This window comes from Vipera ursinii (assembly GCF_947247035.1).
Source record: "Vipera ursinii genome assembly, chromosome: Z".
NCBI classification, from domain to species: domain Eukaryota; kingdom Metazoa; phylum Chordata; class Lepidosauria; order Squamata; family Viperidae; genus Vipera; species Vipera ursinii.
The window spans coordinates 109,152,045-109,296,223 of record NC_139517.1 but is presented as its reverse complement, the minus strand read 5'-3'; the positions used below and the strand labels follow the sequence as shown (position 1 = coordinate 109,296,223).

Here is a 144,179-nt window from a genome sequence, read left to right as displayed (position 1 = left end):
TGTTTTTGCTAGTCACATTGGCTATGTTTTCTCTAGTTTCCCACAATGTTTTCTACAGCGTATGGACAGCAATCCCTGATACACTCCTACCAGGAAATGATTACTTGCTAGCATTTGTATGTATCTGTTATAATTTAAAAAACACCTTTCAGCCATTCACAGGTATTTATATTTATTAGAATTGTATATACAGTCCAATGTCTCTTAAGTTCTCAGAGAGAGAAGCAGCCAGATGGATGTTCCATTATGTTATGCCCCATGCATGAGGCCTTCCATGACTTCCATTCCTTGATCCTTGAAGGAGAAGGGGTGGAATTTCTTTATATAGTGTAAATTCTGTGCAGTATTTTTAAGCTATATAGATCAGTGTTTTTCAACCTTTTTTGGGCAAAGGCACACTTGTTTCATGAAAAAAATCACGAGGCACTCCACCATTAGAAAATGTTAAAAAATTTAACTCTGTGCCTATATTGACTATATATAAAGTAATTCTCTTGAATAGGAATCAAATAAACACAAAGAAAGTATTTTATAATTACTTTTCAATTTTTCCCACAGCGCACCAGGCAACATCTTGCGGCACACTAGTGTGCCGCGGAACAGTGGTTGAAAAACACTGATATAGATCACCAGAAGGATGAAACTGGTCATGTTCTGCCTCCTGGTGGTCTGTATAAGTAAATCTCCAGGTTTAGTGGAGTAACAGTGTGACAACTGCTCAAAATACAGCTATTGCTCTGAAAAGTAATAGTATTTCTATTCTGAGCTTGTCAACTGAAAGGTTGGCAGCTCGAAATTCAAGCCATACAATGGGGTTAGCTCTGGTTCTTGCTCCAGCTCCTGCCACGTAGCAGCTGAAAGCATGTAAATGCAACTAACTTTGGTGGGAAGGTGTAACAGCATTCTCTGCACTTCAGCATATAGTACCATGGAAGAGTCTTCAGACAATGTGACAGTTGATTCACTAAAGAGAGAAGATGCCAAGAAAGTAACAGGCAGTAGAGAGAAAGCAGAGGGGCTTAACTCAGGGCTTTTCAACCGGTGGTACCTGGCAGGTGGTATGCAGCCCTGCCTAGCCTAGCCAAGTGTAGCTGGGGGGGGGGCAGGAGGGAACAAGCTAAAGCAGGGCAGCACAGGACTTGCCATGAAAAAGTCATCAAGAGCTGCAGGGCTGCTGAGGCAAAACAAAAGCCCTAGGACCGGCACTTCCAGCACACCTAAAAGAGAAAGGAGGAAAAGAGCTGATGTAGTTCCCATCTTCAAAAAAGGGAAAAAAATAGATCCAGGAAACTACAGACCTATCAGCCTGACCTCAATACCTGGGAAGATTCTGGAAAAGATAATCAAACAACAAATCAGCTAACACCTTGAGGCGAACAAAGTCATCACTAAAAGTCAACATGGGTTCGTAAAAAACAGATAATGCCAGACAAATCTTATTACATTCTTTGACCAAGTGACAAAATTAGTGGACCAGAGGAATGCTGTATAATTTACTTGGACTTCTGTAAGGCATTTGCTAAAGTAGATCACAACCTACTACTTGATAAAATAGAAAAATGTGGGTTAGATAGCATCACCACCAGATGGATTCGTAGCTGGCTGACAGGCCGTACTCAGGGTGTGGTCCTCAATGAATCTGCATCTACATGGAAGGAAGTGTGTAGTGGGGTGCCCCAGGGCTCTGTTCTGGGCCCAGTGCTCTTCAATATCTTCATTAACGATTTGGATGAGGGGATAGATGGGGAACTCATCAAATTTGCAGATGACACCAAGCTGGCAGGAATAGCCAATACTCCAGAAGATAGGCTTAAAATACAGGAGGATCTGGACAGACTCGAACACTGGGCACTACCTAACAAAATGAAATTCAATGGTGAAAAAAGTAAGGTTCTACATTTAGGCAGGAAAAATCAAATGCACAGGTATAGGTGGTACCTTGCTCAATATTAGCAACTGTGAGAGGGATCTCGGAGTCCTAGTAGACAATCACTTCAATATGAGCCAGCAGTGTGCTGCAGCTGCCAAAAAAGCCAACACAGTGCTAGGCTGCATTAAAAGAGGGACAGAATCAAGATCAAGTGAAGTATTAATACCACTACAATGCTTTGGTAAGGCCACACCTGGAATAGTGCATCCAGTTTTGGTCACCACGATGTAAAAAAGATGTTGAGCCTCTAGAAAGCATAGAGAGAAGAGCAACAAAGATGATTGGGGGACTGGAGGCTAAAACATATAGGGAACGGTTGCTGGAATTGGGTATGTGTAGTTTAATGAAGAGAAGGACGAGGGGTGACATGATAGCAGTGTTCCAGTATCTCAGGGGCTGCCACAAAGAAGAGGGAGTCAAGCTATTCTCCAAAGCACCTGAAGGCAGGACAAGAAGCAATGGGTGGAAATTAAACAAGGACAAATCAACCTAGAACTAAGGAGAAATTTCCTGACAGTTAAAACAATTAATCAACCAGCCTCCAGAAGCTGTGACTGCTCCAGCACTGGAAGTTTTTAAGAAGACACTGGACAGCCATTTGTCTGAAATGGTATAGGTTTTCTTGCCTGAGCAGGGGGTTGGACTAGAACTAGATGACCTCCAAGGTCTCTTGCAACTTTATTATTATTATTAAAACTTTCTAAGGGCTGTTTCCATTTTGCAAAAGTGGATAAAAGGCAATGCCTCACTTAAATCAAGGGAGTCAAGCTATTCTCCAAAGCACCTGAAAGCAGGACAAGAAGCAATGGATGGAAACTAATCAAGAAGAAAGCAACCTAGAACTAAGAAGAAACTTCCTGACAGTTAGAACAATTAACCAGTGGAACAACCTGCCTCCAGAGGTGGTGAATGCTCCAAACCTGGAGGTTTTTAAGAAGAAACTGGACAGCCATTTGCCTGAAATGGTATAGGGTTTCCTGCCTGAGCAGGGTGTTGGACTAGATGACCTCCAAGGTCCCTTCCAACTTCTTCTTCTTCTTCTTCTTCTTCTTCTTCTTCTTCTTCTTCTTCTTCTTCTTCTTCTTCTTCTTATTCTTATTATTATTATTATTATTATTATTATTATTATTATTTATTTATTATTATTATTATTATTATTATTATTATTATTATTATTATTATTGGGCAGAGACAGAAGAGGATATAAAAGGAAGCAGGTTTGGCAGGAGAGAGGGGAAAAAAGATGCTGGAGAAAGAGTAAGAAAAGGCTTGTTCAGAGAAGCAGTGAGAGAGACAGAGAGAAAGGGCTTTGGGGGAGGTGTGTGAGTGTGAGAGGCAGAGAGGAAAGGCTTTTGGGGGAAGTGTGTGTGAGACAGAGGGGGGGCATTTGCAAATGAAGGGTGAGGAGAAAGAAAGAGGAGAGGGAGAGATGAAGCTGGGCCAACCAGCCATCTGACCATGAAGGTAGTGGTTCATATTAATAAATATTGATAAATTCATTATACATTTGTCAGTGTAAAGGGAAAGTAATTCAGCAAAGGAACCAAAACACCAGAGGGCAGGACAAGAAACAATGAATGGAAACTAATGAAGGAGAGAAGCAACCTCAAATTAAGGACAAACTTCCCAATAAGACAATTAACCAGTGGAACAGCTTGCTTTCAGAAGTTGTAAGCTTCATCACTGGAGGTTTTTAAGAAAAGACTGGATAGCCACCTCTCTGAAATGATATAGACTCTCCTGCTTGAGCAGATGGTTGGATTCGAAGACCTCCAAGATCCCTTCCAGCTCTATTTTGATTCCCTCAGCTAGGAAATGGAGCTCTGCCCCCTGAATTGGACATGACTGGACAGGGGAAATCTTTTTATTTTTTCACTTCTTTTATATTTTATACTTTATATATATATATCCATTTCTACTTAGAAATAACACCTACTATCTTATTTATTATTAACAAGGCTCCAGTACAGAGCACTATAGCCCAATCTTTTTATTTCCAATTGTAAACAAAGAATCTTAGTTCCCTGGGAACTATCAGAAGATTCAAAACCTCACTATTTCTACACTGTTCAAGGATTTTGTTCCTCCTCTGTGCATTCGCGTGGAACTATAATGCAGGAAGGATTTCAAACAAACCAGAACATGAAACTAGAATTTCATGAATTGGAATAATTTTTGAATGTATAGAAAACAGTACAGTGGGAGATAGATAAGAAAATTACCAACTTCCCCTTTTCATTAAAATTTCTTAACTATAAATGAAGGGACGCGGTGGATCAGTGGGTTAGGATGCTGAGCTTGTCGATCAGACAGTCGGCAGTTTGGTGGGTCGAATCCCGAGTGCCACGTAACAGAGTGAGCGCCTGTTACTCGTCCCAGCTTCCGCCAACCTAGCAGTTCGAAAGCACGTAAAAATGCAAGTTATTCTGAATCAAGCTGCTGTATTGTGATTGATCTCCTTGTTAAGACCCCTGTGGTCTATATAATCAGATGCCATCACTATTAACAGTCCTTTTCAGATAGCAGAACTCATGAAATACCTTGATCATCCAGAAATACCTTTATTTGCATGTAGAGTAGATCACAGCAGGTAAGGTGCGTTAGGATATTTGGACAGTATTCCAAGGTCAGAAGACGGTAATTACTCACAGTGTCTGCACGTGTGTCTGCCAGTTATGAAGGAGCACATGTGTGTCTCCCAGTTATGGAGGAAGAGAGCCTTGAGGGAGCAAGAAGAGGAAATAAATCATAGGGTAGGAGGGGGTCTGACTGCCCACATTGTAATTTCCCCAAAACAGCCACGTGGTGGCAGCACACTCCCCATCTGGTATTTCATAATACCACCATATAAATCATATAACGGTAGTTATTCAAATGCAAATACACGTTTGTAGATTGCTTGTTGTCATAAAACACCTGAGAGATATAAAAGATAAACCTGAGATATATAAGACATAAAAACTTGAGATATATAAGAAATAAACATGCATACATATTGCAATAATAGGAACTGCCATTATAGGCTTAAACTAATCTAGATTAAAGTTCAAATAACTTTTCTTCTTGGAGTCAGGAGCCAACCAGTAAAGGCGACGAATTCAGTCTTCAAGAGGCAAAGGCAAGACAAGTTCTGCGATGGTCTGATGAAAGTTTTTGGTGCCTTTCAATTCTTCAGCTTGATGGTCCTTAAACAGAACAAAGTCTCTGACTTGAAGATTGGGGTGAAGATGAGATCTTTGTGACTAGACTTTGTTGCTCCCCGCCATATTGCTCCCCGCCATAATTTGAAGCAGGGTTGGATAGAGGTAGTTGCTGTGGATTGCCTAGGAGTGGAACAGGATGCATAGCTGTATCGTGCTTGTCGCTATCGCATTCTGAGCACTTGACAAAAGCTTTACAATTTTTAGCAAAATGGTCATATGAGGCACAACACCTATAGCATATTCCAAGTTTTTGGAGAACCTCTTTCCGCTCTTGTATACTCATTGCTCTAAGCTCACAACATTTTCTAAGAGGGTGAGGTTTTTTGTGAATAGGACACTGACGATTAGGATCTTCATCCCCACCACCTGAATCACTCCATTGAGGAGGAGATGGTACAGGATGTGAGATGCCACCACCTGAATCACTCCATTGAAGAGGAGATGACACAGGAGGTGAGATGTCTGTTTTTCTTGTAGACACAGCTCCACATGAGTCTCTGTGTTGAGCTGCAGTGTTAACATACCTTGGTGGTGATAATGAAGCAGGCACACTGGACTGAGGGTATTTAATTTAATTTAATTTAATTTAATAATTTAATTTGTATACCGCCCTTCTCCCGAAGGACTCAGGGCGGTGAACAGGGCAATACACTATAAAAATAGAATACAAAAATTAAAAAGCCATTAAACATTATGCCCATAAAATTAATACATATTAAAATTAAAACTATTTATAAAAACCCAGCCCCATCCCATCAGACCAGGCTAGCTTGTTCGAAAAAGAAAGTTTTGAGATTGCGCCGGAAGGAGCGAAGGTCGGGGGCCATCCGAAGCTCAACCGGTAAGCAGTTCCAAAGGTCTGGCGCGCCCACAGAGAACGCTCTCCCCATGGGGGTCACCAATCGGCGTTCGCTCTCCCCCTGGGGGTCACCAATCAGCATTCTTTGATCGGCGGCACCCTGAGGAGGCCCTCTCTGTGGGAGCGCACTGGACGGAGGGAAGTTGACGCCGGCCGCAGGTGTTGCCGTAGGTAATCCGGCCCCATGCCATGAAGGGCTTTGTAAGTCATCACTAACACCTTGAACCTCACCTGGAGAGCAACTGGTAGCCAATGCAACTCGCGGAGCAAAGGTGTAACATGGGAGTATCGGGAAACTCCCATGTTGAAGCTGGGATCATGTCTTGTCCAGGTGTGTCTGCCGATGAACCTTGATGATGATGATGGAGCAGACACATTGGATTCAGGGTAGTTGAAGCTGGGGTCATTTCTCATCCAGGCGTGGTGGCTGATGAACCTGCAAAAACATGAGAATGGGGGGAAGGAAACATTATTGCGTAGTTTGTAGTCTGAGCCGTGCCGTGTCCAGTCCACCTGCAGGCCGTATGGCAATTTGGACACAACTGGATTGACACCGTGGGAGGAATCCAGGTAGGTCAGACCAGATAGACGTGGCTCTGTTTTTGCCAATTCTATTTCCATGAGGAGATCACTTAGTTTTTGAAGCATGTAATTGTCTTTGTCGCCTATCTTCGGAAAGTTTTGTAGTCTTTCGAATAAGGCATTTTCTAATGCTTCTGGGCTTCCGTAGGTTTGTTCAAGTCTTGCCCACGCAGCAGCAAAACCTGTGTCTGGGGAGTCAACATGTACTATTCTCAGTCCTTGAACACGATCTGCAGATCACTTAGGTTGTTTAAAGCATCCCTTCATTCTGTGGCTTTGCTATTTGGAGAGGATCTATGTTCACCGTATCACCTCTTTCTTACCCAGCCCTATAAATGGACTAATGATTAGAACATTTGTTTCTCAAAAACATGACTCTCAGCCTCTAGACTAGAGCAAGTGTTGAGCGAGGAGTGTGTGTGTGTGTGTGTGCGCGCACACACACAAGTAAGAGTAATAGTGAGTAGTTTCAGGATGCATTTTTTTTCTTAGCTCAGTCTTGGGGAAAAAGAGATATAGGTCATTTTCTCTCCCCCATAAAAGATTTTATTAAATATTTAATATCTTAAATGGTGGGGGGGGCTCTGAACAGCTACAAAGTTTCTTTCTTCCCCTTTTAAAATGCAATTGATACTTTCTTTCCTCAGTTTCCCCCAAGAGACAGTAAAACCAGGGGAAAGAATTAAATCCAGAGCAAAGAAGCCAGGCTTGATTTCCACTTCAGTGTTGCAGTTTCAAATCTGGAGCCCACAGATTAACAAACTATGGGAGGGGCTTCCCATCCTGACAGGCAGAAGCCGCCATGTTGGTCTTAGCTTTCCTCCTAACTGTGTGACATTCACATGAAATTGCAGATTTCAAAAGGTAGAGATACCCAAGATTTTGTCTAAAAGTAGAAATCAAATGCTGCCTTGATTCTCTGGGAAAGGAAAATCTGCCAACTTTCATGAATCTATTAATGGTATGTGTTATACCATACAAAGATAAAATGGCTTTTCTGCAATCCTTGCAGGCCTGTTACCTTAAAGCAGACATGTCAAACACAAGGCCCGGGGGCCGGATCCGGCCCGCGAAGTGGTTTCATGTGGTCTGCGAAGCCATCCTGGAAACAGTGAGGGAACGGCCCCCACTGCCTTGGCCCTGGCCCAGAGACCCTTCTTCTGCCTGAGACCCTCAGATCTGTCCCACTCTTGCCCAGGCCCCCATAGGCACCCTTGATGCCAATGATATAGAGCTGGCCACGCCCACCCAGTAGGCCATACGCACTCTAGCCACGCCCACCCAGTAGGCCACGCCCACCCAGCCCCCTGAGGGCAACCGCAATGCTGATGCGGCCCTCAATGAAATTGAGTTTGACACCCCTGCCTTAAAGGGTTGATAGGCTGTGGAGAAAGCACATTTTAGACACCCTGCAACGCAAAGGAGGAAAGCACATCAACATAGTTTGTGAAAGAACCCAATGAATATTCCAAGTAATTTTGTTCATTTGAATGAATTCCTCCCAATTTATTATTTTTAATTATCACCGAAACATAGAAAACCAACAGCAGAAAAGAACCTAGTAGTCCACTGAGTTTGTTGCTGCTGTTTTTGTTTTCTTTTTAATTAATTTACTTTATTTTTATTTTTTAATTTTTGTTGGCTGATGGACGTTTTTACTCCAAGTATGTTTAAACTAGGTCATTGATAATTGATCCACTACCTCCACTTGAAATTGGTTTCAAGTTTCCATTACTTTCTCTTTAAAGTTGCGTATTCAATACTCCCAGGAAGCCAGAAACACGTCACAGTATCTTTTGAGCAGAAAAGACCCCTACACCTCAGTGAACTTGAGTAAATAGATGGAATATCTTCAGTGTGGGAGGCAGATTTTTTTTTAATATAAAGAGAGGCAACTAGAGAGAGATAAAGGGGAAGGAATAAAAACTATTCATACTTGACATTTCATTATATTATTTAGGTCACTTATCACCTTTTAAACTATAACTTACCTACCCCAGTAGTGTGGTCTCCTCTTGGACCAGTGTAAGAAGTAGGCGTTGGACTTCTCCTCCTATGCCAACCATGCCAATTTCTTGGTTGCAGAGTAAATGAGCATTCATTTTTTTCAAAAGTACGTTCTCCGGGAAAATCGGGTAGTATATCTACCAAACAAATGCAGTTATGTTTAAGTATATTTAAATATATCTAATTGACCTGTTTAAACTCCTGGTATGGATAAAGCTATAGTTTTATTCAACTATGCTTATAAAACCTGCTTTTCTATCTGAATTTGTTGATTTAATTTTATTTTAATTTGTACATTGCACTGTTTTAATTTGCCCTGTAAACCGCCCTGAGTCCCTTGGGAAAAGGGCGGTATATAAATCTAAATAAATAAATAAATAAATAAATAAATTCTATACTCATTTCCTGCCATAAACACTATTTCCTTCTTCTGTGCCTTTTTTTCTGCTAAAAACTTTGGGATAGAGATTGCTTTTTGCACTATGTAAGGGTGTGTGCGTGTGTGAAAAAGCCACCTTGCAAAGATATAATTTTTTCTCCACTCTGAATACAAATAGTTTTGACAACAGAAGTGATATTTATATCATCATTTCTTAACTTTTATTTTTCTTTAGTATGGTAAATGTTTTTTAAAATATTTATCATATGAAAAATTAAAATTGCTGCATTTGATGCCACCTCACAAAATTGTTTGTATTTTAATGTTATATTATTTTGCACAGACTGACAAATCATCTTAATTTCACAGACCCCTGAAGGGGCCATGAGGGACACCCATGCTTCTTAGGACACATTTTAAGAAACCCTGGTTTGTACTGCATTACTCATAATTGTGATTGTCCTACAATCAGTGTCACTCATGTATGAATTTTTCCAGCAGGAATGGAGTCAAGGAGGAGTAGCAGTTAAGATTTCCTGCCTGGGGAATTTAAACATATATGGTATTTGTACAAGAACCACCTAAGCAAGGAGCAGAGAAGGCTACAGGTTCCTTCTTCAAAGGGCCAACTTCCTCGCTCAGGAATCCGCCCCGCGTATTCACGAGCGCGGGGGCAGCCGCGCCAAGTGGAATGCGCTCCGGTCCTGCGAATAACGGTCGCTCAGCCAGAGAGCCGGAGAAAACACCGAGGCGCGGAAGCGATCGCGCCTGGCCCTGGGACGAGAAGACCAAAGGGGAGATGGCGATTCGCTACTGCCGCACCGACTGCTTGCAGGAGCCCCTCTCACGCGCCCTCCGCGCCTTAGGTGCCTCCGTGGGCACCTACCCGTGGCCTTATCTCCTGGTGCCTTTGGTGCTTTCGGGCGCCCTGTCAGCGGGCTTCATCTTCCTACCCAGCCGCCAACCGAACGACCTGGAGGAGCAATTCACGCCCGTAGAAGGCCCCGCCAAAATCGAGCGTAGTTTCGTGCAGAAGTACTTCCGCACCGACGACGCCAATAATTTCTCTGCGGAGAGACTGAGCACTGAGGGCGCTTATGCCAGTTTAATCGCGGTGGCGGCCCGACGCCGCGACTCGCTACTGACTCGGGCGGCTTTTGCCGAGCTGTTGAAAATAGACAAGGCGGTGCGCGGCATCCAGGCGGCGGGGCTGTCCTACGACAGTCTTTGCGCGCGAAGCTTTGGCTACTGCGTCAGCCCCAACCCACTCCTGAGCATCGTCCAGGATAACCCGGGTAACATCGAGCTGTTACTGCCCAATTTAACCTTCCCGGTCTTCCGCGACCGGGTGTTCCTGGGCTTCTCCCTGGGGGGCGTCACGCTGGGCTCGGGCAACGAGCCTGCGCGCCCTCTTCTCGAGGCCCGAGCAATGCGACTCATCTACTTCCTGCAGGAGAATGACCCGTCAAAACGGGAGGCCAGCAACCTCTGGTTGGAAGCCTTTCTGCAGCGTATCCCCTTAATAGTGGGCGCCCTGAACCTTACCGTTCTTAAGGTATGGCTGAATTAGGAAATGTTATTTTCAACATTCCCTCCTTACGTTTTAAATGAAACCTACGTATCTTTTGAGTATAGGCAGGTTATGAAAAACACTAATAATTCCACTAATAAATCCTTGCAAATCTCCCTGCCTACAGTATCACTTTAATACAACAGTTTTGTAAACTTCTCACCTCTGTGTTTGAGGATCTCTCCTCAGTCTCTTGCAAAGTTTTTTGTTCTCTCCAGCCATTCACTTGACTTGCTTTGACCTATTCACTTTTTCTTTATGTTTTTATAGTTTAATTTATTGTCCCTGTATAATTAAATCATCTCAATACCCGTTTCTTTAAAGCTGGTTGCTTGGAGAGCAACTTTTCATACTCATAGGAATGTTACTTACAAAATAGTAAAGAGATGTAAAGTAATAGTAAAGAGAATGTTGTTTATCCAAATAGTAAAGAGATGTAGACTGCTTCTCCTTCAAAAGAAGACAAGACTTCCACTCTTGATATACATGATCAATATATGAATTTTTATCAAAGCATTCCTGATAAGTGGTACTAGTACTTCACATGATCATGATTCTATTCCTCTGTTAATGCATCCTAGGATTGTATTGGCTGTTTTGGCTGCTGCTGCACATTGCTGGCTCAAATTTAAATGACTGCCCAATAAGACTCCAAGATCCCTCTCGCAGTTACTGCTATTCAGCCAGGTTTCACCTAATGTATACCTGTACTTTTGGTTTTTCTTTCCTAGGTGTGAGACGCTACTTTTCTCTATCCTGAATTTCACTTTGTTGGATAGGGCCCAGTATTCAAGTCTGTCAAGATCCAGATGGATCTTGAGCCTATCATCTGGGGTGTTGGCTATTCCTGCCAGCCTAATGTCATATGCAGATTAATTACTTCCTCTTCAATTCTCTCATCTAAATCGTTTATGAAGATATTGAAGAGTACAGGGCCAAAAATGGAGCCTTGGGGTACTCCACTACTTACTTTCCTCCATGTAGATGTAGTTCCAATAAGGACTACATGCTGAGTGCAATTTGTCAAATGCATCTGGTGGTGATGCTGTCTATTCCACATTTTTTTAGCTTATCAAGAAAGAGATTTGGTCTATTTCATCAAATGCCTTACTGAAATCCAAGCATACTTTGACTACTGCATTTTGCTGGTCCAGTAATTTAGTCACTGTCAAAGAATGAAATAAGATTTGTTTGGCATGATCTGTTTTTACAAATGCATGTTGGCTTCTGGTTATAACTTTGCTTGCTTCTAGGTTTCCACAGAACTGTTACTTGATTATATTTTCCAGGATCTTTCCAGGTACTGATGTCAGGCTGATTGATCTGTAGTTTTCTAGATCTGTTTTACCCTATCATATGCTTCGTCTAAACTTTCTCACATTCATACATTTCTCAGTGAATCGTTGAAAGCCAACATCTGAACATCTCTTGACTGACCTAATGCTATACAGCACGGTTGTCAAACTCATCGCGTCACCTGACGTGTGGTGACAAGCAACAGGGAGAAAGCAGAACTATTTAACTCGTTTTTTGCATCTGTCTTTACACAAAGGGAAAAAACAGTCCAACCTACCAAAACCAGTGCCATAAAAAACAGAATAGAAACACAAGATAGGCAAGAAAATGGTAAGTGAGCACCTGTCCAGCCTAGATGAGTTCAAATCACCAGGACCAGATGGATTACACCCCAAGGTTCTCAAGGAACTGGCAGACGTGATCTCAGAACCACTGAACTATATTTTTCAAAGATCCTGGAGCACTGGGGAACTACCAGAGGACTGGAAGAGAGCTGATGTAGTTCCCATCTTCAAAAAAGGGAAAAAAATAGATCCAGGAAATTACAGACCTATCAGCCTGACCTCAATACCTGGGAAGATTCTGGAAAAGATAATCAAACAACAAATCAGCAAACACCTTGATGCAAACAAAGTTATCACTAAAAGCCAACATGGGTTTGTCAAAAACAGATCATGCCAGACAAATCTTATTGCATTCTTTGACCAAGTGACAAAACTAGTGGACCAGAGGAATGCTGTAGATATAATTTACTTGGACTTCAGTAAGGCATTTGATAAAGTAGATCACAACCTACTACTTGAGAAGATAGAAAAATGTGGGTTAGATAGCATCACCACCAGATGGATTCGTAGCTGGCTGACAGGCCGTACTCAGCATGTGATCCTCAATGGAACTGCATCTATATGGAAGGAAGTGTGTAGTGGGGTGCCCCAGGGCTCTGTTCTGGGCCCAGTGCTCTTCAACATCTTCATCAACGATTTGGATGAGGGGATAGATGGGGAACTCATCAAATTTGCAGACGACACCAAGCTGGCAGGAATAGCCAATACTCCAGAAGATAGCCTTAAGATACAGGAGGATCTGGACAGACTCGAACACTGGGCACTATCTAACAAAGTGAAATTCAATGGTGAAAAAAGTAAGGTTCTACATTTAGGCAGGAAAAATCAAGTGTACAGGTATAGTATAGGTGGTACCTTGCTCAATAGTAGCAACTGTGAGAGAGATCTCGGAGTCCTAGTGGACAATCACTTAAATATGAGCCAGCAGTGTGCTGCAGCTGCCAAAAAAGCCAACACAGTGCTAGGCTGCATTAACAGAGGGATAGAATCAAGATCAAGTGAAGTACTAATACCACTTTACAATGCCTTGGTAAGGCCACACCTGGAATAGTGCATCCAGTTTTGGTCACCACGATGTAAAAAAGATGTCGAGACTCTAGAAAGAGTACAGAGAAGAGCAACAAAGATGAGGGGGACTGGAGGCTAAAACATATATGGAACGGTTGCTGGAATTGGATATGTCTAGTTTAATGAAGAGAAGGATGAAGGGGGACATGATAGCACTGTTCCAATATCTCAGGGGCTGCCAGAAAGAAGAGGGAGTCAAGCTATTCTCCAAAGCACCTGAAAGCAGGACAAGAAGCAACGGATGGAAACTAGTCAAGGAGAGAAGCAACCTAGAACTAAGGAGAAACTTCCTGACAGTTAGAACAAAGAACCAGTGGAACAACCTGCCTGCAGAAGTGGTGAATGCTCCAATATTGGAAGTTTTTAAGAAGAGACTGGCCAGCCATTTGTCTGAAATGGTATAGGGTTTCCTGCCTGATCGGGGTTGGACTAGATGACCTCCAAGGTCTCTTCCAACTTCTTCTTCTTCTTCTTCTTCATTATTATTATTATTATTATTATTATTATTATTATTATTATTGTGACTTTTTTTGCATTGCTGGAGCTGGGGTGGGCACGGCCTCCACATGATTCAACCAGCGTGGCCAGCAGTTTGACACCCCTGCTACAGAGGGACGATTACAGCAGTCTTCCAATTATCAAATACAGCTGAAGTCTTTACACAGCTACTTTATCAACAGCTACTATTTAACTTACATATAGTAGGCAGAAGCAATAGGGAGGGAGGAAGAAACAAAAGCCGCAACTAAGACAAAAACAACATAGGCCAGAAATATAACCCAAGTAAGAATCTCAGACAAGACTCTCCCCTTCCAGTTTTCCCAAAGAGATAAGAAGGGAAGAGGAAAGCTCATTGAGATTTGCAAACATGATGTCAACCCTTCAACTTAACTACACTAGGACATCAAAGTCATGCTAATGTTATTTTTATTACAAGGGTATAGTAACAGAATATTGCATATCTGAACGTCCCCAGACTTCTGCCCATCATATCAAGCAAAATCTGGATAAAAGTACTTAAAGCTGTTGTTTGCAATGAAAGAGTCTAAGTATTTACATTCCTATCTCATTAAAGTCAATCAGTTGTTATTCTTGTCCCAAATGCCAAGGAGTACCAGTTCCTACAATCCCACTTTTGTGCAGCCCAATGATAATTCCAAACTACAGACCTGTGAGGGAGTCCTTCTGCAGAAGACAGAAATGGTTCTAAGTACATACATTACTGTATCATCAAAGTATTCAGTACATTACAGCACAGTGTTCAGTCTGTTTGGAAAGTAAATGCAGATTCAATGGCAGTGTAACATCCTTTAGAAAAATGCTCAGGAATAGTAAAAAAAAATGAAAAGAAACAATTTATAACCACTACATTCTGTAAGCAACCTTATTTATGTCTAAACATTTGTGCAGTCATCATCTAAGCCTACAATCTTAGTATTTTTTTTAACATTCTTACATTTATGAAGTCCTTTTTATTCATCTTTTTAATGAACTGTTTTTCATTCAGAATCTCATCATTTCTGCATCCTCTATCTTTCTCAATCTTCTATCATAAATGATCAAATCAGTTATGTTTTTAATGTATATTGCAAGTGTTGTTTAATGGCTAAAATGTTGGACTAGATGAGGGAAGGCCTAAAATATTGTCTACCCTCAGTTATGAAAGCTCACTGAGTAACTGGGCTAGCCATTTTCTCCTAGCCCTGTGGTGGCAAACCTATGGCCCTATGCCCACAGAGCTCTCTGTGGGCACGCATGCCATCACCCCAGTTCTAGGCCTTCAGCTGGGTTTTATAAAACCTTTTCGCTTTAGGCCTGTGCCGCCATGTGCAAAAAAAAGGTTCAATCAATCAATTTCAACTTTTCTCAGGGAAAAAAAAGTTCTTGCAAAGTTGGAATTGATTGAACTTTATAGTCCCATCCAGTCTGCCATTACCACCGCAGCCATGCCCACCCAGTTGGCCACACCCACCCAATGGGCCACACCCACCTGGCACCAGACGATACATAAGTGGGTTTTGGGTTGCTGTTTGGGCATTCGATCTCTAAAAGGTTCGCCATCACTGTCCTAGCCTAAGCTGTCACACTGGATTGTTGATGCAGAGAAAAATAAGACTGAGTGCTATGTTTGCCATCTTGAACTCCTGAATAAAATAAGGATGTGTATGCATGAAAACTCATACAGATAGTCCTCAAATTATGACTGTTCATTTAAAAAGATTAGAAGTTACAACAGATTTTGAAAAAGTGACATGATCTGTCCTCAAACGTATATCTGTCACATCACACACATCCCAGAATCACGTGATCACAATTCAGGTACTTTTTAACCTACTCGAATTTACAATGGTTGCAGCATCTTGTGGTCACATAATTGCAATTTAATGACTATGAGATCCACTTAACAACCATCTGATTCACTTAATCACTGTGGTTGTTTACCTCTACAAGAAAATGGTCATAAAATTAGGTCCAATCATGTGATGACTCACTTAACAACTGCATCACTTACCACTACCAATTCTAGTCCCACTGTGGTCATAAGTTGAGGAGTATCTGTATGCTTAAACCATATTTTCCAAATGAGCTTTTTTTTCTAAGCAGATATTTACCAGTCACCATCCCCATTCATTCTTAGATTTCCAAAGGGTCTAATCATTTCTTTTGTGTTTTCTTTTCTTCACCAATGCCATTTAAGAGAATACAATTTTCCCCAATACGTTAACTCAGAGTGTCATCCAATATTTACTAATGTCTGCTCCAAATACATTTTCACTATTTGCTAGAGCATAAATATAGCTGTCATGTGTGCACAATAATCTGTTCATATTTTCTGATGTAAAAGTTATCTCTTTTATTCATAATTAAATCTATATCGTTACTATACAGCAACTTCATTTATCAGCTTCATTTTGCAGGATTAAACTATCCTCATCTATTGTACCCTTCTTTTTCTTGGTTTCACAAACATATATTACTTTTCTTACCATTGTTTCACTGTTAATTCACAGATATACTTATTCATGGGCATATTTATTTATCTTACATTCCAAATCACAATCTTTTAATATGGCCATCCCCAAGTATGCCTATGGATATTGACTTCTACTGTCCATCATAGTTTTGGTCACTTGAGGCATTCACACAGTATTTTTTAGTATTATGGAGAAGGCATAGAGTAGATCACCATTCTAATTACATGCAATCAGTCCCTGCTAGTGGAATGGAAATTACTAGCCAATTTTTATCATATTTGATCCTTAACTCTGTGAAACCCATGGTTTTTTCTCAAGTAAGTTCATATTTTCTGCAAGCTGGGAACACTAATTTAGAGACTGTTTAGTGATTCAGCATACATGCCACTAACTAAGAAAGCATGCTAAATGCATACTCAGGAAATGAGGCAATATCCAAATGTTTTAAATATTACAGTATTACAGGCATTTTTGGTATATAATTTTACAGGTAGACCTCAACTTAATGATCATTTGTTCAGCAACCATTTGAAGATAAAACAGAGATGAAGAAGAGATGGACTCTGACACCCCCACAATCACAGGATTGTGATCTTATGATCAGTTGCCATGCCCTACAATCATGTGATTGTCATTTGTGACCTTCTCTTCTGGCTTCTCTAGAAAATCAATGGGGAAGCAGACTGGAAAGTAGTTTGGTAAGACTTTCCCATCACACACCCTTACCAGCTCTTCTGCTTCTGTGCCACATTGGCCACTCGGACACCCTTGTGCAACCTTGCCATTACTCCCTTTCAGACTCCCTGAGTCTTCCTGTGCCACCCTTGGGCACCCTCTTTAACTCTTGCCATGCCTTCTATACACCGTTCACACCTTACTGGATGGAGCCTTGCCATCCCTTGCTCACATCTCTGTACATTCTTATACACCTTCTCCAAGTCTTGCCACATCTGCCTTGTATACTTTTTCTGACCCTTGCTACTCCTTCCACTCATCCTTCCTAGCCTTGCTGCACACTTGGTTTACTCTTGCACAGTGTTCCCAAGGCACCTCTCTTGCGCCCTTGTATGCCCTCCCCAACCCTTGCTGTGCCCCTCTTAATACCCTAATGCAGTCTCCCCCAATTTTGCCATACCTTGCTTGCACCCTCCCTGAGCCTTCCCCCATGCAACCCCAACCCAGCAGCAGCCACTTACCTGGCTCCAAGCTACTTGGGACTTGCTACTTCCTGTCAGCTTTCCCCGTTGACTTGGTGCCCCCTGCCATCTAATAGGATTTGGTTAACGATAGCAGCCAAGATGCTTTACAATCTCATCGCTTCCAGTTCCAGTTGCTGTTGTAAGTCAAGGACTATTTGTAAAAATTTCCATTAACTAGTCTTTAATATATGTTAAAACATACAAAACTGGATAATAATGAAATATATTTTTATCTCAGCCTATTTTTAAATAGATAATTAAAATACATTTTAAGGTAAAATAATTGAAAGATTATCTTCTTCCTTCTCTCTCTCCTTCCCCCTTTAACCTGGCAGGTAGCTTATTTTTCCTCACAGTCAAGACAGAATGAACTTGAAAATCTTGCTAAGGGTGTGATCCCATTGGTCTCCATCGCATATCTTTTAACAATAGCATTCTCAATTATTTCATGTACAAGGTAAATTGTTCCTCTCATCCGTTCTTATTATCTAATGTTATATATTTTTCTTATAGAATAAAAAGTTTTAATACTCTTAAAAAGTCTATCTACACACCAACATACACACGTGGTGAAGTAGGCAGCAAATAAATGTAACAAATAAATAAGTATATACATACATTAAATTATATTACTATAATCAGGTATATAAAAAAGGAAATACAAAAACTATCACTTTGTACTTGTTTTGGGAGAAAAGAATGTACTTTCCATTAACATTTTTCAATTGTACAGGTAGACGTACAATAATTGAGCCTGGAATTATAGACATAAGATAAGGCATCACTTGACCAACGCCCCCCCCCCTTTTTTTTGTTTTACATTTTTTGCTGCAGTAATTAAGCGAACATCGTATTCATTAAGTGAACATGGTAGTTGTTAAGCAAATGCTGCAATTATTAAACAAATCAGTTTTCCCAATTAGGGTTTTTTTTTTGCCTGAAACTGGAAATAAACATTGGAAACCAGGAAAACATGTTGTAAATTGCAGTCACATGACTGCAGAATGTTACAAACAGCCATAAAGATGAGCTGTTGCTAAGTTCCCAAAATGCAATCATGTGAGTGCAGGGGCGGATGCGCTATCATAATTTTAAAACAGGTCATAAATATTTTTGGAGATCCCTCATAACTCTGAATGGTCATTAAGTGACAAGTTGTAAGTCAAGAACTATCTGCATGGCTAATAAAAAATGTCCTGCCAGTATAATCTAATCTACAGCATGACTACTTAAAAATAAAGTCATTCAGAAATAGGATTAAATATACAGGTAGTCCTCAACGTATTTGTTTTTATTTTATTGTAATTCCATTTATATCCCGCCCTTCTCCGAAGACTCAGGGCGGCTTACAAGCTTAGCAGTAGCCTTCATTCTATGACCACAATTGAGCCCAAAATTTATGTTGCTGAGTGAGAAATTTGTTAAATTGAGTTTTGCCCATTTTATGACTTTTCTTGCTACATTTGCTAAGTGAATCACTGCAGTTGTTAAATTAGTAACATGGTGGCTAAGTGAATCTGATTTCCCCATTGACTTTGGCTGTCAGAAGGTCGCAAAAGGTGATCACATGACCCCAGGATATTGCAACTGTCATAAATTTAAATATATAAATTTAAATAATAATAATAATATATATACTGTAAATTTAAATAATAATAATAAATGTGAGTCAGTTGTCAAGCATCCGAATATAAATCACGTGACCATAGGATGCTGCAAGGGTCATAAGTGTGAAAAATTATCATAAGCCATTTTTTCCATTGTCGTAACTTTGAAAGGTCACTATTGTAAGCTATTGTAAATCAAGGATTACTATAACTTATTCCCAAGGAACTATATAGGATGCAGCCTTAAGAGTACGTAATTCTTTTTCCTCTAAAGGCTTACATTATTCCCCAATATTGTCTATAATTATAAACAATAGGACTGCATCAATTGATGCAATTACTGCATGACCAGCCCTAGTTTGTCTGTTAATTAGCAGATGTACGTATTAGAAACAGGCAGACAAATTAAGCACATGCAGATATGGTATATTTGCCTTTCCATAATCCTAGCCTGTCCCAACCCCAAGGAATGGGATCATAGTTCTTTTCTTAGATTTCTAGCCAGATTATGCAAGTGACATTTATTTAGCCAGAATATGATGTGACATTAAGTAATGAATGAAAAAGGCAGGCACTGAAGGAAACTGCCAGCCCCACTAGGTACAATAAATCAAGAAATGTTATGAAGATAAAAAAATACGTTATGGTGAAGGTAAAAATTATGTTTGCTAAAGTAACAGAAAGTTGCAAATCTGATTACAAACACAGTTTTTATCTTATTTTGTTTCTGTTTACACAGTGCCCTTAAAAAGAATGTGTTTCCCCAAAAAATGTCATGCCATTAACACTTATTTAGTGGTCTTTTGGATCTTCCCTCTCTCTTTCATATAATGTGAGTCAAAAGAAGAACTTCCAGTTCATCTTTTGGGACAAAAATGTAATTATTTTACATTTCCCCACAAGAATTTGCTTTTGGAATTATTACAGATGGGTGAAATATATATTGTCACCACAGTTCTACACAGATATGCTTAAACGTTGGCCCCATTAAAATTAATGTTGTTTGGTCCTAAATATATACCGATATTTTTGAATGTAGTCAGCCGGCACTTCCTCTTATCAAGAGAACAGTGGATGTAAATAAGTTGGCTTTACCGCAAACCTATGTGAAATGTGAGATTGTGTGAATTCCATGCATGGAAATAATGTCAGAAATACATTTCCTGTGAGTTCATGATCAGAATTATAAATAATTGAATATTTTCATTACTTTAAGCAACTTGATATATTTTTGAGAATATAAGTTTCCATTTCTAAAATTAAGTATATATTTGTTTATATAAGTTCTACACATTTTCTTTAATATTTAATGCCTGCATGTGAGTTCTCTGTTCAGTTTGGGAGATGTTAGAAATACAGAATGAAATTCAGAATCTACAGTGCTCAACTGTTCTCCATCCTTTTTATAGGCTAGATTGTGTCCGAACAAAACTCTGGGTTGCATTTTTTGGAGTTTTTTCAGCAGGCTTATCTGTTATCAGCAGTTTTGGATTATTGCTGTTTTATGGGGTCCCATTTGTCATCACTGCTGCAAATTCACCATTTCTCATACTTGGTAGGTAATAAATGTATATCTTCCTTTGAGTTTTCAACACGTATGAACTAGAATTTTCATCCCTCCCAATTATATTTCTCCTTAGTTCTGATAGCTATTCTAGATTTCTCTGTAGTTCTTTCTAAAGATTGTCCTAAGGTTACAGTCTTATATGTGAAATATTTTTCCCTGACATAATATAATCCTTTTTGAGCTCAATTGTATATACTTCTATGACCATCTCAGTGTGAGGTGACTGTTACTCATGAATTCTACCACACTGGTGATTTCTTTCTTTTCTTTTCTTTTTAATTTGTCTACCACAAAGTCTGACAAACTGGTCTTTTTCTCATCTGTATCATTAATATTTAATTCTGTCCATACCATTTCCACCTTCATTATCCATTTACTTTGTGTTTTTTTCTTTCCCTACTTTTCACTATTGAATTAGATTTTTTTCTTCAGTAACAAATTGTATTCAGATTAGATATATATGTAGATTGCCTTCTATTCAAATAGTATATTCAAAAGGACTTTATGATACTATGTGTACCCAGGTGTAATTTGTAATTTTTCTTGAACTGTGGCTTCAGTATATTTCAGGGTTCAAGAAGATAAAGGCAAACAGAAATAAGTGCATAATCCAGAATAAAAAATATATTGTATTGCATTTGTATTTATTTATATCGCTTAAATAGTTATATAATTACTTTGTATATGTTTATTAATTTCAATAGTTAGTTATGTCATCACAAAAATTACAAGTCAATGACAGCTAGAGGGAAAAACGGTTGCCTCACCTAAATCTGATCAGTAGTATGCATAAATAGAACTGTAGATTACGAAACCCTCATCTAGTCTTTTTGATTCTTTGCAAAATATAGAACAATAATTATTTTGGCTTTATTTATATATTGCTTTGAAAACTAGGTATAAATAAAATTAAAATATTTATTCAGTTTCTCTGATACTTTTCCGTTTCACACAAATGAACTGAATCCGTTTTGCTATTCTCAAATTCAGTTTCATCACATATTTATCCTGGTATTGTCTTGGTAACATACAAATTGTTTGGCATCTCAGTATTTGAGAAGCATTGCTGCCTGTTTATATAGGTAGTCCTCGACTTACAACATTTAGTGACCATTTGAAGTTACAACGGCACTGAAAAAAAGTGATCTGTGATCATTTTTCACACTTATGCAGCATCCCCCATGGTCACGTGATCAAAAATTCAGATGCTTGGCAGCTGGTTCATATTTACGATAGTTGCAGTGTCCTCGAGTCATGTGGTCACCTTTTGTGCCCTTCTGATGAGCAAAGTCAACCGGGAATCCAGATCTGCTTAACAAGCATGTTACTAACTTAACAACTGCAGTGATTCACTTAACAACTGTGGCATAAAATGGAGCAAAATTCACTTAACAAATGTCTCACTTAGCAACAGAAATTTGGGGCTCTGTTCTGGTGGTAAGTCAAGGACTACCTGTACTTTTCTGGGCATTGTTTTTGTCTGTAGCGCATGACGGCATACAAATGGGAGACAGGACCTTCTTGGGTATGAAATATTTTCCTCCCTATAACTAGACAGCCACTCAGGTTGTTTTCCTTCCTGCACCAAGTGAAAATACTGGAGCTGTTGAATTGATCTCAGACAGGTTGGTGTATTTGTTATCTTAAAAAATATGAGTTGCTAATCATGTTCCTTGTGTAATTTGCTTTTTTTAATGTCATGTGAAAACTGAATCCTCTTTTTACCATTTTCCAGGAATTGGTGTAGATGATATGTTCATCCTAGTATCCTGTTGGCAGCATACAAAAGTAAAGGATAGTGTCAAAGACCGCATGGCTAACACTTATTCAGAAGCAGCTGTATCAGTTACTATCACAACTATGACAGATGTTTTAGCTTTCTACATTGGAATTGCAACTTCCTTTCCATCAATTAGATCATTTTGTATCTATACAGGAACAGCTTTCATTTTTTGCTATGTATACAACCTGACGTTTCTTGGGGCTGTTCTAGCTCTAAATGGTAGAAGAGAAAAAAGTAACAGGCATTGGCTGACATTCATGAAAGTGTTTTCGGAGCCCCAAGATTCCCGGGGCCGTATGTATAACCGATGTTGCACAGGAGGACTTTATGATGAAACTACTGGAACTGAGATTGAACATCCCATGAATTTTTTCTTCAGAAAGTATTATGGTCCTTTTCTTATGTACAGCTGGACTAAGGTGTTTGTGGTATTGCTATATTTCACATACCTAGGAACTAGTTTATTTGGATGCTTTGCACTTCAAGAGGGTATAGATCTTCGAAATGTAGCAACAGATGATTCTTATATCATTCCATATTACAACTTTGAAGATGAATATTTTTCAACATATGGTATAAGGGTTATGGTAATAGTTACTAAAAGTATAATGTATTGGAATCCACCTGTTCGTGCAGAGCTTGAGAAGTGTATGAAATCTTTAGAACATTCATACTATGTCGAAAAGAATTTTTCAGAGTCGTGGCTGAGAATTTATGAAAATGTTGCTAAAAAAATGTCTCTAGATTTAAATGATCATGATGTATTCATTGAAAATTTACCTGCTCTATTCAGAGAAAATTTTAATTCTCGGTGGAATATTAATATTAGTGCAAAAGAAATAATAGCTTCTCGTTTCTTTATACAGACTGTAAATGTTAAAAATTCAGTGGATGAGAAAAATCTTTTAAAGCAGCTAAGACATATTGCTAAAAAATGTAAGATACCATTAATGGTTTATCATCCAGCTTTTATACACTTTGACCAGTATCTTGTTATAAATCGGAATACCATTCAAAATGTTCTGATTGCAGCTGGAGCTATGCTAGTTATTTCTTTGCTGCTGATTCCCAGTCCTGTTTGCTCTTTGTGGGTAACTTTTACTATTGGCTCTGTGATTGTAGGTGTGTCTGGTTACATGGCCTTCTGGCATGTGAATCTTGATTCCATATCTATGATCAATCTTGTTATTTGCATAGGATTTTCTGTAGACTATTCTGCTCATATATCTTATGCCTATGTTTCCAATAGTGAAATCAGTGCAAATGAAAAGGCAATAAATGCTCTTTTCCACCTTGGTTACCCAGTTCTGCAAGCATCTGCCTCTACCCTTGTAGGAGTTTCCATTCTCTCTATGGCAACCACATATGTCTTTAGAACTTGCTTTAAGATAATGTTTCTTGTTATTACATTTGGGACTCTTCATGGTCTCGTGTTCATCCCTGTGTTTTTAACATTTTTTAGTTATTGTACTTGATTTTCAAATAGATAACAACCCAAACAGTGGCCAATTCTATGAAAATTACTCAGTGTAATAAGAAACCTGTTTTAAATGAAATTTAAAATTTCTCCCATTTCAGGAAGATCAAATTGCTCGTAATGTTTTTATGAATTGTTCTACAGTAATCAGAAGAAATGGACAGATAAAGCCTATTTTACAATAAGCTATTCAAGATTTATTAGAACAGTTCTTAGGGATATACATTTAGGCATGGTGTAGTACAGTTATGATTAATGTAAAGAGGGATCAGGATTATTCAGATGCTGATAAAATGAAACCATTCTATTTTAATGCCATGTGGTGGTGATTGCCGCAAAGTACACGTGGAAGAATGCAATTAAGTACAAAAAGAAGTGTGGAATCGCTGGCTGTATTATGATCATAAGGCATGGCAAATCAGATTTGTAAAGAATCTGGATCCATTTGATATTGAGGTAAGGCTTTCTGAATAGGGGGAGTTTATATTGTAAGTTTTGTCACTTCATATTTCATGCCCATCAATAATTGGAAGAGGACAAACAGGCCATATTCTAGCAACAAAACAAGCCTAGATTTATTGCAAATATTAGTAACAGCTGCAAACTACCCATGTGCTGTATTATAGTTTCCAGGTAATCAAAACTTCTGGATCATCTAAAGTAAATCCATTCGTTCTTTTAAATTTCTCTATGCAGCTTGTCTTGGCTGAACGAAGCATTGTACCATATTTAGATAATATGGTAACTCCAATTGAATCACAAATGTATAGTTTATAGCTATGGAAATTGCAAGGTGGGACTTTCAGATGCATTTATAGGTAATTCTATTGTATCCAGATTTGTTATATTATTCCAATATGTTCTATGTACAAAACAGCTGTTAGAAATATCGGCAAGCATCATAGATTTGATATATGTTGAAGATACTGTATTTAGATTAAAAATACCCTATGCAAAATAAAGCCTAATATCTATAGAATAAAATTTTACATGAATCTAAAAACTGAGGTACACTATTCAGACCTTCATGATAAAATTCATTTTGTTATTTATTTCATTGATATCTGGATTTTCCTCATCCTCTTTTCAAAGGGAATATTAGCTATCTAAATATAAATATCACTAAATTGTACTGTGGGATAAAGAATTAATTGGAGCAAATTAATCTTTAGCTGATGTTTTAGCTTCCCCCCCAATATTACATGTGCTCACAGTTCCTATTTAAATATGATTTTGATAATGGAGGTCTGATTCTTCATTACTAAAATACTTTGCATACTAATAATGACTCCACTTCAGCAAAAGTTGTAACAGCTTTTATTTGTTTGTTAGATTTGTATCCTGGTTTTCTTCTAGGCTTAGGTGCGAAAACTGAAGGCACAGGTTGTTGGGGATGGGAAGCATGAATCCTGAAGCATTGTGGTTTCCATTAGATGCCTGTACATGTAACGTCCCTTCATGTTATCCCCACAACAGAACCTTACGACTTAGGATGAAGTAAGAGTATGGCTGGTTCAGAGTCACTTTGTATGGTTCAAAGTCACTCTGTACATTTCACTGATGAAAGGATGGCTTTCAGCTTGGGTCTCTCTAGTCCTATCTTCAAACTGTAACCAGTACACCACGTTGGCTATTATCATTTTATCAACATCTGCTAGCTGACAAAAACAGGAAACGTTAACAAACTTATATAACTTTTGAACATATAATAAACTGATCACACACTGGTCACACACTTATAAAATATGAGGCTTCGTCTAAATGCTAAGTAGGGGGGATGAGCTCTGTGGTACTATTCAGTGGTGGGCCCTAACCTATCTCCCACTACCACACCCACAGGATTTACCCATTCAGGAAAGAAAAGAATTACTGAAAACAACTCTTGGGTACACTTCAAAATGCTTATCTTTTGCAGATTTCTTAATTTAAGTCAGGAATTGTTTTACTTTATATTCCCAAAATTTGCAATTAGACTTGCAAATTTCTTCCATTTTTTCCATGACATTTTAAAAAGTTATTAACAATTACTTTAACAAGAATGAGACTGTAAAATAATTAACTTTTGCTTCCTGTAAGACAATTCAACTATACATTAAATGTAACTGCAAATAAATGACATGGACATGAAACCTATTTAAATTCTTGTGGTTTATGAGTAATTCGCACTGGGACCAGAATGCACAATTTTCTAAAGCTCTACAGAAAAACCTGGCTAAGCTTTTTAATTACATAGTCCCAGTGGTGGAATTCAGCCAGTTCGCACCAGTTTAGCAGAACGGGTAGCTAATTTTTGTTGCGCAGGCCCAGAATAGACTTCCGGAAGCGGCATCCACACGAGAAACTCAAGAAATCTTGTGATTCTCTTCCTTAGTTCATTCCAAATCTATTCAATTCTAGTGAAATTTAATTATTCTGAAATAGATAAATAATTGACTCCATTTGTTCTCCAGGTTAAATTTTGAAAAGCTGTTCCTTTTTCAGAACTCTTTCAACTAATTTAATGAGGGGATAGATGGGGAACTCATCAAATTTGCAGACGACACCAAGCTGGCAGGAATAGCCAATACTCCAGAAGATAGGCTTAAGATACAGAAGGATCTGGACAGACTCGAACACTGGGCACTATCTAACAAAATGAAATTCAATGGTGAAAAAAGTAAGGTTCTACACTTAGGCAGGAAAAATCAAATGCATAGGTATAGTATAGGTGGTACCTTGCTCAATAGTAGTAACTGTGAGAGGGATCTCGGAGTCTTAGTAGACAATCACTTCAATATGAGCCAGCAGTGTGCTGCAGCTGCCAAAAAAGCCAACACAGTGCTAGGCTGCATTAACAGAGGGATAGAATCAAGATCAAGTGAAGTACTAATACCACTCTACAATGCTTTGGTAAGGCCACACCTGGAATACTGCATCCAGTTTTGGTCACCACGATGTAAAAAAGATGTCGAGACTCTAGAAAGAGTACAGAGAAGAGCAACCAAGATGATTAGGGGGCTGGGGGCTAAAACATATAGGGAACAGTTGCTGGAATTGGGTATGTCTAGTTTAATGAAGAGAAGGGTGAGGGGTGACATGATAGCAGTGTTCCAATATCTCAGGGGCTACCACAAAGAAGAGGGAGTCAAGCTATTCTCCAAAGCACCTGAAAGCAGGACAAGAAGCAACGGATGGAAACTAGTCAAGGAGAGAAGCAACCTAGAACTAAGGAGAAACTTCCTGACAGTTAGAACAATTAACCAGTGGAACAACCTGCCTCCAGAGGTGGTGAATGCTCCAACACTGGAGGTTTTTAAGAAGAAACTGGACAGCCATTTGCCTGAAATGGTATAAGGTTTCCTGCCTGAGCAGGGGGTTGGACTAGATGACCTCCAAGGTCCCTTCCAACTTTATTATTATTATTATTATTATTATTATTATTATTATTATTATTATTATTATTATTATTATTATTATTTGTTTAATTAGCATTAGCTAAGTTTATCAACAAACACTTTGTCTCCATAAAATGTTAGTGGAAAGTTAGCAAACAGGAACTATGCCTGACTTTCATTAGCAGGGAATAAAAAACACCATATAGAAGGCCCCTCCCAATGGATGCACCTCTGCTGATCAAGGGTCATTGCCACAGGCCCAAGAAAACACCATCTGAGACACGAGGGGCTTTATGTGGGTGCTTCCCATATTCTCTTTCACAGAGACGGCAGTAGCACCACTCATCCCCCAAATGGCCACATACAGAAGTTGCTCGGTAGAGAACAAAGAATCAGATGCTCCAGTGCTTGGCATAATCCAATGCACATTCATCCAGCTTCGCCATTGAAAGCTGTTGTATTTTACAAAATGATAGGATCAGCTCTTAAACCTTATGCAGAACCATAAAGGATATGATCTAAAAACAGTTTCATAAATGAGAATCGATTGTAAGCTGTGCCTGTTATAAAAAAACACATTAGTCAAGATAAGTTGCATATCTAATTTAGCTATGACATAACTAAGACATCTATTACCATCAGTGCATATGACACCACACTAGCCTTTGCTGCATGATGCAGGCTTAAGGCTTGAGCAGACTTCTTCATGGAAGTCTGTCATGGCGAAGGGGCTTGCGTAATTCAATGAAGCTATGAGCTATACCATGCAGGGCCACCCAAGACAGAAAGGTCATAGCAGAGAGTTCTGACAAAACGTGATCCACTGGAGAAGGAAATGGCAACCCACTCCAGTATCTTTGCCATGAAAACCCTATGGACAGTACCAAAAGGCAAAACAATATGATGCTGGAAGATGAGTCCCTCAGGTCGGAAGGTGTCCAATATGCTACTGGGGAAGAGCAGAGGGCTAGTACTAGTAGCGCCAGAAAGAATGAAGCGACTGGGCCAAAGCTGAAAGGACGCTCAGCTGTGGATGTGTCTGGTGGTGAAAGGAAAGTCCGAAGCTGTAAAGATATTTTCTCCATAGGAACCTGGAATGTAAGATCCATGAATCAAGGAAAGCTGGATGTGCTCAAACGAGATGACAAGACTGAACATCGACATCTTAGGTATCAGTGAACTAAAATGGACAGGAATGGGTGAATTTAATTCAGATGATCATCAGGTATACTACTGCGGGCAAGAATCCCTCAGAAGAAATGGAGTAGCCTTCATAGTCAATAAAAGAGTAGGAAAAGCAATACTGGGATACAATCCTCAAAATGACAGAATGATCTCAGTTCGAATGCAAGGCAAACCATTCAATATCACAGTAGTCCAAGTCTATGCCCCAACCACCGGTGTTGAAGAGGATGAAATTGACCGGTTCTATGAAGCCCAACAGCACCTTATAGAACTAACACCAAAAAATGATGTCCTTATCATCATGGGGGATTGGAATGCTAAAGTAGGAAGCCAAAAGATAACCAGAATAACAGGCAAGTTTGGCCTTGGAGTACAAAATGAAGCAGGGCACAGGCTGATAGAATTTTGTCAAGAGAATACGATGGTCATAGCAAACACTCTTTTCCAACAACCCAAGAGACGGCTCTACACATGGACATCACCAGACGGTCAACACAGAAATCAGGTTGACTATGTGCTCTGCAGCCAAAGATGGAGAAGCTCTATACAGTCAGTAAAAACAAGACCAGGAGCTGACTGTGGCTCAGACCATGAGCTTCTCATTGCAAAGTTTAGGCTTAAACTGAAGAAAGTAGGGAAAAGCGCTAGGCCAGTCAGGTATGAATTAAATCATATCCCTGTTGAATATACAGTAGAGGTGACAAATAGATTTAAGGAATTAGATCTGATAGACAGGATGCCTGAAGAACTATGGACAGAGGTTCGTAATATTGTAGAACAGGTAGCAACCAAAACCATCCCAAAGAAAAAGAAATGCAAGAAAGCAAAATGGCTGTCTGAGAAAGCTTTGCAAATAGCTGAGGAAAGGAGGGAAGTGAAAGGCAAGGGAGAAAAAGAAAGATATGCCCAATTAAATGCAGAATTCCAGAGAATAGCTAGAAGAGGTAAGAATGCCTTCTTAAATGAACAGTGCAAAGAAATAGAAGAAAACAATAGAATAGGGAGGACCAGAGATCTTTTCAAGAAAATTGGAGAGATGAAGGGAACGTTTCATGCAAAAATGGGCATGATAAAGGACCAAAATGGTACCTAACAGAGGCAGAAGAGATTAAGAAGAGGTGGCAAAATTATACAGAAGAACTATACAAGAATGAGCTTAACGTCCCTGATAATTGTTGTGATTCAGGGTCAGCCTGTGGGTTCGGCAGTTGGGTCGGACGATTCAGAGGAGGAGGAGGAGGAGGAGGGTTTTGGAGAGCCTGCAGAGGACAGTTCTGAGGCTTCGCAGAGCTCTCAACCAGGCCCCTCTCATCTGGTTACTACGCAGACCCAGCTGTGTGAGCCTGACAGCGTGGATGAAGATGACCCACAGCTGGCCCTGTTCAAGGATGCCCAACGCAGGAGGCAGTCAATCAGGAGTAAACAGAGGAAGGCAATGGGGCACCTCGGAAGGAGGCAGAGAGAAGCCACGCCTTGAACTGTTTAAAAGGGGAATGTGTGGGAGGGCTGGTTTGCTGAAGGCAACCGTTTGAATAGCTCCTGTTTTCATGGTTCATGTTTTTGTTTTGCTCTGTTTGCTCTGTTTTGTGTCAATAAATTTGGCAGGCTTAGTTCCAGCCTCTTGCCTTTTGTAAAGGGCTTGTCCCTGCCTTTTCTGCAGGGCCGGTAGCAGGCTGGAACAGAACAATAATCACAATGAGGTGATCACTGACCTCGAGCCAGACATCCTAGAATGTGAAGTGAAATGAGCCTTAGAAAAACTGAGCAACAACAAAGCTAGTGGAGGTGACAGTATTCCAGCTGAGCTATTCAAAATCTTAAAAGACGATGTAGTAAAAATGCTACACTCAATTTGCCAGCAAATTTGGAAAACTCAACAGTGGCCACAGGATTGGAAAAGATCAGTTTATATTCCAATTCCAAAGAAAGGCAGTGCCAAAGAATGTTCAAACTATCGCACCATTGCACTCATTTCTCATGCTAGTAAAGCTATGCTTAAAATCCTAAAAGCTAGACTTCAGCAGTATGTGGATCGAGAACGACCAGAAGTACAGGCAGGATTTCGAAGAGGCAGAGGAACTAGAGATCAAATTGTCAACATATGCTGGATCATGGGGAAAGCTAGAGAGTTCCAGAAAAACATCTACTTCTGCTTCATTGACTATGCTAAAGCCTTTGATTGTGTGGATCATAACAAACTGTGGCAAGTCCTTAAAGAGATGGGTGTACCAGACCATCTTATTTGTCTCTTGAGAAACCTATATGCGGGCCAAGAAGCAACAGTGAGAACGGGACACAGAACGACTGATTGGTTCAAAATTGGGAAAGGAGTCCGGCAAGGCTGTATACTGTCGCCCTGCCTGTTTAACTTATATGCAGAGGCTAGATGAATCAAAAGTTGGAATTAAGATTGCCAGAAGAAATATCAACAACCTAAGATATGCAGATGACACCACTCTAATGGCAGAAAGTGAAGAGGAACTAAAAAGCCTCTTGTTGCGAGTGAAGAAGGAGAGTGCAAAACGTGGGTTGAAACTAAACATTAAGAAAACCAAGATCATGGCATCCGGCCCTCTCAATTCCTGGCAAATACCATATTTTCCGGCGTATAAGATGACTTTTTAACCCATGAAAATCGTCTCAAAAGTTGGGGGTCGTCTTATACGCCTGGTTGTCTTATACGCCGGAAATATTCACCTCTCTGATCTGCAGTCCCCAGCAACGCGCTCCGAAGCCGCCTCCCAGCCAGCATGTCGGCACCAAACTTCCCAGCCCACACCGTGTCTAGGCACGTTGCAGCCCGGATGGACGCCGCGGAGCCCGCTGGCACTGGGCAAGACCCGGCAGAGTTGTCCTGCACGTGCACGTGCTGGCCAGCTGCCGGGAGATCTCCAAGGCAGCGTCGGATGGTCAGAGGAAGCAGCCAACGCGCGGAAGGTAGGCTCACGACGAGTCGAGGTGGGCCTGCATCTGTGGCGTGCAGGGATGGCGGGGGTGGCTCCCGTAGCAAGGGAGGCACGTCCATGGGGAGACGGGTGAGGGTGAGGCCCATGCGGCGTGCTGCGAAGAGGGGCCCCGCTGAATGTCACACCCGTAGGAAGGGAGCACCTTTGCTCCTGCCGAGGCACCGCCTTACCCGCGCCGACCGGAAGAATCGCTTGCCTGGTCACGGAGTGCAGAACAGCGGTACTTGCCGCCCCTCTTGCCCGCAGACCATGCAGCGGCCCTTGCCAGCCAGCCTTGGCATGGCCGCTAGCCAGCCTCACCAGCCGGCCTGGGCATAGCCGCCCCAATCCCGGCTCTCTAGCGCATCTTCCAGGCCCACCTGGCCAACTGTCTCCTGGGCGGGGCTTGGCTCCAGACGCGGCGGCTGCTCCATCTGCAAATGCTATCTCAAAGCCGAATCGCGCTTGGCCGTGCAGGCTGCCGAAAGGTGGGGACTCAGAGTTCCCACAGTGGTTGCGGCTTCTGGCGTGCTGTTTGCAGAGTCTGGCCTGGAAGAGCGCGTGGCTTTGCACCATTTACATCAGACGGGGCTGAATCTGAATCGGGCTTGTGTCGGACACTTGGCAACTGGCATGTAAGTATTTTTCGGCGAATAAGACGAAAAATCTTAAAAATCTTCTCAAAAGTCAGGGGTCGTCTTATACGCGGGGTCGTCTTATACGCCGGAAAATACGGTACATAGGGAAGAAATGGAGGTAGTGACAGATTTTATTTTCCTGGGCTCCAAGATCACTGCAGATGGGGACTGTAGCCAAGAAATTAAAAGACGCTTGCTCCTCGGGAGGAAAGCCATGGCAAATTTAGACAACACACTAAAAAACAGAGACATCACCCTGGCAACAAAAGTGCGTATAGTCAAGGCTATGGTCTTCCCAATTGCAATGTAATGGCAGTGAAAGTTGGACCATAAAAAAGGCTGAGCGCCAAAGAATTGAGGCCTTTGATCTCGTGCTGGAGAAGACTCCTGTGAGTCCCTTGGACTGCAAGGTGATCAAACCGGTCAGTCCTAGAGGAGATCAACCCTGACTGCTCTTTAGAAGGAAGGCCAGATCCTGAAGCTAAAACTCAAATACTTTGGCCACCTGATGAGAAGGAAGGACTCACTGGAGAAGAGCCTAATGCTGGGAAATATTGAGGGCAATAGAAGAAGGGGACGACAGAGAATGAGGTGGCTGTATGTAGTCACTGAAGCAGTAGGCGTGAACTTAAATGGACTCCAGAAGATGGTAGAGGACAGGAAGGCCTGGAGGAACGTTGTCCATAGGGTCACGATGGGTCGGACACGACTTCACAACTAACAACAACAAGACTTCTCCAGCACTGCACATAAATGTATGGGTCTGTCATTCAGGGATGGTTCCATAGGTCTTCCTTTTATATGTCAACAAATTTTAAGATTCTGGTTAGGCCAGTCCACAAACAGCAAAGCACAGAACAGGAAGTTGGATCAACCAATTAGCATGCAAGACGTGCATCTCCACACAATAGGTAGTTGGGATTTGGGAAGTGTTTGCATTGGCCTGTCTGCAGCCCTCTGCAACATATGTTCACCCATCAACCCCTTCACAGCATAGTTATGCAGCAATGATATGGGCAACTATGGGCAAGTCTAAGTCAGCCTTTAGTCGGAATCAAATCTAGGAATTCAGACTGAGCTGAATCTAACAGTATCTTTTAATTATGAACATGACTCTTACAGAGAAGGTGTGCATACTAAAGACCTCTACACTACAGCACAGATTATCTGCTTTCTGATTTACAAGAAACATTCTTGTTTTATATCCATTAAGCTTCACATAATATATATAACTGTATATAATTAATGTGCTGGAGAAGACTCCTGCGAGTCCCTTGGACTGCAAGGCGATCAAACCGGTCAGTCCTAGAGGAGATCAATCCTGACTGCTCTTTAGAAGGCCAGATCCTGAAGCTAAAACTCAAGTACTTTGGCCACCTAATGAGAAGGAAGGACTCCCTGGAGAAGAGCCTAATGCTGGGGAAGATCGAGGGCAATAGAAGAAGGGGACGACAGAGAATGAGGTGCCTGGATGGAGTCACTGAAGCAGTAGGCGTGAGCTTAAATGGACTCCAGAAGATGGTAGAGGACAGGAAGGCCTGGAGGAATGTTGTCCATAGGGTCGCGATGGGTCGGACACGACTTCGCAGCTAACAACAACAACAATATAATTAATTGAATTACAATGGAATCTCAAACCTAGAAAACAAATGATCTCTCCTTCCTTTATGTCTGACTACAGTGAAATGCCACATCAAGTGGTATTTCTATTTTGCCATACTACAGGAAAAACATGGATGTGAAGGAATATTTTTCTCTGCCCTCTGCTTCCTATCTGTATTCTAAAGTAAAAAAAGTCCAGAAACAACCTTCCTAATTTAATGAGCACCAGAAATGCCCCAAAAGAACAAGGACTGAAAAAACATCCAGTTTTTAAAGTTAAAGTTTAAATGTTTCCCCAAGTCTAAATGTGTAAGAGAGATACCAATTAAAGTGAACAGAGCCAGAAAAGAAGATGAAATTTAGGAAGATTAAATTAAGTACATATAAAAGGAATATTAAATACAAATTCATTATAAGAATTTGTCTTTTTATAGAATGCTAGCCAATTATGGCTGTAGTTATTTTCCTAGCAAAAGAACAGAATCATAGCGTGGAAACACTCTTTAAAATAAAGGGAATAATGCTGCTTCTCCGGCAGATATTGTGTGATAAGGCCCAATGTACTACACAGAGCTTGTTACCATGTGCAACAGTGCAGCATCCTGATATTATCAGCATCTGAAAGTATATTGTCTTATCTCAGTTGAAGCTTCCAATTTTGTTTTGGGTTTTGTAATGTATTGGGATTTTTACTTGTACTGATTCATGTGTCTGTTTGAATGCTGCTTAAAGGTTGCTCAATGGTGTGTGTGTGTAATGGTCAATGACTAAGCCAGACTTGCTGTCTCCAAGAAGGTCATTGGTTGATTTGGGACGGGAATGGGTTCCTTTAAACCTATTGGCCGCCGCCTAGTGGCCAACCGTATAAGTAGCTGCACAGCAGCCACTGTTTCAATTCTGTTCCTGTTTGCTTCAAAGCATGCTCCTGTTTGCAACCTTCCATCTCGCTTATTGCCTACAAAGAACCGGCTACACAACACTGGGGATGAAGGTGGGATGCTGCTTCTTCAAAAGAGCCTGAAGTCACTAGGGGGTGAGACCAGCACAGCACCTGGTAGGGACAGTGTCCCCCCCTCGGTCTGCCTAGCAAGCCACGCTGGAGACCACCCCACCCTGAGGACCAGTCCCAGGGCCTATGGAGAAGCAAGCAGCATGAGGCAACGCAAGACACGAGCCGCGAAGACTTCTCACCATGTCAAAGGTCGGAAAGCTCAAAGAATTCGATGTCACGCACCCAGAGAGATGGTCATCCTACATCTCAAGAGTGGAGAACTACCTCCGAGCAAATCAAGTCACCGAAGATGGCCTGAAGACCGCAACACTCCTCTGTGTGTGCAGGCCTGCAACGTTTGACATTGCCAAGAACTTAGTAGCACCAGCACAGCTGGAGACCATTACTTACGCGGACCTGAACAAACGGCTCAGCAACCATTTCCAACTGAAGCTGTCAGTGATCGCGTGGAGGCATGTTTTCGAACAGCAAGAACAACAACCCGGTGAGACGAGCACAGAGTTCATCGCAGTGTTGAGACAAGCATTGCATCTTTGCCAGTTCACGGACTTGGAAAAAAGGCTTTGAGATCGTCTCATCTGTAGACTCAGGAGTAGAGAGCTCCAACAAAAACTTTTTGCGAAGGAGACTCTCTCGCTACAAGAAGCTTTAAAAGAAATTATGGCAGATGAAGCCACTGGTGGAGCCATAAAGATGTTGCGGCCCGCCAAAAGCACTCCACACAAAGAAGCTGTCCACCATGAGGACACCCAACAATGAGAAGACGTCAACTCTGACCAAGAAGTTGACAAGATACAATGACACCAAGACAAGGAGCAGAGGCCCCTTACAAGGCAGTTCCCTTCCTTCAGTTTGGGCTGTGGCAGCCACAACCAACAAGTGGACTGCAGATTCAGGACAGCCACGTGTCAGGCCTGTGGAAAATCCGGCCACATCGCAGCCGTCTGTAGAGGTCGCCAGAAGGACCGTCAACCAGACGAGCCATTCAGGAGAGTTACCGGGGCCCCGGGGCAGCATAGAATAGGGTTCTGCTCTGGCTGCAGGAGTGTCTGCCACAAGGGAGCTTGCCATCCCCTTAAACAAAAACTTTGGCTTCAAGTCAAGCTGCAAGGCGTTTCTTGCAGGATGTAACTGGACACTGGTTCACTTGAGACTTTCCAGTTCATGTGCAACCGCAGCAAGAGGTGGGCCAAGCTTAGGCCATCCTACATCATTCTAACTGACTTCCAGAATTCCTGAGTGGCCATCAAGGGCGAGGCCACTTTGGCCGTAAAATTCAAGGGGTTTTTGTGGGCCCTAGAGGTAATTGTGGTGGAGGGCCAGAGAACAAGCCTAATTGGGCTGGATTGGTTTGATGCACTGGGCACATCACTGGACACAAGCGGAAAACATGGTGTCAGTATGCGAGAAATTCACAGATGTTTTTGACACAAGCCTGGGTGAGTACAAGGGCCCTCCGATAGCCTTTAAGCTTGATCCTTTCCTAACACCCATTAGGATTAAGCCCTGTTGAGTGCCTTTTGCACTAAAAAACAAAATCGATGCAGACAAGCTAGTCAGTCAGGGGGTACTACAGCCCGTAGATGGGGGTGAGTGGGAAACCCCCATTGTAACACCACTTAAGACCAATGGGGAGATTAGGATTTGCGCTGATTACAAGTGCACTAATAACTGGGCACTGCAGCAGCATGTGTACCCGGTGCCAGCCTTCCACTGAATTCCACTGGGGTTTCGTATTGATGCTGAAGGCATCCATCCTGCAGAGTGCAAGCTGAAGGCAATTCAGCTGGCACCAAGCCCCAGATTCAAAGGAGAGCTCCAGGCATTCCTGGGTCTCCTGAATTTTTACCATGCGTTCCTTCCTAACAAGTCCGCAGTGGCAGAGCTGTTACACCGGCTCTTAGACAAGAACACCCCGTGGAAGTGAACCAAGGTCCAGGAAAACAGTTTTAAGGAAGTAAAATCACTACTGTCCTCCAATTCAGTGCTCACGCACTTTAATGAAAACTTGCCAGTTTGTATTGCGTGTGATGGCTACACAACAGGTTTCCTGGGAAATTTCCTCAGGAATGTTAATACCACCTGAGGTGAAGGAGAAATTTCCCCAAATGAAGAGCAAATTAATCCAACTTTGGCTCCCTCCTCCACATTTCTGGCATATTCACAGACCGCCAGTTGAACATTTCCCCAAATAGGAAAATAATGCTCAAACCAGCACCCTGCTTGGGTTTTCCATTGTCTTTCCCATGGCTGTGGGCTGTTTCATCACAAAGAACAATAGGTCACTTCCTCTGCCACAGCAGGTGAATAAGAATAAACCTCATCCAGGTTTATTCCAACATCACTGCACATTGCACATCTTCATGCCGCCCCTTGTGCACTGAACTGCAAGCACTTTTTCCCAACCACAAAATCCTGGTTGAGGTACCAGATCCGTCTTCTGCTTTTGGCAGATTGTTCTCTTAAGCACACCTGGGTTTTAATTATACTTTCTGAAGTTTCTGTTTTGTTTTGCTTTTTATGGATTGAGAATTACCACCCATTTATTCAAATATAAGGCTACATGGTTTTTCAGTGGCAAATTTTGAAATGAAGTATGATCAGCTAAAGTTTTCAAATTCCGTTTCATCACTGCTTGCTGCCAGTTGTTAGAATTAAGCTTCTCCTGAGCTGTTCCTGAATGTCATTTACTGGCAATTCCTCTAAAATTTTCAGATGTAACTTGTTATGCTGATTGTGATGATGACCATGTGAACCTCCAGTATTTATATGTCCCCAATTAATGGACTGCCCTGCAAGGCCACAGTTTCTCCTGTAATGGCAGAAGAGATCTAGAAAAGAATTGGCAGCTGCATAGGTTGATTGAGTTGGATGAGGGTTTCATGATGCCATAATTTAAAACCATAACTGTTGTGTAGTGAGTTCGTTGCGCAGGAATGAAGACGAGGCGAGTGAGTTCAGTAATGGTCATGTTTATTTGCTTGCAGGATTTGAACTGAGGAACTGAGCTGCAGCCTGCAGCAATTTATAGCCTGGCCCCTAGGTGGCAGCCAATAGGTTTAAAGCAACCTATTGCCGCGTAGGGGCAGCCAATAGCAGCACTGGAGACGGGGTGTCTGAGTTGCTGGGAGCTGTTAGCTAGCTCCAGTTTACCACGTGGTCTTACAATTAAGCCCAATACATAACAATAACAATGACTGGACAGTTTGGAAATATCTTGCTGATAGATTTGACAGCCTTGAACTGTCAAACTGAATTTTCAGAACTGAAAATTATATTACACAGCAAGCTGATTGCTCTGCTCAACCACAGTGCTCCTGAAGACCATTTATTTCTTTTCCCCCCCTGAACACTAGGCTTGTACCATGAAAGTACAACAATAGGACCACAAAACTATAAGTAATTTTCAGCGGATGTGCTTGTTTTTAAATATATAACCATTTCCTCCTCTAGGCATTGAGCAGCTACCAGGCTGCTTATGCTAGAGATACTGTTTTGTTCTTGCAAATAAGAAAAGTCAGTACACCCACCATTTGTAGAAAACAGTTTAAGAGTACTTGATGGATGCAATACTCGTGCTTTCTTCAACCATTTGTCTATTCAGCTGAACAGTTTTTACAATTTCTTTCAAGTTTTCACAATAAAACAAATCATTTAGCTGCCTAAAATGATTGCCATATTATAACCCCAGCTGTATCAATATTTCATAAATATCATCCTTGTTAACAGAAGACTTACACCTTTGAAAAATATCTTTCACAAATTTCTTTTTCTTCAAACAGTGCTTCTGGAGTTTTTGAGTTTGTCCAGATGAATAAACTTTATCACCTGATTCAGAGTGTATCCTAAATAATAACCAATTTTACTGTGGCTCAACTTTTATCTTCAAAGTATGTGAATTTTCATGTAAAATGCATGGCTCAGTAAAAATTATATTCATCTGAAAAACGGTCTTGAACTAGTTATTACAGTTGCTAAAGCAAGTTCCACAAAAAAGAGTCAGGAATTAAAGCTCTACTGTGGTGCTTGTACTCAAATAAATATGGTACCAGGATTGAGAAATAGTACAAATGAATTCTGAGTTCTCCTCATTTGGTCTGCTAATGAAAGTCTTTCCATGGTGCATCATGAGAAGAACTTTGATCAACCCTGCTGCTCCAGAAGCTGATTTTGTGAAGCCAGTGTTCTCTATAACTGAAGCAACCTTGAGAATGAGAAGATTATTAGGAGATCTTTTTTTGCCAGGAATATTGCCTAAGCCAGTGGTGGCGAACCTATGGCATGCGTGCCAGAGGCGGCACTCAGAGCCCTCTCTGTTGGCACACATGCCACCTCTGTCAGCAGCAGGTCCATCAAGCTGCCACCGCCGCCCGGAGCAGGAGCCCCATCCAGCACAAAGGAGGCGAAGCGGCCGACTAGCAAGCTCGAGTAGAGGTGGTAGAGCAGAGGTCACCAACCATTGTCAATCGGTGGACTGGAAGAAAAGGGAGGGGCTGCAAATGGGGCGGGGCTAGTGTCTGCGTGATACTAACTAGCCCTGCCCTGTTCTTGCATGGTGCAGTGCTTTGTATCTGCACCCTGTGGTGTGGCGGTGGCCATTTTTGCACCTTGCAGCACAGTGGCCCATTTTTGCACCCCTGGGTTTTGCATTCCAAAGTAGCAGAGACGCTTCCCTGCCCCCCCCAAGGGCACCACAATGCTGATGCGGCCTTGGCACTTTGTGATAAATAAGTGGGTTTTGGGTTGTGGTTTTGGCACTTGGTCTCTAAAAGGTTCGCCATCACTGCCCTAAGCTATCTACCACAGTGGCATCTTCAGCAAGGTTTCCTGTGCTCTGTGTTTCAGTGTACTGAACTGCTGGTGGATCAGTACATGCTGGATAAATGCTGAGAAGTTACTTTTCCCATTCTGTTGGATTTCCTTGGATGGCTGAAGCAATGCATCTTCTATTTTGACTGACTGTGCTGCTGTTGATGACACCCCAAATTTTGTTGAACTCTTCTTGAGCCTGTTTTTGATGAGAAAATTGTAAAGAATCCTAAAATAATGTAATGTAATCTGACTATATCATCGATATTTATTAACCATATAAGCATATATTGTGGTTCATTGTGGTTCAGTCCAAGCTGGGAATAAACATGCTTTAGAAAGAAGGTTGCAGTTTATTGAAGAGGAGAGCCAGACAGAAAGATGGCTCTGGCAGAAAAGAGAGAGAGAGCACATGTAGGGAGTGGGTTTTTATACCCTCTTGAGACTTTTGTTTGGAGTTGTTTCCTGTTCCTGTTTGAGGCTATTTCGTATGTCATGTATTTTGACCTGTGTCACTTTGGCATCTGTGAGTTAATCTTACTATGTCCTATCTTAGACTTTGGGTGAGGTATGTAGATTTTAGGTGTCTTTGACTTCTTAATCTTCTAGCTCCAACTTCCTGGATTTACATCTGCATTTCTATAGAGCTGGTTTCTGCTTGGGGGAGGGAGACAGAAAAACTGGGCATGCTTCTCTGCCTTTTTAAGATCCTTTGAGGAAGTATATTTTTCTGCCCTTTTAATATTTCCTTCTCTGGGGGGCTGTCTTCCCACACCAGGATGTTAGCAAAGTTGCTCTGGCACAGAAGAACATATCTAGCTTGTTTTTATTGAGTAGGTTTAGGCCAGTCAGGTATGAATTAAATCATATCCCCGTTGAATATACAGTAGAGGTGACAAATAGATTTAAGGAATTAGATCTGATAGACAGGGTGCCTGAAGAACTATGGACAGAGGTTCGCGACATTGTACAAGAGGTAGCAACCAAAACCATCCCAAAGAAAAAGAAATGCAAGAAAGCAAAATGGCTGTCTGAGGAAGCTTTGCAAATAGCTGAGGAAAGGAGGGAAGCAAAAGGCAAGGGAGAAAAAGAAAGATACGCCCAATTGAATGCAGAATTCCAGAGAATAGCTAGAAGAGATAAGAATGCCTTCTTAAATGAACAATGCAAAGAAATAGAAGAAAACAATAGAATAGGGAGGACCAGAGATCTTTTCAAGAAAATTGGAGAGATGAAGGGAACGTTCAATGCAAAAATGGGCATGATAAAGGACCAAAATGGCAGGGACCTAACAGAGGCAGAAGAGATTAAGAAGAGATGGCAAAATTACACAGAAGAACTATACAAGAATGAGCTTAACGTCCCTGATAATCACAATGAGGTGGTCACTGACCTCGAGCCAGACATCCTAGAATGTGAAGTGAAGTGGGCCTTAGAAAAGCTGAGCAACAACAAAGCTAGTGGAGGTGACAGTATTCCAGCTGAGCTATTCAAAATCTTAAAAGACGATGCAGTAAAAGTGCTACACTCAATTTGCCAGCAAATTTGGAAAACTCAACAGTGGCCACAGGATTGGAAAAGATCAGTTTACATTCCAATTCCAAAGAAAGGCAGTGCCAAAGAATGTTCAAACTATCGCACCATTGCACTCATTTCTCATGCTAGTAAAGTTATGCTTAAAATCCTACAAGCTAGACTCCAGCAGTATGTGGATCGAGAACTACCAGAAGTACAGGCAGGATTTCGAAGAGGCAGAGGAACTAGAGATCAAATAGCCAACATACGCTGGATCATGGAGAAATCTAGAGAGTTCCAGAAAAACATCTACTTCTGCTTCATTGACTATGCTAAAGCCTTTGATTGTGTGGATCATAACAAACTGTGGCAAGTTCTTAAAGAGATGGGAGTACCAGAACATCTTATTTGTCTCTTGAGAAACCTATATGCGGGCCAAGAAGCAACAGTGAGAACTGGACACGGAACCACTGATTGGTTCCAAATTGGGAAAGGAGTCCGGCAAGGCTGTATACTGTCGCCTTGCCTATTTAACTTATATGCAGAGCACATCATGAGAAAGGCAGGGCTAGATGAATCAAAAGTTGGAATTAAGATTGCTGGAAGAAATATCAACAACCTAAGATACGCAGATGATACCACTCTAATGGCAGAAAGTGAAGAGGAACTGAAGAGTCTCTTGTTGCGAGTGAAGAAGGAGAGTGCAAAAGTTGGGTTGAAACTAAACATTAAGAAAACCAAGATCATGGCATCCGGCCCTCTCAATTCCTGGCAAATAGATGGGGAAGAAATGGAGGTAGTGACAGATTTTATTTTCCTGGGCTCCAAGATCACTGCAGATGGGGACTGCAGCCAAGAAATTAAAAGACGCTTGCTCCTGGGGAGGAAAGCCATGGCAAATCTAGACAGCACACTAAAAAGCAGAGACATCACCCTGTCAACAAAAGTGCGTATAGTCAAGGCTATGGTCTTCCCAGTTGCAATGTATGGCAGTGAAAGTTGGACCATAAGAAAGGCTGAGCGCAAAAGAATTGAGGCCTTTGAACTCTGGTGCTGGAGAAGACTCCTGCGAGTCCCTTGGACTGCAAGGCGATCAAACCGGTCAGTCCTAGAGGAGATCAACCCTGACTGCTCTTTAGAAGGCCAGATCCTGAAGCTAAAACTCAAATACTTTGGCCACCTAATGAGGAGGAAGGACTCACTGGAGAAGAGCCTAATGCTGGGAAAGATTGAGGGCAATAGAAGAAGGGGACGACAGAGAATGAGGTGGCTGGATGGAGTCACTGAAGCAGTAGGCGTGAGCTTAAATGGAGCCCAGAAGATGGCAGAGGACAGGAAAGCCTGGAGGAACATTGTCCATAGGGTCGCGATGGGTCGGACACGACTTCGCAACTAACAACAACAACAGGTTTATTTTAATTACATTTTCTATTTTATTTGGTATGTTGCTCAGGTTTTCTTGGTTAGATGGGTAGCCATATAAATTGGATAAATACATAAATCTCCTCTACCTCTTACAGATCAGAAAAGCTGGAAGGTGGTATTTGCTACCTGAAGAAAGGGCTAGGACAGAAATCCCAAATAAATGTGTTGCGTGTGACTCAGCTCCCTATATGACTATTCTGCGCTACACCAGTTTTTGTTTAAGTGCTTTTTTAATGTCATTTATTTTCAATGAGTTATATATTTTTTATTAAAAAGTTTTACAATACATTTTATCTTTAGCAAACCAAAAAAAGAAAAAAACCCTCCCAACCCCTTCTCCCCCCACCCTCTTCCCCCTCCCCCACCCTCCCCAACCCCTCCCTCCCTTTCCCCTCCCCCCCCCCGGCTTCCCAGAGCAAAATACAGGGTATAAAAATACAATCATAATCTAACTTACGCAAACAATCCTAAACTATTTAAACTACCGAACTTTAACTCATATAAGAAAACTCCAAACATATATATATATATATATATATATATATATATATATATATATATATATATATATATATATATATATATATATATATATATATATATATATATATATATATCAATAATTATACAAATACAAAATAATACTTTCCAATCTAATACCAAAACACAGGGTATAAAAATACAAACAAACAATCATGATCTAACTTACGTAAACAATCCTAAGCTATTCAAACTATCAAACTTTAACTCATATAGGTAAATTCCAAACTTACATATATATATATCATATCAATGATTATTCAGATACAAAATAATACCTTAAATTCATATTATCCTAATATATTATACAAATTAAAATACCATAGATTACTTCCAAACTTTAAAAAAAAATTTTATATATATAATCACATCATTCTTATATTTTTATATTCTATTACCTACTCCAATATTGCCCATAAAAGTATTACAAATTAATTTCAATCACACATAAAACAATTTATAACAACCTTTCCTTCTCCTAATATATTATACAACTTAAAATACCATACACTACCTTCCAGGCTTAAAACTTTCCATCCAAATAACAAAGCATAACCTACAGAATATCAATAAACACTACTACAAATCTTCCCAATTAAATTTTCATAATCATCTTCAAACTAAAGCAACACAAAATATTATATAATTATTTTATAAGGGTGAAAAATGAATCCCCACATACTTAATTCTTCTAGCATCCTTATTACATTATTATCTCTTGCAATTATGCAACTAAACCCTCAGGTTTGCTTCATTCTTCCAGAAGCAGCACACCTCTTCCAATTTCTGGCCTTCTCCCGTGGTGATGAAATTTGACCCACTCCTGTAACTTTCACATCTGTCTGCGTTAACCCTTCAACATCTTGTGGATTCTCTCTGGAACGTTGAGGCTCTCTGTCACCTTTTTTCTTTGTAGACTCCAAAGAAGATATGGGGACTGCTTTTAAAACATTACTGTAAAAGTCACATGCCTGAACCACCGTGGTAAGACAATGCCTTGTACCTTCATAAGTCACCACCATACCCTCTGGTATTTGCCATCTAAACTTAATATCACGTCGTCTCAATTCTTGTGTCAAAAAAGCAAATTCCTTCCTTTTTCTTAAAATTCTTGCAGGAATCTCTTTTAAAATCAAAACTTTTGCTCATCCATTACAAAATCAATATTATAGGAGGCCTGGATAACTTCATTTCTAATCTTTCTCTTTGTGAAATAAACCACCACATCTCTGGGTAATTTCCTTTGTCTTGCAATCCACGAATTAACACGGAAGATTTTATCTATATCTTCCATTATTTCATCTGCTAGTCGCTCCAACACCCCTTCCAAAACCTCAGAAACCATTTTCGTCAAATTTTCCTTAGGATTTTCTTTTAGGCCTCTGATTCTCAAAGCAAGCTCCATCTGAAAATACTGTGTCGAAATCAAGTCATAGTCCATTTTCTCTATTACATTTTCAGTTTCTGTCATTTTGGCTTCCAATCTAATATTATTTTGAGCAAGATCTTCCACTCTGTCATCCAAAATGCCCTCTATTGCAGATGTGATGTCTGCTCTCATTTCTTTTAATTTCTCTGTAAACTTCTCCTCCAACTTTTTCTCCATTATCTCAACAAATTGCTGCATTTGCTTTTCCATAGTCTCGTGCAACAGACTCTGCAAATCTTTTGCTGTAAAAGCTAATACAGATTCAGATGCGGAGGACAATGAAGTTTTCAGCGAAGACTGCTGCCTCAGGGCAGGAACTTTAGAAGATATAGCCGCCATTTTCACCCTCTATTGTTAACTACGGACTTTCACATGCAGATTCAGCAAAGTCCATTGAGTTAAAGATCAAAGCATCATCTTCACCAAAATCTCCTGCATCGCTCTGCCTGCGTCCTCGTTCTCAAAAGCTCTTCCTTGCTAGCAGGGATGGTTGTGAACGCCCTGTTCTGCTCCAAAAAACCCGGAGCAGAGGCGCCTCGCAGTCCGGAACATGCCCAGGCTTCGGGGGGGCTCAATCCTTCCGCCGCCAAAACTATAAGTTCTGGCAGCCCCGGAGAGCTCTACCCCTACCTGGACGCTCACCCCCTCCTCTTCTCCCGAGGTGGGGGCTTCCGAGCCGCCGAACAGCTGATCAGCGCTGTTTTCGGCGGCTCTACGGAGCTGCGAGGCTGACAGCCAAGAAATGGCTGCCTCCAGCGTCGCCTTGCCATCCGGAAGCCAATGAGTTATATTTTTTATCCAGTTCTTCCCAAGTACCTGGATAGGCGGATATTGTTGCTTGATTATATTGTCATGGAATGTAAGCTGGTCCAGGTTTTATTAAGCGTATGAAATTAGGCCTTCAAATTCTTTATCTGATGTTGGCCTTCATACACGTCAAGTTATTCCCAAGAACCTAGGATGTCATAATATATTGGTTTAATATATGTACAGGATCCAAGAGATATGGCATTTTGTATGACAAATAGGAATCTTGTCAATGCACAGATTTTCTAACTACTGTCCAAGGTTTTTTGGTATGGCATCAAGTGTGCTGATGACTAAGGTAGTCCTTGACTCACAACAATTCATTTAGTGTCCATTCAAACTTATGTTACCAAAAGGTAACTTATGATCATTTTTCACTCACAATTATTATGGCATCCCTATGGTCACTTGATAAAAAAACCAGACGTTTAGCAACTGACTCATATTTATGACAATGGCAGTGTCAATGGGGAAGCCAGATTCATTTAACAACTGTGTTATTAACAACTGTAGTGATTCACTTAACAAGTATGGCAAGAAAGGTTATAAAATAAGACAAAACTCAGCAGAGGTCTCATTTAGCAACAGACATTTTAACCCAATTGTGATCGTAAGTCAAGGACTACCTGTACTAGATTAGATGGCTGGTTGATGCCATAATCTTTCAATTTTTAGATTTTGTTACTTTATGATCTTCTGCAATTCTTTGTCTTCTATTCTGCTATACCAATATTGCCAGATGAATTATTCACATTTTCTTCTTTTAAGCCATGGTGAAATCTGATATGTCATGAGCCAAGATTTTATCAGTTTGTATTCAGAAATCTTGGCGTTGAGACAATCTCCATTGGTTTCTCTCAGTATTGTTTCTTACAAACTGCTGCTTGATGGTGAAATGTGTGCATATTTTATAGTATGCCACCCAAGGTCAGTCTCAGGGGTGGCCAAATAAAATTAATGAATAAATAAAATAAAAAATAGTGTAATATTATGGGGATTGTGTTAAAAAATTTAAATATTTGGGTGTTTGGTTGACAAGTGCTCCACCATCAAAGAGCTTAATTATTCAAAACTGTTAGTAGATACAGCGAATGACTTGGATAGATGGCGGCATATACAGATCTCGCTCTTGGGTAGAATTGCCGCGATAAAAGGTCATATCCTACCAAAATGGATCTTTTTATTCCAAATGGCCCCTGCAAGATTGGGGGATATTTTTTTTAGGAAATTAGATCAAATTTTGGGTAAATTTATCTGGCGAGGGAAAAAACCTCGTATAAAAAGGAAGATGTTGCAGGAGCACAAAATAAAAGGTGGCTTGGGGCTCCCTATGTGGCAGCTTTATTACCAAGCCTCTTCCTTGGTTTGGATAAAAGATTGGGTGACCCTTTCAAGGAAATGTATTTTGACACTTGAAGGGTATGATTTGCAGCGAGGTTGGCATTCCTTTTTATGGCCACAGAAGGATAAGGAATCTAAGTATTTTACCACTCATTACATTAGAGGAAATTTGCAAAGGGTTTGGGAGGCGGTTAAAAAACAAGTGTATACACAGATCCCCAAATGGGTATCTCCGCTAGAAGCGGTGACCCTCCTGACTGTACACAGCATAAAGAGAAATTGGACCTATGGTGACTTGTTGGATGATGGTGGGAGACTTAGATCGAGAGCTGACCTTAAAATTAGAGGATACAATATAGATTGGTGGTCCTATACCCAAATACAAACTAGAACTGCCAGAGACAAACAAGCGTATGGTATCACTCTTCAATTACAAGCAATCGATAAACTCCTCTTGGGTAGTCAAAGGAAATTTATCTTTAACGTATACAAGCTTCTGCTGTCCAGTTTCATGGATGAAGAGATTGTAAAAGACGCGATGATTGCCTGGGGGAGAAATATCGGGAGGACAATACAGCTTGATATGTGGCAGAACTTATGGAATAAGACCACGAAACTGACTTTATCCTCCTCCTTTAAGGAAAATTTCTATAAAATCATCTACCGTTGGTATCTCCCCCATTAGAATCGCTAAAATGTTTCCAGGATCTTCTGACAGATGCTGGAAATGTTGCTCGGCCAAGGGTACCTTCTTCCACCAATGGTGGACCTGTTTATATGCCAGACGATATTGGAGAAAAATTCAACAGTGGCTGTTGGAAATAACTGGCGTGAGCTTCCCTATGCAGCCAGACCTCTACTTATTGTGTATAAGACCAGACAATATTGACAAAAGAGATTGGTATATATTTGTTCATATCTCAACAGCGGCGAGGATAGCCTTTGCCCAATTGTGGAAGGACCCAGATATACCCTGATCATTTGATAATAAACAAGATTCTCCGTTGTGCCGAGATGGACAGGTTAACGTACATTTTAAAAGATAAACATGAATCAACTTCCGGTAGCGCTGCCGCGCCGAATGGCAGCATTTCAGAAGCCGCCTGACCTTGGGAAGCGTTAAGCGCTAGGAGACAGTGAAAATCAGCTGTCCCGTGGCCCCGAAGTCTCTCCCTCGGGAGAAGAGGGAGAGACGAGCTTGTCTGGGTAGAGGTAGAGCTCCCCTGTCAATTCCTCAACTAGTTTGGGGGTTGATAGGGTGAACCCAGGCTCTCTCCGCTCCCAGGACGCTTTCACTCCATAAGGGAGTGGAACCAGACGCGACAACTACATCTGCTGCTTAGATGGGACTGTGAGTATTTTTTCTCTGAGAAGCAGGCAGAGCGAAACAGGAGGATTTGAATTTTCAAGTTGGATTTTAACTTTAACTCAGATTCATTATCTTCTTCAAGTTTTAAGCTGATTGAAACAGAGTAAAAATGGCGCTGGAATGTTGCTTTCTTGTATGGACTGACAGTTTTGGAAAGTTGCTACATTTTGCAACATAGCATGAGATACAATTTGCAACTGATTCTAACCAGTACTGGATTTTGTGTATTTGAGAGTTTGCCTTTTTTTTTATTGAAGGATAAGGAATTTGGGAGAAAAACTTTTGTTTTTTCTCCCTCTCCTTTTCCCCCCCTGAACTTTGATTCTGCTAGAAGAAAGAGGAAATCGAAACTTAAGAGATGGCTGCAAGGCGTGGGGGAGGCCCTACAATTTCTAAAAGTGCAATTTCTTCACCTTTATCACAAGCTGCAGGGCAAACTACAATGAAACCTACAGTACAACCACCTTTCCCCCCACCACCTGCATTTACATTGGCAGACATTCAGCAAGTTGTGATGCAATCAACACAAGTATTACAGAAAGAAATAAAGGAAACAAAGGAAGAATTTGTTAATCAAAACAAGCAGATGAGGGAAGATATAGTGCTTGCACTTCAGGGCTTGGCTGCACACATTGAATGCCTGGATGTTCATGTGGATTCAGTTAGGGAGTATGTTGAGAATTTGGAAAATAAAATTACCGGTGCTGAACAGAAAGTGGACAGAGCAGAGATTAAAATTGACAGAACAGAAGATGAAATTACCATTTCACAATATAGAGACATGGAGTTTGCATTGCGTATAAGGGGTTTGAAAGAGAACCCTAAAGAAGATTTGGAATGGGAAGTGGCGCAGGCAGTGGCTCCTGTCTTGAAATGTGAACCTGAAGAATTAGTTAAAGAGATGGATAAGACATTTAGGGTTAATTCCTGGATTGCTAGACAGAAAAATTTACCTAGAGATGTAGTGATTTACTTTTCCAGGAGATCAACTAGAAATGCAATCATCCAAGCTTTTTACCGGGAAAGATTCCAAATTGCAGGCCAAGATATTATAATTTTAAAGGAGATACCCCCAAAAATTCTTAGAAAAAGACTTCGCCTTTTTGTCTTATGAGCTTAAGAAGCGACAAATTCAGTTTAGATGGGAAATACCCATTGGAATTGTGGTGAATTATGCAGGGACGAGGTATAGGTTGAATACAATTTTAAAAGCAAAAGATTTTTATACTAAGGTCCTTAAAGCAGGCTCACCATTGTCTCCTCGAGTTAAAAGAACAGAAGTGAGACAAGAAGATAAACAGTTGAGTGAAGGGGCAATGTCACTGCCTCTTGAGGAGATGCAGCAGGCTGAGACTATGGAGCAGAGTTTGGCGTTAAAGGAGGACCCGAGAGAACAGAGGATGACTAGGGCTGCATACAAGCGTAAGGAAAAAGAGCAAAAACAGAAGCTTGTATCTGGTTTAACTACGCAAGATGCGGCTGTTTCAGAGCCTGTGGGAGGAGCACGCCCGAAGAGAGCAACAGGTGATCTTCAGGTCATGTTCCAAAGGCTCCTGGTCACCAGAGATGGTGAAGTTCCTGACATGGAATATTAATGGCTTAAACTCACCACAGAAAAGAAAGTATTTTACTATTTGAAACAACATAAAAATAATATTGTTTGCTTCAAAGAGACCCATATTGCATTAAAGGACCAAAAGCATTTGGCTAATTTCCGGTTCGGAACACATTTGGCAGCCTTTGCTCCGGACAACAAGGCTGGAGTGGTCATTTATCTAAGAAAAGATTTTTCAGCTAGATTAATTGAATCGGATAAACAAGGGAGATATGTTAGTATTGAACTGATGTTACAAGGAAAGAAAGTTCTTCTTATTGGATTATATGCTCCAAATCAACAACAGCAAAAGTTTTTTAAATTTTTACATCAAAGACTAATCGAATTGGATTACAAATCTGTTATTATGATGGGGGACTGGAATGGAGTTTTGGACTCATTTGAAGATAAGAAGGGATCTTTTAAAAACCCCTCTAATTATTCAAAACTGCCCAAAGCCTTTTTTGATTTGAAGGAGGATTTGGAGCTAAGACATGTATGGTGGGAAAGGAATATGAAGGACAGAGATTTTACTTTTTTTTCGGATAGACACAAATCTTTCTCTAGGATTGATTTTATCTTAATTACTACTGATCTTTTCTCTAGGGTTAAGAATGTTAAGATTTTTCCTAGGACATTGTCGGATCATAGTCCTGTTTGGTTGGAGTTCTTTGCTGAAGATGATAATAGAAGATCCTGGAGACTGAATGAAAATCTATTTACAAATGAGGTGTTTTTGCAGAAATGTAGAGAACATCTGAAAGAATTTTTTGTTATAAATATGCATAAAGGTACATCGATGGGAATGGTTTGGGATGCTAGTAAAGCTTACATGAGAGGGGTCTTGATTTATATGAATAATGCTTATAGGCGTAAGCAAATGCAAAAACATAAAGATCTTGAGGAAGAGATTAAATCTAAGGAGAAAGATTTTATTTTGAATCCATTGGATAATAATTTAAGGACCTCGATACATTTATTGAAAGAACAATTTAGTATGCTAATGGCTGACCAAGTAGCAACTAATTTGCATTATGCTAGGCATAATGCTTTTTGTAACGCTAATAAGCCTGGTAGGTGGCTGGCTTATCAATTAAGGAAGAAACAGAAATTACGTACTATAGATAAAATAGAATATAAAGGAAAACAAGTCTATCAACAAAAATTGATTAAGAGGAGTTTTTTAGATTTTTACTCAAAATTATATTCTAGAGAAAACATACAAGCTTTAGATATAGATAAATATTTACAGGAAGCACATTTTTTATTTTAATTCCATTTATATCCTGCCCTCCTCCGAAGACTCAGGGCGGCTTACAAGCTTAGCAGTAGCCTTCATTCTATGTAAATGCCTGATTAGGGCTTTCACACACACCCCAAGCGGCATTATTACAAAGTCAGCTTAATTGCCCCCAACAATCTGGGTCCTCATTTTACTTACCTCGGAAGGATGGAAGGCTGAGTCAACCTTGAGCCTGGTGGGATGCGAACCTGCACTAATTGCAGGCAGCTGGTGTTACTTAAGGAGGCATTAGCCCACTGCTCCACCAAGGCTCTCATTTTCCTAGACTTTCAAAAGAACAACAACTTGAGATGAACTGCTTAATAACATCAGAGGAAATCTCTTTAGCTATTAAACAGTTGAAAGTGGGCAAGGCCCCGGGAACAGATGGATTAACAGCAATTTATTATAAAATGTTGTTGGTTGAAATCATTGAATCTTTTTTTTTATTAAAAAGTTTTAAAATACAATTTTCCTTTAAAAATCCCCCCTTCCCCCTCCCTCCTCCCCCCCTCCCCCCCTCCCCCCCCGACTTCCCAGAGCTAAATACAAGGTATATATATAAAAAGCAATCATAAACAATCATATACTAACAACTATAAACTCTAAAATCCATCACTCTCTAGCTTATATAGGATAAACAAGCCTTAGTAATATTGAATATGTATAAAAAGAAACTAAAATAAGAAAAGAAAAAAAAAACGAAAGAAGATTTATTCAAATGCTACATAAAACTTCTTAACCCTATACTTGTTCTGGATAAACTCAATCCATTTTCTCCATTCCATAATATAGCGTTCTTGCGAATGGTCTTTCAGATAGGCCGAAATCTTCGCCATCTCTGCCAGGTCGGAAACCTTTAAAGTCCACTCTTCTATAGTCGGCAGTTCCTCTTTCTTCCAATATTGGCCTATCAAAAGTCTTGCTGCCGTAATTAAGTTCAACATCAATTTGGTGTCCACAACTGTAGCATCTGCAATTATTCCCAACAAAAAAATTGCGGACAAAAATTTATCCTCTGTTTAAAAATCTTCTGCATATTCCACCAAACTTTTATCCAAAAGGCCTTAACCTTCTTACATGTCTACCATATGTGAAAATATGTTGCATCTTCATCACCGCACCTCCAACATTTAGGCTGATAATTCGGATACATACTTGCAAGCTTTTTAGGATCTAAATGCCATCTATAAAACATTTTATAAAAGTTCTCTCTTAGATTTTGAGCTTGAGTAAATTTTACGTTCCTCACCCAAATCTTTTCCCACGTGTCCATTGTGATAACTTCCTGAATGTTTTGGGCCCATTTTATCATACAATCCTTAACAAGCTCTGTTTCTGAGTCAATCTCTATCAATGCAAGATATATCCGTTTGATATGTGCAGGTCCCTGATTTCTAATTTGCTTTATCAAATTTTCATCAGTGATTGTAAATCCATTTTTCTGGTCTTCTTTCCACCTGGCCCGTAACTGAATATATTGAAACCAATTTTGAACAACCTTCTCTTCTCGCAAGAGGCTATATGATTTCAGACACCAAACATTTCTTTCCAAGCTAAGGATCTCCTTGTACGTAGTCACATCGTGTTTGAAGCCAGCATGTATATTTTCTATTGCGTGTTTTGGAATTGCCCACAATGGTATCTTGCAACTTAACTTATGTCTATACTTCTTCCAAACTCTCAGCAATGCCTGTCTTAAAATATGCACCCTAAACACGTTGTCTACCTTCTTATCATACAACAAATATGCATGCCAGCCAAACAACAAATCATGGCCCTCAAGATTTAATAACCTCCCTTGCGTCAAATTAATCCAATCACTTATTCCTACTAATGCAGCAGCTTCATAATATAATTTAAAATTAGGCAATTTAAGGCCACCTCTCTCACGAGTATCCTGCATAATCTTAAGTTTAACTCGTGGCTTTTTCCCTGCCCACACAAATTTATTGATACCTCGCTGCCATTCCTCCAGATTAGAATCTTTCTTAAGAATCAGTATCATTTGAAATAAAAATAAAAATTTAGGCAGGACATTCATTTTTACTGCTGCAATCCGTCCCAACAAAGACAATTGCAACTTTTCCCAACTCTCCAGTTCTTTTTGAATTTTCCCCCATAGTTTTTCATAATTATTTTTATATAGCTTTGTATTAGAGGGCGACAAAATCACCCCCAAATATTTAACCCTTTTAACAATCTCAAATCCAGTTAATCCTTCTAAGAGAGCCTTTTGCGAAACTGTCATATTTCTAGCCAAAATTTTGGTTTTCTGTGTATTAACTTTAAATCCAGAAACCTTCCCATATTGTGTTATTATCTCCATCAGGTCCACAACAGAGTTCTCTGGCTGGGTCACTGTAACAACCAGATCATCTGCGAATGCTCTCAATCTATAGTCCTGATCTCCAATTTGTATCCCCTTAATTTTTTCTGAATTCCGAATTTTAACCAATAATATCTCTAATGTTAACACAAATAACAAGGGCGATAACGGACACCCTTGCCTTGTGCCCTTCTCAATATTACATGCTTCTGTCAAGCTGTTATTAACTATAATTCGGGCAGTTTGTTTTTGATATAATGCCCTAATCGGTTGTAAAAATTTTTCCCCAAAATCCATTTTATCTAAAACTTTCAACAAGAATTTCCAATTCAATTGATCAAAAGCTTTTTCAGCATCTAAAAAAATTAGCACCGCAGCGATCTGGTTGTTCCTTTCCAAAAACTCTAACACATCAACTATATGCCTCACATTACTTTTCATTTGCCTACCACTAATAAACCCCGTTTGATCCCCATGAATCACCTGTTGCAGAACCCTCATCAGTCTATTAGCCAAAACCTTAGCAAATATCTTGTAATCTGTATTTAAAAGCGATATCGGTCTATAGTTTTTAACTTGAGTAGCATCTTGGTCTTCCTTCGGAATCAAAGAAATAAAAGCTGTTCTCCAAGACGGTGGCACCTTTCCCCCCCTCTGGATTGTCTGGAACAGTTCCTTTAACGGTTTTATCATCTCTAATTGTAAATTTTTGTAATAGGCCGCAGTCAAGCCATCCGTACCTGGTGCTTTGTCCACCTTCAATTCCTTAATTGCTGTAAAAATTTCTTCTTCTGTAATCAGTTGATTAATCCCCTCTTTTTGTACTTGCGTAAGAACCGGGATGTTAGCATTCTCCAAATATATATCAATATCTTTTTCATTAATTTCCTCTTTAGCATATAATTTCGAATAAAAATCCACAAAAGCATCCTTAATAAGATTCTGTTGAAACACAACCCTTCCTTTATACTCAATCTTATCTATATTAGAAGCCCTTTGTTTTTTCCTCAATCTATAAGCTAACCATCTGCCTGGTTTATTAGCGTTGCAAAAAGTATTATGCCTAGCAAACCACAGATTGGTCGCCACTTGATCAGCCATTAATTTATCAAATTGTCCTCTTAGCAATCTAATAGCCTCCTTGGTCTTCACATCCTCTGGGTTCAAGATCAAAGCCTTTTCTTTTTCCTTTATTTCATTCTCCAGTTCTTTCCTTCTAGTTTCCACTGCACGTCTATGTTTATTATTCATATATATCAACACCCCTCTCATATAGGCCTTGCTAGCATCCCAAACCATATCCATAGAGGTACCCTTATACATGTTAATCTCAAAAAAATCCTTCATCCGCTGTTTGCATTCTTCCACATTTCTCTGATTTCTAAACAAATTCTCATTTACGCGCCACGAGCGCCTATCTCTTATCTCCTTATCAATCTCTAACCAAACTGGACTGTGATCAGAGATAGTTCTTGCACAAATCTTCACCTTTTTGGTCCTCAAAAAAAAATCATTAGTCAACAAAATAAAATCAATCCTCGAAAAAGATTGATGTCTATCAGAATAAAAAGTATAATCCTTCTCCTGCAAATGTCTCTCACGCCAAATATCTCGCAATTCCAGGTCATCCTTCATTTCAAAAAAAGATTTAGGCAATCTAGCATGACTTGGAGTGCGCTTGAAAACTCCAGCCTTGTCCAACTGTACATCCAAAACACCATTCCAGTCCCCCATAAAAATAAAAGATTTATAATCCAACTGGGTAAGCTTTGTGTGAAGTAAACTAAAAAAGTCATCTTGTTGTTGATTAGGTGCATATAATCTAACTAAAAGCGTCTTTTTACCTTCTTACAGCAGCTCAATCATAACATATCTTCCATGCTTGTCTGCTTCAATTAAGTCTGCTGTTAAGGCACTTTTAACATAAACAACCACTCCATTTTTCTTGTTTTCTGCAGAAGCAACAAATTGCGTACCCAACTTTGAGTTCGATAAGTACTTTTGATCCAAAACTCTAATATGCGTTTCTTGCAAACATATAACATCTGTCTTAAATTGTTTTAAATATTGAAAAACTTTCTTCCTCTTCTGTGGTGAATTTAGTCCATTAACGTTCCAGGTTAGGAATTTAGTTGCCATGCATATCCTCCCAAAGCTCTTGGACCACAGCTTTGATAGGACTATCTTCTTTAGGCCGTGCTCCTCCCACTGCTTGGCTATGAGTACGTTGTGAAGATTCTGAGGACTTTTGCTGGTCTTGTTCTTTTATTTTCTTTGCTCGTTTTAAAGCAGCACGCGTTACCCTTTGCTCTCTAGGATCATCCAAAGAAGTTATAACTTGATCTCCTCCAGCTCCATTTTCCTCTGTTTCATCCTCTTGATGTTCTCCTTCTCCAGATCCCTTTGCAGCTTCCAGAAGTGTTAATGGGGTTGCTTTTAAGACATTATTGTAGAAATCACGCGCTTGCTTCACAGTGATCAGCCGATACCTTTTACCTTCATGCATCACCATCAGCCCGTCTGGAATCTCCCATCTGAACCTTATATCTCGTTGCTTGAGCTCTTGCACAAGAAATGTAAAATCCTTCCTTCTCCTTAAAATCTTTGGAGGGATTTCTTTTAAAACCAAGACTTCTTGATCAGCAATCACAACTTTAGCATCATAGGCAGCTTGTATAACTTCATCTCTAATTTCTCTTTTTGCAAAGTATACCACCACATCTCTAGGCAACTTTCTCTGTCTGGCAATCCATGAATTCACACGGAACACTTTATCCATAGCTGCTCTTATTTCAGATGCTGGCTGGTTCAATACCACTTCAAAAGCCTCAGAAACCAGCTGCTTTAAATCCTCCTTAATATCCTCTTTTAAACCTCTGATTCTAACAGCAAACTACATCTGGTAATATTGAGCAAGGCTTAACTCCCTTTCCATTTTGTCTCTTAAATTTTCATTCTCCCGTACTTTTGCTTCTAATATTGCGTTCTTTTGGGTCAAATCATCCACTTTTTCATCTAAATCTTCCACACATTCCGCCACTTTATGCACTGAAGACAAAATGTCTACCTTCATCATGCTGAACTTCTGTTCCATCCTCTCTTCCATTCTCTCCTCCAGTTTCTCCAATTTCTCCTCCATCTGTGCAAATTTATCACCAATTGATTGATTAATTGATTCCAAAAGTACCTGGGCATGTTTATCCAGTGCATCTCGTAAGTCCTTCGGTGTCAGTACATCAGGAGTGTGCAACGCCTGTAATGATGATTGTTGCACCGGAGAAGATCCACCACTCCGAAGAGTTTTAGGGGGAGGTTTAGCCGCCATCTTTTACTTTTACTTTTCAATTGTGACGCACTTTCACTTAAAGTTTAAAAAGTCCATCAAGCTCGAGAGTATAATAAAATAATCCTCTTCACCTTTTCCTCTTGTACCGCTCTGCCTGCTCCTTTAATCCATAGTCCTTTCTTCAGGCAGGGGTGGTCGCAGACGCCTGGCTCTGCTCCAAGAAGTCCGGAGCAGAGACGCTGGCCAGCTGGGAGCAACCCAGGCTTCGGGGGAGTTCAATCCTTCAGCCGCCCAACCTGCACTAATTTCAGGCAGCTGGTGTTACTTAAGGAGGCATTAGCCCACTGCTCCACCAAGGCTCTCATTTTCCTAGACTTTCAAAAGAACAACAACTTGAGATGAACTGCTTAATAACATCAGAGGAAATCTCTTTAGCTATTAAACAGTTGAAAGTGGGCAAGGCCCCGGGAACAGATGGATTAACAGCAATTTATTATAAAATGTTGTTGGTTGAAATCATTGAATCTTTAAAGATGTTGTTTAATGAAATTCAGACTGGAGGAGCAGTTCCTCCATCTTGGAGGACAGCCTTTGTATCATTGATTCCAAAGGAGGATCAAGACCTTACTCAACCTAAAAATTATAGACCTATATCGCTTTTGAATACAGATTATAAGATCTTTGCCAAAGTATTGGCTAATAGATTAATGCAAGTTTTAAAGCAAATGATTCATAGTGATCAATCGGGATTTATATCTGGAAGGTATATGAAATATAATGTAAGACAAATTGTAAATTTGCTTGAATATTTGGATAAGAACAACCAAGTCCCTGCAGCATTGATATTTTTAGATGCAGAAAAAGCTTTTGATCAATTGAATTGGCAATTTTTATTTAAGAGTTGTTGAGGAAATGAATTTTGGAGAAAAATTCTTACATTCTATTAAAGCTATATATCAACAACAAACTGCACAAAATATAATTAATGGGGGGTTAACAGAGATGTTTAAAATTGAAAAAGGTACAAGACAGGGATGCCCCCTATCACCATTGTTGTTTGTATTAACGTTAGAGATTTTATTAATTAAAATTCAAGAGTCCTCTATGATAAAGGGAATTAAAATAAAACAGAATGATTATAGATTGAGAGCTTTTGCTGATGACTTGGTTGTGTCATTATCTCAACCGATACAATCGGTTATAGATTTGATGGAAATTATAACTCAGTATGGTAAGGTTTCAGGGTTTAAGGTAAATAGTAATAAGACTAAGATATTGTCTAAGAATATGTCTATGAGTGAAAGGGAAATGTTAATTAAATTAACAGGTTTTGAAATAGTAAAAAAGGTTAAGTATTTGAGAGTGTATATTGCAGCTTCAAATGCAAAATTATATAAGAATAACTATGAAACACTATGGTTGAAGATACAAAAGGATTTAAATAATTGGAAAAAATTACAATTATCTCTATTGGGAAGAATCGCAGCTGTTAAAATGGAGATTCTGACGAAGTTTCTTTTTTTGTTTCAAATGATACCTATATTGAAAAAGGATGCCAACCTTGATGAATGGCAGAAGGGTATTAATAAATTTATCTGGGCGGGGAAAAAACCAAGAGTTAAATTTAAGATTCTGCAAGATGCTAGGGAAAGAGGGGGACTCAAGGCACCTAACTTGAAATTGTATTATGATGCGGTGGTCTTGACATGGGTTAGCGATTGGCTTAACTTAACTAATAAAAGAATACTTCACCTTGAGGGTTGGGATTTGGTATATGGATGGCATGCATATTTGCTTTATGATAAAAAGGTGGACAGGGCTTTTAAATCTCATATTCTTAGGAGTGCCTTGCTGCGTGTCTGGAAAAAGTATTATTATAAGTTAAATTATAAAATACCAATTTGGGGAATTCCCGGACACGCGATAGAAGTTGTATCTATGGGAGTGAGTTTGGATATGTTTTCCTATAAGGAATTACTTAGATTGGAAGGGAATAATTGGCAACTTAAATCATTAGATGAGTTAAAACAAGAAAACATAAGTTACTCTTGGTTCCAATACACCCAACTGAAAGCTAGGTGGAAGCTGGATCAGAAGGTTGGCATCACAATTACAGATAAAAACTTAGTAAAACAAATTAGAGATTTAAATCGTGCGCATATAAAGAGGATATATAATGTTTTAATTGAATTGGACTCGGAAACGGAATTAGTTAAAGATTGTATGATAAAGTGGGCACAAAACATACAGGAACCAATTCCGTTGGATACTTGGGAGGTAATCTGGGTCAGAAATGTTAAATTTACTCAGGCTCAAAATTTAAGAGAAAATTTTTATGTTTTATAGATGGCATTTGGATCCCAAAAAGTTGTCTAACACGTATCCTAACCTACAGTCTAAATTCTGGAGATGTGGTAGTTTAGATGCTACTTATTTTCATATGTGGTGGACTTGTAGAAATATAAAAGCTTTTTGGATTAAAATTTGGTGGAACATTCAAAAGATTTTTAAGAGAAAGATAAACTTTTCTCCACAATTGTTTTTATTGGGTATTGTTGTAGATTGTGATACTAAAGAAATCAATTTGATGTAGAACTTGATAACAGCAGCACGGTTACTGGTGGGACAATATTGGAAGAAGGATAGTTTGTCTACTATAGAAAAATGGGTACTTAAGGTATCGAATCTTGCAGAAATGTCTAAGATTTCTGCTTATTTGAAGGATCACTCACAAGAAAGATATATTTCAGTTTGGAGGAGATGGATAGATTATATTCAGAATAAATATGGGACTAAAAAGTTCCATTTAGCTTATGAGTAGATTTTAGATTGTTATTAACTTTAGTATTAGTATTGATTATATTTTTGTTTAAGTTATTATTATGTTTTTAATAATTTGAATGTATCTATGTTAAAGGGGAGTTAAAGCACATTATGAATTTGGTTAATTTAATTTTATAATGGATAATCTTAGTTATTATATCTATAACCCTGTATTCAGCTCTGGGAAGTGGGGGGGAAAGTTTGGGGTAGTTTGGGGTAGTTTGGGTAGTTTGGGGTGGGTGGGTTTTGGGGATATGTATTGTAATTTTTTTTGTAAAACTCTTTAATTAAAAAAAAGATAAACGTGAATCACTATATAAGTTGGAACAAATGTTTTGTATGGCTTAAAAGAAGGCTCAATTTAGGAGACGAGTGATGAGATCGCCCACTCAATTGATTTGTGTAATTTATTAGGCCTACAAGGTAGATAAGATATGACCAATGGTAGTTTTGTTTTGTTTTTTGTTTTTTTGTTTTTCTAATGATAAGGATATTCTACGTATTGGAAAGTTTAGCTGGGATGATATATTTTTTGTTAATAGAAGAGTAGATATAACTCTTGGTCTGTTTTGTTTTTCATGATTTGTACTATGTGATTATATGGTTTGTGTCTTTAAACCCCTTGTCCCTCTCCCTATGTATTATTCTGTTGTCAATTTTACTGTAAATAATTAATAAAGATTATTTTAAAAAAATAGTGTGTAGAGCAGGGCTTTTCAACCAGTGGTACGGGTACCACCTGTGATACATTGGCACCTAGCAGGTGGTACGCGACCATCCTAGAAAAGTGGTAGCGGGGGAGGGGAATGAGCTGAACCAGTGGCAGCACCACACAAACCTGAGCGAGATGGCTGGAGCTGCAGGGCTGCCAGGGCTGAGCGGAAGCCCCAGGATCAGCGCCAGGCTCCAGCTGGAGCTCGGCGCTAATCCTGGCGCTTCTGCTGAGCCCAGAAGAAGTGCCGATCAGCTGGAATGTTGCAGCATGTCCAGGGTCTTGTGATTTACATTCAGTTGCTTGGCAGCTGATTCATATTCATGACAGACAGTGTCCCAGGGTCATGTGAAGTGGCCAAAACCTGCTGCAACCACCCAGCAGAGGGGGGGGAATAAAAACCAAACACCCCCCTCCCGCTGCCAATCCTCAACAGAAATGCCCACAACAATGAAAACCTTGGACAGGAGGAAGAGCGCCGCCAAGCAGGCAGGCAGGTGTCTTGCTCGGCTGTGGCTTGGGAGGCACTTTTTTCAGTGCCATTGTAACTTCGAACAGTTACCAAACGAACAATTGTAAGTTAAAGACTACCTGTACTTCATCACTTTTTTCCTTTTTTTTTTGGGTCGTCAAGTTTTTGACACCTTGCTAGGCGACTGGTGGTACTCGGATGTTGCCATATCCTAAAAGTGGTACAATGGGTGAAAAGGTTGAAAAGCCCTGATGTAGAGAACAGCGTATGCAACAAATCTGAAGCAAAATATTCTATCCAATTTTAATTCTTTGCTTTCGCAGGAACATACATATGAAACTTGCTAGCAAGTTATTCTTGCCATCTCAAAACTTAACAAGGCTTCATGAAAGAGAAAATGCACTAGAAGTTACAGGATTCCATAGAATCTAAATACTGACAAGGTGAAATGTATTTAACAATTCAATCTTAAATTGTAAAGTCTCCATATTTATGTTTTGACCAGGTAAAGTAGCAGCAAAAAGTAGCAGAAATTCTCACAAAAAAAGGTTTATGGAAATTCAAGCTATTAAAAAATTACACATTTTGCTTAACTCTCAAATTTATTTACAGATTTAAAATATGTTTTATACACCTCAATTTACATATGAGGGCAACCAGAGTAAAAGCAGTTTTACAATAGGAGGAAAAGTTTAAAAAGCACTTTGCATAATTAAAATATATGATTTCCCAAATGTGCTAAACATGCTGCATTTGCACATCTTTTACAGTTTATTGCTAAAAAAGTATATATTTGTAATGGAACAGCATAGCAGTTTGGAATTCCAATAATGAAATGAACTTGAGGTTCTTCCAAGTTTACTATGTGGAAAAAGCAGAAAAGAGTTCCATTGAAATATTGGGATTGCTGAAAGAAAATGAATTATCTACAAATTCAAATGAAATTGGACTATCAACAACACACCAAAATGCCTTATAAACCAAAATTTGAAATCCAGTTCTTTGCTAAACTGGTTTTATTTTCTCACTGATAGAATATTTCCTTTTTAAATAATTATACTGTAGGACTTAAAATTATGGAAAGCCATCCATTAAATACTTAACAGTGTAATCATTATTAGCTATTCTCAATTGCTATAGTCAATGAAAGCCTAATCTCAATTTTTAGAACATGTCTTAATCGTCACTTAATATCTGAATGGCATGTGCTTATAAAATAGATAGATTTAAAATTTTGAAATCAAAAATTGTACTTTATTTTTAAAAGGGCCAGCCAAGTACACAATGAGACTCAAATTGCCATTAACTATCCTCCATTTAAAAAGTTTAACAGGAGCACTAAAATCACACCTCCATAAAATTGAATACATTTCCCCAATACTACCTCAGGAGACAATGCAATTTTTCCAGTTGTAACAAATATTACTGTCCAGTGAACCCACTCAGTCACTCACTCTTAAGTTGTCTCCCAAATAGATGAACACTATTATTTTTGTGTCCATTAATGTTCAAACTCTTTGTCTCACTTATGAAGGTCAACTAGAAGATAGGGCACTCTTACTATAGTGCCTGCCTTTATGAATGAAGACTTTATAAAACTTTGGTTTAAAAACAGAAGGGTTATTTTCCTATAACTGTGTGGTATGCAATTTCAAATGCCCCAGCTCGCAGAGTAACATTAGTAGCTATCAACTCCTTTTCTATCCATTCGAACAAGCCAGCAGTGAAAGTATATCAATTCACTCTTTTGTTTCGGTATTCAGTGTTTCTAAACCAGACAAACCACTGACATTACTTTTATAACCTTGCTTCTAAGAAAAGACAAAATTAAATATAGATAGTCCTTGCTTACTGACTGCCTTGTTTAACAACTTGAAGTTACAGTAGCTGGAAAAAAAATATCTTTGCAACCAAACCTCACATTTACAACTCTTGCAGTATCCCATGATCATGTGACCACCATTTGTAAGCTTCACAACGGGCTTCTAACCAGAATAATTAATGGAGAACATGGAAGTGAAATTGCAGTACACAATCACACAATGTGTCACTTAATAAAAGCAGTTAATGTTAGGCCAAAGAATCAGGATCATTCATAAAGTTGTAGCATAGAAGATTTAGTCAAACCTATACACAAGAATCTGATCAACTAATGATCAGCACTAAATCAGTGCTAGATAAGGATCAACAGAATTCAAGAGGGGCTGGACTTGGATCTCTTGTGGTAATGCAAGGACTTTAAACTGATGACACATTTAACTCCCCCTCCCAGCTCTGCCTTTTTGTTTCCTACATTGGTTTGCAACAAAAAATGGAAGTGACATCATAAATCTGGCATAGTCGTGTGATTTTTCACTAAGTGACTGTGTCACTTAGCAAAAGAGTTGATGGTCTCAACTGTAATCAGTAAGCGAGGACTACTTGTAAGGGGAACAAAAGCTCACAAGACAAGTTGTTTATATTTAAGAAATATGATTATTAGCACACATACATCCAGCAGGAAAGAAAGTTACACCAATATAAAGTGGCTAGTACTTTGACTGATACAGCTTGACAAGGAAGTTATCTCACTTCAAGTTTTTTGCCTTCTAAAACGATCTGAATTTCTTTGGCATCCAAGGTCTCGTAGGTTAATAACGCTTCTGCTAAAATCTTGTGTTCTCTTGCATGGGCCTTCAAGATACTCTTTGCCCGTTCATATGAGTCCTAATACAAAAAGGTAAGTTAAGAAAGATAGCAACAACAAACTGGAAATGAAAAAAAAGCTAAGATTAAACATTAACATGTTTTATAGTTAATCTAAAAACATTTGTAGCTTATTCAAATACACTTCATACAAATACATCAGGTCCTTTTGAAGTGTATTTCAACAAAACCAAGAAATACAAGGAATAGAATAAAAAGTATAAACATCCATAAAAATAATTTTAAAAACTAGCAGAGAAACAAACAAGCTCAATTATTATGTTGTTTTTGAACTTACATAAACAGAATCTCAACTTTACTGATATAATTTATAAATTAATTTATAGGCAATAAATTAAACAAGAAGTAGCCACATAACATACTGTTTTAGATTCTTAGCTCTAATTAATTTTTATAGTAAGTCATCCTAATACATTCCAGGAAATTAAGACTCTAGAAGGCATTCATTTTTTGAATCAGAAATAAAAATTTTACCTTTAAAAGAGCTCTTATTTCTTGTTCAATTACAGACTGGGTTTCTGGGCTGAAATTTGTTGCCTCTCTATAGGTCATGACACCAAGCTTATGGAAAAGGAAGAGATTGGAGAGAGAAAAGGAAATGCTTATTTATTTAGCATTTTCAAAAAAAGTCAAATGCAGCATAATTGTTAGATAATTTGATCACCGAGCATCTTGTAAGAAGTATAATTTTATCACCATGAGTTCTGAAGAATCTGATTGCTGGATCTTGTTCAAATCTGAAAGCAACTTATCATTTCAAAACTGATTAATTTGAACAAAAAAACCACCACCAATACTGCAGTTCTATATTTGTGTCAGAGTGTATCTGTGAGATTTTTCTCTTTTGTGTGACAAGAATTGCACAGTGGATGTATTTGATTAACAACAGATCCCATCTGCTCCCATCCTGTTCCTCCCTGTCTTTTAATTAGAGTGTAGTGTTTGGATTTTGTATTAACTAATTTGTATTTTTTAGTTTATATAGTTTTTATCTTTTATGATTGTAAGCCGTCCAGAATTATCTTGCAGTAAGATAAGTAGTAATTGAATCAGGTAACATACACCACTCTAACTTTCTATCTTCAATTACAATTAGCAAGGAAAGCTGCCTATGGCTTGGTGTTACCAAGGCTGATAATCTGGGCTACACATTCTCTATCCAATTAAAACCTTAAGCTTTATGTGATACCCAGGTTGATAAATTTAGCAAACAGCTCTGTAAGGCTAGCTCCTTAACAACTCTATCTTAGAAAAGAGCATCAGATGATTTAATATACTGCTTTTATAAGTTGTTGAACCTATATTTTTTCACTGTCCAGTTAAATTGCTAAAAGCATTTGCTATTTATTTTCTATTGATAAATAAGTTCGACAGATTAAATACATCAATATTCAAACCAAATTAACAAGGGCCTGTATGTATGTATATAGAAATTAAAATTACTGGATGCTTCCATCTATCAAAACTGCATCTGCTCTAAGTTGCTTTAAATCTGTCGATCTGAGTCTTGCATGGCTCTTTATGTACCACTAAACCTTGAAGTCCTTCTATTATGCTTAAATCTCCACAAATGTTCCTGTTTCTCTAGCATCTTCTTCTTTCACATTTAGTGACTCCTGACTTTGAAACTTGTTGAAATAACTTTCTACCATTTTCCTATGGTATTTAAAAACAATCTCATGTATCTAAGCTCAACATCTATATGAAGCCGCTGGGTGAGATCATTCGTGGTTTTGGGGTGGGGTATCATCAGTACGCTGATGATACCCAACTTTTTCTTTCCACCCCGAACCAACCCAGCGATGCCCTCGCTGTGATGTCCCGTTGCCTGGAGGTGGTCCAGGTCTGGATGGGGAGAAACAGGCTTCGTCTCAATCCTGCCAAGACTGAGTGGCTGTGCATATCGGCATCTCGGGTTAACCAGACCATTCCACCTTTAACGATGGGGGGTGAGTTGTTACCCCCCGTTAATAGGGCTCGCAACTTGGGCGTCCTCCTTGACTCCCGGCTCAACTTTGAAGATCATATAGGAGCCGTGACCAGGGGGGCTTTTGCCCAGGTTCGCCTGGTGCGCCAGTTGTGACCCTATCTGGACCGAGATGCCCTACGCATAGTCACTCATGCGCTCGTGAACTCCTGTTTAGACTACTGCAACGCTCTCTACATGGGGCTGCCCTTGAGGACCACTCGGAGGCTTCACTGGTGCAGAATGCGGCTGCGTGAGTTGTGATGGGGGTTTCCCGATACTCCCATGTAACGCCTCTACTCCGTGAGCTGCATTGGCTCCTGGTTGCCCTCCGGGTGAGATTCAAGGTGCTGGTGATGACCTATAAAGCCCTAAATGGCGAGGGTCCGGGATATCTGAGGGAACACCTGCTGCCGGCATCAAGCTCCCTTTGTCCAGTGCACTCCCACAGGGAGGGTCTTCTCAGGGTGCCGCCGGTAAAAGATTGCCAGTGGATAACACCTGGGGGAGGGCCTTCTCAGTGAGTGCGCCTGCCCTTTGGAACCAGCTGCCAGTGGAGCTTAGGACTGCCCCCGACCTCCGTTCATTCCGCCGGGACCTGAAGTCCTGGCTCTTCGAGCTCTCTGGCCCAGGCTGAGAATTTTAATTTTAATTTTAACTGGGGTTTTTATTTATTCAGGGATTGATATAATTTTTTAAATTATTTTTAACTTTTGTATTTTTCGTTTTAATCACCCTGTAAACTGCCCTGAGTCCTTCGGGAAAGGGCGGTATATAAATATAATATAATAAAATAAATAAATAATAAATAAATAAGCTACACTATATTTACTCCATCAGAAGACTTTTTTTGTACATACAGTTCAGACCCTTCACTTTCATAAATTTTGTTATGCTGCAGCCTGATTCTACAGTTGTTGAAATTTGTTTTTTTCTCATTAATCTACACTTAGTACCCCATAATGATAAAGCGAAAACAGAATTTTAGACATGTCCATAAATTTATTAAAAAGAAACAAACACTGAAATATCACATTGGCATAAGTATTCAGATACTCTGCAATAACACTTTAGCTCCAGGGCTCCCCATTTCTCTTGATCAATGCTAACATGTTTCTATACCTTGATTGGAGTCTATCTGTAGTAAATTAAATTGATTGGACATGATTTGGAAAGGCACAAACTTCTCTATAGAAGGCCTCACACCTGACAATGCATACTGTAGCAGAGCAAAAGCCATGAGGTCAAAGAAACTGCCTGAAGAGCTCAGAAACAGGATTGTTACAAGGCACAGATCTGGGGAAAGCTACAATAAAATTTCTGCTGCACTAAAGGTTCCTAAAAGCACAACGGCCTCCATAATTAAAACAGGACTCTTCTAAGAACTGGTTGCCCAGTCAAACTAAGCAATTGGGGGAGAGGGGCCTTAGTAAGAGAGATGACCAAGAACCTGCTAGTCACTCTGACTGAGCTCCAGAGATCCTGTGCGGAGATGGGACAGAGTTTCAGAAGGACAACCATCACTATGGCCCTCCACCAATCTGGGCTTTATGGCAGAGTGGCTAGACAGAAGCCTCTCCTCAGTGCAAAACACATGAAAGCCTGCTTGGAGTTTGCAACAAAGCACCCAAAGGTCTCTCAAACTGTGAGGAACGAGATTCTCTGGTCTGATGAAACCAAGATTGAACTGTTTGGCCTCAATTCTAAACATTATGTCTGGAGGAAATCAGGCACCGCTCATCACCTGCTCAATATCATCCCAACAGTGAAGCATAGTGGTGGCATCATGCTGTGGGGGTTTTTCAGCAGCAGAAACTGGCAGACTGGTCAGAGTGAGGGAAAGCTGAATGGAGCAAAGTACAAGGATATCCTCAATGAAAACCTGTTCCACAGCACTCAGGACCTCAGACTTTCCAACATGACGACAATCCTAAGCACACAGCCAAGACGACAAAGGAGTGGCTTAGGGAATGTCCTACAATGATCAAGCCAGAGCCCTGATTTGAACCCTATTGAACATCTCTGGAGGGACCTGAAAACGGCTGTCCACTGATGGTCTCCATCCAACCTGACTGAGCTTGAGAGGATTTGCAAGGAAGAATGGCGGAAAATTCCCCAATCCAGATATACAAAGCTTGTTGTGTCATACCTAGAAAGACTCAAGGCTGTAATTGCTGCCAAAGGTGCTTCAACAAAGTATTGAGTGAAGGGTTTGAATACTTATGCCAACGTAAAATTTCAGTTTTTTCTTTTTAATAAATTTAGACATTTCTAAAATTCTGTTTCCACTGAGTGTAATTAATGGGAAAAAATAATTTTCAACAACTGTAGAATCAGGCTACAGTGTAACAAAACTGACAAAAGTGAAGGGAGTCTGAATGCACTGTATATCTGCACATCTACAACATAAAAATATTTCATTGTAAATTTATTATAAAGAAGAGTAAATGAAATTGTACCCTGTCACTCATTCCAAATCTGGTCACCATGAGTTGTGCTATCTTGGTAGCATTCTCAAAGTCATTAGAAGAACCTAGGTAATTATAAAAAGTATAAAGTTAATTCATAAAAGCTAAAATCTTCACATATGAATTATGTGAAGTTATTGTTTTGACTAGAAATGGACAAAGCATTTGAGTAGTCTGTACTTTAGCTAAAATCTCTGTTATAAGTGCCTGAGTTGAATTAAATATGGGTCGTACAACTAAATGCAGTTGTTCCAGGGACAAATGTTCAGAAAGAATGCATGAAAAGATAAGGATGCAGGAGTGGGGCCATGAAGAAGGGAGGTGAAATACTGGGAAGATTGGAGAAGGAGTAAATATACTATTGTGCTGGGCTAGGACACTGACAGTGATTACTGAAGGAGGCAAGAAGGAAGACAGCTGTTGGGATAGACCAAACTCAGACACTGGTAACAGCTAAGAGAAGGAAGGGAAGGCATTAGGAAAATCACTGGAACAGTGATACATGCCACACCAGAAGTTGCTGAGAGAAAAGCAGGAGTGATGCATACCAGCCTTGCCTAGTCACTCTGTCTGTTGCCTCTAAAACTAAAGTGATCTGGGTTCTTGTTTGATAAAACTGTAACTGACCCCCCAAAAAAAAACTCTGTACAGGTTTACCACCGCAGTTAAGATCCAATTTTCCATTGCTAAGTGAGACACTTATTAAGTGAGATTTGCTCCATTTTATAATCTTTCTTGCCACAATTGTTAAGTGAATAAATAAATGTAGCTGTTAAGTTAGTAACATGGTGGTTAAGTGAATCTGGCTTTCCCATTGACTTTGCTTGTCAGAAGGTTGCAAAAGGTGATCACATGACCCCAGGACACTGCAACCGTCATAAGTACGAGCCAGCTGCCAAGCAGACAAATTTTAATACATTAAAATAGGGATGATGTGACAGTCTTAAGTGTGAAAAATGGTCATGAGTCATTTTTCTCAGTGCTGTTGTAACTTTGAACAGTCACTAAACAAACAGTTGTAAGTTGAAGACTAACTTTATAATCTCAGAGAAAGAATTGTATGATCCAAGTTTGAAACAAAATACAAAATACATCTCCATTTTGTGGAGATCTCTCATTCTGACTAACCTGTTGTGATGTGATCACTGCCAAATATGAGTTCTTCTGCTACTCTTCCCCCCATACTGACATCCATCTGGGCAAGCAGCTGAGATCTAGTTTCATTCCATCTGTCACTTTCTGGCAATAAGGAAACCTTTAATACAAAATTACACATTAAGTTGGACAAAACCAATAAATCAGGTTTAATTGGTGCTAGATGATTTGTTCTGCTTGTTAAAGTGATAAAGTTTAAGGATTCTAAGTGCCTTGACATTTTTGAGTCCTCTGTGGGCTTTTCTTGTTTGTAAAATCTGCTGTTTTCTCACAGTATATTTTGCAAATAAGAAATCCACGAAGGGGTCCAAGACATTTGCACTGTCAAGGTATATCAAATGGTTTGTGAGGAAGCTTTGTCACACAAAATCAAATGAGATGAACAACTGCTAAAATTCTTACTTATTGCCTTACATCACCATTACCTAAGAATCAAATCCAGCACATTTGATAGTGGGACTGGCAGATAGTATGTTTACACAGATTCATACTACTGAAAAGGAATTAGAAAATACTGTAACTTTGAAGAAATGTACAAAACATTTCAGTTTTCAAAATAATGTAGTTAAATAGATAAACCCAGTAAGAAATAATTCTTTATAATACAACTGTTTATTGTTATTAATAACTTTCAGCAAGTTGACTTTGTTAATACTATCATCATTGCAACCTTGCAATCTAATAGTCCTACAGTTATATAAAATTGTGCTACGGTAATTCATGTGCAACAATCTTGAAACAATCAAAACTAATGAAATGCTCTCCTTGAATCTTACCAATAAAAACCACTATGATCAGTTAACACATTTAGCTTTAGGTCATAACTGCTTTAGATAATGTGATTTAATGCCCAAGCAACCCAGTTCTTTTAAGGAATATTATATGGGGAAAAAATTATCTTTGTAGTCTTTGGCATCATTGTAGTATGAAGAAACTTCTTAAGAACAGATAGTTGTAAAATTGTTAAATTCTAAGGCTACACAACTAGATCAGATTCAAAGGAGGAAAAATGTTACATACTTCACGAATCCTTTCAAATCTAAAGCCCTGCACAGCCCTATTAAAATCAGTAAGGTAGGCAGTGTTTTTTATTATTCAAAATCTTACATGTCCAAGTGTTGGTCCTCGTGGCATAATTGTGGCTTTATTGATTGGCATTGCATCTTTGGTATAATATGCAATAATGGCATGCCCAGATTCATGATATGCTGTGATTGTTTTATTTTTATCACCAATTTCTACACTTCTACGCTCAGGACCTGAAATTAAAATAAACCAAGAGCTTTAACAAACTATCAATTACAGTATATACTGTAGATAAAAACTGAACAGTATCTCCCTTTCAGGATTTTAGTGACTCACTTGTGTTGTCTTCATTCCCTTTCCTCTTGCCACCTGCCAGCCAGCTAACAATGAATATCCTTAGCCTGCTTTTTTTCACTCCCCTCTATCGTTTCATTTTCCCTAAGGTAGTCTACATTTCTGTAAATCTCAGATCTATAAATCATGTATAAAAGCTTCCATTTTGTTTTTGATTGATACTGATGATCAGAACTCAAAGACTGTTCACTCTGGATTTGCTGGACATTTATTACATTTGAGAGGCTTCATAATTGCATTTCAGGCTGGGTTCATTTATGGACTGCAGGTATAGTATGAAGCGAAGGTAGCAATGGATAGAGAAAAACATGGCAGCCTTTTTATTATAGACGGGAGAGAGGGGGGGGGAAGAGAGAAAAGAAGTGTGAAGTGCGCTCAGGCTGCTTGACTTTTGTCCTTCTCAGCCAAAACATTGCCCATTTCTAGGGGGGAAACTCTTTTCAGGTTTCTGCTAAACCACAGCTGATTCTGAATCAACCCTGGCTAGCAGCTCACCAAGCCTCATGGCAGCCCAGCTGCCTTTCAAGGCCAATGCGAACTCCACATCTTCACATCAGCAAAAGAGCACCCATGGCAGGCCACAAAATCTGTATGCCCGACAGGCACAGCATAGAAAAGTCTTAAACCCAGGGCCTAAACCAAGCCCCTTATATTCCAGCACCTCACTCCCTAAATAGTGTTATTTAATTAAATAGTCTATTTAATTAAACTTATTTCTGAAGTTTATTATATAAATATTATATTGTAACAGCAGTGTGAAAATAACCCAAATAAAGCTTTCTTTTAACTCATTAATGGAATTCAACATACGTAAAAATCTCATGTCTCTATAAAAATATATCTCGTACAGAGATTCTGTAAATTTTGATAACATGATCATATGCAATGAATCAAATTTGGGTGGCAATTTACATCATTTCCATAAGATCTTTGATGTGATAATGTTCTCACACGTGACCTAAATTAGCACAATTATTTAACAGACACGTAGGCATATCTATTTTCCTGATTAGTCTGTTAAAATAAGGATTATTGTTTTATATTTTATATTAAAAATAAATTACTGTTATGACAATCAATATATATAAAAATAAGTTATTTTAAAATATAATACCTACCCATGACAATTTTGTCCTTTGCAAATTCTAGCTCCTTCATGGTAACCATATCCTTTTCATCAATTGCTGCTTTTAATGCAGCTTGATTCACAAGATTTTCCAATTCAGCTCCAGAAAATCCTACTGTACCTCTTGCAATGATTTCTGGATTAATGGCTGTGCAAACAGACACATTTTTGCATTTGTCAATCCAAATTGATGTTAATATTCAGGCAAGTCAGCAGACACAATAAACTTAAAGATGCAGAGTTTTGCATTAAATAGACTTTTTATGATAATCCAGCTTTAAGAATTTACCATTTTTAGAATCATAATGTTTGAATAAGAACTGTGACATGAGAAACAAATAGAATTGTTGAAATGATTGAACCAATTTCCTTACCTTTTCCTAAACATATAAGACAGTTCTTAGGTGCAACAAGCAGTGTATCAGTTTTTAATTCAGTTTTCACTTAATAAACTTTAGTTGTAAGTATAAATACACACCTCTAGCCTATAAATGAGCATGTTCTATTGAGCACATTATTCATATTAATGGGAAGAACTTCAACCTCAATCAGCATATACATGCATTTCTTATGCAGCCAGCCTGCTAACAATTCTCTGTTTTTATTTCAAAATGCAGCACTTACATTTATCATATTTTATTTTATTAAGATACCATTTCAAAATTTCTGTTCGTCCCTTGACATCTGGCCTGGGGACTGTAACTTGCATGTCAAAGCGGCCAGGGCGTAACAAAGCACTAAATAGGGAAGGAAAAAGATATTGTGAATGATAATCTTGGTTATTTTTTATATTTATATTAAAATATTTTAAAAGGCAATTTAACAAGAAAAGTTGTTAATACACATCTGATTTCCACTAAAGTCAGTTTGCACAATTAAATGTTTTCCACAGAAAATCTCTCAATAATTGTAAGCACAAGAAACTCTTAGAAACTACTTAAGGCCAACATTACACAGCTATATTTCAAATGTACTAACTGCATTTACAATGGTTGTTCCAACAAAATATAGCTATTCTCTTAATTACGTAATTATGAAGACAAGGAATATTGGCAGGATTATTAATTATGCATCCTTATTACTGTCCTAAACTACCAAAGTCATATTTGTACAAAATCAAATCACGCAGAATTATATTTTACACTTATATGCACATGCACACAGACATACTTATCTAATGCTTCAGGGAAGTTTGTTGCACCAATGATAATGATTCCTTCATTCGATTTAAAGCTTCAAAAAGACAAAAAAATGTAATTAAAATACTTAGTGATTTTTCCCTAGCTATTTAGAACTAGCAAGTCATATTGAGTTCAGCAGATTTCCAAAGAATGCTTCTTTTATTTTATGGATTTTTTCTCCAGTTGAAGCTAACATTTCCTTGAGCATGTGACTTTGCACATCAGACAATAACTGACTTTAGTCATATTCAGTGGATGCAACAGCAGTAATACCAGCAGGATTTTAACAAAAGCATAGTTTAACTTTTAAACTGAAAGAAATAGGGGGCAAACTTCAAAATTAGTTTTTGAAATGGTTATAGAAATATATTTTCAGAACTTGTATGAATATAGGCATTGTTTAATAAGCAAATTTCTCAACTATCAGACAACTGCTTTTCTTATATAAGGTTCAAAATACTTAAGCTGAATCATTTTTGAAGAATGCACTACCCTATTTTTCACCTACATGTGATTTTAATACTATTCCCCCACTTGAATATCTGCACTGTCTTTAACTCTGAAAAGGATTTTGCACTGACTCCAAATCCCCAATATCTAGATCAGGCATGTCAAACTCCCAGCTCACAGGCCGGATGTGTCATGCCGAAACCGCGCCCACCCCATTGCCGGCAATGGGGAAAAAGTTGTGATACGTTGCGTGACGTCACAAGTTTGACATGCCTGATCTAGATATTTAAGCACAGAAGACGGCTTATGGATTCTATGGCAAAAATAAAAAACTTTTCTTCCTAAGAAAAAAAGATTTCTCAATATTTATGGGCCATGTTTCTAACTTGGTTCAACACCCATTGCTTTTATTAGAATAAAACTAAAATTTTAGTTAGAAGAAAAACTAACACTTACCCATCCATTTCAGCAAGGAGCTGGTTTATAGTCTGCTTCGAGTAGGGATGCATTGGAGATTCTACTCGTTTGCCACCAACTGAATCCAACTCATCAATGAATATAACACTAGGTGCATTTCCTTTTGCTTCCTCTAAGAAAGTAACACATCAAATTCTTTATAATCTTTATAAAGTGCAAATGTCATGAGATTTTCTGACTATCATAATGTATTTTCTTTATTCACAAAAGCTAATCTCAGAATAATCTCCACAAATGGAGTTATGTTTTTTTCCCTTACATTTTCATTACAATGGAGACATTGCAAATAGTTTGAAAGATAATACATTTGAATTTTTGTGATGTTCATTAATTTCTAATGTAGTTAACAAAAAAAGTGTTATCCATTTACTAATAAGACTCTGATGCTATTGTCACTAAATGGGATTCAAAGGAAAACCCGAAACATACTAAATAGATTTCTGATACGGCTGGCTCCCACTCCAACAAACATCTCATCAAATTCAGACCCAGAAGCATAATAGAAGGGAACATCGGCTTCTCCTGCCACAGCCCTGGCAAGCAGAGTTTTGCCAGTACCAGGTGGACCTACCAACAGAACACCTAGAAAGATAAAAGGATGAAAAGAATATCAAGCTAAAGCACACAGACCGTATTATTGTTAATATTGGACCCAAGTTCTGTAATTTTTTAATAAGCAATTTTATTACTTAGAAACAAGTACAGGTAGAGTTTGCTTACTGACCCTTCGTTCAGCAACTGTTTGAAGTTACAACAGCACTGGAAAAGTTACTTCATGGCCCATTTATGACCCTCAGCTATGTGATTGCTATTTCACTAAGTGCACGTTGTCCTATGCCTGACCAAAGTTTTTTCCTTCCATTCCTCCTTGCAGAGATAAAAAAAGAAAGAGGTTTCATGAGAGTAAACTGTTTGTTTTCCTACACATCAAAAGCAGTGTAATCATGCGGTAGCCTGATTGCAAACAGCTTACAGTGCTCTCTTGAAATCTCTTTCTCTCCAGTCTCTGCTGGGGGAGGAGGGGACAAAAGATTTCTGTAGGCAATCTCATGTTTGCCTAACCCTTTCACCACCACCCCCAAAGATTTAAAACCAACTTAATAATTCAGAATGAAAATAAATTATTTGAATGTAATCAAAGATTATGTTAAATTGCATCTGATTTATGTTAAATTGGATCTCGTTTACAAAAATCATACAAGAGTAGACTAGACCACGGGTCGGCAACCTGTGGCTCTTTAAGCCATCTCCTGTGGCTCTCAGTCCTCCTCCGTGTCGGGCCTCGGCAGCCCGACACACGAGGGGGGCCCCTCCACCCCCCCGGCACACCCGGCTTCCCTCCCATCGACCCCACCTGGTTCCTGCATGGTCCGGAGAGTCCAGAGGCCCGCAACGCTCCCCTCGTCGCCTCCGGACGCGCCGCGGCTGCTTCCAGTGCCCGGCAGCGCGTCACCACGCGGCTCCCCGGCGTGGAAGGCTCCGAGACCCAAGCCCTCTCTTCTGGCGCTTCCGGACGCGCCGCAGCTGCAGCCCTCGCCTGGCGACGCGACTACGCGCGGCTCTCCGGCTCGGCCGGCTCCGGGGCCCGCGTCGCCTCTTCTGGTGCTCCCTGACGCGCCGCGGCTGCCGGCCTCGCCCTGCGGCGCGTCTGCGCGCGGCTCTCCGACTCGGGCGGCTCCGGGACCTGCGCCGCGGCTTCTGCTCCCTCGGAATGCGCCGCGGCTGCTGTGCTCGGTCGGCGGCAAGTGTGAGCAACGGACCCCGGCCTGCAGCCTGCCCGGTGGGGGCCTGAGCCGGCTCAACGTCTCTGCGGCCTGGGAGGACTCCGACGCCATGCCTGCGCGGGACTGTGTGGCAACGCCGATAGGGGATGGGTCCCTCCTCCCTATGGTGTCCGGGTGGCTGGGTGACAGGGGGCTTCGGGGGTGGGTGCAGCAGGGAGTGGGTGAGGGAAAAGGGCACGGTGGTGGCGACACGTTGGGGGGGCCTTACCTGCCTGAGCGACGGGCGAAAGGCCTTGTAGGGGAGGGGTGGAGAAGTTATAGGGAATGGGAGGGCGGAGGCATGTTTGGGTGGAGTTTGGGTGGGGTTTTTGGATGTGTATATAGCAGCGTTGGGTGCGGATAGCAGCCAACGCTGGCTTTGGTTCTCGTTGCGGCTATTGCTCTGAAGAATAAAGTGCTTCTAGACTGCAGCAGAAGTCTCTCGTTCCTGTGTTCGGCACCTACCCTGCTTGTTGCAGGACGAGTTTTGACACTCCGCCATGTGCAGTTCCGGGAAAAAAAGTGGGACTAAAAAAGTTCAATCAATCAATTCAAACTGCTCACAAAAAAAAACACCACACTTCCGAAGTTTGAATTGATTGAACTTCTTTGGTTTGTGGGACTGCCCACAAGCCTCTTTGCTTCTTCGGACTGCTCGTGGCGGTAGCAGAGGAAGCAAAGGAAGAGACGGGAGGACAGGAAAGGTAAGTGGCCCCTTTTTCTACCTGCTGCGCGGGTGGGGGTGGCCAGTATTGGGGTGCCCCAGGCCTGCCTCTTCCCTGCCCAGCAGGTCTCCCCTTGTCCTGCTAACCGGGGGGGCCACTGGGGGTCTCAGAAGCTTCCCCAGGCAGCTGAGAGAAGGGGGAGGCGCAGGCTGGCTGGCCCGAACGAAAAGGAGCCGAAGGCAGCAGCTCTGCAAGCCTCCACCACTCCCTTCGTTCGGGCCAGGCAGCTGAGAGAATGGGGCGGTGGAGGCAGGCAGATCCCCATACGGGGGTGAGGACGCCTCCAGGTCCCTGCACAAACGGCGACGGGGCAGGCAGTACTTGGCAAGCGGGTGTGGGCAATGCTGCCGGCAGCAGGAGGTGCGAGCTGTGAAGAAAAACTCTTTGCACTCCGATTCTTCCCAGAGAGGGACTTTCATTATTTCAGAGATGTTTTTATTTGGGAATTAAATTTCACATACATTCGGCAATGTTCACGCCAAAGAAGGACATGTGTGCGCAGTACCATAATCGAAGCCACGTGAGGAGTCGAGCTTAGCAAAAGCACCTCCGATGCCTTTTCCTCCACCCAAGAAGCAAAATAAAGGGCACCCAGGTTGCGCGCTTACGCTCAGTTGTATGTTTGGAACCCACACGCTCCATTTGTAGTTGTGGTGTCCCCAAGCGGGCTCTTTATTGCTCGGCCCACCACCCTTTCCTTCCCCCCCACTACTACCCTTCCTTCCCTGCGCTTGGTTGACCTTGGAGCCACTGCTGGGCAATGCCGTTTGTGCGCTACCGGTGGTGATCCTGACAAACCGCTCTGCCTGGCCGGAGGAAAGCGGAGGGGGCTATCCCCGGGAGGCACCATGTGGCAACAGGTGCCGGGCGGCTGCTCTGCTGTGGAGCAGTGCCTCAAAGCCATGCGTGGGTGGGAGTTGGAAGTTCGGCGGGGAACAAAGGGAGCGCTGTGGAAAAGGGAGCCGGGCGGGCTGGGCACGTGCCGAAGCAATGGCCGGAAAGATAGCAGTGAAAAAGGGGCTGAGGAAGGGGCAGCAGGTTTGCGCTGTTCCTGAGCTGACCAAGTCTGGAGGGCAATTCACGAGGCGTCTGGGAGCTGATGGGTGTTACCTGGTGGAGAGGCAGGGGCGGCAGGAGTTTGCAGGGGAGGGAGGGGAGGCAGGCGAGTGCCAGAACGCCAGGGAGATTACCACCTTGGTTGCCCCATTTGCTGGGCGGTGGAAGGGTGTGAAAGAGCAAGTGGTTGCGCGCGTGAACTCGCAGAGGATGCTAAGCCGGAGGCAACTCTTGGATTAAGCTGCAAAAAGCTGGACTGGTGGGGGGGGCAGGGCCAGTGCATGTCTCGCCTTAGGCTCCACTCTTCAATGAAGCCTGTTGTTCTGCGCATTTTGTGGCTCGCACTTTTTTCTTTTGTGAGGAAACCGGTTCCGGGTGGCTCTTTCACCATTTCAGGTTGCCGACCCCTGCACTAGACTGTAATAGTAAGGAGAGGTTCATACTTACAATAAGAAAAGATTCACACTTACCTTTAGGGAGTTTGCCTCCTAGTATGGTAAATTTCTGGGGATTTTTCAGAAATTCTACAATTTCCTGCAACTCTTGCTTAGCTTCATCTACCTGAATGCAATTGGAAAATATTATTTAAGACTATCATAGTTTTGTACTAATATGCTTCTGACATGTTAATTATATAATTGTCTTACATAAAGTTACTTTTAAAGATATTACTTTTAATGAAACTGTTAAATGGGATTTGACTTTATTATACCATTTGACACATTAAGTATGACCTTTCTGTATTATCCAAGGCAGTTTGTTTCTTGGCAAAATAAGAACAGAATAGCTTATTTTAAGAAACACAAATTCCCATTGGATACTATCAGCACAGTGTATTGATCTGTGGTCCATGAGAGCAAATTTGGTACAAATATTTACTAACATTAAAAATATTGTGAAAAACAGTTACTCATGTGCATTTGGTTAAAAAGGGAAATGGAATTAATTGCTATATAACTTTTTGGAACACATTGCTGAAACAAACACAAATCAAACCCTGTGAGTTTATATTAAGTAATGCTTAAATAATGTAAAAAGTGAAAAATAGCAACTTGCTCTCTAGCTCTAGTTAAACAGTAGATTCCACGACAAAAGAAAGTAACTAGAATACATCTGGGCAACATTATGGTATGCCAATTTGAAGCAATTCTTCGACAAACATATTCTGCCAGATGCTTAGTAGCACAGGAGAGAGAATATACAGACAAGTATTATAGTAAAACAAAAATCTGAGGTCACAACTCTGACAGCTCAACTATCAAAACATTCATCTTAACTACAGCAAAATTGGGCCATTCTTCTATTTCAGATCTGTTACTTATACCTTTTAAATAAAAGTATCAGGTTTTATTCATCCACAATATAATTCGTTCACTTCACTTTTCTTGTCCCAGTGACATTTTTATGCAAATTGACTCCTGCCCTTTTAGATTTATCAAGTAATTTATGTTTTATTTGATTGCTTCAATTCTATCACATAATTGGAAGACATCCAACATTTGAACCTACCCCTTTCACATGTTCAAAGGTGATATTTTTCATCTGAATAGGATCCACTGCTGCATCAAGCCCAGAACTTGCTCGAAAACGTACTGCAAAAGAATTTAATCAAATAATTTTTTTCAATCCCTTTATTTTTGTACAATATGTTGTTATTGCTGTTATTTTTTCTTGCATTGATGTTTTAAAGCTACTTAGATACCGAGAGATAGGTGGCCATTTAAATCACAATCTAAATAAATATGATGAAAATAAGAAATTTTCATCTGTAACAATGTCCTTTTATGATTTGGGCAGCTATATAAATTTATTTAATAAATAATAATAAAATACCATAATAATGCAGAACTATGTGATATTCATAATTATACTTTCCCTTCACTCTTACAAAGGATATCCAAATACATTCAGCTTTAATAATGCTTCAGTCTCAGTATTTACACAAACCATTAGCAGCTGTTTACTCAATTAGAAGTTTTTCCACTTGTATCAAATGTTGGAGTCATATCATCCAGTATCTCATTCTTACACTAAGAACATCTTTAAATTTTCTATAATTAAAATACTGATCAAAGGCTTCCCAAAGATTCAAGAAGACACAAAATATGTCATTAAACTTATGATTCTGATATTGTTCAATATGTAAGTACTGAAATGGTTGATACTACAATAAATAGGCACTGGAAAACAAAGGAGGTATTACTATCAAGCCTGCTAGGATTATTTATCTGATTTGAAGAATATGCAAGTTGTGCTCTATGTAAGTTATTAAAAAATACATCAAACAGATGAATATAAAAAAAGACACAGATATAAAAGTAATCTCTTTATCTTAGTCTTCATTATATTTTGGGGAACTCTTTCCTCTACTTAAATATACACTTTTAACAATCAGACACTGAATAACTTGAGTTTTAAATTTAAGTCTAGCATAGCATAATAAAATAATAAATAATAATGAATTAAAAATTTATTAGAATGAAAAGTTAACAAACCAGCATCAGAAAAAGAGCCTTTAGGTAAGAACTGGCTTTTTAACACAGTATAAATACCAAACAACACGGCTAGAAAAACAAATAATCGGGTTCGTCTTAAGGAATCTGAAAGAAAAAAAGAATATTTGTTTAGTTAATTATGATGCACATATTAACTAAATTAATCTGTGCAGTTGACAAAAACTGAAATAAGAACAACATAAAATATCACAAACAACACCTAAATTAAAATAAGAAGTCTAGACTCCTTATAGGTTTTCTGACAACACAAAAACCAAACACAAAAACCAAACATACGTATTAGATTTTCAGCATCTGAGTGAAAAGCCAGATCTTCAAGGCTTCCAGAACATTCCCAGAATCAAGACCATCTGAAACTTAGGACAGAGTCTTCCAATCAGCTGGCATTGTGACAGAGAAGTCACGCCTCCTGGGTCCTTTAAAGTGACATAGTTTCACAGCTTCCAATGCTTTTCAAAGGAAGCCTCCCTCCCATACATTACATTGTAATAATTCAACTGGATAATAGGCCATCAGTGACTACAGGAAGTATCTCTCAGTCTAGGAATAGGATAACTGGTGCACAAGATGGTATAGTGCAAAGTGCCAGCTGCCATCTGCTCTTCAAACAGGAACCATGAGTAGACTAACCCACAAATTGCACAACTCAGTCTGGGAAATGGTAACCTCTCTAGGTTAACAATGCTTTTCCCCCAACCAGACTCTCAAAGCTTCCAGGCATCGGGAAAGAAACAATGACTTGGATGGCCTGAAACAAAGATGTATCATCAATACACTATTGATACTTAGGCTTGTATCAAGAGATGGCCTCACCAGCAACTTCATAGATGTCTATTGGGAATGGGGAATGAAACTCTGCAAAATGCACAAAGCAGAGGCTTATAGTTACGTTTCTCCCCATTTGGTAACACCAGCTGGAACTGGCCTCAAAGGAAGAAGAAAACTATTACAAACAAACCAACTGATCATCTTGTGTTTGATGAACACATTGAGGGGAAATGTACTTACCTATTACTAGACAAAACAGGCATAAAGGAATTCATTTTACTGCATATTTAAAATACGTTCTCCCAATATTAAAAGGAAAGGAAATTTATAAATGATTACAAAATCTGCTTTAAAAAACAGATTAACTGACCAATTGTACGCTGTGCAAGTGCCTGTGATTTCAAAAAACCCTCTGCAAACCCAGTTTTAAAAGCATCTTGATGAGCTTCAGGTATGTTTTTTCTTTTCATCAGTTTGTCTAAACTTTCAATCTCAGATACTTTCTCTCTCAGTAAAAGACCCTAAGAACAAAACAGGAAAACATTATTTTTTTAAATTACCAAATCTCACGTTAAAACAAATTTCTCCGGAAGTATTTATAGTTATTGTTATTTCTGTCATATGCAATTTCAAGGCATTAGTTAAAACATTTGTTTTTTAAAAAGTTTACACAGCATCTAGGACAACTCGCCCTGATCAACTCAACACAGGACAACTGGGTGTAGGAACGATTCAACATGGGATAATTCAAGAGAGGGACAAGTGAATTGCAATGGGCGATATCTTGCTTTAGGACTGAATCTTCTCAAGATAGAAGTTCTTGAGGCTGGGGTAAGCTGTAATTCTCTTGAGTTATCTCGTGTTGAATTGTCCCATAGTTGTTAGACATGGTGAGTCTACCATGACGAAATGGCCATGGCAGGTCACCTGTGGTGAGATGGTCAGGAATAGTTGTCCCATTCCACTTACGTAGGTTAATTTTAGAAAAGGGGAAAAAAAAGGATTATACACTGAATATTAACAAAGTGATGTTTTTTTATAAAAGTACAGTTGTAAACCCAAGAAATATTGAACTTTTAAGTTAATGCGTCTTCCCCAAATAAACACTTTTTAACTCTTTACATGAAGAGGTCTTAAAATTACCAATCAAGGAAACTTGCTTAGCATATAAAATTAATAAACTAATAATAATCATACAACTAATCAAAGAATGGACTGGTAATGCAGCTTTCATGAACACTCTATCACCTATTCCACCTCATACCATGTCTTCGGGAATCCTTCAAAATTTTAAATGATTTTAAATAGACAAATCTTCAAAAATCTCAATAAACTCTCCCAAGAGTTGCAGAGAACTACCAATATTTTATAAGGTTTTAAAATTGTGGCAATCTTGTAATAATTTTGTCTTAAAAATACTTTTAAAATTATATATTAAGATGCAAAGATTACTAACTTTTGAATTAAAGTCCTATATTAATTATGAAGTCTTATTATTTAGTTTTGCTTTCCATAACCTGATACCCTTGACTAAGCTATTATGGTAGTAGAAGCCTAATATAGCTAGCAAACATCAATTAGGTGAAGTCTAATCCAAGTATTTCACAGGAATTATTGTGCTTATTCGCTTATTTATACATGTTCTTTAATCCTTCACTGCCTGTATTAATTATTTAAAAATATAATTAATCTTACCCTATTTGCACGCCTAACTTGATGCATATAGTCCTCAACACTTGGTAATGTTTCTATTTCCAAGGTACTTTATATCTGCTTGACATTTGACTACATTTGCTAACTTCAAATGTACTATGTGTATGGAGGACATTACATGGTAATTAGTCACTGGAGAAGGCATAGGTTCAGTTATCAACATAATGTGCACATTTTTGTAATTACCTTTACAAATGAGGGAGCTACATCTTCTGCTTCTGCTGAATGTTCTGATGTGGACTGTAGCCGTCTTGCTCTTGATTTCAGAGTCTTAAAACCTCGAGACTGAATGAGAACTTAATACAGAAAGAGAGATATTATTCTTTACAAACTTGTCAGAGAAAACAGTAAGATGTATTCAATATCTTATCTGGCATTTTGCTTAGATACTGATCCTGAATTGATATTGTAATATATAGAACTATATAATCAGAATGGCAGGGACCTAACAGAGGCAGAAGAGATTAAGAAGAGGTGGCAAAATTACACAGAAGAACTATACAAGAATGAGCTTAATGTCCCTGATAATCACAATGAGGTGGTCACTGACCTCGAGCCAGACATCCTAGAATGTGAAGTGGGCCTTAGAAAAGCTGAGCAACAACAAAGCTAGTGGAGGTGACAGTATTCCAGCTGAGCTATTCAAAATCTTAAAAGACGATGCAGTAAAAGTGCTACACTCAATTTGCCAGCAAATTTGGAAAACTCAACAATGGCCACAGGATTGGAAAAGATCAGTTTACATTCCAATTCCAAAGAAAGGCAGTGCCAAAGAATGTTCAAACTATCGCACCATTGCACTCATTTCTCATGCTAGTAAAGTTATGCTTAAATTCTACAAGCTAGACTCCAGCTGTATGTGGATCGAGAACTACCAGAAGTACAGGCAGGATTTCGAAGAGGCAGAGGAACTAGAGATCAAATTGCTAACATACGCTGGATCATGGAGAAAGCTAGAGAGTTCCAGAAAAACATCTGCTTCATTGACTATGCTAAAGCCTTTGATTGTGTGGATCATAACAAACTGTGGCAAGTCCTTAAAGAGATGCGCATACCAGACCATCTTATTTGTCTCTTGAGAAACCTATATGCGGGCCAAGAAGCAACAGTGAGAACTGGACATGGAACCATTGATTGGTTCAAAATTGGAAAGGAGTCCGGCAAGGCTGTATACTGTCGCCTTGCCTATTTAACTTATATGCAGAGCACATCACGAGAAAGGCAGGGCTAGATGAATCAAAAGTTGGAATTAAGATTGCCGGAAGAAACATCAACAACCTAAGATATGCAGATGATACCACTCTAATGGCAAAAAGTGAAGAGGAACTAAAGAGCCTCTTGTTGCGAGTGAAGAAGGAGAGTGCAAAACTTGGTTTGAAACTAAACATTAAGAAAACCAAGATCATGGCATCCGGCCCTCTCAATTCCTGGCAAATAGATGGGGAAGAAATGGAGGTAGTGACAGACTGCAAGGCGATCAAACCGGTCAGTCCTAGAGGAGATCAACCCTGACTGCTCTTTAGAAGGCCAGATCCTGAAGCTAAAACTCAAATACTTTGGCCACCTAATGAGAAGGAAGGACTCACTGGAGAAGAGCCTAATGCTGGGAAAGATTGAGGGCAATAGAAGAAAGGGACGACAGAGAATGAGGTGGCTGGGTGGAGTCACTGAAGCAGTAGGTGTGAGCTTAAATGGACTCCAGAAGATGGTAGAGGACAGGAAGGCCTGGAGGAACATTGTCCATAGGGTTGCGATGGGTCGGACACGACTTCGCAACTAACAACAACAGCAACAATCATTTTTCAGTGTGTAATCCTATGTGCAAAGTTTCAAATTTTCAATACCAGAATAGCTAGCCAAGCTCCACTGTAGCAGTGTGAATTGCCATATTTGAGAACTTGTTTTTTTTTGTAGAAATATACATATCTAGGTTAAAGGAATTTTTTTCTGAGGGATCTCATAGTTGAATGCAAGGATATGAGCAAGGAGGCAAGGAAAAGAAAACAAATGGAAACAACCTGCCAACCATCATGTAAGCATGTTAGAGATAAGATGCATAAGAAGAAGAAAGTTTTAACTTTGTGTGTGTGTGTGTGCGCGCGCGCGAGTGCGTTTTCAACTGCTGCAGGAGATGCCTGTGAAATAAGTAACCAATTCAGATCAGAACTGAGACAGTGAGCCTAGATCAGGGGTACGCAACCTCGGCTCTTTTATGACTCATGGACTTCAACTCCCAGAATTCCTGAGTCAGCCTACCCCTGGCCTAGATGATATACAGCTGACAAGATCTGCTGTGTCTTCATCAATTCCTACCCTTACAACCAGTAAGGAAGCCAAATAGCATTTGCAAAGCAGAAAAGGGCTGATAGTTTGTGATTCTAACTGAAGTAATCAAAATCTCACAAGAGAACTGCAAACTTCTTTTTAGAGTGAAATTATAAGGAATAAAAGATACTCAGTGTTGTGCCCATAGTGTTCAATGCCCAGTGTTGTGCCCATAGAGTTTATTCTGACTGCTTTGAAAAGTCTATAGAAATGTACACTACACAGAATAGATTACAACAGATTGGTAATAATTAAAACCTAATCTATTTAAACAAGTTATTTCAGAATAGCTCTCTGAAACATTTGCTTATTTTATATAGTTTATTACTGAGTAGGAATATAGTATAATATAATAATAATATATTCTTGCACTTATTTTCATACTTTATAAACATTACAATTCAAATTATATTCAGTAACTCCCAGTAAATCCAGACTTGCCTACAAACAGAGGGTATACATCCCAATTCTTGGCCTTAAATACAGTTTACACAGTAACTGAGACATCAGAAATGGTTCAAAGATACCTTAAATGAGTCTTATTGAATAATGTAGTAATTCTAAAGAAATTTTTCCTAACAAATCAGAGGTACTTTAAAATGTTAACAATACCTTCAAGGCTGAAGTGTTACCTTCTATATCATTGATAGAATGTTTACGATTATTCCAAATTATTGAATTGCATATAACACCAGCATCATCTTATTGGAATACCTGGGACTTATAATTCAGTAATTTCTACAGGGCTGTAATTCCCTGCTTAATAATATTCTATATACAGACAGTCCTCAACTTACAACCACAATTGAGCTCAAATTTTCTGTTGCTAAGGAAGTCACTTGTTAAGTCAATGTTGCTCCATTTTACGACCTTTCTTGCCACATTTGTTAAGTGAATCATGCAATTGTTCAGTGACATGGTTGGTAAGTGAATCTGGATTCCCCCATTAACTTTGCTTGTCAAAAGGTTGTAAAAGTTGATCACACTGCAACTGTCATGTCAGTTGCCAAGCCTCTGAATTTTGATCACGTGACCACGGGGATGCGGCAACATTTGTAAGTGTGAAAAAAGATAAATCATTTTTTCAGTACTGTTAAAACTTTGAACACTCACTAAACAAGCTACTGTAAGACAAGGACTGTATGTACTGTCATATACTATGACCTAGCTCTCCTTCTACCAAGTGAAGTACAGGGGATTATTCTTCTTTGAAAAAGCTTTTAGGGAACTCCTTTATACAGAGGAAGATATATTCTACTCATGCAAACTCCAAGCCATATTTCTTTTACTTTGGGAAAAAAAATATTTTTACTTCCTACCTGGCCAGTGTTGAAGATTGGAACATATACTCCGGTGAGGATTAGGATGCTGTCTGTAGAGGTAAGAGGAACGTAAAACTCTAAAGGTGTCTGCAAAACCTAGGAAAGAATAAAAAGTTATTTAGCATTTATTTAGGTCTTACAGGAATAAGATCTTGTGCATTTAAAAAAATTAAATTATACACATACATACATCCCAGATACATGAGGTTTGATATGATACTGTTCGGTAAATTAGACAATATGCTAATGCAGTCCCTTAAGTAAACCAAGCAATTTTGCAATGATGATGTACAGAATACAAAATCAAAGTTCACTTTGAATATTTCATGCTTAGTTAAAATTGTGGTATGATAGCTGGAAGAGAACAAAGAATAAGACATCTGTGCATGAAAAAGCAGATTATTACTTTCATCTCACAACTCAGGAAAGTGAACAAGGCTAAACATGATACATACTATGTATTCCTTGTTTGGAATTTGGATTAATAGATAGAAGCCTTCTTAAGGACTAACTTCTACTATAAGAAGGACCAAAGATCAGAGAAAATATGGAGAAAATTAACTATATAGATCAATGAATCTGACTTTTAAGTAACCATGCAACCACAAAAAGCAAAAAATCTTTAAACCAATTATTAATAGTAGGTGCAAATTTAGTTTTGAATATAGAATCCCAAATGCTATTTACTTATGTTAGCAACTGGTAATATAGCAAAGGTCTATGCACCATTATGAACCCATGTCATCATATAAATAACTGCTTACATGCAATCCATATAGATAACTGCCTATATACAATCCATATAGATTGTGCACTTAGCAAACCCTAAACATGAAAAATGGAGTGAATATAGATTTTAAGTATAACTGGGCTAGGCATCTCGAGTAACTTATACATGCAAATTCCAACAATAATCTTGCAAATACAAGAATTATACTGAGATAACGGCAGTACGCACGATAAAGGTTTAACAATTTCCAGTTGTAAAAACATTCCATCTTTAGTGAATAATTATGATTTTTATCTGAAGGTAAAGCTTCTATCATAACAAAGCAGTCTTCACTTCTTTGAATTATACTCCATCTTTCATTCAGTAACTGAAAGTAGTGTACTATACTTCATCCTTTCATTTTACACAAGACTCCTGTGAGGTAGATTGGGCTGAGGAAGAGTGGTTAAGAGAGAACTATAACATATAATCTCCCCAATGTCAGTCAAAACTTTACTCATATCAGACTCATTGTACATGGTAGGATGGAATAAGCAATTAAATGATAAATTATTTATTTAGACTGTTAACATTTCAATCCTATCTTTTCTCTAGGAATTCATGAAGATATATTTCATCCTAACAATCCTGTCAACTCGATTGGGATAAAAAAAGGTAATAAGGCCAAAGTAATCCAGTGTTTCAGTGTACAGGACTCTTTGACACTAGACAATATTGTAATTAGAAAGAACATCATAAGGTGAACTAGTAAGGATTGCTCTGAAGAAACATACATTTATAAACACATACACACACACACACAATCTCTCTTTTTCTCTCTCCCTCGCATGTGTGTATATTAGTGTAGCAGTTTTGAAGAAGATACACAAATACGGTCTATTTAATCTCTGGAAAAGGCATATACTATCTTAAGATCCATGTTGAAGTCAGAAAACTAATTCTATAAACAAACACAAGGGATATTTCAGACCCAAGAGAAAAGCAGGGAAAATAATTTTTATTTATTTATTTTAATCCCATTTATATCCCGCCCTTCTCCGAAGACTCAGGGCGGCTTACAATCTTAAAGCACAAATCAATGTGCTTAGCAATAGCCTTCATTCTATGTATATGCCTGCTTATTAGGGCTTTCGGGGGGCCCCAAGCGGCATTATTACAAAGTCAGCTTATTGCCCCCCAACACAATCTGGGTCCTCATTTTACCTACCTCAGAAGGATGGAAGGCTTAGTCAACCTTGAGCCTGGTGGGATGCGAACCTGCACTAATTGCAGGCAGCTGGTGTTACTTAAGGAGGCATTAGCCCACTGCTCCACCAAGGCTCTTATAATAATATTAATATAGCACTAGAAGTAAGGTGGATTAAGGGGCTAAGGTCAGACAAAATTTTGCCTGTAAGAAAGAGACTGGCCAAGCCAAGGTCAAACTGGGACTTAGTCCAGAATCTCTATGTGAGCACAATAAGGTGAAGTTGAACCCCTCCTTGAATGCTGTGGAAACTTATCTAGTTGCAAATTATCAGTCTAAGAAAATTTCTATGCATATGTTTGAACAATAAAATAGCTAATTGAACTCTTCATGTGTGGTTCTGGTTATTTGGGCCCGATACTATTTATTTAAAATGATGATTTTCTGTATTAATTCTGTATTTGCAAATTATAGTTACGGTAACTATGTTTGGTACCATGACCAATGTCATCAAGATTAATACCAGTATAATCAAACTATATAAGGTAAACAAGTAGTGTTGAATAAGTTAATCCTAGATGAAAAATGGCAAATGCCAGAAATGAAACTGGTAAGAAGTCTGCATTTTGAACTGCTTTACAATGAAATAGCAATAGAATTAAAGCACCTTACAGAAACATTACTTATGGGTGATACAATTTAGTTACTTTTTGGTCCAAATATGTTAAAATATCATCCCAAAACATACCATATTTATTTTCAAAAAAAGACTGTGCCGATACATATGACGTTTGCCAATGTGAGGGTATTTTATTTTCTTCACCAAAACCAGGAATCAGCTTGTTCACTATTTCATCAAGTTGGCTAATTTTCAAATCACTCAATCCTAAGTCTCGTAGATTAAGTAATGGCTGAAAAAATAATAATAAAGGATTCAAGTTATAATTAAAAATTGGATTACTTCAAAAATAACATTTAACTTTTAAACAACCATGATTCTTATGTACTTAAGTACCAGATTTATAAAAAGCTGTTTTTGCTTATTCTCTCTGAAACATGTTTATTTACAACAGCAGTAAATTATTAGAATATTTAAACATGGGATGTGTATAAGTTAAATAACAGCTGCTCTTTAATAGTCATGTTACTTGTTATCTCCTTCAGAATATGCTACCAAATTAATCAACACTTAATCTCAAAAATATATATTAATTTCTTTGGGAATTCATATTGAAATCCTATGGGCACATATTTAAAGCTAGGCAGTCCTATCAATGTAATAGAATTTTTTCTCAGAAGTGCATAATTCCAACCCAAGTCTCTATAACATTTTCATTTTATAAAAAAATCAAGTACACTTACTGATATTTTTCTATTACTCCTTTATCAGAAGTGAACAGCAAGCAAAAGTTATGAATTATGGAGAAAAAGCATAGATGTATATGGGGAAAACAAAAGAATGTACATAAAAACGTTTAAAGAAAAAGGTATTTGTTAGGATATATCTATATACGTGTATGCATGCATGTCTCTCTATATTTTTTCTATTTTCCCCAAATTCTCTTATATTATATAAGTATAAATTATATGAAAGATATTCATAAATAAATTACATTCAGGGATTCTTACTTCAGGGTTCAACACATCATGTTCAGGTGGTGCTTCTTTCTGTACAGACTGGGTGGATGTTGGGATGAAAGACTGTGTTTTGGGTGAATGAAATGCATTTATGAGGTGGCTCAAAGAAACTGTAACCTGGTAAAAATACAAGGTATATTAAGTCACATATTATATAATTTGGTTTTTCTTAAATAACTGTAACCCTAAGCTTCCAGGAATAATGTAGTCTATTTTTGCATTAACAAGGTAAACAGCTATTGCTGTATATTTCAAAACACATTTTAATCATTATCACAGAAATTTTTAGTAACAGAAAGATTGAAATTATAAAAAACTAGTTTAATCAATTCACTACTGCAGGATATATTGTATAAAAAATTCCTCTCATTTAGCAAAATAATTATTTTCTCTGAACTGTTAATAATTTGATTTTGTGAAATACATTATTTTTGTAAATGCTCCCAATTAAATTAGAAAACTGAAATTGGGAACATGTATAGCATTAGTAGATGCTATACAGAAAATAATAATGTACTTATTTATCATGTTTGCAAAACTATCTGAAAACAAACATCATGTATTGTTGGTATCTTATCCAATATGACAACATAACTGATATAGATAACACCTACTGACATCAAATATTTCCAAATTAATATCTTCCCGATTGTTTTTAGGTTTGTGAAAAGTTTTTATTATGATAAGATTTTTGAAACAAAAATTTACTGAAAATGTTTACAATCTACGTATGAGCTTTGAAAATGACATTTAGGTCAAAATGATCCATCATGCAGATTATGTGCTGTCCAGTTTGTATTTCACCTATAGTAACTACCAATCTATTAATGCACAATGTTACTCTTAGAAGATAAATAGTTGAATAATGTAAACACAAATGAAGAATATTGTTTCTATTGGATATTGTTACATAATATCCAGCCAGGGTTCAAACCCATTTTTGGGATAGAAACAGATTAGCTGCACTTGATCTCAGGCAAGATTGGGATGGTCCCAGTGTATCCATCCTTGACTTCTCAGGTCTTAAGTACCAGTTACCCTGGTATCCTTCTGGGCCAGCTATATAGTTTGGAGCTGGACAGTGCAGTCTTGTGCTGATTTGGCTCCTTTCTCCAAGGCCAGTCTCAGTTGGTATAGATAGGGAATGAGAAGTCCAGTCCATGGCTGTTCCTTTGTGGTGTGCCACAGGTTTGTTTTGTCTCTCCTTTTTAATATCTATGAAGCCACTGAGTGAGATTATCTGCCTACCATGGAGTACCACCAGTATGCTGATGATATTCAACTTTACCTCTCCATCCCTAGTGGCCCATGTGTTGCTCTCACTGCCCTCTTGCTGAGGCTGTGAGGCCTGGGTGAGGAGACAACAGACTTTGTCTGAAGCCTGGTAAGATGGAGAGGCTTTTGGTGTGTGGAGCTTCAGGATCGGGAATTTTAACACCTTTACTTTGGGACGGAAGTGGGACTGCTCCAGATAGACCCAACATGGAACTTGGGATTCTCCTGGAATAGCTACTGACAGGTGGCCCAGACAGCTTTGCCTAACTATGTATAGTTCACCAATTGTACCCTTTCCTGGATCAGAAGTCCCTGCATTCAGTCACTCAAACTCTGGTCATCTCATGGCTGAACTATTTCAACATACTGTACATGGGGCTACTCTTAAGTATTTGGAAGCTACAGCTGGTGCAGAAAGCATTTGTGTGAAAACTTTTTGGGGTCTGTAGGGTGGGCCATGTTATACTGATGTTCTGCAAGCTGGACTGGTTGCCAATTTGCTTCTGGATTCAATTCAAGGTGTTGATTAAAACTTTAAAGGCCATCATTGCACAGGACCAAGTTATCTGAGGAACCATCTCACCCTGATGGGATTGCCAATTCCACCTCTGCTGGCAGAAGAGGCATGCCATGGATTCCATCAATCAAGGAATTCCAGCTGGCAGTTCCAGGAAAAGAACCTTTTCTGCCATAGATCCTGTGGTTTACCACCAATATGAGATTTGCACTCAACTCTTTGGCCTTCTGAAAGAGCCTGAAGACCTGCTCTGTCACCTGACCTGGGGCCTAATGGGGGCATGTTATTCTGGAGGTGGTTAATAGATAAAATGCCATCTCCTCTCTCCATGCATCTTGCTGCCTTCTTTCCCATCTTGCTCATTTTAAACCAATTTAAGTTTTATTACTTGTTTTAAAATTTTTATCTTGTTCTTAATTGTAAAATGACATGGGCAGTATATAAGTATACTAAATAAATAAACAACAGAGGTTAAGGGACTTTCTGTAATTTTTTGTAATTTCCATTAAAATCATCTCATTTTCTTATCAACTGAAATTAAAGGTAACATGCAACTTGTCCTAGATTTTGGCAGTTTATTTTTATTTGTATCTCACCTTTTTTTTACTAAATAATTCAAGGTGGCAAACATATCCAACACATCTTCCTCCTATTGTCCCTACAACAAACCTATGAGGCAGATTAGACTGAGAGTGACTTTTGACCTTAACCACCAGACCAAAGTGGCTCTGTTGTTTGTAATCAAAATAATAAAATACACTTAAGACTGGAAGATCAATCTTTTGTTGTAACATAGGACCTGGATCCAAGGCCACAACTTTGAAAGATTGATTCAATTATCTTAAGTTTGTATCCTTTTAACTTCAGAATGCTTTGTTTCTATGCAAAGCAAACTATCAAGAATATCATAGGAAGCTCACTTCCTGGTATTCAGGATGCTGCTTATAAGCATTATGGGCTCAGAGCTCAAAGCATTGTTAGAGACCCCACATACCCACTCTGTGGTCTGTTTCTGTTGCTCCCTTTGGGAGGAGGTTTCAAAGTATTTCTAGTAGGACTACCCAATCTTTGTTCCTTACGCCATCTGTCTGGTAAACTTGCAAGATTTGTTTCTCTCGCCATGCACATGTATATATAACCTGAACTAGATGTTGTTTCTGTGTCATATATGTGGGTATATGTATAATTCTGTATTTATTTTGTCATATTTATGTAGTGTATTGGAGGTGGTGACCCTTTGAGAGCTGTATGTAACAAAATTGCATTTTAATGTATGCGGATTAGTGTACAAAGTAACAATAAAGTTATTCTTTTCTACTCTAACTAGATTGGTGTACTGGACTACAAATTATGAGTTGTAACCCAAATCAACTGGATACAAGATCAGGAAAGAATTAAAATGTTTAGTTACCATATTATTTTATAGGTTCTCTATTGAATTAGGCCCTTTCTATGAACCTAATCCTGGAGTTTACCAAAACTGCCTCCAGATCTCATTTGAACCTAAAATAAGATTTTGATTCCAGTAAAGGCTTAATACAATACTTGTAACATTTGGATAGTATGCTCAAAAACACAAGTGTTTGCTTTGGATATCTGAGATTAGCACAAAAAAGTTAAACAGCCTGTAACATTAAGGAACAGAACATCTATTCGTTCTTAATTCACAATCACCCCAATAAATTTGCAATCAGTAGGCTCAGAACAAAAATATGATGTCATAGTTTAAGGAACGGAAGTTATCTCCCCAAAGCAATAAACAGCCAAGTAAAGAGTATTTTAAAAAGAAATTAATTAAATAAAGGATAACTAAAGAAGGCGTCGCCCTTCAGTGTACCTTTAAATTTCAGGGAAGGGGCTACCGTCTGCATGCTTTCATCGGCTTCGACTAACTTCCGTGAAAGCAAAATCCAGCACATTTTTAGAGGCTTTCCTTCCTCTCCCGCAGACTGTCTAAATAACCTCTGCGTCCTGCCAGGGAAGCCTCACCTTCCCGTCCTCCCCCTTTCGGAGCCTCCCTTCCCAAATCATTCCTTCGGGACCTCATTTCCCTCCCCGCTCCTCCATCCCTGGATTTCTTAACTACGCAGAACAATAGCGGCTTCCAGCTGTTCTCGGGAGGGAATTGCACCTGGGGCTGCACCGTGGTAGAAAAAGAAAGCATCCTTCTCGCCACTCGAGCGGCCTGACACGTCGAGACCGAGGGCGCCTCTTTCTCTGCGGTTCCTCCCGCCTCGTTCTTCGCGGGGAAGAGGACTCGGTGGTTTGTCAACTCTTCCCGAAAATGGCCGCCTCTGACAGTTGGAACAGGCCGGGCTGAACCCCACCCGGCAGCTGACGGTTATCCAGACGAGTGCTTCCGGGTGACCTAATGACCCCGTTCGTCTCTTAGCAACCGAGCGATCCGGGTCGTCCTGTGCTCGAATTTGTAGACGGGGGCGGGGAGATCGTTCTGAGCGAGTCCCGCCGTCTCTTGTAAAGTGGTCGCGGTGGAGGAGAAACTAGTTTGGGATGACACTGAGCTCGTGTCCCGCGCGATGCGGCGAATTATAAGGAAGCGTTAGTGAAATAGGAGGCGCTCTCTGCGGAGGAGGCAAACGAGACAGAAGCGAGCTGTAGTTTGGACCAGGACGAAAAGTGATTAAGCCTCGCAGGATTTCCGTGGGTCTATGAAAGTCTGAATACCTGGATTAAATTATTGAACAGATGAAAGATGAAAGCTGGAAATAAATTTGGGGAGTAGTACGTAATCTCAGGAGGGGCTGTTATTTAATTCGTTTTTTAATTTTTGTATTGTTGTTTTACTGTTGTAAGCCGCCCTGAGTCCCTTGGGAGATAGGGCGGCATATAAGTCCCAAAAATAAATAAATAAATAAATAATGAAACAGCTCGGAAGATCACGCTTATTTTTCATATGCTTGTGTGTGTGGGGGGGGGAAGGCAAAGGGAAAAAAAATGAAACCCGAAACACACAGGCGCGTTTGCGTTAGTATTTTCTGGATCTAGAGCAGCGTCGCCGAGAGCGAAACTGAGCAGGCGCGAGGAAACGGGAAGTCTCGATGACGAATCCGCCCCTCCCCCTGCGTGAGTTGCTTTGGTGGCTAGTAAGGTTTTACGCCCTTTCGGTTGACGTGCAAGTAGCGGAAGGAGGGGTGGAGCTTCGCTTTGAATTGTCGCGGGGCGAAGCCGCTGTTCGGCTGCGCGCCTGGAAGCCCCGAGAAAAGCCAGGATTGTGGCGTTAGCGATCGTGATGGCGGAAACTTCTGCACCCCAAGATGATGTGAGAAGGGAGGAGGAGAGGGGCGCCTCGTGCGCGAAACGCATCACCGTATCCCAGCCCACCTCCATCGAGGATTTTACTATCGTTAAACCAATCAGCCGAGGTGCTTTCGGGAAGGTTTATCTGGGTCGCAAAGGCGGAAAACTCTATGCCGTTAAGGTGAGGCTCCCGTCTGTGGGGTAGCCCGGAGCCCCCGCTCTTCTAAGCAGTTCTCGCGGAATACAGTCAAAAATGGTAGCCCGAAAGTTCGCTTTAATTTGGGTCACAGGCTTCAGTGACAACTTAGACAAATGGCAATGGAACTGGCATGAGGGGACGATTTACAGTCGAGAAATATGCGCCTGGAATATGGATCCTTCGTTTTTCTGGCTTTGCTTCCCACACCAACTGCTGCCGATGTCTACTTAATTTGTACCGCACTGAGAATCTTAAAGAAGATAGGTGTGGGAGATAAGTGGCAGTAGATAAAGACTCAAATGTTGCTTCTGTTTTGAAAATTATGTCATCTTGTGCCCCTTTGTAGAAGCTTAATTCTTCCAATTTGCTTTCTAAAACATTGACTCTTAAGTATTTTGATCTTCTAGACCAGGGCTTTTCAACCGGTGGCACATGTACTACTGGTGGTACTTTGGCACTTGGTAGGTGGTACTGGGTGGTACACGACTGACCTAGAGAAGTGGTAGTGGGGCAGAGAGGGAGAGACAGCCAGAGCTACAGGTCTGTCGGGACTTAGCAGAACCCCAGGAACAGCGTCAGGCTCCAGCTGATTTGCGCTTTTGGAAGCTGGAGGTGCTCTGAAGAGAAAGGGGGGGAGAGGAGAGGATATAAAAGGAAGTTTTGGCAGGAAAGGGACAGTGAGGGGCTGCCCGTGCCCTGCCCTCTGGGCGCATGAAGAGGTGGTGAGCGCCCGACATCCTTGCTGACTACTGAGAAAGAAAAGAGACAGGAGAAGCACTTCCCTTTTCCCCAGGATGCCAGTGTGCGCACTCGCTGCATTCTCTGTGCACACCCAGGGGGGCAGAGATGGGGGGGCTCGCTGGCGCTAGGGCTGCCCCGTGGATGTAAGGCTGGGCACATTCCGGCTTTAATGGCTTCCACCAGTAGATCAGCGCCATGCCCGTTCACTGACCTAGCCTTGCAGCCACCAGGACTGCCCCTGCCTACGTGGGATAGTGACGGCCGACGGCAGCATGGAAGGAAGGAACTGGGAAAGTGACTGCCTTCTGAGCGCTTCTCAGATTTATTTATTGTTTAGTTGCCAGAGGCTCCAGGCAGGAGGCTTCCCATTTTGACCCCTCCCCCCATCGCCTCTACGTGGCTCTCACTCACCTCTCCCAGACCTGTGCACATGTTTGTGGGTGTGTGCATACTTTGCGGGGGGGGGGGGTGTCTCGTCTCTTTCAGCCCCACGCTGTGACATTGGGGAGGAAAAGAATAGGAGACATAAGAGAAACTGCGATGGGAGCTTCTTGCGGCCTTCCACGGGGCTGGGGGTGGGAGCTGAGCGTGGCAGGGCATGATGCGATCCATGACACATTGAGAAAAAGAAGTACTCCAGCTTTCATTAGTTTGCAGCCTGCCCTTACAAAGGTCTCTCTTGAGGACATGGAGCTACAAGGGGTGAGACCCACGTCCACGCGCACACACAAACATGTGCACAGGTCTGGGAGAGGTGAGCTGAGAGCCATGCAGAGGCAACGACGGGGGAGGGGTCAAAACGTGAAGCTTCTGCCCAGTGCTGCCTGCCTGTTGCCACTCTGCCTGGAGCCTTTGGCGTTTTTTTGTTTTGTTTTGTTTTTGTTTTTAAGGAAGGAAGGAGTCAGGGAGGGAGGAAAGAGAGGCAACTTGGTTGGAAATGCCCCAGTTCAAAGGAGAAAGCAATTTTGTGTTCTGTTTTTTCACAGACAGAACTTTGTTGCCAATCCAAGTTAACGTTGGTATTCTTGAATTGTGAGCTTTTAGGAAAGCATCCTCTCCTTGTATGTTGCTAACAGCCATTTCCAGTGGGGAAAACAGGACAAAGCAGAGTGGGGAAAAATATTTTACTTTGCTATAATTTTCAGTCTGAATTAGACCAAGGCAGGCTTCCTACAAGAGAGCCCTTTTAAGGATTATGTATTAATAGAAAAGCAACTAAGCTACCTCTGTTCCTAAACACTAAAGCTGTTGCACATAAAAAATGGAGGAGTTCAAATCAACTATCACAGCCACCATTTTGACAGTTTTGCGATACTGTTGTCTGTGGACGCCCCCACTAAACGGAAGCACAGGATAAACTGAGCCTGGTTTGTTCTCAGTCTTTTTAAGTGGCCACAAGCTACTAGCAAAAGTGGCATTTGATCACAAGGCAAGGAGGAATCGAGAAATGTTTCCCCTTGTGCATTTGAGCATCCAAGAAGGGACAGGAAAGGAGAAAGGGAAAGAGGAAAGAGAAAAACAAAAAGAGGAAGAGAGCAAGGAAGGAAAAAGAAGGAACGGGAGAGGGGGGGAAGGAAGGAAAATTATAATGAGAGGGAGGCAGGGTCAGAAGGAAGTCCTGTCATAGCATTTGGCCACGACCAGCCCTTCTACCCTTTTGCCATCCCCTTGTCCCCTCCTCCTGACTCTCCTGGTGGTCTCCCATCCTGCTAAGAATGCTTTTGTTATAAAGCTGGGCTCCTCGCTTGGAGTGGGATTGGGCCTCCTGACCCACACATTTTGCCCTTCCCACACAACATGAGCAACCTGGCCAAGGAGAGCAAGCAAGCAGCATCTGCCTTGAGGAGAAGGTAAGCACAGCCGGGGGGGGGGCCTTGGGGAAGTCTGGCCTGAACTGGGTGCTTGCCCTCCACTGCCCAGGGCTTTGGGCAGTCTGCACTGCGGGGGGGGGGTCCTCCCCGTGGCCGGAGAGCAAAGGAACTGCTACCGAAGAAATTTAAACTGGTACTTTTTCCCTTTTTTTTTACGGTTTTTAACGTTTTATTAGATTATGGAATAAAATACAAAAGCAAATAGTAGGGCACAGTGGGGAGGAAGAAGGGGAAAAGAAAAGGCATTGACTTCCAACTTCCTCTGTTGCAGTAGAACAGGGGTGTCAAACTCAATTTCATTGAGGGCCGCATCAGCATTGCAGTTGCCCTCAGGGGGCTGGGTGGGTGTGGCCAGGGTGGGCGTGGCCTACTGGGTGGGCGTGGCTAGACTGTATGCCCTACTGGGTGGGCGTGGCCAGCTCTACATCGTTCGCATCAAGGGTGCCTATGGGGGCCTGGGCAGGAGTGGAACAGATCTGAGGGTCTCTGGCAGGAGGAGGGTCTCTGGGCCAGGGCCAAGACAGTGGGGGTCGTTCCCTCACTGTTTCCAGGATGGCTTCGCGGGCCGCATCCGGCCCCCGGGCCTTGTGTTTGACATGTCTGCAGTAGAATGAAGCCTTAACCTCGAACTTCCAACTTTTTCATTTTCCATAATAGTATAAACTAGCCATTTCTATAACAACAAATGAATTTAACCAGTAAAACCCAAAATCCTGCCCTCCCCCCCCCATCATCAAGTTTTTGACACCTTGCTAAGCACTGGTGATACTCGAATATTGTCATGTCCTAAAAGTGGTACAGCCTGAGAAAAGGTTGAAAAGCCCTGGTCTAGACCAAGATAGCAAACTTCATTATTAGAAAAAGTACCCAGTGGCAGGTAAGTGAACCATGATATAAAAGCCTAATCATTCTAGGTAATGGCGTAAAATCAACTTTCTAATTCAGTCTAACTCCTACTTTTTAAGGGCCCGAGTGAGGTATCACAGATTTTGATTGAAAATACGGAAAAGGCTTAAGATGTCCAGCATAAATCCAGTAATCCATGAAGGGGAATTAAAGTATGCATTGTGGTAATTTATTTGGCATTAAATGCATAGAGCATTACACAAAAACCCTTAATATGGAGCATTTATGAATTTTAGGCATAAGGAAAAGTAACTTTATAATCACCATAGGCACAATTGTTTTTACAGGTGGTGAAAAAGGCTGATCTGATCAATAAAAATATGGCCCATCAGGTACAGGCAGAAAGAGATGCCTTGGCTCTCAGTAAAAGTCCTTTCATAGTACACTTATTCTATTCACTTCAATCTGCCAACAATGTCTACTTGGTGAGTAATCCACCCACATTGTCTTAGAAAACCTTGTTTCTTTTAAGTGTAGTTTAGCAGTTGTTTCAACTTATTGTTTCTTTTATAGTACTTTCCAGTGTCCTTATCACCTGTTTGAATACCAACTTCAGTTCCAATCTTAAACCAATATTTTAGAGATGGAATTTTACTGAATATGTTATCTGTTTTTGCCTGTATCACATTCTAACTTAGCCTTTTATAGTCTTTCCCATGTGTAGATCATTCCTGAAAACAAATGAACTTACTGTGTTAAATATATGAACTTTATCAATTTTCCTTCCTAAGTTTGTATGAAAATTCAGATAATTCTAACTCAGATGTGTTGAAACCATAATACATAAGGATAGGAACTGAATGGGGTAATCTGAAATAAATTGTATCCTAAAACCACGGTGGATGATAATCCAGAATAAATAGGGCTATTTCACCAGATCACTTCAATGCTTCTGACATGGGAAAAAAATAAGCAGACAAGAACATCTCAGACATGGAGAAAACTGATTTTTCTGGTTTTGCCCAGCTTTTGAGTTTTAAAGATTATTTAACTGTTTAGATCTAGGAACAGCAATAACACTTAACATGATAGAAAAAGCATTATTAACAAAATAAAAGAATTGGGAAGGACCTTGCAGGCCTAGTCCAACTATCCATTCAAGCAGAGACTATCATTCTGTACAAATGGTGTCTAATCTCTTCTTACAAATTCCAATGATGGAGCACCCACAGCTTCTGGAGGCAAGTAGTTCCACTAATAAATGGTTCTCACTGTCAGAAAATTTCTCCTTAGTTCTCATTTATAGGTTTCCATCTGTTACTTCTTGTCCTGCCCTCAGGTGCTTTGGAGAATACCACTCTTATCTGTGACAGCCCCTAATTATTGGAAGACTGCTATCATATCTCCCCTAGTGCTTTTCTTCCTTAGACAAGATATACTTACCGTAATTCCTGCAATGGTTCATTGTATATTTCAGCATCCAGCTCCCTAATCATCTTAGTTGCTCTTCTCTGCATTCTTTCTAGATGTAGTATTCCAAATGTGGTCTTACCAAAGCAGTATAAAGCAGTACTAACACTTCACTTACCTTGATTCTATCTGTTGATGCAGCCTAGGACTGCATTGACTTTTTTGGTAGCTGCAGCAAACTGCTGGCTCATATTTAAGTGATTGTATCCCACTGCATGCTTCCCTCCGTGTAGGTATAATTCCATTGAAAAGTACACATTGAGTGTGATTAATTAATTATGAATCCATCTGGTGGTGATACTGTCTATCCCACATTAAGAAGTAGGTTGTGGTCTACTTTGTCAAATGACTTACTGAAGTCCAGGTAGACTATATCCACAGCATTTTGCTGGTCCACTAATTTAATCACATACCTTTACTTGTTTCTAAGTGTTTGCAGATCTATTGCTTAATTATCTTTTCCAGAATCTTTCCAGGTATTGATATCAAGTTGATTTAATGATCTATAGTTTTATGGATCCATTTTTCCCCCCTTTTTGAAAATTAGAATCACATCAGCTCTTTTCTGGTCCTATAGTAGTTCCTCTATGCTCAAGGCTCTTTGAAAGATATGGTTCAGTGGTTCTAAGATCTTATCTGCTAGTATAATTATTCTTAGTATTGCTTCTGGAGTTTAGCAGGTTATACAAAAAATGGAAGGGTTTATGTCAGCCATAGATAGCCTATCTCTGCTCTTAAATTTTACAAAGGTATTTTTATTTGGCAGGTAATGGAATATCTTATTGGTGGAGATGTTAAATCTCTTCTTCATATATGTGGTTACTTTGATGAAGAAATGGCAGTGAAGTACATTTCTGAAGTGGCATTGGCTCTTGATTACCTTCACAGGCATGGAATAATCCATAGGTAAAATCATGCTATGCTGGATTTATGTATGATGTAAGATTAAACATTTTCAAATAGGCCATTAAATTTACACATATTTCAAAAGGCTGAAACTTAATTCATCACCCATAATTACTTTTGTGGTAGACCTGCTGCTTTAAGATTCAAGTTTAATGGATTTGGATCAACTTCAAAAGTTTGGAGCACTTTTTATCTTAAGTAATTAGAAATATAATTTCAGGAGAAAATTGAAATTACTGCCGTCTCTGAAATGCAGAATTATATAGTATACTACATAAGAAGTAAACCATTCTAAGATTTATTCTGACTGCTTTGATAATAAACTATAGGAATATTGCTGACAGAGAAAACCTGTTTTCTACTGAAGCAATGACATCTGTGTCCTCTGCATGTATACTCAGTAAACAGGTTCACTTTATTTGTTTATAATAATCATTTAATGTTACTACTCTGAGCCTACACTGATATCTAGGAACAATAATTATGTTGTACAAAATTTATCTGAGAGCAGAACATTGATTAATGTCTTGAAATCATATCATTCCCCAACATTCCTCAGTGTACTAGAATGGATAGTGGGTGATCATCAATTTGGCGAAGCGCATTACACTAAACTATACATAAATATTTCATTTATTAGAGCCAGTTTGGCCTCCAGGTTAAGCCTGAAGCTAGAAAGCAGAAAGCCATGAGTTCTAGTCCTGCCTTAGCCACAAAAGCCAGTTGGGTTCCCTTGGATAGTCATTCTCACCCAGTTCACCTCAAAAAATTATTGTTGTAGAGAATTTAAGAGGAAGAAGGTGTGTTGGATATGTTTGATGGCTTAAGTTATTTGTAAAAGGAAAAGGTGGGCTATAAATATTTTTTTTTATTACTAGAGATTTAAAACCAGACAACATGCTGATATCTAATGAGGGTCACATTAAACTGACAGACTTTGGACTGTCCAGAGTGACTTTGAACAGAGGTAAGCCCTACACAACCTGATGTATTTCTACATCAGAGTTGTTGCCAAATATTTTTTTAATATGCAGTGCAAATTTACATGCCCAATTACAGTGTTATTATTGATTGCATGTTTATAAATATCATATAGAGCCTAATGATCATACTTTTTTTCAGAAATAAATATGATAGATATTCTCACTACACCATCAATGTCCATACCTAAGCAAGACTATTCTCGTACTCCTGGACAAGTATTATCTCTTATCAGCTCTTTTGGTTTTGTAAGTGTTCAAAATAATATATTCTGTATTGTTTACAACATCATGTACAATATAAAAATTTATAAATGTAAGAGTGTCAGCCAACATTTCTATCTTCTTACAAGAATTAAGATCATACTAATATACCTGGAGATTACATAATGAAATACTTAAGTCTAAAAAAATCTGACAAGGGCCCTATGAAATAGCAGTGAAGATACTAAGTGGGAGAATACAAAGAAATTCTACTAAATTACATGAGGTGGTTTTTAGCCATTTAAATAATTAATAAATCCTGGCATTTTGGCTGGCTTAGTCTCTGTGCATTGAAAGAAGCTTCTTTAAGCTTGTCATTCACATGCCTAACATTCAGCAGCATGTCAGTGGACCTCTGATTTTAAAGAGTAAGGCTTTATTTTAGGGAAAAGCTTGAGATTATGTGTCTGTCTATCATCTATACCACAAAAATTCAGACACTACAGCATATGTTTGGGTTCAGAAATTATAAATTGCCACACACCCTCGATAAATTTCAATATGTCAATCTGCTGAAAAATATGTCTTTATTTTGACAGTATACTCCAGTTGGAGGGAAAGGGCCTGTGCAGAGTCCAAGCCCTGTTTCTGCAGATATGCCTCAGCTGTCTCGAGAATTCGCTTCTCCTCTGTCTGTAAGCTGCAAAGATTACTCTGTAGCATCAAGTAAGCTCCTGAGAGCATGTAAGTATGTAGTGGAAAGGATTTGATTCTATCATCTATGGAGATTCTCAGTCATCCAGGTCATGGATGTCCCAAAGATGGTTTTTTTAAAAGGCCGTTTTTCTTTGAAAGTGTTTTGCTTCTCATCCAAGAAGCTTTTTCAGTTGTGACTGAACGGTGGAGGATGGAAGGATTTATAATCCTTGCAGTTGTCTGATCGTTAGCACTGATTCTGTGAGTCATTGAAGCCACTTGAAAATTTATCTGTGCCGTCAAGGTCACCTGAATAGTGCAAATGAGTGTGGAGCCTTCTTGGAGCTGCTGAAAGGATTGTGTTTAAATAGGAGATAGGTGGTGCCGTATCCCTCCCCTTCTGTTGAGGGAGGGCTGTTCAGTCTTAATGTATATGGCTCCTCGTTCAAACCAGTGGTGAGCCTATCCTTTTAAAAAGATTAATTTGTGTGGAAAGGGCCATTGAAGTGGTGCCCCATTATTGGAATCTTATCCAAAATAGGTGTATCCATTGTTCATCTTGATGACATTTCACTTGAGTGCTTTAAACTGAGCAATTAATTCATGAATGATTCTATGCTATTTTATGGCTATTGCAATGGAGAAAATAAATGTAACAAACAAAATGGAGACTGCACTCTTCCCCACAACCCCCTTTTACATATGACAAAGATCAAAGACCTACTCATTACTTTGCCTAATCCAGAAGTCCCCAACCTTTTGGACACCAGGGACCGGTTCCGTGGAGAGAGTTTTTCCATGAACCGGAGGATGCGTTGTTTTGTGTGCCGCCTGCATCCCGCAGATGGGGCTTTGCTTGTTTATGCGGACCAGTTGCTGGCATGCCACAGACCAGTACTGGTCCACGGACCAGGGGTTGGGGATCCCTGGCCTAATTCCATCAGTCCCAAATTTTCTCTCCCTCCCTCCAAAAAAGCCTCCAGCAATCCCATCTAAGGCAAAGAAAAGAAGCATCCTCACAATATAGCCCTATGGCAACTATAAAATTGCAAATAAAGGAAAACCTTACAATAGAAGAGAGCTGGAAGGGACCTTGGAGGTCTTTTAGTCCAGCCCCTTGCTCAAGCAGGAGAACCTATACCATCTCAGACAAGTGACTTTTTAAAATCTCCAGTGATGGAGCGCCCACAATTTCTGGGGGCAAGCTATTCCACTGGTTAATTGTCCTGTCAGGAAGTTGCTTCTCTCTTTGATCAGTTTCCAACCATTGTTTCTTGTCCTGCCCTCTGGTGCTTTCGTGAATAACGTGACCCCCTCTTCTTTGTGGCAGCCCCTCAAACACTGGAATACTGCTATCATGTCTCCCCTATTTCTTCTTTTCTTTAGACTAGCCAAACCCAAGTCCTGCAGCCGTTCTTCGTATGTTATAGTCTCCAGGCCTTGGATCATCTTAGTACCAGCCCCTATCATTCTACCTCCTTTAACAATAAACTTCTTCAGCTCTGCTGCCCTCCTGAAAGGCCCATTTTGCTATGAACTCTACCCTGCTACATAGCTTCCCCAAGCTGCCAGGCAAATCAGATTTTCTAGGATTTCTTGCCTTGCAATCCTTACCCTCTGTAAAAAATCTTTGTTTTTCCCATCATTCCACTGCCCATCTTTCTTGTGAAGCATACATACAACAATTGCAATAAACGCAGTTCTTCTTAGTGTTATGCTCCTTTAGAGTGAATTCATGAAAATTTAAGTTAGAAAATTGTGTTGCTGTGGTTTATGAGATATATAACTATTTGTATTATAGTCTTTCTAGATGAATGTAAATTTATGTCAGTGTTTTCTTTTCTTTTATACTTTTAGTACCTTTTCTAAACTTCCAGAAAGTTCTTTTAATTGAACAAATTCAAAATAAAATAGATTAAAATATAAATTACATGAAGGAATTATGAAGACAGGAGATAAATCTCTATTTAAAAGAAATACATTTTACATTATTTATTTGAGCAATTTTACTTTATGGTTCAGTTGAATGGTTCAATTGAAAATTTGCTGCAAGTCATTGTTTTATTAAACAGACAAAAATTGCCTATTCCTTTTGAAGGCCTTGATTCTTCAGCTGTTATGCCTGGAATGCCCATAAGGAGTTTAACACCAACTCTGCTTCAGTCCAGAAGAAGGTATGGAACATCTAGTGCCAGTAGCCATTCCCGGACCCAGTTGTCTAGTATGGAATCAGAGTGCTGCAGCAGCCCCAGGTGGGAAAAAGACATCCAGGTTAGGACTGCTTTTTTCCCCTAAGAATTTGCTTCTTCTTAACCTGAATTATTCTGTGTTGGTACAGGACAACATTTAAAGACTTTTAAACTTTGTTTTTTCAAATGGGATAACCTTGCAAGAAACGAATAGCATATTCTGATTAAGTGATAGAATTGTTGGGTATTCTGTTTGATATGTTTTTGCGAGATCCTTCCTTCCTATCCTGTTACAAAGAATAGGGATCCACATTTTCTAAAAGTTGGTTCAAGTCATGGGTAGCAATTTTGGGCTCACATGCCCACCTTCTGCTTGTTTTGCCCCCTCAACACATTCCTTTCCTACATTAGTTAGTAGACAACATGGCTATAAAAACAGATGCTCCTCCAAAATTAGCAAAACATGCTCTGCTTTCAAATAGTATCTGGATCTTAGGGTGATTCTGTCTTCTAAATCGGTGGTTTATTCATTTGTTAGATTTATATTGTATCATTTCCCAGGAGCTCAGGATATTATTCATAGGGTAATACTCTGGTCTTCAATTTTATTCCTCTGAAGATGGGAAATTTCATGACTTAATGTGCAAATAAATAGTGGCTTGTATGATTGGATGGCATGTGAGAAACAAGAGACTGTCCCTTTGTAACCAGTAAGTTTCTATACCTAAATGTGGATTCAAAGCAAGGTCCTTTAAGTAGAATATGAATATAAAAGCAAATATAATAATTTATTTCTGGAGTAGGGAAAGAAAAGTGTATTATTACAGTAAAATTCAAAGTAGTAGGCTTCTCAGTAGTATATCTATTAATATGCCATTTTATTTTTAGTTCAGTATTAACACAAGAGAAGTTAATAGTAATAAGCATTTTATATCAACCACCATGGAGATAGTTTTGTGATTGGGTGTGAAATTAGATTAGGAAGTAGCTGTGATTAAGGACTTTCTTTCCATTCAGTTTCAATCAGAATTAGAGGCCCTTTCCATCTGAAACATGGCAGACAGACTATATTCTGCTCAGAATCAGGAATATACAGAGATCTGTTCCTCAGAAACAAAGACTTGTCTCTTTCAGCTAAGGTGCTAAACTATACTTTTAATGGTTTTTAGATTTATATATTATTTGTTTCATTCTAATTTTGTTTCAAGTTTAGTTGTTCCATGTGTATACTTACTTTAGGCTGGATTGGAGTAATGTTTGTCTGCTTAGCTTGAAACTATTTGGTTTTCAGGAAGAAGACAATTTCTGCCCTGCAGCAGGTCAGATGAATGCAATCGAGAAACATGAACCTACAGATATGCCATTTGTCAACAATAGTAAAGTCTTAAAGCAAAACTTGCCAGAAATTATCTCTCCTCTTAGTAGTAATGACTCTGCAGACAGGCATAATGGAAGGAGTGAACACTTTGACTCATCAGATATTTCTGTAAGAATTTGTGATGTGAAAGACCTAGTCAGAAAATGTCTCTCAGAATACAAAGAATGGGAAGAAAAGCTTTGTACAGATAATTCTGCTCAATTCAAGGAGGTAGCAAAACCTAACTATCACTTTTCCCATCTGGGCTTGGATAATCTCAAGAAAGAAGAGGAGAGACCAGTGTTGCAGAAGACTGGAATCAAAAGATGCTTTGAATTAGTTGACACTAGCCCTTCTCAAGAACATATCCTTATGAAAAAAAATAATAGTGAATATAAACGTGGTTGTAAAATTATTCAGATCCCAGAAAAGCAAAGCACAAGTCTGACAGCTGAAATCTGTTGCTTAAAACTTGAAGGGTGCATGCAAGAGAGCTGCCCAAAGGAAAGTCAAACAAAGGATTCAAATTGTGTGGAAGAAAATAAAGGGAGCAAATTAGGGACCCCATTAATAGCTAAGAATCTTATCAATGAACTAAATGCAGATTGTGAAAAGGATGGGAAACACATGAACTCCAGTTTTGTAAGCATGGATGATGAAAAGCTTTTAGCGAGCATGAGCATGGACTCTGATTTATCCCTTCCAGAGATCTCTGCTACAGAGAACCATTTAGAAAAACACACATTTAGTTTAAAAGGGAGCATTAAAGACGCCCCCCTTGAGGAATCAAAATCAGAAGCTATGTTAACATTACCTTGCTGCTCCAAATGGGAAACCAGAGATGAGCCAATGCTCCCTGTTCAGGAGAGCAAATCCTTGGATCGCAATCAAGATAAGAGTTTGAAATACATTACAGAAAAGCACACCAGCCTTCATTCTTCACCAATGGAGATGCTAAAAGTACTTAAAAAAAATATTGTTGCCTTCCGAAGTTACAATAGTTCTATCAATACATCTAATATGACTGAGCCTTCAAAAATCAGTATGGCATCTGTAGAAGGAATGAATATCTCTGCCTGCAGTGGTTCTTATCCAATGACCATTACACCTGCACAAAAAGGGACACCCTTCAGGATATATCAGGTAGGTACTGAACATGCAAATTGACTATACAATACAGCATTATAAGACATTTCTATATATAGTAAAGAGTTGCCTTAGATCCTACTGGTTTATATGGCAAAAATCCCTCTATTGACAAGAACTTTCATGACATTTTCCAAGGTGGCTATGATGGGCAACTCTTAACTTTAGATCCATGTTTCTTGGATCTTTCTTTCTATTGGCCTTTGCTGATAAACCAGGCTACGTGAACTAAATTTACTATATCATAAGGCTACTTTAATAGAGCCTTACGGTTCTAAAGTACAAATTTTCCCATCTTCCTCTTAATGTTTTTATGTATCCTTCAGTTTCTTTCTCTGACCATTAAGCAACTACAGGCTCTGATTGTTTCCTAGGCAGTGTCTCTTCTCCACTTTCTTCAAGGTCAGCGATGCATTCCATTGTACTTTCATTCTATTACTTTAGTTATAATTTTATTTCACAGGAAATTTACCATTATATAAAATTTCCTTGGAAGCCTTGGATCTTAGTGAAATGCAGCATGTGATAGGACTCTTCTGCTGTATTTAGATAAAATTATTTATTTATTTATTTAATTTGTATACCGCCCTACTCCCAAAGGACTCAGGGCGGTTTACAGGGCAAAACTTAAAAACAATACAGTATAAAATTAAGTTAAAATTAAATTAAATTAAATATGGCCCCAAGAATTAAAATCTCAATTTAAAATCTTTAAAACCCCTCAGTCCAGACCAGATAGCTCAAAGAGCCAGGTTTTTAGGTCCCAGCGAAACGAACAAAGGTCAGGGGCAATCCGGAGTTCCGTTGGCAATTGGTTCCATAGGGCAGGTGCGCCCACAGAGAACGCCCTCCCCCTGGGGATCGCCAGTCGACAATCCTTGACCAGCGGTACCCTGAGGAGGCCCTCCCTGTGGGAGAGCATAGGACGATGGGAAATCGATGCTGGCAGCAGGTGCTCCCTCAGATAATCCGGGCCATCATAGAACGTCTATAGCACAAATACAAACTTTAGGCTTTTTCATGTTTAAGTTGCTTAAAAAGTCACAAATGTTATTCTGAAAATGGCTTGTATGTTGGTACCACACCCATTTTTAGAGGATGTAACTTCAATAAATCTAAAGAAAAAGTTTCTGTAAACTTTATTTTTTATTGATATCAGTGGGAAAATTAGTCATAGCTTAAATCTTGATTTTAACAGAACAGTAATTTAGTGCATTCAAATTTCTCCATTTTTTCAATGCCATTTGAGAATACAAAGAAGAGACAAAATGTTAGCACATAAGAAGTGTAGCTGAGCCTTGTTATGTTCACTTTTTAAAACGAACAGTTCTTATCTGGATGTAAGATAACAAACAGAAGCATTATTTTCATGAATTTACATGAATTGCATATAGAAATCCGTCCATAGAAGGCATTATTAAAACGCACATCATTGCAAAATAAAGTGAAAGATTGAACACATCATTTCTATCAGCCTTCTCCGATCTGGACCACTTAGCTGTGCTGGGATTACAATTCCTAGAGTTCCTATCTTGTACAGCTCATAGTTGTATAGGCTAAAAATTATGGTGGTTGAGGTATCCAAATGAAGAAAGATTGGGGGTGCTTGATTTAAGCTTTGAGAAAACCTTGCAATATTTCTTTTGTCTAATACCTGTGTTTTTAACCTTAATACTGAATTGAGATGTTTTAATCCCCTTAAAGTCAATGAATTACAATAGGGTAATAGGTAAATAAAGGCTAGTTTTAGTTTTATGGTGAATGTATAGCTCGAAGCTTAAAACCTCTTTCAGATGAGACCTTCTCACAAATGGCATTAAGGATTTCTTGGCCAGTTACCATTTACTAATTATAATGAAATTTTTGCTTCTACAGTAGAATAGTAGAATAGGTAGCTCATGGATCCCTTGTCCCATGAAAACTTCAGAATTATGCAGCCAAAATTAAGTCATAGACTTTTGGCAGCCCAAAACAATCTGGTTTCATAATAATTATTTTTAAGACATTTCATTTGCATTTTTAAAACATCTCCAGTCTTTCCCAAAGATCTGAAGATCTGCCCAACTTTCCTAATGACATCCCTTGGATAATTAAAAGTAATAATAAAGCCTCATACTTAACAAAAAAGACATATAAGAAAAGCCATTTGGTTTGAGATAAAACTATTTTGGAATTGAATAATATACTTCATTGCAGATAAAGTAACTACGCGGTCTTTTCAGCCTCTAATCATTTAAATCAAGAAATAAAATGAATATATTCTAACTGACTTACTTTATATCTGATGTAATGTTTATTTTTTGCATCAGACTCCTCAGGGAAATGTTGATACACCTTTTAGGACCCCAAAAAGTGTGCGAAGAGGGGCTGCTCCAATAGACGGAGAACGTATTTTAGGAACCCCAGACTACTTAGCACCTGAGCTTCTCATTGCAAAGATTCATGGTAAGCAAACTAATATTCACTCATTATGGATACTTAAGTGTTTTCATAATTCACATTTTTCAGTCTTGCGATAAGATTCTGACTTTTAAAAATCCTTAATTACCAACCTAGTGGAATCCAAGATTTAATCTTAAAAATCCTTCTATTCAGAATTTCATCTGAATTCACTTCATTTTAATATATAGGTAAAGGGACGCGGTGGCTCAGTGGGTTAGGATGCTGAGCTTGTCGATTAGAAGGTCGGCAGTTTGGCGGGTCGAATCCCGAGTGCTGCGTAACAGAGTGAGCGCCTGTTACTCGTCCCAGCTTCTGCCAACCTAGCAGTACGAAAGCACATAAAAATGCAAGTAGAAAAATAGGGACCACTCCGGTGGGAAGGTAACAGCGTTCCGTGCGCCTTTGGCGTCTAGTCATGCCGGCCACATGACCACGGAGACGTCCTCGAACAAGCGCTGGCTCTTCGGCTTTGAAACGGAGATGAGCACCAGCCCCTAGAGTCGGAAACGACTAGCACTCACGTGCGAGGGAATCTTTACCTTTTTTTTTAAAGGGAAATTATTCCTCTCTCCAGTTGTATCTGACTCTAGGGACGGTGCTCATCTCCATTTCTTATCCGAGGGAACCAGCATTGTCCAAAGACAATGTGGTTATGTGACTAGCATGACTATACACCAAGGCACATGGAACACTTACCTTCCCACTGCAGTTGTACCTGTTTGCATGCTTTCGAACTGCTAGGTGGGCAGGAGCTGGGGCAAGTAACGGGAGGTCACCCCGTAGTCACACAGTGCTTAGGTGTCAAACATGGACTGTCAGCTTTCCAGCTGACAAGCAATGTCTTTAACCGCTGAACCATCGTGCCCCATAAAAATTTAGTATATAGTTTGATTCAGTCTTACAAGCAAAAAAAAGGAGGAACTGGATGTGAACTGTGGATGATAGTCTGTAGTTCTATATCGTTTGTCGTTATGTTGTGTGAATATGTTAATAAAAATAACAAAAATATTACTTGAGTTCTGTTTCCTACATTGCAAAATCTTTGCAAAGAGAGCCAAGCTGACTTGATGTAACACTGGGTTTTTTATTTTAACAAGAGATTCTCAAGGCCCATGCTTCAAAAAGTTACATAATACAGATTGTCCTCTACTTATAGCCACAGTTGGGACCAAAATTTCTATTGCTAAACAAAGCAATTGTTAAGTGGGTTGTGCTTGATTTTACAAATTTTTTTAGCCACAATTGTTGGTAATCATTGCAGTTGAAGTGAATCACATGGCTGTTAAACAAGTCAAAATGGTTGTTAAATGAATGGTTGTAAATTGTGGACTATTTCTACAGGTAGTGCTTGACTTAGGATAATTCAAATTTATGATGGCATTGAAAAAAGTGACTTATGTCTTGCACTTACAATCATCATAGCATCCCTCCAGTCATATCAAAATTTGAAAGTTTGGCAACTGGCATACATTTACGACTTATACATCTAGGGTCACATGATTGCCATTTTTTACCTTCCCAGGGGCCTTTTGCCAAGTAAAGTCAGTGGGAGAAGCTGATTTCACTTAATGACTGCAGTGAATTGGTTAGCAACTACACAAAAAAGAGTTGTAAAACCACAGATGACTCACATAAGACCACATTGCTGAGTTTCAGATATTCCCATCCAATTGTAGTTGTAAATTGAGGACTATCTGTATTTACTCATTATAGTGCAGAAGTAGCTTAATCCTTCTTGTGAATCAAGTTCACAGAGTACATCAAGCTATGAAGTCAATTATGATTTATTAACCATTCTGCAGTTAATTGTGGTTCATTCCATAAACAATGGTTAAAAACATTATGATCCATTTATGTTGCATTTTGAACAGCAATCTAATTTATTGGGAAAGGGTTTTGTTAATATTCAACAATTTCATTGTAGAACTGTTATGTATTGGCTTTAATTACTTGTAATCTGTTGAATGCTAACTGCTGTGTCTGTTTGAACTCCAGACTGCTTATCTCCAGGACTGTTAACTGTGTTTTGCACGGGAATTAATGCTTTAATTCTATTGGTTGCCGCCTAGCGGTGAGCCATATAAATAGTAGTTAAGCAGCAGTTAGGGCTGCTTCTGTTGTTACTGAATAAACGTGTTGCTGTTTCACCGTTCTGCCTTGTCAATGCCTCACCGAGCCAGGAACATAACAAGAACTATTTGAAATTAATATATTCTACCTTATGATGGCTCAAATAAGAATCAAATCATGGTTTTAAAAGTTGATATGTTGTCTACATGTTCCTAAGTTTGCAGCTCTTCAGCATTCACAATAAATAATATCTTTCATACACGTAAAAAAATGAAATTGATGTCTTATTCATGTCACTGATATGTATAGATTGGGGGGATATTACATTCAAACATATAATCCACCAGTTGTAGTTTGAAGTGATCCACAAATATTTTCATTTGATTCTCAGAAATTTAAACTTCCCACTTATAGGTGAATAAATAGACTAGGTATTCCTCTGGTTTATATAAAAAGCCGAAAATTATGTTAAGGAGAATATTTTTCTTTGGAAAACTGCTAATTGGTCTGTTAAGCATTATCAGCATTTAGTAAATGAATTCAGTGTAATAATTATACCAACTGTGGTAAATATTTACTTGATTTTTTTTACATACAGGAATTCACACCACTGGTAAGTTTTTTTATAGCACTTTGCAAAACAAAGGTCACATTGTTCAAGACAAGTATTGAAAGATCTATACCAGGGCTTTTCATACTTATCACAGATTGTACCACTTTTAGGACATGACAGTATTTGAGTACCACCAGTGTTTAACAAGATGTCAAAAACGTGATGACTAAAAAAAGGGGGTGATTTGGGTTTTACTGATTAGATTCATTTGTTGTTATAGAAATGGCTAGTTTATAATATTATGGAAAAATAAAAAGTTGAGGTTCAATGTTAATGCTTCCTTCTACTGCAACAGAGGAACTCTGTTCTTTTCCCCTTCTCCCCCTCACTTTCCCCCTTTTTCCTCCCCATTGTGTCCTACTATTTGCTTTTGTATTTTTGTATTTTATTCTATAATCTAATAAAATGTTACAAACTGTAGAAAAAAGTAAAAAAAGTACCGGTTTTAATTTCTTCGGTGGCTGTTCCTTTGCTGAATCACTTTCCCTTTGCACTGACAAATGTATGATGAATTTATCCATGTTTATTGATATGCACCACTACCAGCTAGTTCAGGGGTCTTCAAACTTGGCACTTTTAAGACTTTGTGGACTTCAACTCCCAAAATTCTTCAGCCCTCGTGGCTGGTTGAGGAATTCTGGTAGTTGAAGCCCACAGGTCTTAAAGTTTCTAAGTTTGTAGACTCCTAAGCTAGTTGGTTGGCCCTTCTGAGCTCTTCCACAGTGTAGTAAGAATGCATGCCCCCCCAACCCCTTCCCTGTACCCTTAAAGACACAGTAATCAAGTGCAAAGCAAGAAAATAAAGAAACACAAACTTCGTGTTTTTTTAAGCTGCAATCCCAGACAGAAAGGCTCTGGCAATTGCAAAAAGGTTTGGTTTAAATTAAGCGAGTTTACCTTCAAAGAAAACTTTCTAAAAGCCACAGACAGACTCAGTTAAAGGGGGTAAAATTAATTACATTTGTTTAAAGGGATTAAACCTTTCCTGTTGTCTTTTTTCCCCTTCCCCCACCCAACCCATGTTCTTTTATAGCCTCTCTTCTCCCCCCTCCCCCCACCTTTTTCTTTATTCACATTCAGCTCTGAGCTGTTTCTCGAAGCACCAATCAGCTGGAGCCCTGCCAGCTCCTGGGGCTTCTGCCGAGTCCAGACAGTCCCCTCCCCTGCTGCACTTGGCTAGCAATCACCTGCCATGTGGCAAAGTACCACAAGTGGTACACGTACCACCGGTTGAAAAGCCCTGATCTTTACAATAAGTTAACAGCATTTCAAAAATGATCATTTTGTTAAGTCTAGTTCAACAAAAATAAAAGTGGTTTATTCACATTCCTTCATTTCAGAGTGGGTGTTTTTTTACACAAATGCATTGTTGACTTTCCTTTCTTCTTTAAAATGTGCTGTGTTGCAATATAAAAAAGATGCTTTCACTTGTTTTCCAAAGGTTATTGGCCACTTCTGTACAGCAGACATAAAATAGGTTTTCTTGTAATAAAATGTCAGTGCGTGAGGACAGAATTACACATTGAAGTTTTAATGCAGAGGAATGTTCTTAAACATGCCTCAGTGATTACCAAGTACAGTTTCATTAAAGGTTAAACACTAAATTGATTTATAGAACTAGGCTTCCAATATTTAGGTGGCTTTTTGGTTTTGGGGGGTGGTTTCTAAATATGGTTGAGGTGGTTCAGACATATTTCTTGGTTATGTGAGTGCTTTAAATTATCCTCACACACAATGAGTGAATGAAATGATTTAGTATTTATTGATTTGATTGCTGCCCACCCCTGAAGTGACTCTTCATAGAACTTACTGAAGGTTTTTAGCTGTGCATCCAATTTATCTGACCTTTATATCTGAAACACCAAGGGGATATATCTGTATGTGCACTGCATATAATTTGGCATAGCAAATGCATGTTTCACTTCCAACAAAATAAGCTATCTGGGGCTTTGGTAATACAGCAGCTGGAAAATGCATGTTGCTTAATCGTGGCTTTGGTGCCTTAGCAACTTTGCTTGCTTTTGCTTCTGATTGCAACACTGAATTTCATGATCTGAAAGCTATCAGAGTAAAGACTAGAAGAAAACCTGTTACTGAATCCAAGCTTCTCACTGGATACTATTTTACATACACAATTTTTAAAGAATTTATGGCTCTCCCAAACAATGAGATGATTTTAAAAACAAAGTGAAATCTTTATTACACGTTTAATATTTGCTACGTGAGATCTAGCTGTAGTAATTAGTTTCCCTTTAAAGTCGTGAGAAATTCAGCATGCTTGGTTTAGCTTTCTGTTCTGCAATTGGCCTTTGGAAGTCACATGGCTCGCATCAATATGCCTTTGTTATGAAGCTTTTAGACAAATATTACTATATTACTAACACAGCAAGGAAGAAGTGCATAAAAGACAAAATGCTGTTTATCTAGGAAGTTTAGCTATTACACATTATCTTCCTAGAATTCTTCCTGTAAGTCCAACTTGATTTAATGCCTCTCCTGGAATCAACGTTAATTTCTTTGAACTGCTTTTATCTCAGGTGCTGCTGTAGATTGGTGGGCTCTTGGGGTTTGCTTGTTTGAGTTTTTAACTGGAATTCCACCATTCAATGATGAAACACCACAGCAAGTATTCCAGAATATTCTTAAAAGAGGTAATTAAACTTTCATCAAAACCAAATCCAAAGAATCCTTATTTAGCATAAATACTGTGGTGCTTCATTTGTGTGTGCATGTCTTTCCAGATATCCCGTGGCCTGAAGGTGAAGAAAAGTTGTCAGATAATGCTCAGAATGCCATTGATATTCTTCTAACCATTGACAGTGCTAAGCGAGCTGGACTCAAGGGTTAGTTATCTCTTCTTCATACAGTGACTTAAAAGCTTATAATTTGATATTCGTAGTTTCAGTCTGCAGGAGGCAGGGGTGGGCATAGAACTCTTCATACACCATTGAGGGTTTGGAGTTAAAACCCTCTCTCCTTAAAACCTAGTGATACAAATGATTACCAAATCTGTTCAGTGTAATACTTTACAGGTAATAAAACGAAATCTGTTCCAAGGACAACAGACTTTTATTTATTCCTTGAGTTCAGAATATCACATGAGATTCTTTTACTATTATGTTTGTAAATACATTTTGCTTCATTTACCTAAAAAATTCAGAAATTGCAGAACTGCTTCCAGGAATTTCCAAGCTAAAGAAAGAAGGCTTGACATAAGCATTTGACAATGACAATGATAAGCATTTGACATGTTTGTTAAGGTGTCATTTCACAACTAAATACAGTGCAAAATCAGTAAACATTCTTATCAGTTGTGTTTAATTCAAACTTTAGCCAGGAGACTATTGAGAGACTAAGTCCAGGTAATTAATTCAGACTGAATTCTGGAAACATCCAAAACCATAAATGAAAATAATTAGAACAGTGTTTGTCAACCTTGGCAACTTGAAGATAGCTAGACCTCAGTTTTCAGTATCCCCCAGCCAGTATGCATTAGAATGAGAAAGGCACAGAATTAAATCTAACACATTATTTAATTATTCATTCTAGAGCTGAAACTTCATTCCCTCTTTCATGGTATGGATTGGGATAATCTTCACAATCAGACTATGCCCTTTATACCTCAACCAAATGATGAAACAGATACATCCTATTTTGAAGCGAGGAATAATGCTCAGCAACTAACAGTGTCTGGATTTAGTCTGTAGGATCAAAGAAAAAGAGTTGTGAAGAGGATTTCATGTTTACCATGACAAAACTTCCTAACACTTATTTTGTAACAATTTCATTTTTAAGAAAAGGATCTGCTTTTAACTCAGTCTTTTTCTGTAAAAGCTATATTGAAATAGTGTACAGAAATAGCTTCTGACCTAATTTTTTACTTTGAGTACTGCACTTTATATTAATTATATTACATAATGTAATCATGGTATAACACTTTCCTACTATAGAAAAATTACTTTTCTGCTGCTATGGGTATTTCCAAATATGGGGAAATGACTGTCTTTGCTATCAACTGTAACAGGGATAATTAAATGCATACAATGCAATTACCATTGTGCTTGTAATTATATTAAAATATATTTGAAACTGATTTCAGGTCAATCTGGAGCTGTCTCTGTATTTTCAATGCAGTCCAAACAGAAATTAGTCTGTTTTCAGGCATTTAATGTATGTGTTAGTTATCCTGCTGTCAGTATTCCCCAGTTGTCTCTAATTTTATTGTCAATGTTTTCATTCCTAGTTCATCTATGAAAACTATGGCACAAGCAAAGCAAGAAAATGTTTATTGCTATGTTTTTGGATAAATTATGTTGCTATTTTAAATATTGAAAATGAGAAGTTTTTGCATGTTGGTCTGGAGAAAAAAGAATCTATGCATGCTTATTCAGTGTAGTATAACTGCAATTCAGTGAAACAGAAAAGAGTGGGATATTTCAATTACTATGTATTTAAAACATTGAAAATAAAAAATATGTATATATTTTGTAGTGGATAGTTTCTAATTCTCTTTTGAATTAAGTACTGAAGTTTACTTGTTTCAGATTGTATTACTGTTGTAAATAAGAATTTATTTAAATAAGCTCCACATTGAAATATTTCTCGATTTTCTTCCATGTCTCCTATAGGGGGGGCAAAAGGAGTTTAGTAAGTTGTATGTTAGGAGGACTTTAGGATGGGTGCTGGATTTTTAACTGTTTGGTAGCAAGATTCTTTTAGTACTACCTGATCAATTTGGAACAGAGCTTCACTCTCTATTTTTAGTTGATCTAATTGCATTTCTGAAATTTAATGGATTATTCTTCAATATTCTCAAGTAACTAAAAGCAAATTTACCCCTTTTCTCTAGCTATTGTATCAAAATAGATTCCTGGCAATAAATTACCTATGATCATTATATCTGATTCTCCATCCTATAAGTAGAACAATTATGTTATGGACACCTAGAAAATATTGGCAATTTGTTATCTTTCACTGCCAAAAAAGCAAATGTTAATAATAAAAGAAGTGTTATATAATACAATTTTAAAATAAGTCTATATATTACAAAACCAATATCCTGTCCATAGTATTTCCTAATCACTTATTCTTCACTTCACTTCATATGGACACATATGAAACCTGATGCATTTCTTCTATTAGGCACATGTCCATTAATTTGATTGTCCTTAGAATTTATCCACTTTGTCACTTGCTACTGTATGTGAATTAAAAATGGATATCCAGATCACCCATTGAAATATTTACTGATTTTACTAAAGATAAATGCTTCTCTTATCAATTTTGGGGAGAGACAGAATTTTGTTTCTACTATTTTCAAATGCTTTTCTTCCTCTCCTCCTTTCTTGGTTCACACTGGAACTCTACAATGCTTTTTTATTATCAGTAGGTTGATTGTTGAGATTTAACTTGATATGGTCTCCATTTAAACTCTTAATGTATGCATTTATGTAAAGACTTATATCAGAGTTCATTATTAATCTGGGAGTCCTGGCATTTCCCTTAAAGTTTCAAGCTGGCCTATGATACAAACTGGTATACAATTATTATTTTGTGGGTGTGAGTGCACTTTTGTCCACATTTTATCCTGGCAATTGACGGACAGGCTACTGCATTTTTCTTGGCAAGATTTTTTTGGAAGTGACTGGCTCAAGGTCACCCAGCCTGCTTCGTGCCTAAGGAAGGATTAGAACTCAGTCCACAATTGTATAATCTGTGCTTTAATCACTTCACCAAAACTGACTCTTACAATTACATAAGACGATTAACAAATCTTAAGATAATATACTCCTGTCATTTCTTTATTTGAAATGTTATTTTACAATAGATTAAAGTGATTTATCTTAAAATTTAACTGTAAAAACATGTTCTATATAATACAGCAGATGTTTTTGACTTCTGCAATTACAGTATTTGTATATAATAAACTTGATTTTCAAATTTTAAGACCTTACATTAGAGCATAATGTTTTCCCATTAGTCTCATCAGTTACACTATAGAACACCATTATCTAGAAACACATCAGTTTTAGCTCATTTTCTTTTTCACCATAATCAGGAGGCAATCAATAAGCTGTATTTTAAAACAGCTGAATATCATATCAACCAAAAAAATAAACCTTCATTGTTTGTTTTCCGTCTTCTAACTTTCTAATTGTATTTAGAAAACTACTACCAGCTGTTCTATCCTAATATAAATCTGATCAATAGACAGAAATGTAATATAATGCTACAATGATCTTAAAACAATGTAGAGCAAAAAATGGACTATGAAAGCATTAAAACAAAGGAAAAGTTAAAACTTTACAGTAAAACTTTACTGTAACAGTCAAACATTTTGCTGACCTGTTAACAATAAAAAGGGATGTTCTGGATTCAGCAAGATGCAAACATTACAAAAATAGCCAGCTGTGGCTTCATAGAATATCCATATTATACAGCCTGACTGAATTTATAATCAGCTGTTGCAGGAAGGCAGGAGTATGTGGTCAAAAGAATGGCCAGTAGCGTGATCCAAATTCTGCCTAATTTTATATAAAATGTAAACAGAACTTCAATCACACTTACAATGGTTGCCACCTTGATTTTTCTATCCATATCCTGCAGATGCACCTGCACAAAGATCTATCTGGTTTGAAGCATTTACAGTACCTTTCCTCAAAGTGACACTAAAAATTTACCAAATCTGCAACTGTAGCAGACTTAGCAATGATTATAGCTGAAAGATTTACTGTTTTGTAAATTTGAGAGGACTATCTGGACAAAGAGCTCAAACTGCAGGGGATGTTTTAACCCTGATGAACATTCAGTCATGAGAACAGAGCACCTAGTTTTTGAATAACAATGGCATCAAATTTAGGGTTCCTGGGTTTGCTTAAATCCTCTGACGGGTGGGAAGTACCTTCTATGGCCGTTCTGAAGTTGAAAGGAGTTGTATATGCTCTTAACAAGGCATATTACAATTTTCTTTAAAAAGTGAGTCTGCCTTCAAGTATCATAGTCTTATTCATTTTGATACATTTCTTCCAGTGTTGGATACAGTACAACAAATTGCCCAGTTCTAATTAGTCAGTGGAAGTAACTTAAGAGCAGGGTTGTTTGCATAGCTTTAGATAAGGTATTGCTGTTACCAGTAAACACCCTTTTCCACTGGCATTCATTTACAAAGTATTTCTTTACAAATGCACAATAGCATCAAAGGGCAAGTTTTTAGGATACAAAACCTACGACTAAGTGTTGGTTAAATTGGATTTTTTTAAATAAAGACAGTACTTGCCTTTATTCGATATAAGTGTTTATAACTTGCCTCAAGTCGCACTGAATTTAGTATCTTCAGGGCTGTTTTTATTCTTTATCAAGCATTCTTTCCAATGAACTATTTTGAACCGATCATGCTATTTGAGACTCAGCTGGGTGTACATCTCAGTGTATTTCTTATACTGAGATGTATGGCTATGCATAGTTTTGTGGCTTTTAAAAATATATAATTTTGGTGGCACCTGTGAAAGCAAAATCAACAGCCTCAGGCATTTAGTTTTATTTATTAAAAAGTTATCACATATAGTAACAGTTAGAAATTAGACTTATCACCCTTAAAATGCAATCGTAGTAATCCTGCTTACTTCAGCCTTTGGGGGCGGTGGTTTTGTACTGTTTACTCTATTGCATGTCTAACCAAAAGGCTGGCATTATAAAACAAATTATACAGTTACAGTACCATAGAATTTTGGGAATGGGGATACACGCTTTCAAGGATTTTTCTTCTCCTTTCTAAAGACTTTTTCCCCCAGTAGGAACTGAAAACTAAGACGTTAGACAAACTGTTCCGTCAGGAAGGTATTGTCATAATAATTTTAGTTCATATGATTGCTTAGGACAGTTGTATTTGTTGTATTAGAAATATAGCAGAGATGTCTCATTCAAGTATAGAATCTTCAGTAGTGCAAAAAGAAAAAGAAAAAAATGTAAAGGAAAAAGACAAGGATGTTTTAATTATTCCAGAGCTTATAGTTCCTGCGTTAATTATGGTATTTTTCAAAATCTTCCCATACTAGAAGTTCTTATGTAAAATCAGGAATGGAAAGCTCAGTTCAGTTTTCTGAAAGAGAGAGAAGGGGCAGTGATTACCAACTTCAGTGCATGTATTTCTACTGAAGTACAGGAATATATATTTCTTCCAATGAGATTATTCCTCAATATTCATGCAAAGGGCCCCCTTTATTTCTCTTTTATTTTTGTAAATAAGAGGTAGACATTTGGTATTATTTATAGTCTGGATTTTTAACATGTACGCACAGAATTAATAAAGTTCCATTTGTGCATTTTAATCTTAAAACAAAATATTTCTTTACAACAAAATTTCTGTTGCTGAAGTTCTTAAATATATAACAAAGCTCTCAGGTTCATGTATATTCTTCTGTACCTTCAGGTAGTCCTTGACTTACAACCACACTAGAGCCTGCCCATTACAGTCATAAATCGGGAACAGTCCTAAAATGGGTCACTTACATGACCAACCCAATTTTATGACTTTGTGGTGGAAAAATGAACGCAGCAATTGTAAAGTGACTGCGGCAGTTCTTATGTGAATCATTTGATAGCTATGGAGCATTTTTGCTGCAAACTAGACATAAATGACAGGTTTTGACAAAAATGTAAAGTGCAGTCAAGTGCCTCCAGGACACTGCAAACAGCTGTAAATGTGGAGCAACTGCCAAGGTCAACATATGGTCACATGACTTGGGAGGCGCAGCCACTGGAACTTCAGAACCAGGCTGTAAATATCCCCAAGGATGTCTATCATAACGTCAGTCATTAAGTGAACAATCATAAGTTGAGGATCTGTATGTTCATTCGGGAAGCTTTATTATTTTTAATTGTATAAATATATGAATTGGGAAAGAAGATACTATGTTAAAAAGGTGAATTGCTCTTTTAAATTCCCAATGAACCTCACAAATGTTCCTTGAGTATTATAAAATAGTAGCTTTTGCTTTGCCTCAACCACTGGACACATTTTATGGCCACAAACAAAAAACTGCATTCCGATTAATGTATTTTGAACTCAGCCAATATGTCTGAATTTTTCTCCCCCTGCTTCCCCAAAAAGACTGATGGATACTAGATAATTCTGCATTTCCTTTGATTATAAAGTAATTTCAAATATATGTCTGTAAGAATACTCTTTTCTTCATACAGCAAACCAAGAATTCTACACTCTTGTGAAAATCCTTCCGCATTGCTGGTGATTATAATCTGCCAGAATCAAAAACAGAAAACCAAACAGCACCCAGAGGTCTGATAAGGATTTGTTATTTTTCACTTCTAAGTAACTGATCCAATAACACATAGCAAAAATCTTTTTGAAGCTTTGTTCCTATTTTAGACACCTTTATGGACTGATACTGAAGGGCCTAGATGGATGGAAGGGTAGTAAGAGGGACAGAATTCAGAAAGGGGGGGGAAGCCTATTGCTCCATTGTTCAATAACAATAATATTCACAGCTGAGAAAGTTGCATATCAGGTATGGCAAGTAGAGCTAAATCTTGTAACTCTTGCCCTATTTACACTGGAAACCCTCTTCAAATTCTGTGCTATTTCATTCTACAGAATAAAAATTTTGGAAGGGATTTTGGAAGTCTTCTAGTCCAACTCCTTACTCAATCAGGAGACCTTATACTGTGACTGACAAATGGCTATCCAATCTCTTAAAAACTTCCAGTGTTGGAACACCTACAATTTCTGGAGGCAAGCCATTCCACTGATTGTTCTGTCAGGAAATTTCTCCTTAGTTCTAAGTTGGAACTCTTAATAGGTTTCCATCCATTGCTTCTTACCCTGCCCTCAAGAGCTTTGGAGAATAGATTGGTCCCCTCTTCATTCTGATAGCCCATCAAATATTGGAAGCCTGTTATCATATCAACCCTAATCCTTGTCAGACTTGTCAGTGATATTAACATGTTATGTTAAATAAGTACTATTCCTCTGCTGATGTAGCCTAGAACTACATTGGCTCTTTTGGCTGCTGCAGCACACTGCTGACTCATACTTAACTGGTTATCCACTAGAACTCCCAGGTTTTCCTAACAGTTAGTGCTGGGGAGCCACATGCCACCTATTCTATACCTGTGCATTTTGTTTTTCTTGCCCAAGTGAAAAATTGTATTTTACTTGCCAACGAATTTGATTTTGTTGGACAGGCTCAGTGTTCTAGTGTAAGATCCTTCTGGATCTTGAGTTTATCTTCTAAAATGTTGCTTATTCCTTCAGCTTGGTGTTGACTGCAAATCTGATGAGTTTCCCTTCTATCCCCTTATCCAAATCATTTATTAAAATCTTGAAGATATTGGGCTCCTTGGGGTACCCTATTGAATGCTTCCCTCCCTGTAGTTGTAGTTCCACTGAGTACTACCTGTTGATTGAAATTTTGCCCTTTTAAAACAGATACGTCCCAAAGTTGGGTCTTGACTTTTTTTTAAACACAACTCAGGCAATTGCTCTTGTTCCTAATCAGGTTTTATGAAGAGAATGCCCTTGAAGATTGTCCTCACTGATTGATCTGTCATAACATTGCTGAATAAATAAAAGAAAAATTTGGAATAAACAGATTGATGTGTTAAGAATCAGTAGAAACTTTTAAAGAATTGTGTTGATGACAGATCAGTATGCAACTTTACTCCAGGAATACCAGGGGGTGTTAGATTCAAAGACCAAACTAATCTAGCCCAGAGTCACCCTGTGATCCTCTGTAGTAGAAGATAGATTAGAAATTATTTCAGATTAGTCCTAACCAGCACTTCAACTATACCCAATGCGTTCCATTATCAGTATTCATTAAAATGTTTGTTAATGTGACCCATAAAATCTGCAGATAGGTTAAATGTATAGTATGTACTAGTACACTCTCACTATTTTAGATACATTTATTTATACTTTATTTCCATCTTTGTAACTTTCCACCTATTCTGGATGTGTCCAACAAAACAAGCATACAAAAAACTCGGAAATTATTCAACTTGGAAAACCATGCCCATTCCCCATGTACTTCTTGCAGAAGAGGACTTAGCAAGTCTTCCCAAGATGTTGCTTATTAGATGGCTCAATTCAATCTTAGCTAGGTGGTGCCTGGTGTTTTCCAATATAACACTGTCTGATTGACTGGAATTGATCTTTTAAAGTTTGTAAAAGCATATTTCTCCCAGACCTAGATGCCAAGCTTTTGTATACAAAACATGCATTACTGTGAAAGAATTTCTTATTTTCATTCCCAAGACTCAGGGATAAGAATTTGGTTGCTCCTACAGGTTCAGACATAAAGTATATATAACTCCAATCCATACTTTCATCTTACCTCCTTCTTCTTTGAAGATATAAATGCACCAGCCATTGGGTAACAAAGGGCCATAAAACAGCAAAGGCTAAAGCACCAGGAGAAATCTCAAAGGGCCACCACGATGGTTTCTAAATGGTATACAAAATTCAGGTTCACCAATAAATATTAAAGCAGCATCTGCTATAAAAAATCCAACATTAAATATTAAAATGTCCTTGGTAAAAGCCCTAATAAGCACACATATACATAGAATGAAGGCTATTGCTAAGTACATTGATTTGTGCTTCTTAGATTGTAAGCCGCCCTGAGTCTTCGGAGAAGGGCGGGATATAAATGGGATAAAAATAAATAAATAAGATGCCTATCAACTATTTAAAAACACTTCCACCAAGATGACCATCACCTCCCAAGACTGGAATAACTGTTGTGCTGAAAAAAACTTAAGGATTACTGTATAAGTTTGCAACAATTATTGGTTCACATGTTATCACAAGTGAACACTGTTCTGCTAGACTTCATCATTATTTCTGAAGAAATTTTTTAATATTATATATACACAGTAAAATTATACTTAATATAGGACTATAGAAATTGTCCTGCAATTTGAGTATTTTCTCTGTAAGAACATCAACATTCAGAAACATTTAAAGATTTAAATTACCAGTCAGCAACTGCCAATGTAGCAACACAAATTTGTTTCTTAACATACATAAAAAAGTTCAATACGGTGTTTTTGTTTCATTTATTTTTGTTGGCCATTTTGTCTGAACACTGGCATGCAATCTTTGTACATATAGCTCTTGACTTCCAACTATATATTCATTAATGGTTCAAAGTTACAACAGCCTCAGAAAAAGTAACTTATGACCTATCCTCAAATGTTATGACTTTCATACCAATCCTTGTTGACAAGTGATCACAATCTGGCTGCTTGGCAACCATCTTGCATTTATAAGAATTGCAAAGTCTTGCAGTCACATAATTGCAATTTGCATTCTTCCCAGCTGGCTTTTGATAACTAAAGTCAATTGAGAAAGCCTAATTCACTTAATGACTATGATAAAAATGTCCCCAAAATCAGGTCCAGTTACTTGATGACTCATTAACAATATCATTGCTTAGGGTCCAAGATTCCAGTCGCAGTTATGGTCATAAGCTGTGAACTATCTCTAATTAGGTGAAATAATAAACAGATTCGTCTTTTCAAATAGTTAAAATAGCATTTAAAATGTTTTCTGAAATAGTTTCTTAGATATTGTGCAAAAAAACCCTGTACAATTTAAGAAAATCACAATAAATTCAAAACTAGTTTATATGTATATTAAGAAGTAAATAAAAATCTACCTTAACAGGTGCCTCAGGCTGATTATTTGAATGTAGTGTTACCTACAAACACAAACCAAATTGAACAAAGTATTTAAAAACATGTTTCAAATTAAAACTTTATATTGTGACATATCTTTTGGGATCTGTCCAGGTATAGTTTCTGCTCACATTTATTAAAAAATACGGCATATAAGAATTTAGCTTAAGTAATAGCTAATTGCCTCCTTATGTGAACTTTACTGCTCTCTCTTTGTCCCTATTACATCCCAGAAATGTTTTTTCCATCTTTCCTTTTCTAATTGGTATGGACCTTTCAGATAGTTCTGTAACAAAATAAACTATAAGAAAATTATTTTTTTTACTTTGATTAAATAGTTTAGATACTGCAGTTCATAAAGGAATTAGAATAGTAAATAGTAAAAAACAACCTGTCTTTCAAAAATTTAATTTAATTTTAATTTATTAATATTTCTATACCGCCCTTCTCCCGAAGGACTCAGGGCGGTGAACAGGGCAAGAATAAAAAAACAGAATTACAAAAGTTAAAAAAAAATAATTAAATACATGCCCACTAAAAAACCATTAATACATAGTAAAAAACCCCCGATAAAATACAATAAAAAACCCCACCAATCCCCCCTCAGGCCAGGCCGGCTTGTTCGAACAAGTATGTTTTTAGATCCCGGCGAAAGGAGCAAAGATCGGGCGCCATCCGGAGCTCAACCGGTAACTGATTCCATAGCACCGGGGCGCCCACAGAGAAGGATCTCCCCCTGGGGGCCACCAGTCGACATTCTCTGACCGGTGGCACCCTGAGGAGGCCCTCTCTGTGGGAACGCACAGGGCGGTCTTCTGTCTCTATTTTCCTTTTGCTGGAGTATGTGGATATGGGTGGGAAGTGGATTTCCTTAAGGGCAAACATTTTCTCGAGTAAATACTTTAGCTAATAAGCTAATAAGCTTCTAAAATTTAAAAAAGCTAGACAACCCATGTCATGTTGGGTTTTAGAAGTATTTCCTTTCTTAAACAGAGAAACAGAATGGATCAAGGGCCAAAAAGTAGTTGTAGCAGAAGCAACTTCCTACCGGCTTGATTGTTCTCTGGCAGTCAATGATGGGATCAGTCTACCCAAACCCTAGAGGGCTAGGATGGGGCCAGAGTATTAAATCTGCAGGCAGTAGTCCATCAGCATGGCAGCACTGAAGCAGCTACAGATTTGCTAAATTTCAATCTCACATGAATGATGTGCCTGAATTTTGAACACATTGTGCAAGCCCATTTGAGGTATCTTGATTCAAAATGGTTGTCCTATGAGGCACTGTTTTGCCCAATTGATGGTTACAGTCAAAGACACATGAGAGTTTTAGTAATCGACTAGACAATCCATGACCCATTGTTTCAGAGACATTTCCTTACCAGATTCAATAATACTAGGGCTTCTAATGTATTGCCTTCATTGGAAAACTTCTTAAAAATTCAGGGGGATATTCAGAGATATACCTGCCTTGAAAATACCCCATATTGAACTGTACAGCATTGTATAGATAGATAAATAGACAGACTTCCTTGGATACTTATTCACATATGTTTACCTGTGAAGTTGTGAGTGTCTCAAGTGCATGTAATCTCTGAAGAATATTCTGCATATCTTCTTGCAATCGTATGAGTACAATTGTGATCTGTTCATTGAGGGTGCTCCGTGGTCCTCTGTCTGAACCCCATCGTTCTCCATCTCCTCCACTGCCTATCTGTCCACCTTGGGCACCATCTCCTAAAGGATACATTCTGTGTCCTAAATTAAGGGGAAAATACTTTTAGAAGGAAAGTAAATGAATCAGAGCTACATATATTTTCAAAAAGACTTAATGGTGCTTGTACATTCTTCAAAGTCAGACGCCTCTCTTGCTTTCCATAAAGTAGGCTAACTTTTTCCAATTCTCCAGTAAAATGTGAAAAAAGATGTCACTACTTTAAAAGGATTCTTAAAGCAGTGCCATTTTTTAGACTTGCACAGAAAACTAATAAAGATGTGGCTGCTTTAATAAAGAGTTCTATCCCGAATCATTTTCAAAGTGTGTCAGCTGTAATATGTATTATATATAATTTATGCATCAACCATGCAGAAAACCATTATTATAAGATATTTTAAGAATGACTTTAAATATGCCTCATTTATTCAAGAGTTCCAACAAAATAAGTATTCCAATAATACCTCTTCCCCTTCGAAATCCATAGAAATCAACCTTTTCACCATTTTTCTTTTCTTTTTGAGGGCCTCCATCATTTGCTTTGCCATCTTCACCGCCACACTTGACTTCACCCTTTCCTTCAAGTGCAGCTTCCTTTATACTTTCTGCTTTGTGGTTTCCAAGTTCAAGAAAACCAGAAGTTTCTATAAGATTATTATGATCTACTTCTGAGAAAGTTAATGGATGTCTGGAAATTTCCTTGACTGATGAGCTGATTTCTGGGGTCTATAAGTTACCAAGAACAAAAGGCACTATTTATTTATCAAATTTATATAGCTTACCCAAGGAGTCTCTGCTGCATAACAAACAGGTAGAATCACATGTAAAAACCACAGATTTAAAAAATGTCAAAAGTCACATTAACAGTATATATTATAAAAATATATACAAACCCTAGCTGAAGAGGGGGTAAAAATAACCAGCCCAGCAATGGAGAGATCTAAGCATCTCACTGGTTCTTTGGAAGCCCCAGGTGGGCCTAATAAAATTATCAGATCTTGAGAGCCTTATGATAGACATATTAAAAGCAATGGAACTAATCTAATTTTTGAGAGAAGAACATTCCATGAGTCAGGTGTCATGGCAGAAAAGTTGTGCAATCATGTGATCAAAATTCAGGCACTCAGCAATCTGCATATATTTACAACAGTTGCAGCATTACTGGGTCATGCGATTGCTATTTGCAACCTTCCCAGCCAGCTTCCAACAAACAAAGTCAATTGGAAAAGTTGGATACACTTAATAACCATATGGTTCATTTAACAACTTCAGTGATTCACTGAACAATTATGGCAAAAATTGTCATGAAATTGGGTGTGACTCACTTAACAATTGCTTTGCTTAGCAATGGAAAAGCAATTGTGATGGTAAATCAAGAACTATCTGTATCTCTCTAATTAAGGTGACCTTAATTATCAGCCTCCCCCTTACTCTTTGATTATAATTAAATACAAGATAAATGCAAAGATGCATAGATGAAAACTATTACTTTTTTAAAACTAACATTACGCTTTAGAAAGATGCAAAAGCTATCCAGGCTCTTGGAAAAGTTTTATTATTGTTTATTAGTAACTGAAACTGATATATATCAGACCTGAATTCTTTGACCAGATGGACAATATAAGATGGCTACTGTTTACAGTCAAAAAATCATTTTGTGTATTTGTAGAATCATTATGTAAAGATTTTTTATATAACAATATAACATTGCAAAATTTACCTCCTCTTGTCCAAATTGCTCCATTGAATCACAGTATATTTCACTATCTGAATCACTTGTCAAGAGTTGAATTCCAGACACTTCAGTGGTGTCTTCATTTTGACCTGTGTATACATGACCAAATACTTAGCAACAGTGGTGACTTAATACTTACAATATCAAAATAAAATTATCTCATCAAACATCAGAATTAGAATTTTTTAACTTAGTAATTTGTAAAAGCTGAATGGTTTGCAAAAGAGCAGCTGGACAGAATCTTTCTTTGTAATGATAGTTCACAATAAAACAATGCTGTTATATATCTATATCTGTGTGGATAGATGTGTGTGTGTATGCAAAATCAAAGGTAGAAAAGTTAATATCTCAAAGATTTTTCACTTTCTACATGAGAGGAAAACAAACTGCACGTTTTAAATTATACAATTCTAAATTATGTTAGCGCAATCTTTTTCTTTGTACGTGCAAGGCTTATGTATATTTACATTTCTGTATTTTCCAAATACCTGATAAATACCTGAGATATGCCCCTTCAGTCTTAGTCAATCTGGTCAATCTGGTCTGGGTGTGTAACCATAATCAGATTGGCTAACAAATGGATGGGAGTATGCTAGATTGAGAAATTGAACGACATCTTGGAAAAGACTTTATTCCAAAGGCAAGAAAAATCTGAGTTGGCCCACGCCATCACAAAAAGCCAAAAGCTGAGCCAAAAGCCATTGACAGTTTGAGAGCATCCCAATTTCATTGTTTATAAATACACACTTGTCATAATTTAATTCATTTTGCCATATCTATCGATATACACTATACAATGTTCTATATGTAAACGACAGTCTACTTTTATACCTCCTTTTCTTCCGTAGTTGTTGACATTGTTGAAAGGGCAAAAAAAAATTTAAAGGTTACCTGAAGCACTTTTACAGTATTTCTTCAACTTAGGGTTGTATATAGGTAAAGGTAAAGGTTCCCCCGCACACGCGTGCTAGTCGTTTCCGACTCTAGGGGCCGGTGCTCATCTCCGTTTCAAAGCCAAAGAGCCAGCGCTTGTCCGAGGATGTCTCTGTGGTCATGTGGCCGGCATGACTAGACGCCAAAGGCGCACGGAACGCTTTTACCTTCCCACCGTAGTGGTCCCTATTTTTCTACTTGCATTTTTACGTGCTTTCGAACTGCTAGGTGGGCAGAAGCTGGGACGAGTAACAGGCGCTCACTCTGTTACGCGGCACTCGGGATTCGACCCGCCAAACTGCCGACCTTCTGATCGACAAGCTCAGCGTCCTAACCCACTGAGCCACCGCGTCCCTTAGGGTTGTATATAATATCTATAAATAAGTATGTTTGCAGAAAAAAATATTCATCGGCTTCAACAAAAAGCTAGCCGTCTTTTGGATGATAAAATTTAAGGAGGTTCCATTATTTGCCCATTATTTAAGTGGGTAGAAGAATAAGTAGGAAGTATTAATTTTCCCACTCAAGCAGGAAAACAAACAATCAGAAATTAGGACTACTTGGTTGCAGTAAAAGGAAATAGGTGTTTATGGTACTGTGGCATGTCTAAATACAAAGACTATTTAAATTAATTCTTCATTTAAACTGGGCACCAACCCACTGTTTGCTCTCCTATGTGCATCAATGCTTGAAAACAAACCAAGCAGCCCCAACAGGAAACGTTTTCTAAAAAAATTATCCACACTGGCAAACATGAATGTGGATTTGGATAACAAAAGCACCTGAAGACCATACCTTGATGAATAGAATCCCAGTTAGGGATGACTGGTAACTCAAGGCACTTTTCACTTTTCTTTATTTCATTATCCGCACTGATGCCATTCAGGTTAGATTTGGTCTGTATGCCATTGCTCACATCAATGTTGGAAACAGCATTACAATTGCCATTAACAACCACACCATCTAAGTCCTTATCAGGGGATGAATTTTGTTTCACATCTTCTTCCGAAAGTCCTAAGCATATAAATTGACAAAAAGAACCTCATTATAACATAACTGTATTTTTACAAATACGGGTAGTCCTTGACCTATGACCCAATTGACCCAAACTTTCTGTTGCTAAGCAAGACAATTGTTAAGTGAATTTTGCCCTATTTTACGATCTTTTGTACCACAATAGTTAAGTGAAGTTGTTAACATGGTTGTTAGGTGAGTCTGCCTTATCCACTGACTTTGCTTGTCAGAAGGTTCCAAAAGGGGATCACATGACCCTGGGAACTGTGACCATCATAAATATGAGTCAATTGCCAAGTGTTTGAATTTTTATCATGTGACCATGGAGACACTGCAATGGTCATAAGTGTGAAAAATGTTCATACGTCACTTTTTTCAGTGCCATTGTAACTTTGAATGGTCACTAAACAAACTGTTGCAAATCAAGGACTACCAGTTCATTTTTAACTCTTGACCAATAGATACAGTATTTATGAAGTAAATATTTCACAAATTAATCTAAATGATCATTGATAATAAAAGTGTTTAAAACAGCTTGTTCTTTAAAAATGTATCAATCTACTATCTATTTATATTATATCTAACAATATATGTGCCACCTATTTTTCCAGACAGTCAAGGCAACATACATAGCAACTTTTCCCATTTCTCCCACAACTTTAAATGCTGGGTTAAGAGACCATGAGAACGATCCAAATTGGCTCTAAACTTCCGTGGCTGACCCATGGGTCTGATTTTTCCTAATAACTTGCTGTCTATACTTTTTCATTTTTTACAGGGAAATTGAAATTTTAATTACCATTAGAAAAAAAAGAGATTACACTATACACTTTCCTGGGAACAGAATCTTTGTAACTAGGTGCAACTGAATTTCAACAACCCAACTTACCCAAGTATAGAATTACAGGATTTAATTTAATTACAGAATTAAAAGATTTCTCAATTGGCATGGCACAGACTCAGCTTACCTGAAGAACCATCTTGTCCCAATTACTTCAAACTGTTCCACCAGTAAGGCAGGAAAGGTATGTTACAGACTCCTTTGGTTAAAGAATTTTAACTGGTGGCAGCTAGGAAGAGTAGAGCTGCTCTACTCTATGGAAAATCTTGCATTCGGAGGGGACATTGGTCCCCACTTTTACAGCCTTCTGGAACAGCGTGAAGATGGAGCTGCCAACTGGCCTGAAGCGTAGCACGCAACTCCAGGTCTAGTGGGTGGCTTGAAAGTGCTCCCTCCACCTTTTAACTGTCTCTAAATTTGTTTTTATTTGTGTTATGAAGTTTTCATATGGTTTTATGATTTTTACCTACAAACCATCCAGAGACAGTGAGAGGGGCAATGTCTAAATTTGATGTAAATAAATAGTTCTTTCATTTTTCAATACATTATAATGTATTGATATTCAAGCTACATAGCCCAATTTTATAATTGCTTATTTGAAAAATGCTTTATGTGCCATGAGATTAACTCATAAATAAGTGACAAAGAATAGAATTCTGAATTATTCATTTATTCAACTCATTATTGTCCCTGCACTTTTATTCACCATATTTCAGAAGTGTTTGCCATCATCTCCTTCCTAGGCTGAGAGAAAAAAGCTGACTTCATGCCTAAAGCAGACTTAGAACCCACAGTCTCCTGGTTTTAGGTTTATAACCTTTAACAAATAGGCTCTTTTTCAGAAGTTAAGGGCTGAGAATTATCAAATGAGTTCACATAGCTTATTTTCACTGGATAATAAACCCAAACTTGTTCTTTGTAATCCTGGACTTATTTTATCTATATTACGTATTATAGGTAGAAACTGCCCTTCACATGGAGATGAACTTCTGGAATCCTCGACATTGTTTAATCAAAGGAATTCAGAGAACACCAACTCAGCCACTTGAGATCAGCTGGGCAGACAACTATGGAAGACAGAAGGTCCCTCAAAAAACTAGGACCTACAAGTTAAAATATTGAAAATCTAATATAAATAAGAATCATGCTTTCTCATTATTGTCAGGAGAACACAACTATTTCCTAACAAGGTTTGCCAATTTTTTATTTTTATTTTTTTGCTGTCCTGAAACAGCAGATTTATCAAAAATCTGTGAAAAGGTATATGCTATTTAGAAATAAATATGTACCTTTATCAATCTGCTGGACATCTCTCAATTCTTCCTGTTGGGCTTCTTCCTCTGATTCTGCTCCACTGTCGTCGTTTTCTGATTTTCCATTCATAGTTGGCACAGCTTTGTGAGGATCTATTAAGATAAATTTTATTTACCTAAAAACTGAGGTTGTAAAATAATTGTTTAGGTACCTAATTTTTAAGGTGGCACGATGGCTCAGCTGTTAGAAGTGCTAAGCTTGCTAGCTAGAAAGCTCACAGCCTGGGTTCAGGACCCGAGTGCTGCACAACAGAGTGATTTCTCATTCCTTGCCTCAGCTCTTCCCCACCAGGAACTCTTTGGTAAAAAAATAAGGATTTAAAATGGCATAAATGTGTATTTTTAATTAAAGTTTACATCAGAAGCTGTAAAATAATATTTCATACCTCTGATGAAATACTCACACTAAAATTGATACCATTAAAACTTATGGCAGTGTTTCTCAACCTCACAACTTTAAGAGGTGCAGACTACAACTCCCAGAATTCACCACAGCCAGCATTGCGGGGAGTTGAAATCTACACATTTCAATGCTGACATGGTTGACAAATATTATGCTATATAATTTAAGCCTTTTTAAGTTGCCCTAAGTCTTTTCATTATATTTGTAATATCATTACTTTCTGTCAAGCAAAGAAACATGTATCCAAATCATGCCTTACTTACTCCATACTGGAAAGTTAAACTATCTCTGTAAAAATTTTGTTACTGCTAAATATATCTCAGGAACAAAATAGACACCCTATTATGGAATCATAAAAGCATTTGGAGTAGACCAAATGTTACAATAGCATTATTTGGCAGTCATGTTTCCCCCCCCCCCAAATATTCTATTCACATTCAGAAGCAAGTGCTAAATTTCATACCAGGCATCCATATATAACATTTCATATAGCTATGTTTTTTTTGTTATTTGATAACAAAAAATTAGCATATTACAGACTTGTTTTCAAGAAGCTAAATAAGGCTGCTTATTTTTAAAGAACAGGTTCTAGATGTACATACTGATTTTTTTACAGGAAATGATCAGACAGCAAAATGCTACTTTGGCTAAGGGAATTGTTTAAAAACTTTTTTTAATTGAACAACTGCTTTGCAAATGTTTTGCTCCAGTTATTTAGCATGGTTTGGCAGAGTAAAAGAGTACAGTGTTCTTAGAAGTAAATAAGACCAAAGTCCCTTTGACTTTTTTGGCCATGATTCTTTCATATCACTAATATTGATAAATCAAGACCTATTTTCTCTATTTGTGTGTGTGTGTGTGTGTGTGTGTGTGTGTGTGTGTGTGTGTGTACGTCTGTGTATCCTCAGATAATGTAACTACAAATGCATATTAGGAGAAAAGTATAAGAGAATATCTTAATTAAAGGCCTGAATTTACAGATTTTATTTGACCTAACAAGCATTGACCTTATGCACTACGAAAGTGGCACTGTGTTAGTATTTATACTTATACAAAGAATGTAGTTAATGTCTCTTCCACATTTTTCTCATTGTATTGCTCAGAAATATAGCACTCAGACATTGCATAGCAAAGAGACATCACCTTCCCATATTCTGCCACAGCTGAAAAACTGCAGCCCTCTACAAGGAGATGAGAGGCAATAAAACTGATAATCTGAGCATTAAAAGCGGCTGCTTTTATAGAACCCGTTCAGTTAATAATTAGCTATTCGGTTACGTTTTTACCTTCCTTTGTTTTTTTAAGTTGTGCAAACCCAGCTTGTCTGATTGGTTTATGAACTAACATCTTCTCCAAACCTACAAAATGAAATATTTAATCAAACTAAATATGTTATGTAAAATCCCAGTCACCTGAGGCATGGAAACAACTGCATGATATCAAGATTGCTATTATTTTTTGATCATCATATGCAGAATATAACTAGCTATTAATAATAGAATCTGCAATCTCGTATTTCAGTTCATATCAAGTATCTTTTCAAATATTACATTTTGTTGAAGGAAAAACAAGAGTTAATGGATGCATATTTTTTTAGACCATGGTTGTCCAACTTTTTGGCTTGCTTGGGCCACACAGAATGAGGAGTAATTGTCTTGGGCTGCATATAAAATATATTATTGTTAAAAAATTACAACCTTGTGGGGCTGCACTGCTAGCTGTCCAGAGCCACATGTAACCTGCAGGCCACAGGTTGGACACGCTTGGTTTAGACATTATGAAAAAAAAGGACTAGCCAAGATAAGGCAGAACAAAGGACAATTCCATGGAAGTTATGTCAAGATAATAGGAATAAATGCATTTCCACCAACGTTATTAGCCATCTTATTTTTTGGATATTTATAATTTATATAGTAGGATTGCAAAAATTCAAACAACCACTAGGTGGAAGATCAAGAAAAATCTAAATTTTAGCAGCCATTTAGGCTAATTCCAGAACTTTGCAACTCAGTATGGTAACCCTACTATATGCAATATTCAGTGAAAATTATTCTAAAACAAGTAATCAATAATCCTCAGTTAGCAACGACAATTGGGAGTGCAAATTCCAACACTAAGGACCATGTAGTAAAGCACAATGTCATGTGAACTAGCCGCTTAGTGACTGAAATTTCAGCATTTCTGATTGCTGTGGATTATTAAGTAAGGACACCCACTGGTTACTATTTGATTTTATTTATAGTAAATTGGCAAATAAGGTCACAAATGTAAAGATGGGGATGCTGCAAATGCTAGAATTTTGAGGACCATTCATTCAGTATCACTGCTAGTTCAAAAGAATGCTCAGTGAGTTGTTGCTAATCAGTACCACAAAAAAGCTTTAACATTATTTTAAATCACTGGTAGTACAAGCCAGACAAACCACATTAAAATGTAGTGTAATGTAAAATTAAGCAATTTATAACTGATAATAGATAAGAGTTGTTTTCTATTCCCACCTGTGATTAGATCAGATCCTTTATTTTTTTTATCCTCTACAATTTCATAAAATGGGCCTAAAACATGTAGCAGTTCCTCAACTTTGTCTGTCACTGGCATTGTTTCAAGAATCTGGAGAAACACAAAACATATATGAATCACATACCTTTCAGTGGTAAATTTGACAATCACTGTGATGCTTTGCTCTGAACCAGTTCCACAAGAAGAATCTCTATAGATTTAACTGCAACCTCAGACAGATTTGGATTATAGCCCACAGTTATCAAAACTAAATTAGCAAACCTTACCATACGTGCATTAATCAATTTTATCTACTATTTACTTTTAGGAGAATTCCCAATATTTCTAAGATGTTGGCATATTTGTGGTGGAATCTGCAGCTAGAGTGGGAGGAGCAAAAGACTGGCTAGCTTAGAGTCTTTGCACAGCAGGAAACCACATGGACCTGACCACCTCCAGAATCCATGAAACCGTTATCCAGCTACTGGCAAGATTCTTGTAAATAGACATGCAACAATAAAGAGGCGACTCTAATCAACACTCATGGTACTACTCTGGTTTTTTCTATCTGACATTTTTTTTGTTACTTTCTTGCTTAAGAGAATACACAGTAGTACTGAGAGTAGTATTTAAAACACAGTAGTAGTATTTTAATTATAGCAAAACGTCAATTTACTGTACCTTAATGACAAGGTCTTTGCATGCAATGGATTTCACTATTGTTTACATCATTTGGCTGTGCCTTCTAATTTTGTTTAATAAATATTACTTATCTGATTTTTTTTTTGTTTCTTTTGAGGTTCGCTAAATAGTTTGTCCCTGTCTAGGATGAAATCTAACTGATATCCATTATTCATGAATGTCCAGTAAATCAGAGATTACATTTCCATGTTTTTTTTTCTTTGTTGATATAAGGACATCATTACATAAATAATCTAAATTGACATAATTGGTATAACCTGTTGTGGCTTGCAAATGTCCTTACAGAAATGTCAGCAATTGCTATATTTCAAAAACAATCCCCTATACAGAAAAGTAGTTTGACTAACTTTTTTCTTCCTGTTCTATACAGGTGGTCCACTTATCCCTTCCATCAAACTTTTGTTTTTGTAAGCATCAGATTTCACAGAGCAAACCTTCTTGTCAGTTTGTTAAAACAAGATTTTACTATATAACTCTACAAAGTAGGATCCACTAACTTGAAAGACTCTATTGACCATCAATATAGATATATGGTAAATGTGAATACACATAACAAAAAGACACAAATACATGGGAAATATCTTGTTTTGAAGATGGTACTAAATGATATATCAAGATGTGTTAATTCACTAACAGTTTTTCAGAATTCCTGTACAAACCTAAGTTACTCAATTACATAGCTACTTGTCATTCCATGTTTTCTGCATACATTTGCCCTTCTATAGTTGGGCAATCATTACAAACAAAACAGGTTTAGCTAGAAAATTAAGGATTTATCATATTCTAGTCTTCTAGTCATATGAATTCACACTCCCTTTTAATATATTAATATCTACTGAAAAGGGTATATATTTAGAATTTAGTGATACTTCCTTATTCAATATAAAAAATTGGAAAATGCTGCATTTCTCTCTGTACAAGTGGAATCAGACATACCAAAAATTCTGCAGAAGACATAAGATCTGATAAGCCACCCAAGTGGAAACGTCTGACATATTTTCAGATTTTCATCGGACATTTTCAAGCTACCCAGAAATAAATTTCATTCAACAACAAAAATGGTGATCTTTAAACACAAATTTAAAATGGCACACATTTAATTTTATTTTGCTGTAAAAGACTAATTCCACCTCCAGCAATCCAGGGAAGGCTGTTTGCCTCCGTTTTTTTTAAAGAACTATACCCAATTTGGTGAGGTGAAGACATAAAAGAGCTAACAACAACATAAATCCCTAGATAACACACATATGTACTATACATACTATTTACTCACTACTCTCTCTTCTCAACTCTTCCCCACTGCTACTACTCCTACTACAGCTGTTACTACTCTTTGTGGGTACTGCTAGAAAAAATATCTTTCTGGGTGCTTGCTTGCTTGCTTGCTTACATACATCATCTTCTCCCTCCCTCGCACTCAGTTGTTTTTACAACTCAGCTTTTGTAATCAACTTTGCTGGGCTGAAGCTGAGGAGAGGACTTAAAGAGAAGGGGAGAAGGCAGCACAGGTGCAGACAATTTTCTGGAGAGTCTGCTTTCTCACACACATAAACTTCCATAATGGGTTACACTAGGGCAGGGGTAGGCAACCTCGGCTCTTTTATGACTCATGGACTTCAACTCCCAGAATTCCTGAGTCAGCTGACACAGGAATTCTGGGAGTTGAAGTCCATGAGACATAAAAGAGCCAAGGTTGCCTACCCCTGGGGTTTATCATTTATTTTTTTGTTTTTTTTAATGGCAGCAATTTTCCTAATACTCTCAATATGAAGGCAGCTAGTTCTAAGATTAATGTCCATTAAGTAAGTTACAGAAATTTCTTCTGAAATGTAGTTTAAAAAAACCTAATTTCTGAAAAATGTATATATATTCTATCTGGGTATATAAAACAGCTCTTACCTTTTTCATTTCTTCAACATATGCAATCATAGCATCTTCTTTGGGCATTGTGCCTAATGAACTCCATGCATCCCTACAATGAATTTCACAGGGAGAACAGCTTCAAAATACTGCCCTACTTTACTATGATGTAATAATATCTTCAATAATTAATATGTGAGCTTTATGTGTGTGTATTGCCTAAGGAACTGCATATTTTTTTTCAGTACAGAATCACATTGTTGTTAGCTCAATTTTTTTTAAAAGGCAAAAAAGTGATCAAGCTCTATTTCAAATACTATATAGAGTCATATTTTTGTAATAAAGCTTTTGTCCCTCAAAAAGTAGCCATAATATGCAAAAATGTGAAAGATTTCTATGATCTCCAGAGTTTTCTGGATCAGATTTTAAAATACATTTTCAGCACCATGTGGAGATAGCAAGGACTGAATTTGAATTTGAGCAAAGGATGTGCTCTATTCCCAAGACAAATACTTTCCATACAAGGTGCGGGGAGGAATAGACAAGGTAAAAACATCTTTGTTGTATAATATTTACCATTTGTATCTACCAATAGGATCCCAAAATCCAGGTCTTGGACTATTACAAGGTCCTTGAGTTGCTTGCTTATAAAAGCTATAGAATTTCAGCATCATTTCATTTGTTGGCTGGAAAGAACCTATGGGGAAAGATTTTTAGAGTGAAAAATAGTGACATAGTTGCTTTAACACAGTGATTCTAGGTTATTGTAAACTCAAAATAGGCAATCATTTATGGGAACTTAAAAATGGCTTTATTCCCAATAGTTTCAACTCAAAGATCAGTTATCTTGCCTGTTTATTTTGACTTTAAACTCTGAAGAGACCTAATGAAGAAACTACCTTTGCACAAATAGAAAAAACTCCAATCAATATGAATATTCAGGCAATGGTATTAACATTACTTTCTGTTTCTTTCATTAGAAAAAGTAAACTATCCAGACAAGTATAAAAAAGGATGATTGCTGCTATGTCTCATATTAGATTTGAAGTGGAATCCATAGGTAAAAACCATATTCTAGTAATAAAACACCATAAAAATTCAAAGCACATTCCACTAAAGTATGACAATTATTCCATTAACGATAAATCAGAATGTTCTTATCCCTATAACTTACCTAATAATGTTGAATCCCCAACTGTCTTTACCCTTTAGGCAGGTTAGCTGTTTTAGACCTATCTTTGACCATATGCAAAATAATGGCAAAATGGGCCAGTAAAACAGATTTTAAAACTCCAAAGTCTTTATTCAAACATCCCCAAATCTATTCCATTTATTTCATGAAGCTACTGTGTTCTCAATATCTTAGAAATGGAATTTAGCATATCTACCTTGCTTACAATAGATGTACCATATATTGATACAGTACTTCCATTTCACATTTATAGTTCCAAGAATTACTTGTAAGAACAATTTGACATATATATTGAAAAATGAGCTTTTGATTCCAAAACATGGCTTTAAAACCCAACCAAGCAATATTACTATGAAGGAATAAATGATGGTTCTTCTAAATAAAGAAACACAGAAATAAAGTGGGGGCGTTATTTTCACAGCTAAAATCATGTTTAGACAATTGTACAGGAAATTATTTTCTTAACTGGCAAGTGGTTAATTAATAAACAAAACTGAAGGAATGGAAATGAAATTTTGTATTTGATCTATTATTTTTTAAAATACTTTTTAAAAATTCTACAAATTATGTTTAGTGGTGTTAATTCCTATGCTACCCCAGCAGTTTCAGGAAAAGCAAGAAACTTGAAAACATATTGTTACACTCACAAGCCTTCGCCTACACAACATCTAATGAAAAGGAATAATGTATTCCTAACCCTAGTGTGGACATCTGGGGTGCTAGCCAAAGAAGAATTCATTGAAATGTAAATCATTTAATTGTCAAAGAAACTGTAAAAAGTAAGGCAATTTTAGATTCTGAAGAGCTGTTCTCATTCACGGCTAACCATTTTACATTCTACAGATATTCCAAACACTTTCTGCCTTCACCACCAACCACATTGTCTTCCCCACTGAACTTTTTTCTGAATTTCTAACCATTTTGTTTGAAGGAAGAATTTCTGAAGCTTAGCTTATAACTTTAAGATGACTGAATAAAAACATTTTTTTCAGTAGAGGGAGGCCACACTTACAGGGATCTGCCTAGGAAAAGGACTTAGCCCTTGGAACATTTTCTCTCTACCTCACCTAACAAATCTATTCAGGTTAATGAGAAATGAAAACACCCTGGAAGATATATATGGAATTGCTCCAACCAACTTGCTCGGACTGAAGAAGCTACTTGGATAAGCAGTGAAAGATTTGTATGAACAGGAAAAGAAAAGTCCAGTTGCCAAGACTCAATTTCCAGACATTTTTTCAGTACAGATTTAAGATTTGTATGTTATGATCAATACAAGTCCCTACTCAGCCTGGAGACAAACATTGTAGCAAGTACACAAAGTTAGTGGCACCTAACTCTAGAAGGGACAATTTTCCAGCACTGTGGAAAAATGTGATTAGGGTGATTCTACTCATTAATGCAAGTCAATGAATATATGGGAATTTGTACGGCATATGCAGAATCATAAGTGAACCACCTTGACTTAATTGACTGAATATACTTAGGCTAAAACATGGCTGGCCGGTTTGTGGGCCAGAGCGTTGTGTGAATCCAGGCCCAAAGAGAGATATTTGGCGATTTTCTATCTAGAGTGAGCAGTCTACCTTGAATATTCCATATCTAACAAAAAACTTCCTCAAGTTGTTCTTGACCACTTTGGCAATCCCAACTAAGCAGTTTGGTGTAGCCTTTCACTTCCCAGTCACCATGTCATTTGAAGGGAGTCTGACTAGATCCAGCTCTGCTTAGCTTTGATACTACTCAAGGGTGACTAGTTATTGACACCAGTTATTGCAAAAATCGGACTCATCCATGTTTCGCAATTCCTCCCCACACTGTCTACCCCCATCGTTTTCCTTCTACTTACCATTTTTGGGCAGGCTTTGGATCACCTTCACGGCCGCTTCGAAACGAGTCTTATGCACCGAGCTGTCGCCGCCGCTCTCCGTCTCTGCCATGGCCGGACTCCTGCTTCAGCAGAGCAGAATCGCCCCGCCGCCACCGCTTTCCTTATCGGATGTGGGCCCTGCGGCCGAGGCACTTCGGGATCATCCAGAAAAGAGGAGGAGAACGCGAAGGCCGCGGAGAAACGGAGAAGAGCAGCCCGCTTAAGTCAACCGGCTTCTCACGTCCTTTGCCCACCACCGCCCTCGGCTCTCCGTTTGGTTTTTTCTCGGCAGTACCTGCATTCCCCCAGCTCTCCCAAGACCCGTGCTTCTGCTGGTCTACACAGCTGATGGTCGTCGAAAATCAACAGAGCGCAAACGCCTACCCTTTAGGCAGAAGACAACCTCGTCCCATTTCTGCACCACCCTGTACACCTAACTTATGCAACTATCCCTACTCCTGCTGGCTAAAAGACAGGAGAATTCAAGAGTGAGTGAAACAAGACAAGCTGGTCCAGGCCAGGCTAAGGAGCGAGCGCCATTGAATTCAATAGGATTTATTTCCCACCGAGCTTTTATTATGCATAAAAGAGCTCATACCGGATCTTGATTTCTCACCCAATATCGTAACATCGTCCTCTGATTCTTCATTTGTTACTGATGCATGGAGACTACCTTCACCCCCTACCGTACCTTACAAAGTATGCAGGGAGAAATCCTATCCCGAAAGCTTCAGCAGAAAAGAGGCACGGAGGAAGGAATCGGTGTGCTATCTCGTTTCTTATGGCAAGAAATGAGTATGGAATTGTTCTAGCCAAGCGTTTCTGAGAAACTGTTACTTACCTTCTCTTTTCTATCTCTACTTGTATCTTTGCATATTAAAAAAAACTTTCCCCACACATCGAAGTCATTCAATCCAATCGTATTCAGGTTTTGCTCCACTGACGTCTAAGGGGCTTTTCTCTCTGAAATTGCAGATAAGGGGACTGCAGTTGTGCTGGTCATACAGACGATCCGTAGGCAATATAGATTTTAACGAATGAACTTTTCCGACATGTAAACAGCACGCGAATTTTGCTTTACTATCGGTACCCTTCTGATTCGGGACTTGTAACTTAAATTCAATTCCCAAACGCACGAGAAAGTTATGTAGGAAAGTTCAATTCAACCTTTGAGTAGTCACCATAGCATAAAAGCAGTAATAAAAGTTGATTATAGACGAAATACTTACAGGCATTGAGTGAGCTTCTCTGCAAAGCTTTAGTTTCTTTCTTTTTTTTTCAGCCCATCAACATTCTCCAAATACGTTCTACTTTTCCTGCCCACACTCCTGACTGAAACCAAAAACCTAAACGCAACCCTTATTCCCCACTCCTCCGCACCATCAAGAATTTCATTTCACATAATTAATATTAACAATCTCGCGATGCAAACCTAACCAATCGATTTCCCAGGGCGGCTTGCATAGCGGGCAGAGAGCTGTGCTCCCTTTATCCTCACCAAACTAAACGCTCCCAAGTTTTCTCCTTCCGTCCTTCCTTTCCAAGACAGCTTTGCGATCCGCTTAGAGCAATCTCTTTCTTTATTCCACGAGTGAGATTATTCACCTATTATCAGGCACAGCTGGAGGGGCAGGGGTGCCTCTCTGCCAGACTGCCGACTCTACAGATGACAGTTTTAAGGCCAAATTGCAGTAAAATGTCCTTCCTCCAACTTTCAAGACTAAAACGTCATCCTTGGAAGGCCGAAGCCCGGGCGGCGTCAAGCAATAGTTAAGCTTCCATCCGATTTCCAACATTAAAGGACTGCAAATCGTATCAAGAGACGACTTTTCCTACCTTGGGATGACAGGCTCCTCCAACCTTTGCCCACGGTTCAAAAGATCTTCTGTTATTGTCTTCCAACAGTAGCCTTCGACTCATTCTTGTCCCGCCTCCTAAAGAGAATTCTGGGTAATGTAGTCTACTTACTAGCACTTCCTGTTGCTGACATCCTGCATACCGTAGAAATCTTTGTGTGTGTATTTGTGTGTGTGTGTGTGCGCGCGCGCGCGCGCGCGTGTGTATAGATCAAAGTACTTTTTTTTCAGTCTGTGGATCTTTTATTCTCGGGTAATGAACTTTAGATGCTTATATGTATTAGGAAATGTAATGATTGATGCTTCTTAACTTTGGGCATGCAGTGCATTTCATTGCAATGCTCCTTTTTGGTGGAATTTATTTAATATTGTTCCTTGGAAATTATAACTGCTATAATTATAAATTATACTGTTATAATTATAAATTATAACACAACTGCTTTGTGTTTCCTTTCTTATTTTAAGCTTCTTTACGAATTAAACCACTCATAGTTACTATTCACTGAAGCAAAATTTAAATATAAATTTTAAAGAGCCTTGGTGGAGCAGTGGGCTAATACCTCCTTAAGTAACACCAGCTGCCTGCAATTAGTGCAGGTTCGAGTCCCACCAGGCTCAAGGTTGACTCAGCCTTCCATCCTTCCGAGGTAGGTAAAATGAGGGACTCAGATTGTTGGGGGCAATAAGCTGACTTTGTAATAATGCCACTTGGGGGGGGGCGAAAGCCCTAATAAGCAGGCACATATACATAGAATGAAGGCTATTGCTAAGCACATTGATTTGTGCTTAGATTGTAAGCCACCCTGAGTCTTCGGAGAAGGGCGGGATATAAATGGGATTAAATATATATATATATACTTAATAAATTCTGAGTGACTGAAATTTAAAAATCTTAGCCAGCCCATATTGCTTTCCTTATTTTCCTTTAAAACCACCTATTAGGCACAGCAGATGCAACATCATGGAAATTATCCCATTATTTTCTAGCAATAAAAATAAAAGCAGCAGCACTGGCCAATTGGGAAAGATCATGAAACAAAGAATGATGACACAACTTGCATAGGAGATGCCACGCAAATTTCAAGGTATTTTGAAAGAACAATCTGGAAGATGATTATCCAGAAAACATCCTGGACATGTCCGTACAGTAAACAGAACCTGAATTCACCTTGAGACTTTCTTTAATCTTCCAATCATAATGTGCAACTTTTCATAGTTGCTGCCAGATGAACTGTCAACCTGACATCTAAAACATGATTCAGCTTGGTGGAAGAAGGCACTGTAAATAGCTTTTGTCCCACAAAAAAATTCCACTCTTTAAAAGTCACTGGATATGAGTTAATGTAGAAATTCATATATAATAGACAACCAGTTTGACATAGTATTGACTTAGATACTGACTTAGAAACCAGAAGACTCTGAGTTCTAATATTCCCTTAGGCATGATAGCTGGTTGGGTGACTTTGGGCTGGTTACTCTCTCATCCCAACCCACCTCACAGGCTTGTTGTTATGGGTAAAATAGTTCACTACTTTGACTTACAGGTAGTCCTCAATTTATGACCATAACTGAGTCCAAAATTTATGTTGTTAAATAAAGACAGTTGATAAGTGAATTTTGTCCCATTTTATGATCTTCTTGGCTTTACTTAACATTTGTTAAATAAATCACTGCAGTTGTTAAATTAGTAACGCAGTTGTTAAGTCAGTCTGGTTTCCCCATTGACGTTGTTTGTCAGAAGGTTACAAAAGGTGATCACATGACCTTTTGATCCCCATAAAAACATAT

General features: G+C 38.7%; 5 protein-coding genes across 11 annotated transcripts; 2 read left to right on the top strand and 3 right to left on the bottom strand.

Moving 5' to 3' along the window:
- Positions 1–9,759: 9,759 nt before the first annotated feature.
- Positions 9,760–23,844, top strand: PTCHD3 (patched domain containing 3; the record flags this gene model as incomplete). The annotated part of the gene is made up of 4 exons (XM_083379043.1): positions 9,760–10,515; positions 17,748–17,869; positions 20,429–20,574; positions 22,322–23,844. The coding sequence occupies 4 exons, from the start codon at positions 9,760–9,762 to the stop codon at positions 23,842–23,844; spliced, it is 2,547 nt and encodes an 848-aa protein (XP_083235169.1).
- A 13,876-nt stretch (positions 23,845–37,720) lies between these two features.
- Positions 37,721–39,280, bottom strand: LOC310650210 (uncharacterized protein). Its single transcript, XM_083379042.1, has 3 exons — positions 38,480–39,280; positions 38,341–38,389; positions 37,721–38,198 (listed from the first exon to the last, which is right to left on the bottom strand). The coding sequence occupies exons 1-3, from the start codon at positions 38,540–38,542 to the stop codon at positions 37,996–37,998; spliced, it is 315 nt and encodes a 104-aa protein (XP_083235168.1). The 5' UTR covers positions 38,543–39,280; the 3' UTR covers positions 37,721–37,995.
- A 21,021-nt stretch (positions 39,281–60,301) lies between these two features.
- Positions 60,302–93,129, bottom strand: YME1L1 (YME1 like 1 ATPase). 5 transcript variants are annotated; one of them, XM_083377989.1, is made up of 20 exons: positions 92,910–93,129; positions 88,978–89,103; positions 88,097–88,259; positions 85,430–85,528; positions 81,972–82,081; positions 80,443–80,593; positions 79,284–79,388; positions 78,298–78,380; positions 77,259–77,349; positions 73,674–73,826; positions 73,224–73,356; positions 72,307–72,369; positions 71,761–71,873; positions 71,129–71,284; positions 69,738–69,889; positions 68,604–68,730; positions 67,467–67,540; positions 63,516–63,602; positions 62,907–63,041; positions 60,302–60,546 (listed from the first exon to the last, which is right to left on the bottom strand). In XM_083377989.1, the coding sequence occupies exons 1-20, from the start codon at positions 92,940–92,942 to the stop codon at positions 60,493–60,495; spliced, it is 2,208 nt and encodes a 735-aa protein (XP_083234115.1). In that variant the 5' UTR covers positions 92,943–93,129; the 3' UTR covers positions 60,302–60,492. The 5 variants fall into 5 exon arrangements, 3 of the variants coding, with proteins under 3 accessions (XP_083234115.1, XP_083234116.1, XP_083234117.1); XM_083377991.1 differs by lacking the exon at positions 60,302–60,546 and adding an exon at positions 60,561–61,196; XM_083377990.1 differs by lacking the exon at positions 60,302–60,546 and having other exon boundaries at positions 60,555–63,041.
- An 894-nt stretch (positions 93,130–94,023) lies between these two features.
- MASTL (microtubule associated serine/threonine kinase like) lies at positions 94,024–117,276 on the top strand. The gene is made up of 12 exons (XM_083376186.1): positions 94,024–94,217; positions 98,041–98,178; positions 99,930–100,069; positions 100,948–101,036; positions 101,192–101,298; positions 101,853–101,997; positions 104,048–104,220; positions 105,430–106,638; positions 108,951–109,086; positions 114,304–114,417; positions 114,508–114,609; positions 115,316–117,276. The coding sequence occupies exons 1-12, from the start codon at positions 94,029–94,031 to the stop codon at positions 115,471–115,473; spliced, it is 2,700 nt and encodes an 899-aa protein (XP_083232312.1). The 5' UTR covers positions 94,024–94,028; the 3' UTR covers positions 115,474–117,276.
- Positions 117,277–117,470: 194 nt separating this feature from the next.
- Positions 117,471–142,335, bottom strand: ACBD5 (acyl-CoA binding domain containing 5; the record flags this gene model as incomplete). Of its 3 annotated transcripts, XM_083376187.1 has the most annotated exons (13): positions 140,515–142,334; positions 138,050–138,170; positions 137,513–137,585; positions 134,911–135,022; positions 133,699–133,770; positions 131,986–132,102; positions 129,637–129,855; positions 127,894–127,997; positions 126,638–126,899; positions 126,018–126,217; positions 124,444–124,485; positions 123,118–123,227; positions 117,471–119,864 (listed from the first exon to the last, which is right to left on the bottom strand). In XM_083376187.1, exons 1-13 carry the CDS (start codon positions 140,603–140,605, stop codon positions 119,852–119,854), a joined length of 1,536 nt encoding a protein of 511 aa, XP_083232313.1. In that variant the 5' UTR covers positions 140,606–142,334. The 3 variants fall into 3 exon arrangements, with proteins under 3 accessions (XP_083232313.1, XP_083232314.1, XP_083232315.1); XM_083376188.1 differs by lacking the exon at positions 117,471–119,864 and having other exon boundaries at positions 123,114–123,227; positions 140,515–142,335; XM_083376189.1 differs by lacking the exons at positions 117,471–119,864; positions 133,699–133,770 and having other exon boundaries at positions 123,114–123,227; positions 140,515–142,333.
- Positions 142,336–144,179: the final 1,844 nt, after the last annotated feature.

Excerpts from the sequence above, each read along its gene's own strand:
- LOC310650210 (XM_083379042.1), bottom strand. The coding sequence starts at position 38,542 with ATGAATATAATTTTTACTGAGCCATGCATTTTACATGAAAATTCACAT. Across the intron at positions 38,390-38,479 it reads CACATACTTTGAAGATAAAA|AAGCACTGTTTGAAGAAAAA; the intron begins GTTGAGCCACAG and ends CAAAAACTCCAG. Across the intron at positions 38,199-38,340 it reads GAAAGATATTTTTCAAAGGT|ACAAATGGTTGAAGAAAGCA; the intron begins GTAAGTCTTCTG and ends TCAGCTGAATAG.
- YME1L1 (XM_083377989.1), bottom strand. The coding sequence starts at position 92,942 with ATGCTTTCTTTTTCTACCACGGTGCAGCCCCAG. Across the intron at positions 82,082-85,429 it reads CAATCTTCAACACTGGCCAG|TTCTCATTCAGTCTCGAGGT; the intron begins GTAGGAAGTAAA and ends TTCTGTATTAAG. Across the intron at positions 71,285-71,760 it reads TAAAATAAAATATGATAAAT|CCATTAATCCAGAAATCATT; the intron begins GTAAGTGCTGCA and ends CTGTTTGCACAG.
- MASTL (XM_083376186.1), top strand. The coding sequence starts at position 94,029 with ATGGCGGAAACTTCTGCACCCCAAGATGATGTGAGAAGGGAGGAGGAG. Across the intron at positions 101,299-101,852 it reads TTATCAGCTCTTTTGGTTTT|TATACTCCAGTTGGAGGGAA; the intron begins GTAAGTGTTCAA and ends TTATTTTGACAG. Across the intron at positions 114,610-115,315 it reads TAAGCGAGCTGGACTCAAGG|AGCTGAAACTTCATTCCCTC; the intron begins GTTAGTTATCTC and ends TATTCATTCTAG.